Below are 144,179 nucleotides of genomic sequence, written 5' to 3' on the forward strand. Positions count from 1 at the left end.
TTGTATACTAAGTGTCTGTATGTGTCTGTATACTAAGTGTCTGTATGTGTTTGTATACTAAGTGTCTGTATGTGTCTGTATACTAAGTGTCTGTATGTGTCTGTATACTAAGTGTCTGTATGTGTTTGTATACTAAGTGTCTGTATGTGTCTGTTTGTGTCTGTATGTGTTTGTATACTGAGTGTCTGTATGTGTTTGTATACTAAGTGTCTGTATGTGTCTGTATACTAAGTGTCTGTATGTGTCTGTATACTAAGTGTCTGTATGTGTTTGTATACTAAGTGTCTGTGTGTGTCTGTATACTAAGTGTATAAATGTGTTTGTATACTAAGTTTTCTGTGTGTGTCTGTATACTAAGTGTCTGTGTGTGTCTGTATACTAAGTGTCTGTATGTGTCTGTATACTAAGTGTCTGTATGTGTCTGTATACTAAGTGTCTGTGTGTGTCTGTATACTAAGTGTATAAATGTGTTTGTATACTAAGTTTTCTGTGTGTGTCTGTATACTAAGTGTATATATGTGTTTGTATATTATGTTGGATGATGGTGTCTGCCCATCTGTCCACACTCTAAAAAGAAAAGGTTCATGGTGTATCCTTCAAGGGATCTTCAAATTGAAATTGTGGGGGAACCCCTATAAGTTCTTCAAAGAACCCCTTTTAATGGCTCCTCAAAGAACCTTTTGAATAACCTTTTGGGGTTCATTTTTGAACTACCCCCCTCCCCTATTATTATGAACAATAATAATAATATGCATCACAATAAGAACAATAACACAATATTTTAGTTGTCAGTTTATTAACAAAACACATGACAGAATTCATACATTGGTTTTTGTGGTAAATGAATAAAACTGTTTTGATAATGGTTTTCATACACATACCTTGTCCATAATGTAGAGGCCTATGGGACATACCTTTGTATGCCTCGTCTGTATACCTACAGACACAGACACAAAAGTGAGCAGTTCAGTCTTCTGCACTCAGTACAGTTAGCCTTCAACATGTTCTTATAGCCTACATATTCTTACCCCTTTGTTGATTGTTAACCATTGAATTGTGTCCATGTTCTATTTTAGCAAGATTTGCTGACTAAGAAGGGCACTGACTAAGAAGGTTCCTCAATGAACCCCACCTCCTACGGGGTTCTTGGAAGAACATTTGGGGGGCAATTTTCAGTGCCAAGAACCCTAAGGTTCTTCCGAGAATTTTGAGGATCTTAGAAGAACCCTTGTTGAACCCCTCATTTTTAGAGCGCAGGTACCCAGGATGTCGGGAGATGCCTTAAAAACCACCCAATATGGTGAGCGCAATTACCATCAACTAGGCGAGCTATGGCACCGAGGGTTGTATGTTCATTCCCAGTGATAGGCACACTCATTTTTAAGCGTAAATCAGGGTTCAGCTGCAGCAGGATGAGCTTTCTAGGGTGTCCAAAACACCTCAAACATTCAAGGTTTGGAGAAACGTGGACAAACGTCAGAGTCTGAAGTCAAATTGGTCAAACCGTGAGATCTTGTTGAAAGCTTAGTAAGGGACTAGATGACCTGACGATGTTACTGGATGTATGGAATAATAGGTATCCTATAGAATGTGTACACACACACACACACACGTATGTGTGTCTACGACTAGGTGAGTGTGTTAATTCACAGGCCTGTGTGTGAGCCCACGGAAGTGTGTGTGTGTGTGTGTGTGTGTGTGTGTGACCCGCGCGCCCACGTAAGTGTGTGTGTGTAACACTAAACCCCGTAATATTAGTCTGCAGACTCATGCTTTGAATGCCAGTTCATATTCTAAAAGGTTAATGGAACAAAGAACTCATTGTGTGTTTTGTTCACTGGATGTGGGCATCGTATTGTTCCTTAACCAAATGTCAGGGTTGCTCCAAATGTTAATGATTTCAACTGTTTCTCATGCTTGGGTTGTGTGCAGGGTATTTGTCCAGTCAGTAGACTCAATGCGGTTGTTGTGAATGATTCAGAGATCTGTGACTTAGGATGACTCTGATTAAATATATCCAGACCCAAATCCTCTCTGTTTGTGACTTAAACGATGATGGATTAACTGAGGGTAAATAATCAATCAGTAAAAGGCTAAAAGTAGCCTAATAGTCATCAACCTCTATATAGGTTTTATTTCTCATTAGTGTTTTAGCTATTCCCAAAGAAACAAATCGGGAATTCATTCATAATTACTATGCAATAAGCATTTTACTTGGCCATTTTAACCAGATACTGGACCAGAAAGTGAAATGAAGTGTAAGCAACGTTTTTCGGTGTTCCAGTGTTCTTGATCGGGTTGCTAAACAGGCGAGAGAGATTTCCCACCCGAGAATGTGATGAAGCCGAAGGGTTTAAGAGGCTTGGTTTGTCATATTGTATAGAGATTAACAGTCATTGAATGAAAAGGTGCTGACAAGACATGAATCGGACCGCTGCTTTGAGCTGGCATTCCACACCCACATCTCAACACACAGAGGACACACACACACGATATACCATGCACAGATACAGCAGACTGACATCTTATTACATCACATTTATGTATTTTATTGTTTTATGACCAACTATTTATTTTGTTTAGTCTTTTTTTTCTGTGGGGTTACAAGTACAAAAACAATGAAAGAAATGGGTACAAAGACAACCCCCAACCCATCCCCCCCCCCCCCCCCCCCCTTAGTCCCCATCCAGCCGCCAGCATTCCTCCTTCCCCACCCGGGAACCATGCTTCCCATCCTGATGGTTAAATGGGAGAGAGTGAGAGGTGGTTGTCATTTTAGAGCCAACATTTTTTTTCGCAGTAATCTTCTCTGATTGATTGAGAGATTCAAGGGGCTATCATCGTTAAGTAAGGTAATAGTTGAATAAGTCATGCACTTCTAAATTAATTTGGTAACTTTCCCCCAGAAGTATTTAACTGCAGGGCACTCCCACATCATATGAAGGAATGTGCCACTGCCTACCTGATTTAGGGGACACAGTGAACAGTTAGGGCCAATTTCATTGTAGTTACATTTAAAAAATTTAACTAGGCAAGTCAGTTAAGAACAAATTCTTATTTTCAATAACGGCCTAGGAACAGTCTTGTTCAGGGGTAGAACAACAGATTTTTACCTTGTCAGCTCGGGGATTCGGTCTTGCAACCTTTCGCCCCTGCCGCCCCAAGCTATGTAGTTCAAATGTATAAGTTGATGGTTCGAATTACGGGATGGCAATGTCAAATGTTTCCATATTGTGTTCCAGTTAAAGGGTTGTTAAGGTTCAATTAACTCAGTCAACCATACTTTTTTAATGGCTAGCCCAGAATATGAGCTTTCCAAAAGTTGTTTATATATTATAGAGATCAGTCCTTTCGGGAGCCCAGATAATTTATTTATGAATCCCATCACTAGATGTTTTGGTAGCATAGCTGACGTAAGCTGATGCAAAAGGCTACCCCCCCCCCCCCCCCCCCCCCCCCAGATGGCAAAGCATTATGGTCAAATATTGAAGAAAGGGCATGCCATTTTGATTTTCAATTTGGTCCTTTTTTATTTAGATCCAAACAGAAATTGTGTGAGCAACAATAGAACCAAAGCATTGTTTTAAGGGACATATCAGTGGAGGCCACCTCTTCCAGGGCAATAGGAGATACCATATTTCTCTCTATACTCAGCCAGGGGGCAGGATAATCATGTCTAAAGCAATTTGTTAATTCTATCCGGGATCGTTTATCTTGCAGTATACATTCTGAAACCGCACTATGCATTTTATCCAAATACTCAGAAGAGGGAGCCATGGGAAGAATTGAAGTAGAGAAATTCAGCTGTGGCAACATTTTCATTTTGACAATAGATATTTTGCCAGTTAAAGCACTGGGATATTATTCCATCTACTGATGTCGGATTGAATTGATTTGAGCATTCTGTTAAAGTTTCTGGTAATGGTTTAATCTAAAATCTAATATCTACTCCCAAATATTTAAAATGGAAAACGGTTGGGATTCTATACGTAGAGATGGAGTCCTCCATCGGGGTCTTGAGAGGCAGTAGTGCTGATTTGGTTAGATGCATTTATATATATATATATATATATATATATATATATATATATATATATATATATATATATATATTTATTCATTTTTTAATTTTACCCCTTTTTCTCCCCAATTTCGTGGTATTGTTTTTAGTAGCTACTATCTTGTCTCATCGCTACAACTCCCGTACGGGCTCGGGAGAAACGAAGGTTGAAAGTCATGCGTCCTCCAATACACAACCCAACCAAGCCGCACTGCTTCTTAACACAGCGTGCATCCAACCCGGAAGCCAGCCGCACCAATGTGTCGGAGGAAACACCGTGCACCTGGTAACCTTGGTTAGCGCGCACTGCGCCCGGCCCGCCACAGGAGTAGCTGGCGAGTGATAAGAAAATAACATCCCTACCGGCCAAGCCCTCCCTAACCCGAACGACGCTAGGCCAATTGTTCGTCGCCCCACGGACCTCCCGGTCGGTTATGACAGAGCCTGGGCACAATCCCAGAGTCTCTGATGGCACAGCTGGCGCTGCAGTACAAGGCCCTTAACCACTGCGCCACCCGGGAGGCTAGATGCATTTTTTAACCTCTTGGAACTACCCATCACGGATCCGGGAGAATTGTCATCAACTACATTAATTAGCATAGCGCAACGGTCAAAGAATATTACTAGAAAATATTCATATTCATGAAATCACGTGAAATATAGTGAAACACAGCTTAGCCTTTTGTTAATCACCCTGTCATCTCAGATTTTGAAATTATGCTTTACAGCCAAAGCAAGACAAGCGTTTGTGTAAGTTTATCGATAGCCTAGCATAGCATTATGTCCAGCTAGCAGCAGGAAGCTTGGTCACGAAAATCAGAAAAGCAATAAATTAACCGTTTACCTTTGATGATCTTCGGATGTTTTAACTGAGGAGACTCCCAGTTAGACAGCAAATGTTCCTTTTGTTCCATAAAGATAATTTTTATACCCAAAAGTCCTCCGTTTGTTTGTCACGTTATGTTCAGCAATCCACCGGAAATAGCGGTCACGACAACGCTGAAAAAAAGTTCAAATTATATCCATAATATTGACAGAAACATGGCAAACGTTTTTTATAATCAATCCTCAAGGTGTTTTTCAAATATCTATTCTATAATATATTAACCGGGACAATTGGCTTTTCAGTAGGAGCGAGAGGAAAAATGACTACCTCTGTCTATTACACAAGAATCACTCTGAGAGCCCTCAGCTGGCCACTTACGCAATGTAGTCGTTTACGCTCATTCTTCAACATAAAGGCGTGAAACTACGTCACAATGCTGTAGACACCTTAGGGAATACGTAGAAAAAGGAATCTGGTTGATATCCCTTTCAGTGGCCAATAGGGGTGCATAGGAACACAACGGTTTCAAAACATGAGTCACTTCCTGATTGGATTTTTCTTAGGCTTTCGCCTGCAATATCAGTTCTGTTATACTCACAGACAATATTTTGACAGTTTTGGAAACTTTAGTGTGTTTTCTATCCTAATCTGTCAATTATATGCATATTCTAGCATTTGGTCCTGAGAAATAGGCGGTTTACTTTGGGAACGTTATTTTTCCCAAAATACAAATAGTTCCCCCTAGTTTCAAGAGGATAACTTGAGATGAAACTGATTTTATCTATGACTTTCCATGTGTTTGGGAACGATTGAGATACAGTGTCTAAATATAGTAAAATACAATCTGCATATAATGAGATGAAGTGATCAGTAGATTTTAGGAAAAAGGGTGTTATTTCCTTCGATTGACGAATTGCCTGGGCCAGGTGTTACATGTATAATAACAATAACAGAGGCGAAATTGGATCTCTTGGTCTGCTGCTTCCAGTGATTCTGAGTCCTGGACTTACTGACGGTCGACCCCAAGTGGTGAAGATAGGCAACAACACCTCCCCCTTGCTGATCCTCAACACAGGGGCCCCACAGGGGTGCGCGCTCAACCCCCTCCTGTACTCCCTGTTCACCCATGATTGCATGACCACGCACATCTACAACTCAATCATCAAGTTAGCTGAAGACACAACAGTGGAGGGCCTGATTACCAACAATGATGAGACAGTCTACAGGGAGGAGGTGAGAGCCTTGGCAGAATGATGTCAGGAAAAAAACGTCTCCCTCAACGTCCAAAAAAATTAAGGAGCTGATCATGGACTACAGGACAAGGCAGAGAGAGCACGCCCCCATCCACATCCACAGATCTACAGTGGAGAGGGTCAAAAGCTTCATGTTCATCGGTGTGCACCTGAAATTGTCCCTTCACACAGACAGCGTGGTGAAGATGGCAGAACAGTGCCTCTTCAACCTCAGGAGGCTGAAGAAATTGGGTTTGGCCTCTAAGAACCTCACAAACTTCTACCAATGCACCATTAAGAGCCTCCTGCGTTTGACCAACGCATGTTAGCAATTGAAAATAACTCTAATTATTTTAGAAAGGGCTTAGTTCTTTATGGAAGTGGGATAATTTTTTATGGATTAATTTGGGTTCTGATAGTAATTCCCCGGTTTCAGATTCAATAGGTGCTATACCAGCTAATTGATCATTACTGCGTAGCTGGTTGGCCAGTTAACGACTGGGACGATTACCATGGAAGTAATGGTTGAGTTTAACTCGATGGATGGCAAATTCTGCTTTCTGTCTTATTGATAGATTTAGTTCTGTCTTGACTTTGAAAGAGTAATAGCTACCTGGTCCTTGTTGAGAACACTCTAATGCAGTTAAGAACATTTCCAAATCTAATATCTTATTTAATTGTGATTTATTCAACCCAGACGCAAATGCAGTTGCATTATTTTTAATAAAACCTTTGGTGGCGTCCCATAAAATCCTTGGGTCATCCAATGAATTTGTACTGATCATTATAAACGAATTGAGTTCAATTTCAAAATGATCACAGAATGTAGGATTTTGTAGTCCTGAAACGGTGAAACGCCATCCTGTGGCTCTTTTAGTAGATTCTAAGACGTTAAGTTGGCAATAGTAAGCATAATGGTTAGACAAGCTCATATGTCAAGTTTCTATTAGATATGGAGGTGAAGATAGTAGTATGAAATCAACTTGTGTGAATGTTTGAGTAGAAAGTGTACTCTTTTGCTTTATGTTATGTGCTTGCCAGGCATCAATGAGGTTGTAATCAGAGAGTACTGTATATGCCGGAGAGCCTTGGTTGCATGTGGATTGCAGTTGGTCCTATTACATTCATGACTGTCAACCGAAGAGACAAAGGCAGATTCCTCAATTCTTGCAGTTCAGCCTGGAGTTAGTGCTGGTGGTTTGAACACTGTGTCTGACAGTGCCTGCAAAAATTGTATAAAATGGCAAATGATCAAATACATAAAACAATGTTAAACATCAACACATCAGGAAAACGGGTTCTAATTCTGCACTAGAGAGGATTCAAAATATCATAATGGGGTTTAGAAGCTATGAACAGAGGAAAGGACACCAAAAGAAAGGCATTTCATTCTACACTCTTAGAAAAAAAGGTTTACAAAGAGGTTCTTCAGCTGTCCCCATAGGACCCTTTTTGGTTCCAGGTAGAACTCTTATGGGTTCCATGTAGAACCCTCTGTGTAAAGCATTCCACATGGAACTAAAATGGAACCAAAAAGAGTTCTTCAAAGGGTTCTCCTATTGGAAGACCCGAAGAACCCTTTTAAGATAGAATCGCTGAAGCGACAAGTATATATTTTTTAGTTCTTACGGTATTAAGAACAAAATAAAGTAAAACACAAAATAAAGAAACAATTTACCCCTTCAGACATATATATTGAAGTTAGGGTCTGTAATGAAAGGAAAAAGTAAGCAACCCTAAACAGTCCAATAGGTTGGCTGTAGGAGCATTAGCTCTTGAACCATTATCCTCATTATTATTAGCAACATGGTTTAAATGACCTGAAACATACCCTCAGTTATAGTAAACACTCAGTTGCTCTATACTATAGACAGAAAAAGGAAAAAATAAGAGGGTATGAAATGCAGTCTATGATCTAAATCTTCACAATTATTCCTCGTAGCCCATAGGCCTCAACAGGAAGGGAAAAAAACTAACAGAAAAGCAATTGTGTGGTAACCCATATGGGACTGTTCGTCTATCCTAAATAGTAGTACAATAAACATATTAGGGGAATAGATTACATTATATATATTGCCAAATTTGCCCTATTTAGCCCATATAGGGACGCATGTATCCCCACAAGGAATCAACCCCAGTCTGTATGACACTTCAATATATTGTGTATTGTTAATTAAATAGCGTGGTGTCATTAGAGTCTAAATGTCCTGGAACATACTGTCAAAAGTTTGGACACACCTACTAATTTCTACATTGTAGAATAATAGTGAAGACATCAAATATATAAAATAAGACATATTGAATCATGTAGTAACCAAAAAACAAATCAAAATATATTTTATATTTGAGATTCTTCAAAGTAGCCACCCTTTGCCTTGATGACAGCTTTGTACACTCGTGGCATTCTCTCAACCAGCTTCATGAGGAATGCTTTTCCAACTGTCTTGAAGGAGTTCCCACATATGCTGAGCACTTGTTGGCTGCTTTTCCTTCACTTTGCGGTCCAACTCATCCCAAACCATCTCAATTGGGTTGAGGTCGGGTGATTGTGGAGGCCTGGTCATCTGATGCAGCACTCCATCACTCTTCTTGGTCAAATACCTCTTATACAGTCTGGAGGTGTGTTTTGGGTCAGTGTCCTGTTGAAAAACAAATGATAGTCCCACTAAGCGCAAACCAGGAGTATCGCTGCAGAATTCTGTGGTAGCCATGCTGGTTAAGTGCAACTGAATTCTAAATAAATCACAGACAGTGTCACCAACAAAGCAAACCACACCATCTCACCTCCTCCTTCATGCTTAACGATGGGAACCACACATGCAGAGATCATCCGTTCACCTACTGCGCGTCTCACAAAAATACAGCAGTTGGAACCAAAAATTGCAAATTTGGACTCATCAGACCAAAGGAAAGATTTCCACCGGTCTAATGTCCGTTGCTCGTGTGTCTTGGCCCAAGCAAGTCTTTTCTTATTGGTGTCCTTTAGTAGTGGTTTCTTTGCAGCACTTCAACCATGAAGGTCTGATTCACTCAGTCTACTCTGAACCGTTGATGTTGAGATGTGTCTGTTACTTGATCTCTGTGAAGCATTTATTTTAGCTGCAATCTGAGATGCAGTTAACTCTAATATCCTCTGCAGCAGAGGTACCTCTGGGTCTTCCTTTCCTGTGGCGGTCCTCATGAGAGCCAGTTTCATAATTGCACTTGATGGTTTTTGCAACTGCACTTGAAGAAACTTTCAAAGTTCTTGAAATTTTCCTTATTGACTGACCATGTCTTAAAGTAATGATGGACTGTCGTTTCTCTTTGCTTGTTTGAGCTGTTCTTGGCATAATATAGACTTGGTCTTTTACCAAATAGGGCTATCTTCTGTATACCACCCCTACCTTTTCACAACAACTGATAGGCTCAAACGCATTAAGAAGGAAAGAAATTCCACAAATTAACTTTTAACAAGGCACACCTGTTAATTGAAATGCATTCCAGGTGACTACCTCATGAAGTTGTTTGGGAGAATGCCAAGAGTGTGCAAAGCTGTCATCATGGCAAAGGGTGGCTACTCTGAAGAATCTCAAATATAAAATATTTGCAAGATTTCTGGCTCTCACAGACCTGTAACTTCTTCTTTAAGAGGCTCCTCTGTCCTCCACTCGTTACCTGTATTACTGGCACCTGTTTGAACTTTTTATCAGTATAAAGGTCACCTGTCCACAACCTCAAACAGTCACACTCCAAACTCCACTATGGCCAAGACCAAAGAGCTGTCAAAGGACACCAGAAACAAAATTGTAGATGAAACCAAAATATAACTTTTTGGTAAAAACACTACTCGTCGTGTTTGGAGGACAAAGAATGCTGAGTTGCATCCAAAGAACACCATACCTACTGTGAAGCATGGGGGTGGAAACATCATGCTTTGGGGCTGTTTTTCTGCAAAGGTACCAGGACGACTGATCCGTGTAAAGGAAATAATGAATGGGGCCATGTATTGTGAGATTTTGAGTGAAAACCTCCTTCCATCAGCAAGGGCATTGAAGATGAAACGTGGCTGGGTCTTTCAGCATGACAATGATCCCAAACACACCGCCCGGGCAACGAAGGAGTGGCTTCGTAAGAAGCATTTCAAGGTCCTAGAGTGGTCTAGCCAGTCTCCAGATCTCAACCCCATAGAAGATCTTTGGAGGGAGTTGAAATTCCGTGTTGCCCAGCAACAGCCCCAAAACATCACTGCTCTAGAGGAGATCTGCATGGAGGAATGGGCCAAATTACCAGCAACAGTGTGTGAAAACCTTGTGAAGACTTACAGAAAACGTTTGACCTCTGTCAATGCCAACAAAGGGTATATAACAAAGTATTGAGATAAACTTTTGTTATTGACCAAATACTTATTTTCCAACATAATTTGCAAATAAATTCATTAAAAATCTTACAATGTGATTTTCTGGATTTTCTTTCTCATTTTGTCTGTCATAGTTGAAGTGTACCTATGATGAAAATTACAGGCCTCTCTCATCTTTTTAAGTGGGAGAACTTGCACAATTGGTGGCTGACTAAATACTTTTTTGCCCCACTGTATCTCTCTCTCTTTCACTTTCTCTCTCTCCAAGGCCTCTATACGTTTCTGGTTGTTTTATTCTGGTAGCTAGTTGACACTTTCCTGTTGAGTTGTCAGAGACAGAAAGAAATGGAGACCTAGAGAAAGCGAGAACCTCCTTCTAGACGGGATCTATGACAATGAACAGCAAAAGTGTTTCAGACTGTCGACCTGGCTCAATAATTATCATCCTGTTTTAGCCATATGTGTTTCTGGTTGAAAAAAATGAAAAGTCACAGAGGTCTTATCTTTGAAAAAAAATCCACAAAGGGAGAGCAAAAGGAGAGAGCGGTGGGGACATTTTGGATCCTACAGTAGAATGTCAACTGACAAGTGAATATGACAATGAACTAGCGTGGCCAGTTGTTGGCATCTTAGAAGACAGCACAGTGTAAAAATGGATGAACTAATACATACCAGAACCTTGGAGATTGTGGCCCATGGCCTTGTGACCTGCTAACATCATTGTTATAATTCAACCTGGACACACACATTTTTGTTCCTCCATTTAGTGTGATATGTTGAGATTGTTATCGTTATTTTATAGGAAGAAGCTTTCACTCCAGACAGCCACGTTATCCGTGTCAGTTAGTGGTCACATCACTCAGTATTCTATTTTGAAAAGAGGTCTCTTGAATCTGAGGCCACCCTCTCACAACCTGGCGTAGATCCCCCTCCTGCCACCATCAGTACAATCTCAATCCATACTTGGAACATTGAACACCTCAAAACACTCCATCCCCCTTACCATTATGTTGAAGTATTTTTTAAATAAACTGCTGCAACTACTGTGAATTTATACTCAGATGCAACTCAGATGCGGCTATATGTGGTTGATATGTAGCCAGAGTCATGCCCCTAGTGGTCACAAGGGCATTTGCCCCCTCAGATTTGTCCTGTTTTTGGGATTTTTCAGATGTTAAATTAATTACAAAACGTTATTTTCTAAGCCCACGTTCTATAATAATTATTTATAAATATAAAAATATCTGTCAGCTGTATTTTGCGGAGGGGGCACACTGACTGAACCCTAGCAACTGGTTCCTTCCAAGGTTGCACCACGGAGCAAAGATATGCTAGGCAGGACCCTAGATTCTCTAGTGCAGGGGTGTCAAACTCCTTCCATTGAGGGCCTAGTGTCTGCTGTTTTTTTGTTTTTTTCCCCTTTCAATTAAGACCTAGACATCCAGGTGAGGGGGGTTCCGTACTAATTAGAGACCTTAACTCATAAATCAAGTTCAAGGAAGGAGCAAAAACCTGCAGACACTCGGCCCTGCGACTCATGTGCTCTAGTGTGTGCAGACAGTATCGTCAGTGGAGGAGAGAGAGTGTAGAGTGACACACACAGCATTTATTTGATTTTAGCTGCCTGTGATGGGCAGGACTCGCAGGAGACATGTTTGTAAAGGTATTTGTTTAAGCTATGTAGCCTGTTCATTCCTTCTTGATGTTTTGTTGTTTCTCTGTAATACTAGCCACGTATAGCAATTTGATGAAGTTGGCGTAAGCTAGCCAGCTATATAGGATCCCAATCTCCCAACGTCATACCAAGCCATTTCAGGCTATTCATCAAGTTAGAGTAGCTTGTCGAACTATCTTAGCTGGCATGCCTGCTGGCAAGGTTACTAGACTTTAGAAAAGCAAGCAATCACTAAATGTACTGAATAAGACACATTCCTTTCAATATTTTACCCAGACTTGAGCAAATTGAACCACCAGTCAGGAGAATATAGACAGCTCAAGAGGTATGCTTAGATATGCAGACACATACCTGGTTTAAATGCAATCTGGCACCTTATGATATAATATCATGAGTATAAAGGATGATGCCATGATATGTGCCTGTATTGATTATATGATATGCATATGCATTATAATGTACTTTGGATGTAAGACCCTAGGCATGTTAGTTTGAGATACTTAAAATGTATGCACACATGACTAAGTTGGCATATATAAAGAATATATCTATCTTTAGTTTTTTACATACATTTAGGCATAATAATTATGGCTCTACCCACATGTAGATAATATGGTCTGAATACTGCAGTATTACTATATTTATATTCTATAGTATTCACTGTAGTGTTTTTGCTGACATGACTGTAGTATACTGTAGTATTTACTGTAGTGTTCTTGCGGACATGAATGTAGTACACTATTGTATTTGTATTTAATATGGAGCCCCATTAGCTGCTGCCAAGGCAGCAGCTACTCTTCCTGGGGTCCAGCAAAATGAAGGCAGTTAATACAACTTTAAAAACATCACAATACATTCAATATTACAATACCTTCACAGACTGTGTGCCCTCAGGCCCTCACCACTACCACATATATACAGTACAAAATTCACATGTACGTGTGTGTATAGTGCGTATGTTCATGTGTGTGTGAATGCAGGTGTCTGTGCCTATGTTTGTGTTGTTTCACAGTCCCCACTGTTCCATAAGGTGTTTTTTTTAATTGTTTAATGTTACTTCTTGCATCAGGTACTTGATGGGGAATAGAGTTCCATGTAGTCATGGCTCTATGTAGTACTGTGCGCCTCTCATAGTCTGTTCTGGACGTGGGGACTGTGAAGAGACCTCTGGTGGCATGTCTTGTGGGGTATGCATTGGTGTCCGAGCTGTGTGCCTTAGTTCAGACAGACAGCTCGGTGCATTCAACATGTCAATACCTCTCATAAATACAAGCAGTGATGAGGTCAATCTCTCCTCCACTTTGAGCCAGGCGAGATTGACGTGCATATCATTAATATTAGCTCTCTGTGTAACATCCAAGGGCCAGCCGTGCTGCCCTGTTCTGAGCCAATTGCAATTTTCCTAAGTCCTTTTTTGTGGCACCTGACCACACAACTGAACACCAGTTCAGGTGCGACAAAACTAGGGCCTGTAGGACCTGCATTGTTGACCGTGCTGTGAAGAAGGTAGAGCAGTGCTTTATCATGGATATACTTCTCCCCATCTTAGCTACTGTTGTATCAATATGTTTTGACCATGACAGTTTACAATCCATGGTAACGGCAAGCAGTTTAGTCACCTCAACTTGCTCAACTGCCACATTGTTTATTACAAGATTTAGTTGAGGTTTAGGGTTTAGTGAATGATTTGTCACAAATAAAATGCTTTTAGTTTTAGAAATATTTAGGACAAACTTATTCCTTGCCGCCCACTCTGAAACGAACTGCAACTTTTTGTTAAGTGTTGCAGTCATTTCAGTCTGACATTTCAGCTGACATGTATAGCGTTGAGTCATCCGCATACATAGGCACTCTGGCTTTCCTCAAAGCCAGTGGCAAATCATTATTAAAGATTGAAAAAGTAATGGGCCTTGACTATAGTATTCACTGTAGTGTTTTGGACTTTACTGTACTATTCACTGTAGTGTTTATGCCGACATGACTGAAGTAACAAATGCCGACTAGGGTTAGCTAAAATGGCACAACTACCAGACTACACCAGTTACTGTTTAATGAGCGAGAACTCCTCAACCAGAACATAAGACAGGTTCGTGACAGGCTGATTTGAGTCAACAGTTCTGAGCAGTCCAGCAGACTAACATAATTTTATTACAATTCTAACATCTAAACGTTAGACAGGTTCTAGGCCAACTAAAGGGAAACAGTATAGAGGCAGACATAAAGAACAAGCAACGTTTATCGAAGCTTAGAGAATTACAGTGCATTCAGAAAGTATTCAAATCAAATCAAATTGTATTGGTCACATACACATGGTTAGCAGATATTAATGCGAGTGTAGCGAAATGCTTGTGCTTCTAGTTCCGACAGTGCAGTAATATCTAAAAAGTAATCTAACAAATTCACAACGACTACCTTATACACACAAATGTAAAGGGATGAATAAGTATTCAGACTCCTTCACTTTTTCCACATTTAGTTTTTTCTTCTAATCAAACTACCCACAATACCCTACAATGACAAAGCAAAAACAGGTTTTTATGCATTTTTGCAAATTTATAAAAAATGTAAACTTAAATATCACAGTTAACTAAGTAATCAGACCCATTACTCAGTACTTTGTTGAAGCACCTGTAGCAGCAATTACAGCCTTGAGTCTTCTTGGGTATGAAGCTGCAAGCTGCAAGCTTTTGAAGAGTTTCTCCCATTCTCCCGTTCAAGCTTTGTCAGGATGGATGGGGAGCGTTACAGCCTCGAGTCTTCTTGGGTATGACGCTACAAGCTTGGCACACCTGTATTTGAAGAGTTTCTCCCATTCTCCCATTCAAGCTCTGTCAGGTTGGATGGGGAGCGTCACCGCACAGCTATTTTCACGTTTCTCCAGAGATGTTCGATCGGGTTCAAGTCCGGGCTCTGGCTGGGCCACTTAAGAACAATCAGAGACTTCTCCCGAAGCCACTGCTGCTTTGTCTTGGCTGTGTGCTTAGGGACGTTGTCCTGTTGGAAGGTGAACCTTCACCCCAGTCTGAGATCCTGAGTGCTCTGGAGCAGATTCTCATAAAGGATCTCTCCGTACTTTGCTCCATTCATCTTTCCCTCCATTCTGACTAGTATCCTAGTACCTGCAGCTGAAAAACTTTCCCACAACAGGATGCTGCCACCACTATGCTTCACCATAGAGATGGTGCCATGATTCCTCCAGACATGACGCTTGGCATTCAGGCCAAAGAGTTCAATCTTGGTTTCATCAAACCAGAGAATCTTGTTGCTCATGGTCTGAGAGTCCTTTAGGAGCCTTTTGGCAAACTCCAAGGGGGCTGTCATGTGCCTTTTACTGAGGAGTGGCTTCCTTCTGGCCACTCCACCATAAAGGCCTGATTGGTGGAGTGCTGCAGTGATGGTTGCTATTCTGGAAGGTTCTCCCATCGCCACAGATGATCTCTGGAGCTCTGTCAGAGTGACCATCGGTTTCTTGGTCACCTCCCTGACCAAGGCCCTTCTCCCCTGATTGCTCAGTTTGGCCGGGCAACCAGCTCTAGGAAGATTCTTGGTTGTTCCAAACTTCTTCCATTTAAGAATGTTGGAGGGTACTGTGTTGTTGGGGACCTTCAATGCTGCAGTAATTTTTTAGTACCCTTTAGTACACAATCCTGTCTCGGGGCGTTACAGGCAATTCATTTGACCTCATGGCTTGGTTTTTGCTCTGACATGCACTGTCAACTGTGAGACCTTACACTGCTGCTCCCGAGTGGCGCAGCGGTCTAAGGCACTGCATCTCAGTGCAAGAGGCATCACTACAGTCCCTGGTTCGAATACATGCTGTATCACATCCGGCCATGATTGGGAATCCCATGGGGCAGAGTACAATTGGCTCAGCGTCGTCCAGGGTTGGCCGGGGTAGGCCATCATTGTAAATAAGATTTTTTTCTTAACTGACTTGCCTAGTTAAATAAAGGTTAAATTTACTAAAAAATACACTGGTGTGTGCCTTTCCAAATCATGTCCAATCAATTACATGTACCACAGGTGGACTCCAATCAAGTTGAAGAAACATCACAAGGATGATCAATGGAAAAAGGATGTACCTGAGCTCAACTTTGAGTATTGTGTCTAGCTTGATGAGAAAAAATAAATATGACAAGATGACAAAAATAGTGACAAACAATACTATGTAGCCATTGATAAATTAGCCTGATATAGCTTCGGCCTACCATGCTGCACGCTATTGCACCACTTTTCTACTGTATACCAGTCATGTCTGCAAAGCACTGTAGCGAATACTATCGACATAGTATACTGCAGTCATGCCTGCAAAAACACTACAGTGAATACTATAGTAAAGTCCGCAAAAACACCACAATGAATAATATTGGACATAAATATAGTAATACTAGTACTTAGACCATAATATACTGTAGTATTTTTGTATGTGGGTTAGCTGTGAATGTGTAACATGTTTGACGGTTGTACTAGGACATCAATGGAAATACATTTGAAACGTTTTGTTATTCTTGACAAATTCCTAAATGCAAATTCCTAAATGTTAAATAAGAACAAATTCTTATTTATAATGACGGCCTACCAAAAGGCAAAAGGCCTCCTGCTGGGACGGGGGCCTGGGATTAAAAATAAATACAATATAAATATAGAACAAAACACACATCACGACAAGAGAGACACCACAACACTACATAAAGAGAGACCTAAGGCAACAACATAGCACGGCAGCAACACATGACCCACACAGCATGGTAGCAACACAACATAACAACAACTTGGTAGCAGCACAAAACATAGTACAAACATTATTGGGCACAGACAACAGCACAAAGGGCAAGAAGGTAGAGACATCAAAACATCGCACAAAGCATCCACAACTATCAGTAAGAGTGTCCATGATTGAGTCTTTGAATGAAGAGATTGAGATAAAACTGTCCAGTTTGAGTGTTTGAGTGTTTGTTCCAGCTCGTTCCAGTTGCTAACTGCAGCGAACTGAAAAGAGGAGCGACCCAGGGATGTGTGTGCTTTGGGGACTTTAACAGAATGTGACTGGCAGAACGGGTGTTGTAGGCTGCAGTAGATATCTCAGATAGGGGGGAGTGAGGCCTAAGAGGGTTTTATAAATAAGCATCAACCAGTGGGTCTTGCGACGGCTATACAGAGATTACCAGTTTACAGTGGAGTATAGAGTGCAGTGATGTGTCCTACAAGGAGCATTGGTGGCAAATCTGATGGCCGAATGGTAAAGAACATCTAGTCGCTCGAGAACACCCTTACCTGATGATCTATAAATTGTGTCTCCGTAATCTAGCATGGGTAAGATGGTCATCTGAAACCGGGTTAGTTTTGCAGCTGGGGTGAAATAGGAGCAACTGCGATAGAGGGAACCAAGTCTAGATTTAACTTTATCCTGCAGCTTTGATATGTGCTGAGAGAAGGACAGTGCACCGTCTAGTCATACTCCCAAGTATGTGTATGGGGTGACTACCTCAAGCTCTAAACCCTCAGAGGTAGTAATAACACCTGTGGGAGGAGGGGCATTCTTCTTACCAAACCACATGACCTTTGTTTTGGAGGTGTTCAGAACATGGTTAAGGGTAGAGAAAGCTTGTTGGACACTAAAAAGCTTTGTTGTAGTCTTTAACATAAATGGATGAGGGAACTTCCTCCTGCCTGAGCTATGTTGTTGATGTAAATTGAGAAGAGCGTGGAGCCTAGGATCACGCCTTGGGGTACTCCCTTGGTGACAGGCAGTGGCTGAGACAGCAGATTTTCTGACTTTTAACACAGCACTTGTTGAGAGAGGCTAGCGGGAAGGTTCCTGTCTTTTTCCATGGCTAACATCTGAGAGAATTCCGGCATGAACTCCCCAAGGACAGCACATTCAAATCAAAACAGCATAGACAAAGCTAGCAGTAAAAGCTATCAGTCCAATCCATCCCAAAAAAATCTAAAGTGGGGGGCCTCCCGGGTGGCGCAGTGGTCTAGATAGGGTGGCGCAGTGGTCTAATACTACAGTTTACTAGTAGTAAACTGTAGTATTTTTTATGTGAGTATATTGCAGGAAAAAGCTGTTTCACCCCTCTAAAATAATGGGTGCATGATGGCCCTGTACGTAGCCTAGGCTAGTGTACCAAACTAACACAAAGAGCCCACAAAGCTGTAGTCCTAATTTTGGCATTCTAAAGGAATTCAACCATAATGTATAGGCAACGTAAAATGATTCATATAGCCTACAAAATATGTGAAATGCAAGCGAATGCAAGTGACGCAGGCGCTGCATTCACCAGTGCGCCTACTAGGTAGAGCATGTCGCCATACTGTAGCTGCGCTCTTGCCCCTGCCCTGTCTGTAAAGTCCTTTGTATGAATTGCGAGCAAACAGGCAATCCCACCGTGCCCCATTCGCTTGCAGACGACTGTAGCCGCTGGATAGAAACAACTACTGTCGCTGCAAATGCATCTGTCAGAAAGAGAAAGACGCGCAATAACTTCTTCAACAATCGAGTGATAGCCTACAGTTTTCAAAGTTACACCGTTTTACCTTCGTTTACCAAGTCCGTCGTTGATAGTGCGACGTACGTTGATAATGTAAGTTTTTTTCTTTCTTCAGTAAAACCGCGAACGCATGCGAGAGCATCACAGTTTTCCATTTTTAGCATCCAACCCTAGACTTTTGCCCAGTTCGACCATCGGTCTTCATAGTACCTTCAACTTTTGAGGACTCAAAAGTAGACGCCGGAGTGGAAAAGCTTGTGTGGAGATTGATGTTTTACTGAAATGGACGTGAGAGTATATCCACCTCCACCACAGTCTTTATCAGCAACAGATTCTTCCCGATTGGGACCATTGCAGTATCCTGATTCCCCGTACTGCAATAAGGTGAGTCGCATCTGGACGAGGCTATAGGAATATAGCCTATTTGTTTAATGTCGTACAATGTGTTATGGATATGCATAAAAACGCTCTTCAGAAAGTGGAGTTACGCACTGCCCTGAAAGAAAAGTACTTTATGTCCATCCATTTGAAAGCAATGACAACAGGAACAAACATTCATGCATAAAATGTCAGTTATTTCATGTCGTATAAATATTTATTGCTTATTTTACCCATAGCTTAATTGTGCATGGTTGGTAGTGTGTATCGCTAGCTGGTGATGAACGCAGCGCTATCAATGTCAGTGAAGTTTCTTCCAAAGCGCTCAACTGAGTTTTTATCTAATTTAATGACACAAAATAGTAAATGTTTCTGTCATTGCGTCACTCACAGAATTTAGGATAGAATGGAATAATCATCACACACATGACGTATGTTGAATGCAATCCTCTAGCTCTGGTTATGTGGAGTAATTGTGCCTCTGTTACGCACTGTAACTCAACTCTTGTCTTGTCTTGTACTTTCACTATAATAAAATCATTGTAATTTACTGTCTGCTTTCAAACCCACAGTTTAAAACGACTTTCACATTCAGGTTGTCTGAACAGGTCCTTTTCCGCATAATGATACTGTGCTGTGCTGTGTGTGCGTGTGTGTGTGTTGGAGTGTGTGTGCGTGTGTGTTTGACTGTGAGTCCGCTTGTGGGTGCGTTTGTGTGTGTGCTGCTGTGTATGTGTGTGTGAGGGAGAGAGGAAGAGAGAGCGAGCATAAGCGAATGGGGGTAGGGATTTTGAAGGGAGGGAGGGGTAGAGTGGGGTTTGGGGGTTGTACTATTTCTATGCCTTTTGATTCACTGCTCTGTCTTTTTTATATAAGATCTCTGAAGTCTCTGCAGGGAAAATAGAGAGCGAAAGAGGGTGAAAGAGAGAGAGAGAGAGATGGAGTAGGGGCATGTGTCCTATAGATATCATCTAAAAGATTACATTGTACTGTTTGAGCATGTCCATGCAGTATAAACACTATCCTAGATTTTCCATTTTAGCGTTCAGTGTAATGAGATGGCGGGTGGGGGGTTCATATATAATGAGAGAGAGGAGAGAGAGAGAGGAGAGAGCGAGAGAACGACTAAGAGAAAGAGAGAAAAGGAGAGAAAAAGAGAGGAGTGTGCTATAACCAGGGAGAGAGAGAGAGAGAGAGAGAGAAAAGCGAGAGAGAATCAGAGAGAGAATGAGAAAGGAAAAGAGAGTGTGCTGGAGAGAGGGAGAGAGACAGAGAGGGGCAATGAAAGAGATAGAAATGTGTGTGGTAGAGGTAGAGAGAGAAGCCCTAGCGCAAACACATGTGATTGTGAGAAGGGAGCGAGGTATTTCCAGTGCAAACAGACAGAGATGGCCTGTGTGCTGCTGTACGAGGTCTCTGTATGCGCAATTACCCAGTGATAGAGCCACTTCTATACCGACTTCACTGTTATCTACAACATTTGTTCCCAAACTTTTTATAGTCCGGTACCCCTTCAAACATTCAACCTCCAGCTGCGTACCCCCTCTAGCACCAGGTTCTTTCTATATTTCTTGCAGGGCATCACTGTTGTGACTGCTGCTCTGTCTAGGCAGAGGTTCTGTTCACCCCTTGTTTCAATCAAAAGCATGGGTTGATTCTGGCCCATTTCTCCCGAGCTGACAAGGTAAAAATATGTCGTTCTGCCTCTGAGCAAGGCAGTTAACCCACTGTTCCCCGGGCGCTGTCGATTAAGACAGCCCCCTGCACCTCTCTGATTCAGAGGGATTGGGTTAAATGCAGAAGACACATTTCAGTTGAAGGCATTCAGTTGTACAACTTACTAGGTATCATCCTTTCTTTAGAGTAGATTGGCTGTTTGGCCAGACATTCTGTCCGACTCCATCATCTCCAATGTTATTCATGAACAGCTCATGATCACTTGCCATTTAGCCAAGTTGATGCAAAGTCATTTAGAAACCTGTTTAGAGTGGTCCAGAATATAATTTCATGTTATGATTTTGATCTTTTAATGTAATAACATCAAATGTTGGTTGCTATGGCAGATGGGGTTGATTGGTCTTGTTTTGTGGAATTGCAGAAAGAGGGAATTACATTTCCAAGCTTTTATTGATGGCTGGGTACCTTTTGATTTTGTGACAGTTTTCATTGATTTAGAGATGGTTGAAGAAATGACAAGGCTTCATGTAAACAGTCTTCAACGTGCCTTGGATGCATACATTTTGCTTATTGGTTCTAATCGAAGATGATACATCTGACATGTCAGTTCTGTATTCTTGTCATGGACTTTACTTTGTTGTATAGGCACTGTGGTGTCTTTGTCTCTGTGTGTGTGTGTGTGTGTGTGTGTGTGTGTGTGTGTGTGTGTGTGTGTGTGTGTGTGTGTGTGTGTCACCGTTCTGTATGTGAGTGACTGTGTGTGTGTGTTTGTCATCTGTCTGTATGTGTTTGTGTACGTTTGTCTTAGCCTCAGGCATTTTCAATTTAGTGCAAATTGCTGAGCTCTTTGGTGGTCCTGGATCTCTGAGGGGCTCTGGGAAGTCGACCCCGACATTAATACTCTGTCCTTTGTGTTTACTAACCAAGCACACGCAGCAGCTCAGACCTGGGTTCAAATACTATTTGAAATCTTTGAGCGTTTGCTCTAGCCTGCTTGGAGTGCCAGATGGGCGCGGTTTACAGTTTTGGGAGTATTTTATTGGTCCATTAAGCCAGGCAAGCTCAATCAAGCACAGGTATAAGGTATTTCAAATGATTTAAATAATATGTGAACCCAGGTTTGCACAGCACAGGGCCCAGAGCAGGCAGGCAACACAGCAGCATAGCAGTTAGGCTCCCGGTCAGACTCATCCACAGAGAGCTGGCTCGAGTTTTGAATATTATCAACATTACTCATCTATATTTCCATTTTTGGTATTGACATTTGATACTACTGCACATGTACATTCACGATCCTAGCAACAGAGACAACTTTGAGCTTCTAGTCTCTGTCAAGCTTAGTCATCTTAGTAATGCAACTTACTGATTGATGTAGGACAATAGTTCCAGATCTACTTGCTTAACTTGCTATATTACTCACTATACATCACTGTGTCAGCAGTGGTCTCTGATTTAATGAAGAAATACTACATTAACATTCCAGGGTTTTTCCTGGCTCACAAAAGGTCTTCGGTGGTGCCTCAGTTTCCTATGCAGGAAAAATCCTGCATTTTATTTATACTTACAGCACTGTTCTGGATGTGTTGAGAGGAGCAGGAATGTAAACCTGACTACATACCTAGATATCAATCTGTTTTTAAAATGTTCACTACTTCAAAAGCAACACTGTAAATCTGAATCCGGATCCCAACTAACATACATTTACTGTACTACATGGATACAAGCACAATATGTCCCTGTCGTCTTCTGTGAACAGTAAGTTGCTTTATGCATGCGTTGAAATTCATAAGCATGTTATAAAGCTTTAGAAGCCTGCTATGAACCTGTACTAAGGCTTCATAATCTGTGGAATTACACTGAGGGATATCTACGGGGTTGTGGCTAGAGTCAACAGCTTATGTCAACAAGATACTCCGGTGGGTTGGATCAACATACTGTAGATAGATTGTCCACACAGTGTGGAAATGTGCCTTTGGCTTCATTCAATGACATTAGCTACATATATGTTTCCATTAACTTGTCCAGTGATTTTTTTTGTCAGCATTTTAAAAAGTTTGCATAGAAAATAGATGCGACAAAGTTTCCATGTAACTATTTTGCGTCGATAAAAACAGCTGGACGTAATGTCATACCTATAAAAAAATATATGTTTTTTTTCTCAAAAACCTACAGTGTGGAATAAAAAAGTAGTGGCTGAAGTATTTCCATTACCCATTTAGACAAGTTGTGCATTAATAAATTGCCGAAAGCCTCTATGCCCTCCCACCTATCTGTTTCACGTCTCAGGTATACCCCGCGACAGCCTCTATGCCCTCCCACCTATCTGTTTCACGTCTCAGGTATACCCCGCGAAAGCCTCTATGCCCTCCCACCTATCTGTTTCACGTCTCAGGTATACCCCGCGAAAGCCAGCATGTAGGCTAGAATGCAACGCCATGGTGAAACTACCTGTGGATCTGAAATAATTGGATGGTGAAACTTGCCAGCCAACCAGAAAAGCAAGCCGAAGCAATTCTTGAAAGTCAGGACAATCCTCGTCCTGCAAAGAAACATGATTTGTATTGTTGAACATTTTTATTTTGCAAGCAGTAAGGCATTTAAAATGAAACGTGGAGTGGAGCTTTATAAGTTATGTGACGACATCACATTACCGTCACCATTTATCGCAATAAAGAAGGTTAGACAACATTTTAAAAATCCACACCGGTCCTACAAAAAAATAAATAAATGGATCTTTAGAAAGCTTCTCCTATATCTTCCGTTTGCATTACACATGTTGCACATTTTTGTTGTTGTTGCAATATTGCTTTTGTCTAATAAACCTGGATCAATGGATCCTGCCTATGACAGGCATAAAATACATTAACATCATTTGAAACATCAGGATGCTTGATGGTCACACTACGAACTCCACTCATAGATGTGCAGCCCAGTCAGTCATCTTTATGTTCTTCACCGTAGTCATTTGTTTATAGACTCCTGCGGTTGGGTCAATCCCCAACAGACGTTTGGTTGTAAGACTAAGCTCTTCACCCACCCGTAAGATAAAAACCCTGCCCAGTGACCATCAAGCTTTAGTGGTATTAACGGAGGTAGTACTAGGCACACGTTTAAAGTAAAACAGCTTTAGTATTTGAGGGAATCCTCCTCAGTCCTATTCATAAAGCGACTCAGTGTAAAATTGATCATCTAGGATCAGTTTCGTCTTTTCGATCATAACAAATAAGATTATATGGCCACGGGGGACCTGATTCTAGATCATCACTCATGAACATAGGTCCTGGTCCTGGAGTAACCCTTTGGACTACGGTCTTGATCAGATTCCCCATAAACACAGGGTTTATGCAAGTTCTGTAGTAACGTGTTGTATGTGAACGTCTTCAGTCGCACCATCTCAACCAAACCTAGATTTTTATAGCCCCACATATGTTGTCAACATGTCTGTTGTGTTGGCTGCTAAGCACTGTGAGTCTATGTAAGCGTATGTAAATGCCATGCTCCCACTTAACCTATGCTAAGTGCATGCACACTATTCAGCCTTAAAGGGATAATTCAGGATTTTGGTAATGAGGCCCTTTATCTTCTTCCCCAGAGTCAGATTAACTCGTGGACACCATGTTTATGTCTCTGCGTGCGGTTTGAAGGAAGTTGCTAACTAGCGCTCGCACAATGACTTCAGTTTCTGTATTGTCTACTTGTTCAATGTTTGTGAAGTCTGAATTTGTAATTGTTTGTAATGTCTTATTAATTGGTGTTGGACCCCAGGAAGATTAGCTAACGTTACGGAGTTAGCTAATGGTTACAAAATTCACAAATTCACTGGAAGTCTATGGGTATCTGCTAGTTTTTGGGTATCTGCTAGCAAGCTAGCAGATACCCATAGACCCCCAGTCATTGCACTAACACTAGTTAGCATTGGCTCAATAAACTGCCTCTGAATTATTTCATACTGGACACAGTGACATAAAAATGGTATCCACGAGTTGCCCTTTAAGTATCCCTTTAAGTAATGTACAGAATACACACATGACAAATGGACCTCATTGGCTGTTCTTTTTGCTCAGATGCTTTTCCCATTACTAACATCATGAGTAATGATATCAGGTCAACTCTGACACATAATTACTTCACATTACCTTCCTGCATGTACTATGCTTCTTATATGTTTATTTCTTTGTTATCTTCGCTAATAGGATATAATAGAATAGAATAGAATAGAATAGAATGAGCCTGGTTTCATAAGTCATGTGCCTGGTGATATTGAAAGTCTTACAGATGTAGGATCTTAATCTGATCACTATTTTGTTGCTGAGAATTTTCCTGCACAGAAGGAAATGCAAATATGAAGCTTCTTTAGTGTTTGCAATTTGCACTTTGACATTTCAGACTTGATTTGCCCTAACGAACAATTTATAAGCGTCTACAAAAAAAGTATTCACATTTCCTGTTGCTGCAGGATAATTCTCTTGCTGTAGTAAACTGGGTCAAATTAAGATCCTGCATCTGTATATATTATTTTTCTCCTCCTTACAGTTTTCCCAACATTGCCCAGCTATACGTAACACTAATCTGTTGTTACACTGTAAACATTCACACAGTAGGATAGAGCCAAGTGAAAACCTCTGAGTCAGCTCTCTATCTCTCTCTCTCTCTCTCTCTCTCTCTCTCTCTCTCTCTCTCTCTCTCTCTCTCTCTCTCTCTCTCTCTCTCTCTCCCTCTCTCTCTCTCTCTGTTAGCTACCTCAGAGCACTAGGCTGAGGGCTTCCTAAAAAGCCAGGCCTAATTGCCAGCTGAATTCCTGCTTGCTGGTAACAATAGCAGGGACTCTTGTGAGTTCCTGTGCTGCGGCCAGCGGTCCACGGTTCACTGGGCGCTGTCGAAAGACATCGGGCCTCTGATTGACAGCTTTAGCCCAATGCCAGCAGAGGATTTAATTGCGCATCATGTGTGCCTATTGGCAGATAGAGAAACTCAGAGGAATGGCTATGTGGAACTGTGGTGCTACTGTAAACACATACACAGACATATGTATTCTTGCACATTTGCAAGCGAGCACACAGAGGACAGGTTGCTATCCGACAACTAGAATGACGTTGATCTGATTCTGATTAGTACATCGTCTGAGGTAATTGGGTTGTTTGTCCGTATCCATTTGTGGCCTGACATGTTTGTCTTTTTCCGCTAAGCATTAGAATAGGAGGACAGCTTGTTTCTGAGTGCTGTTTGATGAGTGACTCATGGAACAACATGACATAGAATGGAACTGAACTGCATCATCACCTGGTGATGTCATGCCAGGTTCAATATGGATTTGGGATGTAATGATTTTCTCATAGTTTTTTAATGGTCAAAGGAAAGTGTACTGTACATTTCCTTTCGGCTGAGGTACCTGGCTAATTGTTTCTACTGTGTCTGTGATCGTTAGCAGAGATCGAGTTAGATCGTTCTGGTCAATGAGTGTCAGAACTTTTGGAAAATAACAGTGAATGGATGATTTGGCATAGTGTGAAATTCATAAATTCATCATCCCTACATAATAATAATAATAAGAAGAAGAATTTGCTGGGTGCTTACATTTGTGCCATTTCACACATGTAAAAGTGTGTATTAATACGCATGTGTGAATAGGAAATGTTTTTTTTTTTTTTTGCATATCCCAACTCTCTCTGAGACACCCTCAGAGAGTGGGGCTACGGCCATTTTAATTACGTTGAAAAGTCAGTGGTCAAAATCACCAGTGTGTGTTTACAATCTCAGTGACTGTGTTGAATATATCACCAATGACTGTAATGGTTTTCTCAACCATATGACGCTTAAAGAAGGACAGCTTCCAACTTCTGTCAAATCTGATCCAAAACCCACTGCCTCAATCCTTCATAATGAGCTGGGGGTGATGGAGTGTTACAGAGACGAAGGATCAGCTAATTAAGTCTCTGAACATAATGATCATAAAATCTGGACTAGTGTCGGTTCCAGTTTGGCGCGGTTAGCCATGTTTTTACCGTCTGTATCGTACCCTGAGAATCCCTGGCACCGAATGGTGATAGGGATCCGTCTGCCGAAAAGCGCAGACACACACACATGCGGGAACGCACACACACACACGCACACGCACACACACACACACACACACACACACACACGCGCACACACACACACACACACACACCTCCCTGGCTTGAGTGTGCCCAAAGATAGGCCACATATGAATGAGTGATTAGGCTCCTGGTTTGATACAGTCCAAACAGATGGGCCGTGAATAACAGATCTAGTATTGCCTAATTGTTTGGTTTATTCTCCAAGCAAAACATATTGCAATCATTTTCAAATTAAGAGAAACCCCCCCCCTCGTTTTTTCGTAGTTGATGGATCGAGTGAGTTGTTGTGGTGTTTGGAGCTTTTGGAGAAACGGTAAGGTTTTCTTTATTATGGTATGACCATTATTGACGACTACAGTGACCATTATTGGCTACTTTCATGTGTTTAGACTGCCTGTCATAACCATGATTTATGCATCTTCTTTCTTCTTAGATAATGACTGTCTTAGCTAGTGTTTTTTCTGTCAAATTGCTCTTTGTTTTGTGTGCCTGGATAATCCTTTGTGTAATGTTCTTTGTGGGCGTATGTGTGCGTGTGTGTTTGGTGTGTGCGTGTGTGTTTGGTGTGTGCGTGCGAGCAAACCCTTAACAATAGTGTGTCTCCCATTGTCCTGTGAAGGGTGGTGTGTCTCAGTGTGTGTGTGAGTGTGTGACCTTCCTCCGCTGACTCCTCCACCTGCTCCAAGGCCTTTTGGCTCTGCTGCCCACTCACAGCCCTTTATACCCAAGTGTTTAAGTGGCACCTGTCCACCTTTTGATGCCTGTACAGGCTTCACTGATCTTAGGACCTTTGTGCGTGCGTACCTGTTTGTGTGCATGCATGTGGAGGTCAGATCTTGTTTCATGACTCAGGCAGGTGGACCTTATTGCTTACTGTATCTTGGGTGGGGTTCTGGGCGGCATCATTATCATCATCATCATTTGGAACATAGCCCATTGCTGTCATTCTATAGTACCATCGACAACTCTGATGCTATAAGCATATTCGGGGGGCAGGTAGTCTAGTGGTTAAAGCGTTGGACTAGTAACCGAAAGGTTGCAAGATTGAATCCCCGAGCTGACAAGGTAAAAATCTGTCATTCTGCCCCTGAATAAAGCAGGTAACCCACTGTTCCTAGGCCGTCATTGAAAATAAGAAATTGTTCCTAACTGACTTGCCTAGTTAAATGAAAATATCCCCGCACACTGTTATCAAATAGCCCAATACCAACAACAGCAGATAGCTTTGGATGCAGTAAACCTATAAGGTCTTGATAGGCTACTATTACAGATTAAACTGCAGAGCAGAGCAGTTCTCGTATCCACTACAAGCCACAGAGACAGATAGAGCGGTCCGCTATTTATAATGAATGATAATTTATAAATGGCCTCCCACGTACACATTAAATAGGTCAAGAGGTGGGTTTGACCTCTAGCCCTATATCTGTACCCTTATCCTCCTCGATTCTACGGCGTTGTAATTCCCCCCAGTCTTTTCTCTGCGTGTTTTCAGTCTACTATATACAGTATGTGGCCTGAGAACAGCTGTATTTGAACTTACCATCGAGCCAGAATAGCAGTGGTTGAGAGAGTAATTGCATGTTTGACTTTGAGGGAAACTGCAGTAATTCAGAGCTCATGGTCGACTTTGCTGCTCCGAAGCGACGCACGCCCTTGCACTTCAGTTTTAAACGCTAGGAGACCTATGTTTTTTGATATATTGGTAGACATTTTTGTGGCACCTACTGTGGCACCACTGTATAACTGGTTGTTATCGTACTATTACGCAGTAGTTAGTTACCCGGGAAAAAGTCAGGTAATTCGTTTACTGGGTTGCCATATTCTCTACATTTACATTTGAGTAATATATCTGAAGCTCAGATTTTGTATTATTTAGTTGTGGTTACCTGGTAAAAACGTATGGTAGCCTAATCAGTTTACTGGGCTGCCATATTCTCTGTGCGTTATGTTACCGGCATCATCATCAATATCAATTTACAGCCATAATCAAATAAGCAAGCATTTATATGCAGTGCCTAGGCAATATAACACAGGATACGATTTGAGAATAATATGTACAGTAACATAATGCATATTATCATGAGAAGAGAAGGAAATCGGAGGAAACTGAGCGAGAGGACTAACATCAAGGGCATTCCACTAGCAAACCAGCTGAGTCATATCCAATTTAGTTTTGCATCAGTCAGAGACTCTCAGTGGTTTAGTATGGAGTGCTAGACCAGACCATGAAAATTCTTCCTAACCAGGTTTACCCTACACAAAATAATCTCTCATAAGAAAAGATGCATAGCCATGCTTAAGTAAAGGACTCTCCCTCGCTGTCTATTAAATATTTTTTTTAAACTTTTCATATGGGACTGCTTATAGGTTTTTGCTATTGGTTGTGGGGCATTCTAAATGTTACAAAATGTGTAGGGGAAATCATATTTTGGGGTTTAAACGATAATCATATTTACCGGTGAAATATTCCTTTCCTGACTCAAAATGACATGTACCGACCCAGGTCTGTGCCCTGCCCATATCTACTATATAAGTTATTCACCAAGGCCTGGAGTTTTCCCTTGTCTGTTCCAGACTGGAGAATATAGTGCATTCGGAAAGTATTCAGACCCCTTGACTTTTTCCACATTTTGTTACGTTACAGCTTTATTCTAAAACGGATTAAATTGTTTTTTTCCCCTCATAAATCTACACACATTAACCCCATAATCAAAAAGCAAAAACAGGTTTGTGTGTGAAAATGTTTTACAAATAAAAAAAACGATATATCACATTTACATAAGTATTCAGACCCTTTACTCAGTACTTTGTTGAAGCACCTTTGACAGCGATTACATCCTCGACTCTTCTTGGGTATGAAGCTACAAGCTTGGCACACCTGTATTTGGGGAGTTTCTCCCATTGTTCTCTGCAGATCCTCACAAGCTCTGTCAGGTTGGATGGGGAGTGTCGCCGCACAGCTATTTTCAGGTCTCCAGATATGTTCCATTAGGTTCAAGTCCGGACTCCGGCTGGGCCACTCAAGGACATTCAGAGACTTCTCCCGAAGCCACTCATGCGTTGTCTTGTCTGTGTGCTTAGGGTTGTTTTCATCAAGGATCTCTCTGTACTTTGCTCCGTTCATCTTTCCCTCGATCCGGACTAGTCTCCCAGTCCCTGCTGCTGAAAAACATCCCAACAACATGATGCTGTCACCACCATGCTTCACCGTAGGGATGGTGCCAGGCTTCCTCCAGACGTGACGCTTGGGATTCAGGCCAAGGAGTACAATCTTGGTTTCATCAGACCAGAGAATCTTGTTTCTCATGGTTTGAGTCCTTTAGGTGCCTTTTGGCAAACTCCAAGTGCTCTGTCATGTGCTTTTTACTGAGGAGTGGCTTCTGTCTGGTGGAGTCCAATCAAGTTGTAGAAACATGTCAAGGATGATCAATGGAAACAGGATGCACCTGAGCTCAATTTCGAGTCTCATAGCAAAGGGTCTGAATACTTATGTAAAAGTGTAAGTTTACTAAATGTATTAAAAAATTATAAAAACCTGTTTTAGCTTTGTCATTATGGGGTATTGTCTGTAGATTGAACAAAGGGAAAAAACATTTAATACATTTTAGAATAAGGCTGTAACGTTTTAAAAAAAGTGGAAAAGTCAAGACGTCTGAATATTTTCCGAATCACTGTATATTATGTGCTCAGGAAACTCCTGGTGCTATCTGATGATAACACCTGCCTTGCATCCTTATAACACTGTCCGTCCTGTTCCCATAGTAACAACAATGCCTGTTCCCTGCTCATGTCTGTCCTGTCCCACACAGACACACATCGGTCTAAAGTTGTCTTTCGGCACTGATCTAGGACCAGCGCACTTTCCACCATATCCTAACCCCAACCCTTAGTCTCCAAAACACAAAAATGACCTCAGAGGTGCTATTTCGCCCTATTCCCACAGGCACAGTCAGTCTGTACAGTCTGTACTGTACTGGACAGTCGCCATGGTAACAGGTACTATGGCTGTAGCGTGAGTAAAGGGTTCTGTCCTGCACTCTGTCCTGCGCAAACAGCAGGCGCCGTGGAGGCAGGGTGACATGGCAGATATATTACCCACTGTGTAAACCAGCAACAGCTGCACTGTTGTAATTAAACCCAGGTTAAAAAGGGAGAACCCTGCGCAAACAAAGGAGTCTGGTTACTATACTGAAGTGGCGGGTCCTGAGGTGTAGGGAGCGATTAGGTGTAATACTCAAATTCTTGGTCTATTTGAGACTAGGAGTCAAATGTTATGGATGAAATTGCCCCTAGACATATAAGGTCAGTTTGGATAAATGCGCCTGCTAAATGACGTGTATTATTTATTGATATATAATTACACTAGTTTAGCATCGTTGTCCCTAATGCCATGGAATTCCATGGTGCTCCGTGTGTATGCCACCTTCCTTTTGGCAGTTCTCTATGTTAAAAATGATTGGGATACAGTTTAAATTGAGTAGTTCGACGGCTATACATCAAAGTATATTTAGCGTTGTTTATTCGAGTCTAGCTATCTAGCCTATCGTAGCACAGTTCTGTGGTTGTAGCCTACGCTATCCCAGACGCATAGGACTCTCTCTGGGTTTGTCTTCCTCGTGGTCTGACAGCGCCAATGAGTCTCATCACATCTGTGTCTGTTCCTGTTTATATTGTACCTATCTATATGTTAATCTCATCTTACACTCACTCATCCTACACTCACCGGACAGTTTATTAGGTACACCCATCTAGTACTGGGTCGGACCCCCCCCCCCCCCCAGAAACGTTCCACAGGGATGTTGGTCCATGCTGACGCGATGGCTTCACGCAGTAGCTGCAGAATAGACAGTGGTACATTCATGCTGTGAACAGCCCGTTCCATCTCATCCCAAAGATGCTCTGGTGGGTTGAAGTCTGAACTCGCTGTCATGCTACAGGCAATGTTTTTCCACTCCTCAACTGTCCAGGTGTTGGTGATCGCGTGCGTACTGGCTCCGCTTCTTCTCGTTTTTAGCTGATAGGAGTGGAACCTGATGTGGTCGTCTGCTACAATAGCCCATCCTTGACAAGGACCGACGAGTTGTGTGTTCCGAGATGCTATTCTGCACACCACTGTTGTACTGCGCCATTATTTGCCTGTTTGTGGCCCGACTGCTAGCTTGCGTGATTCTTGCCATTCTCCGCCGACCTCTCATCACGAGCTGTTTTCGCCCACAGAACTGCCGCTGACTGGATGTTTTTTGTTTGTCGCACCATTCTCTGGAAACCCTCAACACTGTCGTGCGTGAAAAGCCCAGGAGGCCGGGCGTTTCTGAGGTACTGGAACCGGCGGGCCCGGCACCGATGATCATACCACGCTCAAAGTCACTTAGGTCAATCGTTTTGCCCATTCTAACGTTCAATTAAACAGTAACTGAATGCCTCGATGCCTGTCTGCCTGCTTTATAAAGCAAGCCATGGCCACGTGACTCACTGTCTGTAGGTGTGAACAATTTTCGTGAACGGGGTGTTGTACCTAATAAACTGTCCACCGAGTGTGTATGTAAATGAGACACTAGTGGAGGTGTGATTCATGTTCATGCTTAGCGATAGGGACTAGTCATACTCTAGCTAATATGACGGTACTAGCTAGCCAAGGCTTCATTGCAGCTGGTATTAGATTTAACTTTTTGCCCTTTAGCTATACTGACTGACTTATAATAAGTCAGTTCACTAAAGTAGATTAGGCTGAACCACATATGAAGATCATCACAAGTTAAATTGTCTTCAAGAATCGCTGCTAGCAGCAACATCAATGATGAAGTCTCATATCCTTCTGTATCCTTTTGGAATTATGTCACTTCCTGTAGCAGAGAGCCCCATATTCGCTCTAGTATTATGTCTTTGTCGAAGTGACACATACACCATATATACAAAGATTCGGTTATTTCAGCCACACCTATTGCTGACAGGTGTATAAAATCGAGCACACAGCCATGCAATTTCCATAGACAAACATTGGCAGTAGAATAGCCTTACTGAAACTCTCGGTGACTTTCAACGTGGCACTATCATGGGTGCCACCTTTCCAATAAGTCAGTTCGCCAAATGTTTGCCCTGCTAGAGTTTCCCCTGTCAACTGTAAATGCTGATATTGTGAAATGGAAACGTCTAGGAGCAACAACGGCTCAGCCGCGAATTGGTAGGCCACGCAAGCTCACAGAGCGGGACCGCCGAGTGCTGAAGCATGAAGCGCGTATTAATCGCCTGTCCTCTGTTGCAACACACACTACCGAGTTCCAAACTGCCACTGGAAGCAACGTTAGCACAAGAACTGTTCAACGAGAGCTTCATGAAATGGGTTTCCATGGCCGAGCAGTCGCACAAAATTCCAAGCGTCGACTGCAGGGGTGTAAAGCTTGCCGCCATTGGACTCTGGAGCAGTGGAAACGCGTTCTCTGGAGTGATGAATTAGGCTTCACCATCAGTCCGACGGACTGCCAGGACAATGCTACCTGCCCCGATGCATAATGCCAACTGTAATGTTTGGCGGAGGAAGAATAATGGATCGGTGGCTGTTTTTCATGGTTCGGGCTCGACCCCTTAGTGAAGGGAAATCTGAGAACTACAGCATACAATGTCATTCTAGACGTATGAGTTAATAGAACATGTTACAGAACACTCTCCATGTAACACAGGTTCTCTATTAGAGTATCCCAATCCTTCTTAATTTATGATTACTCCAACAGACATACAGTAGATTATACATAACAGCCTCTGTCTGTCAATATGGTCTCAGGTTTAATGATGCATTAGTCACTTGATTCTGGTGGAGATGCTTCCCTAATTGTCCCATGGTGATTTCCTGATTAAAAGCTTAATGACTGAACAAGACTCGCAGAGTGAGTTTTGATATTCATAACAGATGGTGGAAATATTTACTTTTTTAGAATTGAGTAGATGAAATGTAGAGTCCGTCCAGGCCTAGTTTGTTCTATTTGGGGACTTATAAACTGCTCATTATTGATCTAATAAGCATTTTACCTGTTTGGCATTAATCACGTGTGACAACAGGTGAAGCGAGAGAAAGAGAGAAAGAGAGAGAGCGTCTAAATTGGAAAGGATGCCGATTCATGTTTTAATGAGGCATTGCGCAAGGCGTTCTGCCAAGAGAAAGATTCGCCCAACATCTGAATTAATTGGTCTGGAGGTTAGATTTTAGATTCACATAATGGGACTTTGACGCAAGGTTATGTTGGGGGGGGAACACAATGGCTGAAATGACAGCTCAGTTACTAGTCTGTTATCAGGTCCCATGGGTTTGCATTTGTTCTTTGTCATTGTACAAAGTAGTGATTGTGTGTTTGCGATGTGTAGTTGAATGCAGTGCGTATACCATATAAATAGGTTTGTGTGGTTACATATAACATGCCTTGTGTGTCATCATACTGTGAGTGATTAAATATAACTGTTGAGTTGTTTTTGGTTGTGTGTGCGCGCGCGATCATGTTATTTTCTGTTGTCATACTGCTGCACGTTGTACCACGGCATAAAGTAGCACAAAACCCATCCCCACCACTTCAAAGTAGAACACGCAACAAACACTTGTTGAGCTAGAAATAACCTGACCTACCTTTCAGCTGTAGCATCCTGAGTTAGACTGATCAACTTTACCTTGTTCTAAACACGCTGCACAGTGTGGTTCTTCACACTACAGCGTTTAGAACAGTAAAATAGGAAATAAATGTGTTGTAGTTACAAGAGCAAACAAGCAAATCAAATATTTATCTTAGATTATGCACGGTCTGAAAGACATTCATGAAATGAAGGCGCTATAAAAACCACATTTTCTTCTTCCCAGATGAAAAGGAAGGCATCATATCCTGACTTGAAGTGCGAGGGCATAGCTCAAACCTCTGGCGTTAAATCATCAGAATGTTTTGATTACACTACACATCGTTATCGTTTTCGCCATTAAAAGCCCCTTATCCTCTGTCATTTTAACGAACTCCACAGAGACTCGTATTTTTTACCACTATGAAACACAGCGCCTTACACCGCTCACTCTTGTCTTTACGAGGCGGTGCCAGAGAGAGGGAAACGCTACCAATTCAATCAGAAGCAGGCTATGATTTATATAGGCCCGAGTCCCTACCCCCCCCCCCCCCCCCCCCCCCCCCCTCTCTCTCCCTCTACCCAGTGATATGAGCCACAGCAGGGCTCGGCCTGACCGTTACAGTCATACATTACAGTGCTGGGACATAGAAGAAGACACACTCAGCCCTGCTCCAGGCACTCACCAAATTGCCATTTGGAAAAAAAGAAGGGAGAGAGAGAGGGAGAGGGAGAAGTGGAAAAAGAAATCACTTGGAGATGTAATGCTCCACAGACAAAGGTTGTTCATCAGGGCTGTGATTTGGAGTCCAAGATGACTGCCACTCTTGATATTGAATACTGGGGAGCAGAAACAGAGATACAACACTCCTTCCCCATTTTACTCTCTCTCTCTACGTCCTCCACCCCTCTCTCTATTTTCATCCCCCCTCTTTCTCTTTCTCTTTCTTTTTCATTCTACCGGGGTCCTCTCTCTATTCCTCTCTGCCTATTTTTTTCTCCCTCTCTCTTCCCGTTCCTCTTTAATTTCCCACTCTACTCCTTATTCCTCTCTCTCTATGCCTTCCCTCTCCTTCTCAATTCCTCCCCTCTTTCTCCCTCTGTCTCCCTCTGACCCCTCTCCTCCCCTACCCCCTTCCCCCCTCCCCTCTCTCTCTCTCTCTCTCTCTCTCTCTCTCTCTCTCTCTCTCTCTCTGGCGACCCTGACCCACTTAGCTAGCTGCTTGTTATTCAGACTAGGGTTTATCCACAGAGAAAGTGTGTGTAATTTGGTTTGACAACAAAACCAGCCATGCTCCTCATAGGGTAGGCCTACCTGATATCAACAGCACTCCCCACACAGCCACAATGTGATAGTAGAAATGAAACACTATCAGATCGAGCCCACTGTGATGTTAGAGTGACAGAGAGAAAAACCACACACATTTGCAGTGTTGAATGGAAAGAATTGGTGATCTGAATAGGATCTTTATTTTGGGGGAAAAATGCTTGCATGCTGCAATAGTATGTCAAGACACTAAGATAATATATTTGATATATGAAAAGATATGTGTGCATAAAGCAAAATTAAGGGTTTTCGAGATAATGTTGACCTCCAGGTCTAATTTTCACAAGCTTTGGGTGTCATCACTAGGGCTTGCACAATTACTGTATAACCGTGCAACTGACGGTTTTGGATGAAGACCGTCATTAAAGTGAAATAACCATTTGTTTTAAAACCGCTGACCGAAGAAGGGACGGCCAGGCATTCGTGCGGTTGAGTCAGTTTCTGCGATAACAGATTTTTTTGTCATGTCAGTTGAGTTGAATCAACAAATCACAGCACAGATTGATGTCACACTTCCTGCTTTTACTTCTTGCTTTTACTTCCTGCTTTGCTCATATAGGTACACTCGCAATGACCGGCAGTCCACCCACTATGCTATCGTTGACTTGAATGGGGACGCCCCTTCTATCCATTAGTTTTGTTGCTATTCGAACGGTTATGAGGGAGACCGCGGTCATTTGGCCTGCCAATTACCGTCATCAACAGTTGAATGACCGACACAGCCCTAGCAGGAAAACTGCATTGCTATCCACTGCATATAGGGGACATGTTTTATTATAAGATAAGCATTTAGTTGCCACACAAAAGCTCTCAGAATACAGGATCTTCTCACGATTTGGTTTTATTTTCCTCTTCTCCGGGCTTCTCAGAGCAAAACTGATGAAGAGTGAAATAGGTTCCGCTGTTTGATTCACATCTTAACACGTAAGATGGAAAGAAAATGACAATCACCACAATATCCACTTTTTTTCTTCTCTTTTCTCTCTCAATCTTTTTCTCCCTGACTTTGTCAATGATATTCTAGACAGGGGACAGTATGTCGTCTGTATCAGTCTGTTTGCCGAAACTGAAAACGAGGGTTAGCGAACTAGCGAGTTAGCGTAGCTTCCATGATACGAAACTCTCTTCTGTGGTTGTCACTACATTTAATCAGACACTTTTCTCCTCCACACCTCCATGACCAAAACGACTTTAACGATAAAAGAGATTACCCCGTGCCCATCTGCGTCACAGGAGCCTATCGAGTACAACCAGGCAATAAAGGAAAGAGCACAGGTGCAGAGGCAGAAAATAGAACTCGCTCTATTTCATTACAGTATGTATCAGCGAGCAGGAGATCTGTCAGTTCGGCACATATCATCGTGCGCCAGAAAAAGCAAATGGATAAAGCCAATTTGACAAAGGGGTCAATATACGGCATCCAATAAAAAATAGAATCTACAAGAGCTGTCAGGGGCTATAAACATCACAGTAATGACCCAAATGCTCAAAAGAAATGCATTCAGATCAGATGGTTTCTCTCGCCTCGCTCAATGGCGTAGTCTAGTCTACTCTGCTTGGGTTAGTCTCTAGTTTGCCTTTTACGATGTTTACTGTATATTTGAGATAACTGTAGATTGATGACGAAGATGCCACACCCACGGTGCAACATCGTTTAACACGGTATCTTGCAAAGAGGCTGTGAGAGACACTGAAGCGACTATGGCCACTTTGATTGACTGACTATTAGTGTTGGGAGGAACAAGGCTCCTGAGCTAAACAATGGGTTACTGTATCATGCACCGAGACTATCCATCATATCCTACTGCAACCCAATGGGAGCTCTTTAGAGTTGACAGCAAAGAGCATCTATTGGTTTATCTGAGTCAATGGGCAGGATGAGATATTGCCAATTGTCGTAGAGGTCAGGGGTTATATAGTTGAAGTCGGAAGTTTACATACACTTAGGTTGGAGACATTAAAACTCGTTTTTAAACCACTCCACAAATTTCTTGTTAACAAACTATAGTTTTGGCAACTCGGTTAGGACATCTACTTTGTGCATGACACAAGTAATTTTTTGAACATTTGTTTACAGGCAGATTATTTCACTTATAATTCACTGTATCACAATTCCAGTTGGTCAGACGTTCACATCCATTAAGTTGACTTTAAACAGCTTGGAAAATTCCAGAAAATGACATCATGGCTTTAGAAGCTTTTGATAGGCTAATTGACATCATTTGAGTCAATTGGAGGTGTACCTGTGAATGTATTTCAAGGCCTACCTTCAAACTCAGTGCCTCTTTGCTTGACATCATGGGAAAATCAAAAGAAATCAGACAAGACCTCTGAAAGAAATTGTGAACTTCCACAAGTCTGGTTCATCCTTGGGATAAATTTCCAAACGCCTGAAGGTACCACATTCATCTGTACAAACGGTAGTAAGCAAGTATAAACACCATGGGACCAGCAGCCATCATACCACTCAGGAAGGAGATGTGTTCTGTCTCCTAGAGATTAATGTATTTTGGTGTGAAAAGTGCAAATCAATCCCAGAACAACAGCAAAGGACCTTGTGAAGATGCTGGAGGAAACAGGTACAAAAGTATCTATATCCACAGTAAAACAAGTCCTATATTGACATAACCTGAATGGCCTCTCAGCAGGGAAGAAGCCACTGCTCCAAAACCGCCATAAAAAAGCAAGACTATGGTTTTCAACTGCACATGGGGACAAAGATTGTACTTTTTGGTCTGACGAAACAAAAATATAACTGTTTGGCCATAATGACCATAGTTATGTTTGGAGAAAAAAGGGGGAGGCTTGCAAGCCGAAGAACACCATCCCAACCGTGAAGCTCGGGGGTGGCAGCATCATGTTGTGGGGGTGTTTTGCTGCAGGAGGGACAGGTGCACTTCACAAAATAGATGGCATCATGAGGGAGGAAAATTAGGTGGATATATTGAAGCAACATCAGTCAGGAAGTTAAAGCTTGGTCGCAAATGTGTCTTCCAAATGGACAATGACCCCAAGCATACTTCCAAAGTTGTGGCAAAATGGCTTAAGGACCACAAAGTCAAGGTATTGGAGTGGCCATCACAAAGCCCTGACCTCCAATCCATAGAAAATGTCAGTTACACCAGCTCTGTCAGGAGGAATGGGCCAAAATTCACCCAACTCATTGTGGGAAGGTTGTGGAAGGCTACCCAAAACGTTTGACCCAAGTTAAACAATTTAAAGGCAATGCTACCAAATAGTAATTGAGTGCATGTTTATTTCTGACCCACTGGGAATGTGATGAAAGAAATAAAAGCTCTCTACTATTATTCTGACATTTCCCATGCACAAAATAAAGTGGTGATCCTAACTGACCTAAAACAGGGAATTTTTACTAGAATTAAATGTCAGGAATTGTGAAAAACTGAGTTTAAATGTATTTGGCTAAGGTGTATGATAACTTTTGACTTCAACTGTATATGCCCTACTTATTAGCGTTACATTGCTGTTGGCCTATTTGTGAACAGCAGAACACATCTGGGGTTTATCTAACAGTGGTGTAAGTCACTAAGGCTAACAAAAGTAGCGCTCCCCGTGTGTTTGTGTGGTCTCACAGCATGTCAATGTATTGGTTTATTAGCTTGGGTGTTTATGTTGGCAATGCTCTACAGTTTACACTTCACTTCCATCCTTATGTAACTTTATGGAAGAAGAGGAGGGAGTGAGAGGGAGAGAGAGGGAGAGAATGTCAGAGAAAGAGAGAGAGAGATAGAAAAAAAACACTTTTGTTGAGAACACTCTGAGCACATGTTATACTCTGCGAGAGAGTCAAGTCTCACAAAACTTATATACACTGAACAAGAATATAAACGCAACATGCAACAATTTCAAAGATTTTACCGAGTTGTAGTTCATCGAAGGAAATCAGTCCATTTAAATAAATTCATTAGGTCCTAATCTATGAATTTCACATGACTGGGCTTGGGCTCAGCCATGGGTGGGTCTGGGGGGGTCATAGGCCCACCCACTGGGGAGCCAGGCCCAGCCAATCAGAGTTTGAGTTTTTCCTCACAAAAGAGCTTTATTACAGACAGAAATACTCCTCAGTTTCATCAGCTGTGCGGTTGGCTGGTCTCAGACGATCCTGCAGATGAAGAAGCCAGATCCTGGGCTGGCGTGTTTACACGTGGTCTTCGGTTGTGAGGCCGGTTGGATGTACTGCCAAATTCTAGGTGGCTTATGGTAGAGAAATTAACATTAAATGATCTGGCAACAGCTCTGTTGGACATTCCTGCAGTCAGCATGTCAATTGCACGCTCCCTCAAAACTTGAGACATCTGTGGCATTGTGCTGTGTGACAAAACTGCACATTTTAGAGTGGCCTTTTATTGTCCCCAGCACAAGGTGCACTTGTGTAAAGATCATTCTGTTTAATCAGCTTCTTGATATTTCACCCCTGTCAGGTGGATGGATCATCTTGGCAAAGGAGAAATGCTCACTAACAGGGATGTAAACAAATTTGTGCACAACATTTGAGAGAAATACTTTCTTTTTGCGGATGAAACGTTTCTGGGATCTTTTATTTCAGTTCATGAAAAATAGGACCTACACTTTTTATGCTCAGTATAGATTGTTTTTCCAGTGCTGCTGTTGCGAGTCTGTTTCATGTTCCATGGACACATGCAGCTGTTCCATGTAATCATTCATAATGCAAAGGAGTGGGTTCATTCTGAGAAATGAGTGTCTGTGTTCCTAACCCTATGACTCCCCTTTCCTTGGACTGCCAGACAGACGCTCCAGTCTAAACTGTGTGGAGAGATAGAGGGGAATCGGGTTACAAGAGGTCAGCCATGACACCCTGTTTTGGCTTTTTGTTAATTTTGTCATCCGATCGCTCATTTGCATCGGTGTGACAGCTGGCAAATGGAAAACAGTCGTTTGTCCAGTGTCTACCTGCGTGGATGGGTTTCACTTTTTTCTTGTTCTTTTTCTAAAGGTAGCTTCTTGTACGAACAGTGTGGTCCCTTGTAGAACAGGTGAACGGGATGGTTAGAACAGGATGCTACTGCTGAGGTTGAGACAGACAGAGTTCTTTGTCCAATCAGCTCATGTTAAAACCTGTCCTAGAACCAATCACAACTCTGTATCTTGTATCCAATTCTGATATGAACTAATCCCTTTCAGGTGATATTCCCTGTGTTTTATTTCTTTAAATAGCAGTCTGTTGGAAGCCATTTGTGGTCAGGCACAGTTAAGATCTACTTTAACACTGAGTGGAGTTGTAGCAAAACACGTTCATTTCCCAGGTTTCCCATACAGCTGGTCCTTCTCGACTCCTTCATCATTGACTCTGCTAAAACACACTTAGGATAACGGGAGAGATAACTAGTTAAACACTCTGGGCTGGGGATTCAAAACAGTTCCCTACTACAGACCCATTTCACGAATTCATACTGACATCAAAAGAGAAAGAGCTTATTTGTTTGGCGAGACATCTAATAATGTGTCAGAAGTCAGCCTTAACTAAGAGATCCCAGATGTTAAGAGAGAAGGGGATAGAGGGAAATGAAGGACAATGCAGTATGTAAATACAAACTGGAGCACTGCCAACACCTTGGTTAGACTGAACGAATTCATACTGGACAATATGCACTGAATCACAGAAACACAGTGCTCTTGTATTTTGCGCTCTCCAGTTGTGTGTGTGTGTGTGTGTGTTTGGTGATTCACTAACTCAAAGCAGTGTAGTGTAAGTGGAGATGCAGCGTGGACAGACAGACAGACACAGGGCCTTTTCTGTTTTATAACAGATTGCACATGAAAGGATTTCATAAAAGCCTTCCCTTTGTGGCTTGTAATTACTAGTGTGCTAATTGCTTCAAATCGCTGACATCTCAAGTCGATAAGGAGGAGGACTTCAAAGGGAAGACAACAGCAGGAAAACATCAGTTTTCATAGCTAATATAATGTTCTCTTTTCCTCCCACTTCCTCCACCCCTCTATTTCTCTCTCTTCGTCTCTATCTCTCGTTCTCCCTCTCTCCCTCTCTCTCTCTTCCTCTTCGTCTCTTTCTCTCTTTCTCTGTCTCTTTCTCTCCCTTTGTCTCTTTCGCTCTCTCTCTTCATCTCTATCTCTCTTTCATTCTCTCTTTCCCTCGCTCTGCCTCTATATCTCCCTCTCTAACTCTCCTACTCACATACCCAAAATGAAGTGAACAACATTGTAACTGTGTTGTTGTGTTGTCTGTGTGTTTGCAGTACAACAGTGAGACCATGTTCCTGGGCATGCCAGAGGCTGGCCTGGACTTTGTGCCAACCAACCAGGTGGGTTAATTACTCTTCCCCGTGCTTTTGTTTCAAGTCTTAATTAAACACTTTTACGCCGGCGCATCGCTAAATTAGCGCCTGCTATCAGTTGCCACCGTAATCAGGGACTATTATAACATGTAAACAGAGCGTTTAAACCTTGTTGCAGCCTAATCAATGAAGCCGCTAAATGGGTGGGTTGTTAGAGAGCTTTTATTTTCTTCCCAGTTAGATTTACAGTTCTACCTAGCTACACAACCTGATGTCATGGTTTCACTTTGCCATAATTGGATGAACATTGATTTTTGACCCATTAATTCTGCGTGGATACAGGGTTAATTCCACATGGTTACAGGGTTAATTCCACATGGTTACAGGGTTAGTTCCACATGGTTACAGGGTTAATTCCACATGGATACAGGGTTAATTCCACATGTTTACAGGGTTAATTCCACATGGATACAGGGTTAATTCCACATGGTTACAGGATTAATTCTACATGGTTACAGGGTTAATTCCACATGGTTACAGGGTTAGTTCCACATGGTTACAGGGTAAATTCCACATGGTTACAGGGTTAATTCCACATGGTTACAGGGTTAATTCCACATGGTTACAGGGTTAATTCCACATGGATACAGGGTTAATTCCACATGGTTACAGGGTAGATTCCACATGGTTACAGGATTAATTCCACATGGTTACAGGGTTAATTCCACATGGATACAGGGTTAATTCCACATGGTTACAGGGTTAATTCCACATGGTTACAGGGTTAATTCCACATGGTTACAGGGTTAGTTCCACATGGTTACAGGGTTAATTCCACATGGATACAGGGTTAATTCCACATGTTTACAGGGTTAATTCCACATGGATACAGGGTTAATTCCACATGGTTACAGGATTAATTCTACATGGTTACAGGGTTAATTCCACATGGTTACAGGGTTAGTTCCACATGGTTACAGGGTAAATTCCACATGGTTACAGGGTTAATTCCACATGGTTACAGGGTTAATTCCACATGGTTACAGGGTTAATTCCACATGGATACAGGGTTAATTCCACATGGTTACAGGGTAGATTCCACATGGTTACAGGATTAATTCCACATGGTTACAGGGTTAATTCCACATGGATACATGGTTAATTCCACATGGTTACAGGGTTAATTCCACATGGTTACAGGGTTAATTCCACATGGTTACAGGATTAATTCCACTTGGTTACAGGGATAATTCCACATGGTTACAGGGTTAATTCCACATGGATACAGGGTTAATTCCACATGTTTACAGGGTTAATTACACATGGATACAGGGTTAATTCCACATGGTTACAGGATTAATTCTACATGGTTACAGGGTTAATTCCACATGGTTACAGGGTTAATTCCACTTGGTTACAGGGTTAATTCCACATGGATACAGGGTTAATTCAACATGGTTACAGGGTAAATTCCACATGGTTACAGGGTTAATTCCACATGGTTACAGGGTTAATTCCACATGGATACAGGGTTAATTCCACATGGATACAGGGTTAATTCCACATGGTTACAGGGTAAATTCCACATGGTTACAGGGTTAATTCCACATGGGTTACAGGGTAAATTCCACATGGTTACAGGGTTAATTCCACATGGTTACAGGGTTAATTCCACAGGGTTACAGGGTTAATTCCACATGGTTACAGGATTAAAACAGTTAAAACAGGGGTACGTTTATGTATTAATTCAGAGTGGTTAACGTTAGGGCCATTTGGGGAAGGCTTAAAACAAAATAATAAAAAATACTGTAATGTTTCCATTAATTGTCAACAAGTACTCTTCCTGCATGCTAGAAAATAGTGAGGGGGGGCGCCTACAAAGGCCAATATCTATGTCCTTGGGACCTTTTCAAACGTCCAAAATCGACGGCTCTTCCTTGTGACCAGCCTGAGCTACAGCTAGGCTGGGTAGAGTAGACAAGACCTGGGTTCAAATACTATTTGTGCCTATTTGAGTTTGCATGACTTAATGAACCAATAGAATAGTCCCAAAATTGGAAATCCCGCCAATCTGGCACACCCAGCAGGCTAGAGCAAACTATGAAATAGTATTTGAACCCAGGTCTGGTAGAGTAGACTGCTGCTTAAATGGCCTGTAGATTGGCATCTATCACTGAAGAGAGGGGCTTTCATGTGCACATGTGTTGCAGGTCTGTTTCTCCCTATATTGTAGTAGGAGAGCTAGAGTAGCTATCTGCCCTGGGTGGATGGTGGATTATTTCAGGATACTGGTGGTGTGTTCCTGGTGTTGTTGGGGTTGACCTCGGGTGAAACTCATTTTGAGCGTGGAGCGTCTAACAGTGGGCTGTGTGATAAGTGTAAATACCACTCAGATAAGGCCCAGTGGACAGGCTAATGGTTAGGAGAGGGTATCTGTGTGTGTGTGTGTGTGTGTGTGTGTGTGTGTGTGTGCGTGTGCGTGTGCGTGTGTGTGTGCGTGAGTGAGGCCTTAAGGGACGCAACACAATCAAATATTTATAAAGAATCGTATGTTCCTGAGGTAGCCATCATGGCCAGATGAGAGAGTCTTTCATGTAGCTATAATTTCCTATTTATTGTGTTTTAGTTCAAACACAGTGTTCCTGTCTGTAGGAAATGGGTAATTAACTGACTTTGTTAATTAACTAAAGGCTTTTTGTTAATTAGCCTTTTGTCTGGGGACTGTAGCGAAATGGAGGTCGCTAGCATTACAGGAAGCATTGGTATCACAAATTGCTCCTAAAATAGGATATTTTCAAGTATTGTGGTGGCAGCATCATGTTCTGGGTATGCTTGTCACCGGCCAGGACTGGAGAGTTTGTCAGGATCATAAAAAGATATGAAAGGAGCAAAGCCAAGCTAAAAAGTTAGATTAAACCCTGCCTCAGTCTTCTGAATACATAACCATGGGATACAGTTTTATTTTTCAGCGGGACAGTTACACACATTGTAATGCCAAAGACCCACCAGAATAGCAGTGTTCCTGAATGGTCAAGTCTCAGTCCGGATTTAAATCTACTCTAAAGTCACAGACAAGGTTTGAATATTGCTATCCATCAATGACTCCCAACCAAATTTACTGAGCTTGAGCAATCTTGACAATAATAATGGATACATGTTGCCCTAAGAGTTGTTCTTGGTAGAAGCTTATTCAAAAATATTCACAGCTGTAATGGCTGTCAAAGGTGCTTCCACCAATTATTAAGTCTGGGGTGTGAAGTCATACGTAATCGAGACAACTTCGGTTTTGAGGTTTGATTCATTTGGAAAATGTTGTATAATTATTTATTTTTTGATAAAAACAATTTGTGGTATCCAATTGATTAGTAGCTACTATCTTGTCTCCCGTACGTGCTCGGGAGAGACGAAGGTTGAAAGTCATGCATCCTCCGATTCACAACCCAACCAAGCCGCACTGCTTCTTAACACAGCGCCATCCAACCCGGAAGCCAGCTGCACCAATGTGTCGGAGGAAACACTGTGCACCTGGCAACCTTGGTTAGCGCGCACTGCGCCTGGCCCGCCACAGGAGTCGCTGGTGCGCGATGAGATAAGGATTTCCCTACCGGCCAAACCCGGACGATGCTGGGCCAATTGTGCGTCGCCCCACGAACAACATTTTCTTAGCCTACATATCAATACATACAGAAAAACTATCTAGGTCAAGTTAACACTTTTTTTATTCAGTTGAATTTCTTCTTCTTGTGAAATAGAAGTGTTATGAATTAGTTATACCTGGGGAAAATCACATCGATCGAAAATAAGGTTTACAGTCAGGTTAGTGGAATATTGTGTTGGGGAATTATTATTTGGGGTTTCGTGGTATGCCACATAACTTAAAATGTGTAAAGGTATTGTTTCAGAAGAATTCACACCTTCCAGCACGCATATATGAAACACCCTTCACTATAGTCAGAAACACATTTACTGAGGTGTGCATGCCTGGTGCATTTGTTTCAGCAGAGATGTTAAAACGTGTATAATTCATAGCCATGCAATCTGAGTAATATGCTGAACCCAATCCCCCCACATCTCACTTTTAACCATCTTAGGCAATGTGTATTTGACAGGATGTGAATAATGAATAAAAATCAATTATGAAAGTATGCATCTGTCGAGGTCAACATTGTTATGTCATTCTGCATCAGACAGTGTTTTGCATCATGTGTATGGACATAATTGAATCTACTGTATACCACTCACACAGTCGGTCGTATCCATGACAACCTTTATTTTATTTACGGAAAATATTTTGATCATTTACTTAGTCATAGAGATTGCCAGATGCCCCCATAATGAACTCCTAAGGGATTTGTTTATATGGTGTATTCCCATTCCAGAAGGAGAGACAACATTAATAAATAATATTGGAGGTATTATTAATATGGATATAGGGTATTGTAGAGGGAGTACTCAGGAATGTATGGGGGAAATATATTTCATTATGGCACAGCTGCCTACATTGGAGCACTCTCGTGCCCTTATATAGTCCATGTAGTGCTAAAGTTGATATGTATTACACATGTACATGAACAGATATCGATATCCATACAATTTATGGATATATACATAAATGGAAATATTTCTGTAATAGTAAATATCTTACCATAGTGGGCTACATTCAGGTCTCTTGGAAAATAGACTTTATCTCAATGAGGCTAACCTGGATATATGACGGTTAGATAAAGCATCCTGGTTGTCCAGAGACCAGCATGTTGCTCTGCTGTTTGTCATTGTTCTCTAGACACTGATCTAAGGCCAGTTTTACATTCCCACTCCAATGATTATTTGGCCTAATTTGAGGAGGTGGATCTGACCCTAGATCTGTGCCTAAGGGTCCTTCCTTCCTCCCCTCTATGACCCTGTGGTGACCATTGACCTTTCTGTGTCCCCCTCTGGTAGTTCCGTGTGCCTCCCAACCCCCACCAGACGCAGACCAGCGCCAAGCAGACTGGACCCCTGTGGAAACGAGAAGGCTCTGCTCACTCCGATGGCCCCCGGCTACCCTGGGTAAATATACAAGAACAAGTACAACACCAGTGGGTTTTAGGGCTCAGACGCAAGGCAGGCAGACACTGGACACACCACGTCATTTCAACGTGAATAATTGGGTAATATTTGGTTGATACCTTGACCAATGAGATACCAACCTATTTTCACCCATTCAGAAATGCAGCCAAAAGTTTGTTAAATTCCAAATGTGTTAGCTATCACTTTCAACCATCTAAAAGGTGCAACCAAATTCCACTGGAAAATCTATGTCTGACTTTTGGTTCAGAAGTCACCGAAATGTGTTACCACTGCGCTTTCAACCATCTAAAAGCACAACATAGTTCAAATGGGAATACAATGTCAGATATTTTGTTCATATATACAGCGAGGGGAAAAAGTATTTGATCCCCTGCTGATTTTGTACATTTTCCCACTAACAAAGAAATGATTAGTCTATCATTTTAATGGTAGGTTTAATTGAACAGTGAGAGACAGAATAACAACAAAAAAATCCAGAAAAACGCATGTCAGAAATGTTATAAATTGATTTGCATTTTAATGAGGGAAATAAGCATTTGACCCTTCTGCAAAACATGACTTAGTACTTGGTGGCAAAACCCTTGTTGGAAATCACCAAGGTCAGACATTTCTTGTAGTTGGCCACCAGGTTTGCACACATCTCAGGAGGGATTTTGTCCCACTCCTCTTTGCAGATCTTCTCCAAGTCATTAAGGTTTCGAGGCTGACTTTTGGCAACTCGGACCTTCAGCTCCCTCCACAGATTTTCTATGGGATTAAGGTCTGGAGACTGGCTAGGCCACTCCAGGACATTAATGTGCTTCTTCTTGAGCCACTCCTTTGTGTCCTTGGCCATGTGTTTTGGGTCATTATGCTGGAATACCCATCCACGACCCATTTTCAATGCCCTGGCTGAGGGAAGGAGACCCAAGATTTGACTGTACATGGCCCCGTCCATCGTCCCTTTGATGCGGTGAAGTTGTCCTGTCCACTTAGCAGAAAAACACCCCCAAAGCATAATGTTTCCACCTCTATGTTTGACGGTGGGGATGGTGTTCTTGGGGTCATAGGCAGCATTCCTCCTCCTCCAAACATGGCGAGTTGAGTTGATGCCAAAGAGCTCCATTTTGGTCTCATCTGACCACAACACTTTCACCCAGTTGTCCTCTGAATCATTCAGATGTTCATTGGCAAACTTCAGACGGGCATGTATATGTGTTTTCTTGAGCAGGGGGACCTTGCGGGCGCTGCAGGATTTCAGTCCTTCACAGCGTAGTGTGACCAATTGTTTTCTTGGTGACTATGGTCCCAGCTGCCTTGACATCATTGACAAGATCCTCCCGTGTAGTTCTGGGCTGATTCCTCACCGTTCTCATGATCATTGCAACTCCACGAGGTGAGATTTTGCATGGAGCCCCAGGCCGAGGGGGATTGACAGTTCTTTTGTGTTTCTTCCATTTGCGAATAATCACACCAACTGTTGTCACCTTCTCACCAAGCTGCTTGGCGATGGTCTTGTAGCCCATTCCAGCCTTGTGTAGGTCTACAATCTTGTCCCTGACAAATACTTGTTCCCCCTCACTGTATAGAACAACTTAATGTGTTGTCACTGTGCTATATCTAATAGTACAACCAAATGGCCTGGATTGTAACTGAGATTATTAAAGTACATGGTGCAAGTGATCAATGCCCTTTCGAGATTCTGCGCAGATTATTAGAGCAGTTGTGGAGCTCTCCACAGACCTGTGACCTTTCCGTGTTACCTGCGTGTTACCTCCGTGTTACCTGCGTGTTACCTGCGTGTTACCTCCGTGTTACCTTGAACATGCACGCGTTCTATGATTACATTAAAATACATGTATCGTTACAGTAACCTCAAAATGTGGATATTTTACTCATTTTATAGTTGAATAAATACTGTCCCAAGTTTGAAAGATATTCTTAACTTTAGCCCATGTACTGTATTACAAAAAGTCATATTAAATTGTGTTTGGTTGACAACACAACCAAATATCAACATTTTAAAGGAGATGTATCTACTGCTTGGATTAGTTCCATCTGAGCCACTGGCTTAATCTTCTTCTTTAACTTTCATTTTTGGTTCAAATGGAGACATAAATCCAGCATGTCATTTGTTAACTTTTTGACAAGTTAATAGGCTATTTACTGTATTGCAAAAGCGATATTGAATTGTGTTTCTTTGTCGGCGCAACCAAATATCAATATTTAAAGGAGATGTATCTCCTGCTTGGATAGTTCCATCTGTGCCACTGAGTCTGGCTTTAATTCCAGTTTGTCTACAAATGAATCATTTATATGGATTCACTTCTCCATTTCAACCAAATATCTAAGTTAAAGAATAGGACTAAATCAAATAAAACTTTAAATGCACTTTAAATACAGTTTGATTTGATGTAGTCATATTCTTTAACTTAGATTTTTGGTTTAGATGGAGACGAGAATCCCCAATTTGTTTTTATTTACTTGTAGATTCCATTTGAAATCAACTAAAGCTTGAAACCCTAAGCCTAGTTTTGTTGTCTATGTTGTCTATGTTTTGTTGAATCCTGGGTTGAATTTTAAAAAATTTAAACAATTTCAATTTAATTTAAACAATTCTCTCCAAAGTGCGTTATGACAATGTTTCAAACCAAAGGTCACCATTATACTATGAGTCAAAAAGCCCTCATTACTTTGGCATATTGAGGATGAAGAATGATTCATTATGAAAGATGACTCCCACACACACATTTTGTTTCTCTATCCCCTCACTCTCTTTCTCCCTCCATACTCCCCCTTGTCCCAGTCTGTCCATTCATATGTCTGTCTGCTTTTCCCTTCCCTCCTCATCCCTCTTTCATTTACACCCAGACACACATCACACACATACAGTACTGTATATATATATATATATATGATACAGCCCAGGATCGAACCAGGGTCAGTTGTGATGCCTCTAGCACTGAGATGCAGTGCCTTAGACTGCTGTGCCACTCGGGAGCTAAATGCTTAGTTTGTAAATTATGTCTGAGTGTTGGAGTGTTCCCCTGGCTATCCTGAATAAAAACAAGACAATTGTGTGTTCTAGTTTGCTTAATATAGGAACTTACTTTTAATACTTAGGTACATTTTAGCAATTACATTTACTTTTGATACTTAAGTATATTTAATACCAAATACTTTTAGACTTTTACTTAAGTAGTATTTTACTGGGTGACTTTCACTTTTACTTGAGTCATTTTCTATTAAGGTATCTTTACTTTTACTCAAGTATGACAATTTAGTACTTTTTCCACCACTGATCTTCTGTGTACCACCCCTACCTTGTCACAACACAACTGACTGGCTCAAACACATTAAGAAGGAAAGAAATTCCACAAATTAACTTTTAACAAGGCACACCTGTTAACTGAAATGCATTCCAGGTGACTACCTCATGAAACTGGTTGTGAGAATGCCAAGAGTGTGAGAAGTTGTCATCAAGGCAAAGGATGAATCTCAAATATAAAATGTATTTTGATTTGTTTAGCACTTTTTTGGTTACTACATTATTCTATATGTGTTATTTCATACTTTTGATGTCTTCCCTATTATTCTACAATGTAGAAAATAGTTAAAATTAAGAAAAACCTTTGAATGAATAGTTGTGTCCAAACTTTTGACTGGTACTGTATTGTATATATACACACACATGTTTGTTTTACTATCCTTGTGGGGACAAAACAATTGATTCCCATTCAAAATCAAACCCTAACCCTAACCCTAATTCTAATCTTAATTGTAACCCTAAACCTAACTCCTAAACCTCTAATCCTAATTCTAATCTTAATGGTAACCCTAAACCTAACCCTAACTCCTAAACCTCTAATCCTAATTCTAATCTTAATGGTAACCCTAAACCTAACCCTAACTCCTAAACCTCTAATCCTAATTCTAATCTTAATTGTAACCCTAAACCTAACCATAACTCCTAAACCTCTAATCCTAATTCTAATCTTAATGGTAACCCTAAACCTAACCCTAACTCCTAAACCTCTAATCCTAATTATAATCTTAATTGTAACCCTAAACCTAACCCTAACTCCTAAACCTCTAACCCTAATTCTAATCTTAATTGTAACCCTAAACCTAACTCCTAAACCTCTAACCCTAATTCTAATCTTAATTGTAACCCTAAATCCTAAACCTCTAACCCTAATTCGAATCTTAATTGTAACCCTAAACCTAACTCCTAAACGTCTAAACCTAATTCTAATCTTAATTGTAGCCCTAAACCTAACTCCTAAATCTCTAACCCTAATTCTAATCTTAATTGTAACCCTAAATCCTAAACCTCTAAATCTAATTCTAATCTTAATTGTAACCCTAAACCTAACTCCTAAACCTCTAACCCTAATTCTAATCTTAATTGTAACCTTAAATCCTAAACGTCTAATCCTAATTCTAATCTTAATTGTAACCCTAAACCTAACTCCTAAACCTCTAAACCTAATTCTAATCTAATTGTAACCCTAAACCTAACCCATAAGCCTAAAATTGCCTTTTTTTTATTTGTGGGGACCAGCGAAATGTCCAATTATTCCTTGTTTTACTATCCTTGTGAGGACTTCTGGTCCCCACAAGGACAGTAAAACCAAAAACACAAGCATACCTCACATGCTCTGTTTCCTTTGGGATCAGGACATTTGTTTTATTGGCAGCAACAGTTCTGTTCACCTTGAACCTAAGCTCTCAGCAGCAGACAGGGTTGAGCAACATCACAGCAGTGCATTGCTCTCAAACAAGCCAGGCAGAAAACACACCACAGAATAGAATTACGAACCCCTAAAACCGATCAGAGTCTGAGATCAAAGCTGTCACAGAGTTATGAGTCAAAAACGTTTGAATTTAGAATCCAAAATGTTTGAATAACTATCCCAGAACAAAATATGTTTGATTCTTCATGTTCCCTCTTGGTTCAGTAGGCGATTGAAGATAAATGTCGGGTAAATGAGGTTTGGGCTGTCCTTAGGTTGATTTCTTCTTATATTGTGGAACCTGAACTAGTCTCACATCTTTTAGATTTGTGCTCGGTTGTATGTGTTGAGAGAAATATACAGTGCATTCGGGTAAGTATTCAGACTCCTTGACTTTTTCAATAACAAAAAATACATTACAGCCTTATTCTAAAATGGATTAAATCGTTTTTTTTTTGTTCATGTATCAGACTACATACACCCCATGATGACAGAGCAAAAACAGGTTTTCAGACATTTTTTTTAAACATTTATTAAAAATAAAAAAACAGAAATATAACATTTACATAAGGATTCAGAGCCTTCACTCAGTACTTTGTTGAAGCACCTTTGTCACCGATTACAGCTTCATACCCAAGAGTCAAGAGAGTTCAAAGAGACCAAAGAGTTCACCTTTAGGTGCTTTTTGGCAAACTCCAAGTAGGCTGTCATGTATCTTTTACTGAGGAGTGGCTTCCTTCTGGCCACTCTACCATAAAGGCCTGATTGGTGGAGTGCTGCAGAGATGGTTGTCCTTCTGGAAGGTTCTCCCATCTCCACAGAGAACCCATCGGTCACATCCCTGACCAAGGCCCTTCTCCCCCGATGGCTCAGTTTGGTCGGGCAGCCAGCTCTAGCAATAGTCTTGGTGGTTCCAAACTTCTTCTATTTAAGAATGATGGAGGCCACTGTGTTCTTGGGGACATTCAATGCTGCAGAAATGTTTTGGTGCCCTTCCCCAGATCTGTGCCACGACACAATCCTGTCTCGCAGCTCTACGGACAGTTGCTCCGACCTCATGGCTTGGTTTTTGCTCTGACATGCACTGTCAACTGTGGGGAAAAAACAATTGAATCCATTTTAGAATAAGGCTGGACTGTAGATGGAAAAAGAGAGAGGCAGAAAGAAGTTGTTTCATTATTAATTGCATTGCCAACATTGCAGCTCGCAGATTCTTGTGCCAATAAATCATATTTGAATGTGAATTGAAGGGGAGGGGAGGGGGGGCTTTTCATATGATAGCTTTATATGCCGTTGAGGTAAAATTATCTCATTTTGTTGCGACACACAAGACATATAGAGTCTCTATTTCTTTTTTTGCTTTTTAATCCACATCAATTATTTTACTCAGGCTTATCTTGGGCAAATCTAAAATAGCTATTGTGTTTGTCTTAACTTTTATATCAAACTAATAAACAGTTGATCACTGATTTTTTTTTAAACGAATAAGAAAGTGACTTGCCAGATTAGCCAAATGGTTTATGGGTAGGTTAAGTGCTGAGTGGAATTTTTTTGGGCAAAATAAAACAATAATTATTCATCATAAAAACTGTGTGTAGGCGGTATGGGGCCTTAAATTGGTTGGAGGGAATTCCCCATCTCCCACCCTTCTACCACATACTTAATCTTACAGCATTATTTATGGCATGTTGACTTGAAATAAGTGAATTGAAATGAGAGAAATATCTCGATATGATCAAATTCAGCAGTGGTCTTTTGAAGATTCCTGGTCTGCACTGCACTCATCAGTTGTCACTCATCTTCAAACAGAAATACCATTTTGTGATTTGATGTTGGTTGACGTTGACTTATAAGTCATAGGTCTGTTTTATTTTTTAACTAAGGTTGAAGACTGATAGTCTGCAACTGTTGCTAATCGTAGTCATTCTAGAGGCTAAGCAAAAAACAAAAATTGTCCTGCCGTGTCTTGCAATGTACTAAATATCCTTCTCGTGTTAGGATTTTTTATTTTTCATTTTAAAGGGGCATTTGTAATATGAATACAATATATTTGAATGGATTTAATCAAAATAGGCCCACCAGCAGGCATTTGCATCGTCCTGAGCAGAATGGGACTCAAATGCGATCAATGGAATGCAGACCTCGGGGGAAAGTGGATATTCGTCTAATCCATTATGATTTTTGTGTTCTAACAGACCCACAAGGTGGTTTACTAAAAATGGATTTGGAAATATTTGGCTGTTTTTGCTGCATAATATTTAGAAATGGTCCTTTTCGGGGTTCGAAAAAATGCTAACTCCCTTTCGTGTAAGCTGGTAGCATATAGTGGCCACATAGAAAGCGGTGGTGGTACTTGAAGATGTAATGCAGTTGATTGGTGACGATGACACAAGCATGTATTGGGTTTGACCTCTTATACTCCGATTTTTACCCGAAAATAATGTGAAATACAATCCACACATACGCAATAGCCAAACAATAGGCAAAATTGTATAGGGGGAAATGAGGAGATTCTGAATCTTTCCCCTACGGGGGTGGGGGTGGGGGGGGGGGCACGTGAGTGGCGTTGCCATGGTATTTCCATTGTTTTGCTCGAGTTTGATTGATCTCTTTACCGCATCTATTGTTCTCGACTGAAAAGGACAATGGGCGATTGAAGAGAATGACACACACACACACATATATATATATATATATATATATATTCAGGACAAGGCTTGATATTAGAAAAGGTGCTTACACGGGGCAATATGAAGGTTTTGGTTTTGACAAATGAATGGCAGCATGCAAGACCTTTCAGATAAAGAACAACTACTTGGTAATACGGCCTTCCGATACTGTCCATGTTAGTTTGGAACATTTTTTTCTTTAGGGTGCTAATTAGCACAAGGCTACAGCTGTGTGGGCGTACTGTATCTGTACTGGAGGTGCAATATGTTACCTATCTTTCTATTTTTATTCACTACAGATGGTGTCGGTGTGTTAGAATGGGAGGACAACATGAAACAACACGTCGTGTTTGTCTTCATCATATTATCCGAGACCAAATAGACTGAACAGTAACAAATATCACTGTATTGACCTCTGATACCATGACCTGGACATCCAATTCCTCACCTTTAGAACAAATTATGATAACGTCAGTAAAAGACAGGATGATCTCTCTCTCTGTCTCTCTCTCTCTCTATCTCTATCTCTCTCTCTCTCTCTCTCTCTCTCTCTCTCTGCCTTTTTCTCTTTCTCTCTCTGCTCTCTCTCTCTGCCTTTCTCTCTCTCACTCTGCCTCTCTCTCTCCGCTTCTCTCTCTGCCTCTCTCTCTGCTTCTCTCTCTCTTTCTGCCTCTCTCACTCTGCCTTTCTCTCTCTGTCTGCCTCTCTGCTTCTCTCTCTCTTTCTGCCGCTCTCTCTCTCTCTCTCTCTCTCTCTCTGCCTCTCTCTCTCTCAATTGGAGATTTGTCTCTCTTCTCTCGTGTTGATCACGTGGTATGTAGCAGCACACCATCACTCTCAAGTTAGACATAATGTTGCTGTGTGTCTGGCTTCTGAGCAAACAACCCAAGTTCTCCCAAGACTCTTCAGTGTGAGTTATCAGAAAACCAGAGTAAAGATGGGTGTGTTTTTCTAGGAGGGCCGCAGAATGTAATAACAACGACTACACCAGAACTCTGCACAGGAAGTGACAGTTAAATAACTGTCATGTTTGTTGTTGTTATGTAATTATCAATGTTTTATGCCCATACTTTAAAACGTCTTTGACACAACATTGACTTGGCCTTTTCCGTTCCTATATAAGGTATTTCTGTAGGCCTATGTATCGTGAAAATGAAATAATTTGTCAAATTTGAAGTATCAATATCAAAGTAACCATAGACAACAACAATTGTGGCATCTGTTGTTGTTTTTACGACAGCTAAATAATGTATTGTTCCTGAAAACCTTACTGTATGAATTATGCCAACGTATTTCACACCAACCAACCAAAGTTGACATCTGTGAGAGGAAACACAATCAAATATGCAAATGTGTGCGAAACGTTGGCTTTCGGCAGGGAAGGAAAGAGAAGTTGAAGGAAGCTCATTAAAACCATTATTGCCATCTTTTGGAAGAACAGTTGGGCTGCTATTTATTTCAGTAGTGATAGGTTTCTGAACTGATTCTCTGCCTAATTGCCTGGAGTTGGCTTTCTGTCAGCTCCATTTTGTTTTCAGCAAAATAAAAGCTGTAAATTAGCCGTAATGAAAATCTTGGAGGGAATCAACAAGGAGTTAGTAGAGGCAGAACGTAACTCCTGAGCCCGCCGATGATGCTGGGAAAAAAAGTCGCTTCTGGGGGAGAGAGAAAAAGAAAACATTTCAAGTTGTATCAGAAGGTTGACTTGTTGTGCTGTCTTCTTTTGGAAAGCTTCACCGAGTTAACTGAAACCTTCCGAGTCGTACTGATCAAGAGCAATTGAACGTGTTAAACAGTTCTCTCCCTTGATGGAAATAATTCATCTTCCAGAGCTGTATAGATGTAGATCATAACTCATATTTCCCGTTGATTCAAAGTGATTGCATTTTGTTGCAGTGTTTACCAAATAATTCATGTATTTGCCTCAGATTTATACCGCCTTTCATCTGCCTTGGCTGTTTTACATTTTTCCCCGGCGAGCTATAAAGGGGTCGAAAGAGATTGGGAGGGAGGGAAGGACATAGGGCTTTTAAAAGACATAGAATACAGCACAGCCAAGTGGAACTGACTGTCAAGACGCATAAAAGAAGCCTTTCGTTTGAAGTTAATGAGGGAACATTTACATACATTTATCTACGCTCAAACCCCCTTTTATTTAGCCTGAATCATTGAAAAACATGCCCAAATACATTCACACACATTTGTTGACATGCAAAATGAGATTATATGTATCCTATGTGTAGTTGATCATTAATGCATGAATTAATTCAAGTAATCATGATTGCATCAACGATGATGATTAATCCTCATTGTTGGTATCGTTGATCATAAAAAAAAATTGTTTGAGGCTGTGTACATCATTAGTCCTAATTGCCTACTAATAATAGCATCAATTCACGAGGTATTTACAGACGTCCCATTGCACAGTCTTAATAAAGACTCATGGAACCATAGTAGTCTATTAATGAGGACTAGAATGATCTGATGTAATCTGCATGTTCTGTATTGCGGTGCTGTAGCTGAGCGTTAGTGTTATAATACTGTAATAATAATGAATTGGATTTATTTTCCAGTCACTCAAAGAGCTTTACATTGTCCACTACTACCAAAGTGTAGCATCCACCTCTATTATGTTCCTAGGCCTAATGTGTTTGACTGCCCAGTTTGGGTGGACTTGCATATCCACTTAAAAACATTTTCTAAATGATCATTTTGTCATATTATTTCTTCTTCTCCTCTTCTTTTGCAGTCCTACCCAGTGCCCAGTTTGGGGGATGAAGACTTCAACATTCCCCCCATCACGCCTCCCACCATCCCAGAACACATGCTGCACCCCCACCTACCAGAGTCGGAGTCTGGCTCCTACCACCCGCTGGCACCCTCTCACTCCCAGAGTGGCCTGCACCCCTTCCACTTGCAGGGAATGGACATGATGGGTCAGGATGGAGGGCTGTTGAGCCAAAATGGCGGCCTAATGTCCAGCACCCTGTCTGTGGTGAGTCTAGCCTGATGCCACTAGCAAGCAGTGTGCAGAGATCACTGTAAATACGTAAGTGGGTTTTTCTGTTCTGGATGGCAGCTGTGGGTGCAGGCACGTGTTCCATCCCAGCAACAACACACCTCATCCAACGAATCAAGGTCTTGACGATTAGCCGGTTAGTTCAGTCATATGTGTTAGCACTGGGAAAGAACAAAAACCTGGAAACACATTGGGTCTCCGGGACCAGGATCGAGGAACGGTATTCTTTTGGATGACCCATGAGTTGTCAGTTGGTTGATTAAGATTTTCCCCCTTCATTTCATTCGAAATCGAAAACAAACTGGTGGGGTGACATTCAGCAGAAATACGCTCAATTCAAGTCTTGACTTTTCAAGAAGTGGAGAAATGAAACCTAAACTTTTGGATTTGTCTTTCCTTGCAGAAACCTCACGATGTGATAGGTGACATGACTAATCGTGGTTTACCACTCTGCATAGGTATTGGACCTAATCTCCCATTCGAGTCAAAGTGAAACTTCTCACGTCCCGCTCTCAGCCAGAGGTTCTTTCTGCCTTTGGCCATGTTCACCACGTTCACCGATAAACAACAATATTATGTCTCAACAGCACCTTCACCACTGAGGAACGACATGATTGCACTGTGTGCTGTCTACATGCTCTTCATGGTTTTCCCTGCTGCATATTTATTTCCATTAATCAGACAGGTGTAGCTGTGTAGCTCCACACAACCCTGTTCTTGAACCATATAACCCAATTTCGGGTTTTCAATGTGGAGCTTAAAGGTCCCGCACAGTCAAAATCATGTTTTTAATAAAAATGTCCTGATTTGAATGGAACCAGATCAAAGTAGGATGACCAAAGTATGAAAAATGACTGTAGTTGGTACATTGCTAGGTTTTGGTCCGCTCCCTTGTGTCAAAAATTAGAGTTCAGGAGGCGGGATTATTAAGGGCTTAGTTTGACATTTCAGTAATTTAGCTGAAACTCTTATGCAGAGATTTTAACCAGTGACCTTATGGTTAATGGCCCACTGCTCTTAACCGCTAGGCTATCTGCCACCCTATCACACGAAGCCCCTCATTTTAATACACCAATGGTAACATCTTATTCTCTTACCTAATTTAAATAATACCACCTTGTAACTATCATCACAGAGGGTGTGTTCGCAGAGGGCTGTGGTTTGCATAGCTAGCTCGGTAGTCTACTGGTGCCAAAATTTTACTTGTGTCAGCAAAGATACTTAAAGGATTCCCTTTCATCTGTGTCTGCTGTTAGCTGGTTAGTGGCATACAGAGGAGGCTGATGGGAGGAGATATAGGAGGATAGGCTCATTGTAATGGAATGGAATGAATGGAATTAAGCCTCACTGAATTTACTCAAATTCTGAGCATTTTTTTCATCCCCCAAAAATATTATTGGTGATGTTTTGGTCACTTAAAAGGCTATTTTACATTTGAATCAGAATGACTGTGCGGGACCTTTAATGATTTCCAAGTTTGGCCATCACAGCCTATTTTCCACTTTAAGCCAAGCATTTGAGCTACCACTATATTATGTTTCACATTCACTCGGTAGCTAAAACACTTCGAAACATGAGTGTTTTCTATTGCTCAGCATTCGTAAACTACTTTTACTAAAAGGAAATAGGAGCTCAGATAGGATGACGTGCCGGCTGAAAGATTCCCCAGATTGACAAAGGGCATTTTGTTCCCGTTCACCTTAATGTTCTCACAGAACATCCATTTAGAGTGGCTATGAATTATGGTTGCCAGGCAACGGGGCCGAGAGCTTGTTGCCACGGCGAGGAATGAAAGAGGCTGGTCGATTCTATTGGTCTGGGGCATTAGCCTCATGTCTTTTTCTATACGTTTAGCCTTCATTCTCTCAGTCTCTGGCCATTCATTGTTATTAAGCACCGATAGTTGATTATAATGAACGCCATTTGAGTAAGTGTTAGATTAATAGGTAAATCGTCTAAGAGAAATTCACTTCTGCAGATGTGATTTTTTTCACAGAACTGGGGATAAAAGCAGTGTATCGTCTAACCTTTTAAATTGTGGAAGATATTGAGAGGAAAATGTCTGGTTCAGGGAAAACGATGTAGGCCTACAGATAAGTAGTTTCCTCTCCCTGTAGTTTTAAATGGAATAAATTACAATCTCATTTACATTTTTATATTTTTTTACCAGCATTCCACTGCCACCAATTTCCTGTTTGTAATGCACTAATTTGCCATTTTTTTCTCATAGAAATCCATCCACATGTTATTGTATCAACAATTTATCTGTAGGCCCATATCGTATTCCCAGAACCAGACATTTTTCTGAATACCATCCCAATTTACAAGGTTAAAAGACACACTGCAGAAGTGAATTTCTCTTAGACGATTTACCTATTAATATAACACTTAGTCAAATGGCGTTCATTATAATCAACCATCAGTGCTTTGATAAATGAATGGCCAGAGACTATACCATAAGATATGGATTGTTGGAGACAGACGGAGATAAAAGAATCCTTGGCATCCATTCATATTAGTGTCATAATGATGACCTGGCTTGTGACTCACCTCTCTGATAATTCTGAAAGTTCCCCCACGTCGCCATGGGGATTAGGTTGTGTTCCGCTGTTACTGGCGGTTACCAAACAGCCCGACACCAAATCCTCCCCCCCTCCGTTTTAGTTACACCCACATCACTAATTTTTCCCCTTACCACATCACCCAGGCCCTATCCAACAGTCACACATCTGTATAGGGAGAGGAGGTGTTCAGTGGGTGAGCTGCTCTAAGGGGAAAGATTGGTTAGCCTGTGTACCAGTCTGCTCTTGCCGCTTTGTCATGACAACAACAACACAACACTGACCTTAGATCAGTATTTTGAATTGGATTTTATTTAGGAATATAATCCTTACAAGGATCATGTTAAATATTGGACGATTGCTTCGTGTTCTGGACAGGTTCCGAAATTAAACTCAATGAATTTCTTAGCTACATTAACACTAGAGGACAATCGATTTCCTTCACTATGGAAAAAAGCATTAACTCTATGCATTTCTTAGATGTACTTGTTACAAAGAAGGGATGATCTCTAAGTATTACAGTTTACAGAAAACCTACAGATAAAAACACTGTATTGACAGCTGATAGTTACCACCCTCTCCCCCTAAAAAGAGGTTTACTAGTAAGCCAACTTCATCGACTGAGTAGCATCTGTGACACAGAGGGAGAATATGATAGACAATCAAATTCTCTCCTCAAGCGTTTTTTTTTTCTTCGCTTGAGACGATACCCCGATACCTGGCTTGTCAAAAGCTTGAACAGAAGCTAGTTACTATCCCGACAAAACAGAAGAAACCGTTTTCTGTGAACTATATACCTACTTTCAATGACAGCTGTAATGGCATCAATAAACATTGGCAGATATTATCCTCAGACTCCTCTTTAAATTCCGCCTTCCAGAATCCACCTTCATTCACCTATAAACGATCAAGAAATCCATCAAGCAGACCTTCATAGAAGGATGCTTCCCATGCACCTCCTGTAGCACCATAAGAAACTGTTCTAACGTTGTGTGCCCTCAGACTTCTAGGACCTATCAAATAAAGTCATGTGTAACTTGCCCTACGAAAGGAGTTATTGATATGTTACAGTGTTCTTGTAATAAGATTTGTATTGAAGAAAAAAAACCATCCCGCGTCTTGAAAGTACGACTTGGAGAACATAAAAGTACTGCTCGACGTCAAGACATCGCCTCGCCGTTTGCGAGACACTTTATAGGGCAAAATCATTCTGTTATGAATTGCGTCGGGTCGGGATGGGAAAAAGTTCATCCAGCGCGTAGAGGGCGGGACTATTGACAACAAATGACTCCACAGAGAAGCCATGTGGACATATAAATACAATTCTGTATCTCCACACGGTTTAAATTAATAGTTCGATTTCACCTCCTTCCTATAAGCCAAATTTAGACTGTTACCCAAGAACACTGTCCTTATCAGATCTTGCATGTCATTTACGAGTTGGCCCCACATATTTATGAACGGCTGTGCCTGAAGTCCTTTGTGGTCGGGCTATCTCATGAATTGATGTGATGTATTTAGGTGAGCGGACACCTGGGGGGCGATTGATTTGTGATTTGCCCTCCGTGCCCTCTCCCATACCCTATAATTCTGTATTTCTTTGTGACTCATTTGTAAGAAGGTAGACCAGAAAAGCCACATCTCTGATAGGCAGATGAGTGGCGACCCTGATTAGAACCACCTGCTGCCCATCTGTTGTTCTTTACAAATGCTGTTTTGAATTCAAATAAAATTGTATCTATCCCTGAAAATAATTAAAAACAATGAATAATCAAGTAAGCTTTATGCAACATCTTTTTGAGTGTGAACCCATTACACCTTTTTGTTTGACTGAATTCACGGGTTTCATGCGCCAGCCAGGCTTGTGGGAGAGCGCCATGGTTCTCTTTTGTTCAGTATGTATGACCATCTCCAAGAGGTCGTGGTGACATAAGCTGTTCTACTTAGTTCATTGACTTTCATTGAACCAGAAAAAAGGCAGAAAAGGGGCCTCCCGACTGGGGTTGCGGTCTAAGGCACTGCATCACAGTGCTAGAGGCGTCACTACAGATCCGGGTTCGATCCCGGGCTGTGTCACAGCCAAACGGGAGACCTATGAGGCGGCGCACAATTGGCCTAGCGATGTCCGGGTTAGGGGAGGGTTTGGCCGACTGGGATGTCCAGGCTGGGCGTAATGCATGCTGACTTCAATCGCCAGCTGTACGGTGTTTCCTCTGACACATTGGTGTGGCTGGTTTCCGGTTTTAAGCGAGCAGTGCGGCTTGGCAGGGTCGTGTTTCGGAGGACGTAATGCTCTTGACCTTCGCCTCTCCTGAGTCCGTACGGGAGTTGTAGCGATGTTACAAGACTGTAACTACCAATTGGATATCACGAAAACAGGGTAAAAAAGTAAGAAAAAAGCAGAAAAAAACAGTGAGGGGGTGTCTCGCTTCCTCTTCCATCTCTGATATAAGGGGTTAAGGTGTTAGTTAGCTGGAGGGGATGGATGGGGTTAATTCTCTGTAGAAAATTTGTGAGTATTTGTGTGAACAAGCAGATGTTTCAAGAGCGTTTCTAAGAGTAGGTTAACCATTGTCAAGAGTAATATTATTGTATGCCATTTTTATGCCAACAAATCTACATTGTTTTTTTTCAGATGCAACAAATGGTCAATTCCGATTCCCGGTACAGCAGCCATCAGCCAATGGAAGCGCTCAGACCCAGGAGCCAATCAGGCATGGGACATCAGAGTCAGCTGACCACCATCAACCAATCACAACTCAATGCCCAGTTGGGACTGAGCGGGAACAACGTTACCCATAATTCCCCATCTCCCCCTGGGAGCAAGTCGGCCACACCCTCTCCTTCTAGTTCCGTACATGAGGATGACAATGAAGAATCAATAAAGGTGAGCATAGGGATGGATACATACATGCACGTGTGTGGCAGGCAGGCACACACTCACACACACACAGAGTGCACAGAGAGAGAGAGAGAACATATAAACACGCACAAAACAACTAACTTCCTTATTATACAGCCCCCCCCCCCACACACACACACACACACACACGCATGCACATAGACACACATACACCTATTTGTATAAGTGTGAGTCATCTGTAACCTTTGTGCCATTACATTTGTTTACCCTTTCCCTTGGAGAAGGGAGTCACAGTGGAGAGCTGCTATCTTAATGCTTATGTGATTGCTCATACAATGGTGCCATTTTCCATGCATATACAACACTATATGGAAATCAAACCAACGGGTACTTTTCCCAAACACATTTGCCATATTCCACACCCTTATTTCCACCCGTATGTTTTAACTGCAAATAGCAATCTTTTGGAAAATGAAACTATTTCAATATTTTATGTGCCCCTCTGGAAAAATCCTTATGTTTAATTTAGTGGAGTATAAAATCTAATGCGGTCAACATTTCAGAAATGTGCACTGTGCTATTCAGAGTTATGGCTATTTCTGTGTTTCCTGTATAAAGCCATTTCTAAACATATTCATAAATGGATGGATAAATGAAAGTCTTGCATAGTTGTAACTACCGGTACTAACATCGGTCAAGGTCTTTTTATACAGAAATGATTTCTATCTGTTTGCAAACTCTCACATTCATGGTCATGTTCATTATCTCACATAGAAAACAAATTGTTTTAAACGATACATTCCTACTGGACAAGAGCAGGTAAATAAACCAAAATATTGATCAATGTTCTGGAAAATGTTAGGAAGGATATACAGTCAACATTTTAAATAGTGTCCTGAGTTTTTCCTGATCATGGTAAGGAAAAACTGTGCGTCCTACAGTATACTGTACATAGCGTATCTACTATTAAAGTCCATTCTGATCTATTTAAACAATCAACACTCACTCTTCACACACTTTGCTCACTCCAGAAGCACATATAGTCTGACCATTCCTTCCTCCTTTCTTCATCAGGCAGAGAAGCGACCGGCAGCGGTCGAGACTCCCAAAAAGCCCAAGACCCCCAAGAAGAAGAAGAAGAAGGACCCCAACGAACCCTCGAAACCAGTTTCTGCCTACGCCCTGTTCTTCAGAGACACCCAGGCAGCCATCAAGGGCTCCAACCCCAATGCTACCTTTGGAGAGGTGTCCAAGATAGTGGCCTCCATGTGGGACGGCCTCGGAGAGGAACAGAAACAGGTACGGCCCCGATAGTACAATGCATCCTCCTACCTCCTCAGACCTCTTCACATACACTTCCTTCTTGGACTTCATTAGACAGGATCCGCCCCACTCTGACGCTATAGAATAGATGATAATATACACGGAGTACACCAAGCTTTAGGAACACCTTCCTAATATGGAGTTACACACCCTTTTGCCCTCAGAACAGCCTCTATTCGTCGGGGCGGGGACTTTACAAGGTGTTCAAAAGTGTTCCAGATGGATGATGGCCCATGTCGACTCCGATGCTTCCCACAGTTGTGTCAAGTTGGCTGGATGTCCTTTCGGTGGTGGACCACTCTTGAAACACACTGGAAACTGTTGAGTGTGAAAACCCCAGCAGCGTTGCAGTTCTTGACACAAAGCGGTGCGCCTGGCACCTACTACCATACCCCGTTCAAAGACACTTCAATCTTTTCTCTTGCCCAGTCACCCTCTGAATGGCACACAGACACAATCCATGTCTCAATGGTCTCAAGGCTTAACATGTTTCATTTAACCTGTCTCCTCCCCTTCAGCTACACTGAAGTTTATTTAACAAGTGACATCAATAAGGGATCACAGCTTTCACCTAGATTCACCTATTCAGTTTATGTCATGGAAAGAGCAGGTGTTCTTAACGTTTTGTACACTCAGTGTATTAGATTATAAGAAGAGGGAGAAAAAGTTGATGAAAAAAAACAACATAAAATCCTCTTCACAGTTTCACAGTAGAAGTAGCTAGTGGCTCTCCCTGGTCCTGTGGCTCTGCTACTGTGAATGCTACTGTGAATGCTACTGTGTGTTTTGACTTACAAATGGCCTCTTGACAGAAGCAAATGGAAGAGAAAGCTTTTACATATTTATTCTAGTAAGCGCCGTGCTATTGTCCTATTACATACGCGCACATGCACACACACACACACACACACACACATTTTCAAACAAACGCACACGCACGCACGCACGCGCGCACACACACACACACACACACACACACACACCTCCAGTGTGGCGTAGAGCTGCACACGGAGAGGAGCATAGCAGTAAAGGTGGAGGAGGATGTCTGTCTGAGGACAGGACAGTGTACTTCCTGGAGAGAGAACAGCAACAGCTCGGAAGACAGACAGACAGACAGACAGACAGACAGACAGACAGACAGACAAAAACAGACGGATGGATGGATTGTGAAGAGGAACAATCTAGTTCTATATAAATTGGAAACCTTTTGAGTATTATTTAGCATCATAATAGCTTCATAGGACATAAACACTAACCCCGGTAGATGGGTTTCTTTCTAGGAATGAAGTAGTTTGGCAACTGAAGTGCAATGTTTACTGTTCTGTCTTTTATAGGTGTACAAAAAGAAGACAGAGACTGCCAAGAAGGAATACCTGAAGCAGCTGGCGGCATACAGAGCAAGCCTGGTCTCACAGGTAGGGATCAGAACCAGACATAACCTGGGAGCTGTAGTTCTTCTATCGTGATAAGTCTTCATAAGAGCAGTGGTCAGCTGACTCTGTAGGACTCTGGTATCACTGTTGTGCTCTCTCTCTCTCCCGCTTCCATCTCTCGCTTTCCCATCTCTGTCTTTCCAACTCCTTCTCCCGTCTTCCTTTCTCTGTCCTCTATCTCTCTCTCTTTATCTCTCCCTCCCTCCCTTCAGAGTTACAATGAGCCAGGTGAGGTCAAAGTGTCCCAGGCCTCCTCCATGCTGGGCCCCAAGCCCCCCGTGTTCCCCGGATCAGGCCACCAGCACCCCCAGCAGCACCCCCACCCCCATCACTCCCACCCCAGCCTCTACATGAGCCACCCTTACCATCACCAGAGCCACCACCCCCACCCCCACCACCAGCAACAGCAGTCCCAGCAGCACCAGGCCGGCCTCAGCCCCCACCTGTCCCCCCTCCAAGGTCTCTCCCGGGGGGTGACCCCCCGGCCCAGTGGACCCCATTCAGGTGGGGTGTCTCTGGGCAGCATGGCGGCGGTGTCCCCCCCTCCTTTCCAGATCAGCCCGCCGCTCCACTCCCACTCCCACCTAGGAATGCACCACCAGCAACAGCTCGGAGGACACCCGCTGTCTCTGCACTCACCCTCAATGGGACAGGTTAGTTGAACAGGCACACACACACACATGCCCAAATGCATAAAAACACACTCAAAATCAAATCACATTTTATGTATTACATGCGCCGAATACAACAGGTGTAGACTTTACCGTGAAATGCTTACTTACAAGGCATTAACCAACAATGCAGTTTTGAGAAAAACAAGAGTTAAGAAAACATTTACTAAATAAACTAAAGTAAAAAAAAAAAGAACAAGTAACACAATAAAATAACATTTACGAGGCTATATATACAAGGGGTACCGGTACCGAGTCAATGTGTACAGGGTAATTGAGGTAATAAAGTGATTATGCGTAGATACTAGCGGCGTAAAAAAAACTGGGTGTCAATGAAAATAGTTCAGGAAGTCATTTGACTAGCTGTTCAGCACTGTTATGGCTTGGGGGTAGAAGCTGTTAAGGAGTCTTTTGGACTTAGACTTGGCACTCCGGTACAGCTTGCCGTACTGTAGCAGAGAGAACAGTCTATGACTAGGGTGGCTGGAGTCTTTGGCAATTTTTGGGGCCTTCCTCTGACACTGCCTGGTATAGAGGTCCTGGGTGGCAGGAAGCTTGGCCCCAGTGATGGGCTGTACGCACTACCCTCTGTAGCGCCTTGCGGTCGGATGCCGAGCAGTTGCCATACCAGGTGGTGATGCAATCAGTCAGGATGCTTTCGATGGTGCAGCTGTAGAACTTTTTGAGGATCTGAGGACCCATGTCAAATCTCCTGAGGTGTTGTCATGCCCTCTTCACAACTGTCTTGGTGTGTTTGGACCATGTTAGTTTGTTGGTGATATGGACACCACGGAACTTGAAGTTCTAGACCTGCTCCACTGCAGCCCCGTCGATGAGAATGGGGCATGTTCAGCCCTCCTTTTCCTGTATGCCACGATCATCTCCCTTGTCACATTGAGGGAGAGGTTGTTGTCCTGGCACCACACTGCCAGGTCTCTGATCTCCTCCCTATAGGCTGTCTCATTGTTGTCGGTGATCAGGCCTACCACCGTTGTATCGTCGGCAAACTTAATGATGGTGTTGGAGTCGTGCCTGGCCACGCAGTCGTGAGTGAACAAGGAGTATAGGAGGGGACTAAGCACGCACCCCTGAGGGGCTCCTGTGTTGAGGATCAGCGTGGCAGATGTGTTGTTGCCTACACTTACCACCTGGGGACAGCCCGTCAGGAAGTCCAGGATCCAGTTGCAGAGGAGGGTGTTTAGTCCCAGGTAGCTTAGCTTAGTGATGAGCTTTGAGGGCACTAACTCTGAGCTGTAGTCAATGAACAGCATTGTGGCCCAGGTGAGTTCAACACACATGCAAAAACACAAACTCAAGTGCGCACACAAACACACACTGTACATATTATGCATATTGTGGTCATACACTCAGACATGGTCACCTACAATGTACAGCTTCAAACACTTTACACACGATTTTTTGGTGTTGCCAAAATGCAATCTGTAAAACTATGTTTAGTGCTATATTGACGGTAAATACACCAAGTATATGACTAGGGAACAACAGCCCCACCTTTTTCATTGTCATTCATTCTATTTTGCCCATATTCTTGATGAAGAATGTTAAGCTCACTGCTATGAGACCACAACATCAACCAAATACGCTAAATAGCGCTGCTAATAACTCTATATTGAAAAGACTGTGATTGAAGAAAAATAGTTCACAGGTTAAATTATTTAAAAAATATATCATCTCTACACACTTTCTACCTGACGTTAGTTGTTTAAGTTGAGACTGCAGTATTTTTCATAAGAAGTCAGTAAATAAATGTTTTATGTATTTTTTACTGAGTCACTATGGACCCGTTCAAAACCTCGACCCACCGGTTGAGAATCACAGTTCTAGATGATTCATTTCGATGTTATTTACAATCATATCCGGTCCCTTCATGTGCCAGAGATTGAAGGCAAGATAGGATGTATTCATACTACTGCCAGTCTAATACTGTACATTCACATTACACACACTCTTTCTCTCTATCCCTGTTTTTCCTTTTCTCTCAAAAACACAACTCCCCTACACACACGCACACACACGCACACACACAATCCCCCATTTTCCATTTTCTCCCAGTAATAAACAAATGCATTAGGCTGAGGATGTTATATAAGGGCACCAACAGCAGCACATTGAGATTGATGAATGCATCAGTGGTGGAGACAAAACGCACAGGCAGGCAGGGCTATCTGATGAAGCCAGTCTAGCAGACAGGACAGGACACATACACAGGAAATGAGATGAGTTCTCTGTAGGGGCTAGTCAACAACGCAGATTGGAAAAAGGGAAGTGGACCTCTCTCTTTCGCTCTCTCTCTCTCTCTCTCTCTCTCACTCTCTGGACCTTAGATACAGAATACATACAAGAATGCAAACTGTACATCAGAATTGTATTTTAAAAGTAACTGACCCCTTCGGAGGTTAAATCACCCATCCGTTTCTATGCACAAAAACACCCAGATTCGCTGCCTCACTAATGCAACAGACATATTGTCCTGAGGAAAATCAACAACAACAAATAAACCACAGAAGATATATCCGAGAGGGGGCTCTTTATAATATTAGAGGAGATGTTACCACAGGATCAGCTTTACTCCCTGTACGATCTAACATGACCCACTGTCTTTTCCCTTTAGGGAACTACTTTTGAGCTCCATAGGGTGGTGTCATTTGAGAGGGACATTAGTTTAATAAGAGGACTAGGTTATCAGGTATCAACGGGACCAGGTCGTTATGGAAACGGGTATCCAGGGGAACAGGTGACATACCTCTTGAGTGAGAGAGAACACTCACCTCCTGATCTCCTGAGCGTGGTACTTAGAATGAATAACAACACAAGGGTTGGTGGGAGATTCTAGGTAAAGGCGTTGGGGTGAATGGTAGTTTTCTATGCCACTCACTTCCTAGACGAGTTATATCAATATGGAGGTTAAACAACATATACTAGCAGTTAGACTGTGTTCTACCACTCTTACCTGTCCAATGTGTTCAGATTATTTAACCTCCTTAGAATATAGAATATAAAGGAAAGGGAGCATGTTGATACTGTACACTCTTAGATAAAAAGGTGCTATCTAAAACCTAAAAGGGTTCTTCAGCTGTCCCCATAGGAGAACCCTTTGAAGAACCCTTTTTGGTTCCAGGTAAAAACAATTTTGGGTTCAACGTAGAACCCTTTTTTCTAAGAGTGAAGCTTTGAGATGGTAGACTTGAGGTACAGTATTCACTAAGCATGTGGGTATCGTTGTTGTTTTTTGAAGAGCAGGAACTGCCATTTATCTACTCTCAGCAGGCAAATTAACTGTTGCTGATCGAAGAAAAAGAATAGGGGGGGGGGGGGGGGGGGGGGGTAGAAGAGTGCCTCAGTCTTCATGCAGATTAGAATATGAATTTGTCTGAAGTCCAATTTTAGATGAGCTGCTTGTATGGGGCTGCCTGTATGGCTGTGTCAGTCCATGGAGAAAAGGGGGGGAAGAATGGTTAAACAGAGGTTTGGGTTTGGTTGCCACTAAGCCCCCAGCACTCAGATCCCTCTTTTATTGGGGACTTTTAAATCCCACGGGGAGTAATAATCCTCCCTTGCTCAATTTTGCATATTTTGGTGGGGAGAGAGTGCAAAAAAAACCGCGAGTGCTGAAACTTTTTTCCTTAGTTAATAGAGTAGGGAAAGGGGGGAGAGGGGAGGGGGGATGGGCGAGAGAGAGAGAGAGAGAGAGAGAGAGAGAGAGAGAAAAAGGGGCAGATGGGGCCTTTGTGATGGAGTGAAGGACAAGAATTTGTGGAACAATGCCTGAATAGGTAAGAGTCTGAGGAGGAGAAGAGAACTCAGCCACCTGCTGTCCCCTCTCTTTCAGAGCAGAGCTTGCAGCGTAGCGCCCAGATTCACTTCCCTTTCATACGTAGTCTCTCTCTCTTTCTCTGTCTGTCTTTCTATCTCTCTGTCTCTCCCTCTGTCTTTCTCTGTCTCTATTTCTTTCTCCCCCATCTCCTCTATCTGTCCCACTCCTCCCTCCCTCCCCCAATCAAAAAAAGACAAACACTTCAAGAAACCCCAACATTCAAATTTCTGCTCCCCTAATTAAAATAACTACTCCTTTTTTACACCCCATCTTCCGTCTCTCCCGCTTCCCCAGCTGGTCAGGCTCCACCTCCTCAGAGTACACTCTCACGTCTACCATTGACTCGCTATAGGGAAGCTCAGTCAATAACCAACTCCCAACAATGACGATGCCCTCATGAGTCATCGTCTCTTGACCAATGTCTATCACAGCTCATTTGAATAGTGTCATACCATAACATAACATGGGAGGTCATTATTTGGTGAATTGATTCGTATATATCTGAGTGCCGTACTGCTATAGAGAAGTCTGCAAATACTTTCCCATCCACAGTATCCACAGATCCGTTATCCACAAGCTAGCTGATCCGTTGCTCTTACACATCACAGCACGTGACTTGTATTGGCTGTCATTGGCTTTTTTGTTGTTGTCAGAGACATCAGTGTCGTGGGAATTGCGAGCTGTGGACTCAGACTCCATAACCACTTGTGAGATTCTAACCATCTGTATGTAAATGCAAGGCGCTCATCCTCTTTTGAAGGATAATTCTCCAAGTCTGGCTTATGATTATGTGCACATATGTACATGCTACCCTGATGCACTTTGCTACGGAAATATATACGAGTTTGATATACTCAGACAACGTTTCGACTCTTAGGTCTTCGTTATGACTGACATTAGAATCATAGAATTCAATAGAATGCTGTGCCTCTTTTACCATTTATTCTAAATAGACTGATTTGTAATTCATCCATGACCAAGATGGCTGCCATTATTGACACATTCTAAAGTCTATTGCTTATTTCACTGGTCATTGTTTGTACACCACATGGCCACTTGCTCATCGAACATCTCATTCCAAAATCATGGGCATTAGTATGGAGTTGGTCCCCTCTTTGTTGCTATAACAGCCTCCACTCTTCTGGGAAGGCTTTCCGCTAGATGTTGGAATATTGCTGTGAGGACTTGCTTCCATTCAACCACAAAAGCATTAGGGCATTGATGTTGGGCAATTAGGCCTGGCTCGCAGTCGGCGTTCCAATTCATCCCAAAGGTGTTCGATGGAGTTGAGGTCAGGATTCTGCGCAGGCCAGTCAAGTTCTTCCACACTGATTTCGACAAACCATTTCTGTATGGACCTCGCTTTGTGCAGAGGGGCATTGTCATGCTGAAACAGGAAAAGGCCTTCCCCAAACTGTTGCCACAAAGTTGGAAGCACAGAATCGTCTAGAATGTCATTGTACTGTATGCTGTATCATTAAGATTACCCTTCAATGGAACTAAGGGGCCAAGCTCAAACCATAAAAACAGCCTCAGGCCATTATTCCTCCTCCACAAAACTTTATAGTTGGAACTAGCAAAACTGTTCACAAGGCATCCGCCAAACCCAGATTTGTCTGCTGGACTGCCAGATGGTGAAGCGTGATTCATCACTCCAGAGAACGTGTTTCCACTGCTCCAGAGTCAAATGGCGGCGAGCTTTACACCACTCTAACCGACGCTTGGCATTGTGCATGGTGATCTTAGGCTTGTGTGCAGCTGCTCGGCCATGGAAACCCATTTCATGAAGTTCCAGAAGAACAGTTATTGTGCTATCGTTGCTTCCAGAGGCAGTTTGGAACTCGGTAGTGAGTGTTACAAACCGAGAACAGACCATTTTTACACACTACGCTTTTACACACTACACACTGTGAGCCGTTGTTGCTCCTAGACGTTTCCACTTCCCAATAAGAGCACTTACAGTTGACCGGGGCAGCTCTAGCTGGGCAGAAATTTGACAGTGTTTGTCTATGGAGATTGCATGGCTGTGTGCTTGATTGTATACACCGGGTGTGGCTGAAATAGCCGAATCCACTAATTTGAAGGGGTGTCCACATACTAGTGTATCTCTATGAGTAGAATAACACAGATAACACTGGAAAATGGTATCTAATGGTAGACTTTGAATTTTGTATTTTTTTTCCAGGGATTCCCTCTCCAATCAGATTTCCAGAACATGCTCAACTCGTCCGGTGGGCAGGGACTGTCCCCATCCATGGACTACAGACAGGTGTGTCGAAATGGGCCCAGCCAGCACCTCGACTGGACCAGCGAATACTGTGGCAATGGGTAGAAATACTCATCCTTATTATATATATATTTTTTATTTTGATTGAACCTATATTTACAGTTGAAGTCAGAAGTTTACATACACTTAGGTTGGAGTCATTAAAACTCATTTTTCAACCACTCCACAAATGTATTGTTAACAAACTATAGTTTTGGCAAATCGTTTAGAACATCTACTTTGTGCATGATGCAAGTAATTTTTCCAACAATTGTTTACAGACAGATTATTTCACTTATAATTCACTGCATCACAATTCCAGTGGGTCAGAAGTTTACGTACACTAAGTTGACTGTGCCTTTAAACAGCGTGGAAAATTCCAGAAAATTATGTCATGGCTTTAGAAGCTTCTAATAGGCAAATTGACATAATTTGAGTAAATTGGAGGTGTACCTGTGAATGTATTTTAAGGCTTACCTTCAAACTCAGTGCCTCTTTGCTTGACATCATGGGAAAATCTAAAGAAATCAGCCAAGACTTCAGAAAAAAAATTGTAGACCTCCACAAGTCTGGTTCATCCTTGGGAGCAATTTCCAAATGCCTGAAGGTACCACGTTCATCTGTACAAACAATAGTACGCAAGTATAAACATCATGGGACCACGCAGCCATCATACCGCTCAGGAAGGAGACGCGTTCTGTCTCCTAGAGATGAACATGCTTTGGTGCGAAATGTGCAAATCAATCCCAGAACAACAGCAAAGGACCTTGTGAAGATGCTGGAGGAAACAGGTAAAAAAGTATCTATATCCACAGTAAAACGAGTCCTATATCGACATAACCTGATATGCTGAAGCAACATCTCAAGACATCAGTCAGGAAGTTAAAGCTTGGTCGCAAATGGGTGTTCCAAATGGACAATGACCCCAAGCATATTTCCAAAGTTGTGGCAAAATGGCTTAAGGACAACAAAGTCAAGGTATTGGAATGGCCATCACAAAGCCCTGACCTCAATCCTCGAGAAAACTTGTGGGCAGAAATTGAAAAAGCATGTGCGAGCAAGGAGGCCTACAAACCTGACTCAGTTATACCAGCTCTGTCAGGAGGAACGGGCCAAAATTCAAGCTTGTGGAAGGCTACCCGAAACATTTGACAAAAGTTTTTAAAAAATAAAGGCAATGCTACCAAATACAAATTGAGTGCATGTAAACTTCTGACCCACTGGGAATGTGATGAAAGACATAAAAGCTGAAATAAATCATTCTCTCTACTATTATTCTGACATTTCACATTCTTAAAATAAAGGGGTGATCCTAACTGACCTGAGAGAGTTAATCTTTACTAGGAATAAAAGTCAGGAATTGTGAAAAACTGAGTTTAAATGTATTTATCTGAGGTATATGTAAACCTCCGACTTCAACTGTAGTATGACAAAGCAGAATGGAGAAACATAGCAGATATGAGAGTATGAATGGAGTTCATATTCAGATTGACCTTTAGGGCCCAGTTATGGACTAAGAAGTACTTTGAATTTAGATTCTAGAAGTACTTTGAATTTAGATTCTATTTTGAGCAAGCTTTGTATTACAGGAGGAGGCTTAATTGTTGACCAGGAAACTAGTCCTTTATGTATTGCTTAAACATCTGTTAATTAGAACAGTTGCTAACCCAAGTGTCTATCAATCGTTCAAATTGAAAAGTCTGTTTAAAAAACATTGATTGATTATTATTGATTGATTACTATTCATTTTCCTTTGTCGTGGTTCCTCTCTATTCCTTCAGAGCTCTTCAGAGAGACAAGCCTCTGTTCCTGACCTGATCTGACCTCTAACCTCTACACACCTCCACTCAACCACCCATGGACCGGATCGCAACCAGACCCGGTCAACATTCAGTCCCACTCTTTATTCACTGAACCAAGGCATGATTATCCTCTCCCCCAGTAGAAAGTCCTTGACCACCACCCCCCACTCTGGCTGAACCATCTGACCAACTGACCGTCACTCAAAAACAAGAAAGACATAAGCACATATTGCAAAACATCCATATTTTGATATTTGTGGTTCTTTATGATCTACCTTGAAAAAAATCATACTGATGTCATGAGTGGGTTTCAGATAGTTTTGTAACAAACACCCTCCCCTGATATTAGATTTTAAAAAATGTAAAGTTCTGGACTTTTTAATTGTTGGATGGCCATAGAGGCAGAAAGAAAAGGTGCTCAAAGAGTTGAACGAATAGGCAGCAATGTCACATCTACTGATGTGTCGTTGGATCGTTACTGATATATCGTTAGATTGTGTTTTGAGGAAGACAAAGCTGATGACCATATTTTTGATCATGACCGTTGTTGAAATCCCAGAAGTTAATTTAGCACTTAGGGGCTTTTTTTTCTCCACACATAGCAAGATGTAAACCAAAACCCCAAACTAACAAGACTTTTTAAAAGGAAAGACAAGATGTTTTAGCCTTCAAAAGAAATTAACAAAGAACACATGTATTATACTTCTCTCTCTCTCTCTCTCTCTCTCTCTCTCTCTCTCTCTCTCTCTCTCTCTCTCTCTCTCTCTCTCTCTCTCTCTCTCTCTCTCTCTCTCTCTCTCTCTCTCTCTCTCTCTCTCTCTCTCTCTCTCTCTCTCTCTCTCTCTCTCTCTCTCTCTCTCTCTCTCTCTCTCTCTCTCTCTCTCTCTCTCTCTCTCTCTCTCTCTCTCTCTCTCTCTCTCTCTCTCTCTCTCTCTCTCTCCTTCCTACTGAACTGCCTTAGAGACTGCCGTGTGTCTTTGAGCAGAGTTGTGTTGCTCTATCTAAACTGATGATGATGATGTTCATAGGATCCTCTGTGGACTATGCCTCGGCTGGTTAGTGTAGCCATCACCTCAAGCTGTACATAGATTTTTGTTTTACTCTTTTACTCCTCGAGTTTTTTTGTTCCAAGTGCAGTGTGATTGTGAATTGGATCACACCAGTTGTAATTTAACTATCAAAGAATAAGGGAAATTGATTAAACAGCTTTTATAGCTGTTTGGACTCTATTGGGCGTAGGAATTGTCAATATAATGATATTTGTAAGATAAAACTTGGTAAATCAGTTGTTTTCATCCTCTGAAATAACGTCATAAACGTTGGCTGCCCTTTACCTGGAAAACATCACAAAATATGAGTTTTGTGAAAGTATACAAACAAAAACATGTTTTGTTTTGTACAAATCCTTTTTTGGTACAACTTCTGGGCATATTGATTATATGAATTGTCATAAAGCTCCTTTATCTGAAGTTGCTTTTCTTTATCAGCCGAAAGTGTCTGATAATGAGGGAAGGAGATTGGTAGAGACAGATTGGTAGAGTGGAGATATATAACCCTGACATCTGGCTTGTCATCGCTCTTCTGATCACTCCATCACTCTCTCTCTCTTTCTCTCCATCAAGTCTGTTCATCACGCTGCGCCTATTTATGAAACAATAACTGTAGGTGTTTTTTTTAAAAGCCCTTATGTTTAATAGCGTTGATGATGGCTGTCTTCTCTTGTTTCATTTGGGTTCCTTTCTCTTTGGCAGAAAAACGTCTCCAGGCAACAACAATGTGAAGAATTGTATTCTTATTTTTAGTTTCTAATGTGTTTGAAAGAAATAAAGTCAAACCTGCATTTTTGTGTGCAGTAATCACTCACTTTTGGATCCCCTGTGTTTTTATTTCAACCTAAAGTGCCTGAGGGATTGGGAGAACATAGACAACCAGAGTCCTAATTGTGTATATCCTTGTCTCAGAGTTGGAGAGTAGGTGTCGACTAAAAGTAACAATTTCAGCTTAATCGTGAAGATTAAAATACTTCCAAGAAGATGTTGTGTTTTGTTACTGTAAACCAGTAGTTATGATGATTTAGTTTGAGTTGGATTTATTTGCACCAAAGAAAACAAGTGAAACAGTGTGAAGGTGTGGTTGGAAGCCCAAAGGCTTACATGAAAACCACACCACCAAAAAAACACAATACACAATACATAAGTATCACAATCGCTGTATTTCAGGGAAGAAAAATACTTGTTTAAATTCAGTCTTCTACTGTGTTATGTTTTGTTCAATTTCAAGACTATGTACTGTAGACTATGTAGATGTAGACTGTCACAGCCAGCACAGTAATCATTGATCAATATGGATCAAGAGATTGATGAACACCAAGTAAGCAGCTGTTAATATCATCCTCACCAGACCATTTTGTACATGGTGTCCTGGTTGGTGACTTTGACCAATTCATGAACATAATATCAGCTAATATTACGAATACCGGTAGTACGTTTTTGGATCATTATCAAAATGAGCCTAGAGATTGTGATTTGCTATTTAGAAAAAAAAGGGGAAAGTATTTACCATGGTGTTAAAGTTTCAAAGTACAATATGTGTGCTCTTATCTATCAGTATCGTGTTTGTTTAAGCTGAGAACAATAGAGTGTGTTGTGGGTGAGGATTGGCGTGTGTTCATCTTGATTCCATTTCATCTATCCATCTTTAACAAGTTACTCTGAACAACAATTTTCTCTTTCCATCTGTCCAGTGCCTATGAATTAATATATTATGCACAAGTCATGTACCCCATAGACTAGGAGTTGCCAACCCTCCTCTTGGAGAGCTACTGGGCATGCAGGCTTTTGTTCAAACCCTACTTTAACATACCTGATTAAGCTGATGAAACAGCTGATGAGCAGCTGAATAGTAGAATCCTGTGTGTATTCAGCAGGGCAGGAGCGAAGTTCTGCAAACCCAGTAGTTCTCCAGGAGGAGGGTTGGCCTCCCCTGCCATAGACTGGCCTGAACTCCACATGAGAAAGACACCAGTAGCTATGCACTGTTCTCTGGTGGCCAAAAGATAGAACAACATGTAAATCAATTGCATTAGCAGTGAATACATGACCAGAAGGGGGTGCTGGAGCTAATGATGTAGTATGGGTACACAACTCTTACCCTACAAGGTCCGGGGCCTGCTGTTCTGCCTGATAATTATTTGCACACACCTGTTGTCCCAGGTCTAAATCTGTCCCTGATTAGAAGGGAAGAATTAAAAAAGGCAGTGGAACTGACTTCGAGTTCCAGAGTTGAGTTGAAGGGACATAGTACATTACATATCCATTTCTGGGGGTCGTGGTATTGGTGGGGGTGAGACTGGCCTGATCCGTGAAACGGGAGACTTGGGCCCCACCATGGAGGCCCTGGGACTCTTTGACCTCACCTGGGGAGCATCGTTGTAACTCTGGAGGAAGAGAGAGGTGTGTGGTACAGTCACCTCCAAAAGGAGTGGCACCCTTGATAAAGAAAAATGAACAAAAAATAATGTATAGAATAAATAATACCAGTACTGAGCTATATTGTAATTTTCCAACATGGGAAATATATTTTACTTGATTAATTACTCAATGGAATCAACCAAAAATAATGAAATAAAAAATTCTGAACAAAAATGTGCAAAAAACAATGTCATTTTTGGCACCCCTGTTTTTAATACCCACCCCTTGCGAGGATAATGTTACTGAGCCTTTTCTATCATGTTTAAGGAGATAGGAGAACAATCTCATATTGGAGAACATTGGGAGGGATCTTAGATAATTTCTCCATACAGAATATTTCCAGATCCTTAACATCCCTTTGTCTGCTCCTATCGACTGCCCTCTTCAATTCAAACCACAGGTTTTCAATGGGGTTCAAGTCCGGAGACTGAGAAGGCCATTCCAAAATGTAGATTTGATGGTCAATTAACAATTTCTTGTTGATTTTGATGTGTGCTTGGGATCATTGTCTTGCTGGAAGATCCACTTATGGCCAAGTTTCAGTCTCCTGGCAGAGGCAACCAGGTCTTTGGCTAAAATGTCCTGGTACTCGGTAGAGTCCATGATGCCGTTGACTTTATCAAGGGCCCCAGGACCAGTGGAAGCAAAACAACCCTATAATACATAACGATCCACCACCTTTTCTTAGAGCAGGTATGAGGTTATTTTCTGCATATGCATCCTTCTTTCGGCGTCAAACCCACTGGTGGTGTGTGGCCAAAGAACTCTATTTTCATCTCATCTGACCACAGCACCTGGTGTCAATGCCATTTAGAAAACTCCAGGCGTTTCAGTTGTTGGTTGCTCTCAATAGTTTTTTTTTCTGGCAACCCTTGCAAAGAGTTTATTGGCATGAAAGTGGTGTCAAATTGTAGATTTGGAGACCTGGGGCCTGATTCTGAATTAGGAAATTACGCCTTTCTTGCTCATGCCTTTCCTACGCACTTCTCAGTAGTTGGTATTCAGACTTACCTTGTGAAGTTGCGTAACGGTCTTTGCAGGCATGGTTCCTTTGCGTGTGTTGAATAAATGTAATTAAACTGTTGAAAACCCTTCCACTTGCTGGCCAACCGATTTTCTCATGGAGTTTCATTCAATAAGTTTTTCAGTACATTTATCTTAAGCTATGCCTTTAAATAGAGTATACCTTTAATTCAAATTTTGTCAATGGATCTGGCAGTGTGGTGCCAGGACAACAACCTCTCCCTCAACGTGAGCAAGGCAAAGGAGATACCCGTGGACTACAGAAAAAGGAGGGGCGAACACACCCCCATTCACAACGGCGGGGCTGTAGTGGAGCAGGTCGAGAGTTTCAAGTTCCTAGGTGACAACATCACCAACAAACTAGTATGGTCCAAGCACACCAAGAAAGTCATGAAGTCTCCCCTCAGGAGACTGAAAAGATTTGGCATGGGTCCCCAGATCCTCAAAAATGTATACAGCTGCACCATCGAGAGCATCCTGACCAGTTGTTTCACCGTCTTGTATGGCAACTGCTCGGTATCCGACCGTAAAGGCGCTACGGAGGGTAGTGCATACAGCCTAGTACATCACTGGGGCCAAGCTTCAAACCATCCAGGACCTATATACTATACACTACAGAAGGTAACAAAACATTGTCAAAGATTCCAGTCACCCAAGTCATAGGCTGTTCTCTTTTTTTGTTGTTGTTTTTACTTTTACCGCTTTTTCTCCCCAATTTCGTGGTGTCCAATTGGTAGTTACAGTCTTGTCTCATAGCTGCAGCTCCTGTACAGACTCGGGAGAGGTGAAGGTCGAGAGCCGCGCATCCTCAGAAACACAACCCAACCAATCCGCACTGCTTCTTGACACAATGCCCACTTAACCCGGAAGCCAGCCGCACCAATGTGTCAGAGGAAACACCGTGCACCTGGTGACCGTGCCAGCGTGCACTGCGCTAGGGCGCGATGGGACAAGAACATCGCTGCCAGCCAAACCCTCCACCAACCCGGACAACACTGGGCCAATTGTGCGCCACCCCATGGGTCTCTAGGTCTGCGACAGAGCCTGGACTCAAACCCAGAATCTCTAATGGCACAGCTAGCACTGCGATGTAGAGTCTCAGACCACTGCTCCACTCTGGAGGCCCCAGACTGTTCTCTCTGTTACCGCACGGCAAGCAGTACCGGAACGCCAAGTCCAGGTCCAAAAGGCTCCTTAACAGCTTCTACCCCCAAGCCATAAGACTGTTGAACAATTACTAAAATGTCCAACCAGACAATTTGCATTGTTACTTCCGGCACCGACATAGATGGCCGCCTCGCTTCGCGTTCCTATTTTGTTTTTTTACGTGTTATTTCTTACATTGGTACAGCAGGTAATCTTAGGTTTTATTACATACAGTCGGGAGGAACTACTGGATATAAGAGCAGGGGGGTATGCCTTATGATTAACGAGACGTGGTGTGCTCATAACAACATACAGGAACTCAAGTCCTTCTGTTCACCTGACTTAGAATTCCTCACAATCAAATGTCGACCGCATTATCTACCAAGAGATTATCTTTGATTATAATCACAGCCGCATATATTCCCCCCCCCCCGACTCTATGTAAACTGGAAACCACTTATCCTGAGGCTGTATTTATTGTAGCTGGGGATTTTAACAAGGCTAGTCTGAAAACAAGACTCCCTAAATTCTATCAGCATATCGATTGTGCTACCAGGGCTGGTAAAACCCTGGATCATTGTTATTCTAACTTCCATGACGCATATAAGGCCATGCCCCGCCCTTCTTTCGGAAAAGCTGACCTCGACTCCATTTTGTTGCTCCCTGCCTATCGAAAGAGACTAAAACAGGAAGCTCCCGGGCTCAGGTCTGTTCAACGCTGGTCCGACCAATCTGATTCCACACTTCAAGATTGCTTCGATCACGAGGATTGGGATATGTTCCGCATTGCATCAAACAACAACATTGACAAATACGCTGATTCGGTGAGCGAGTTTATTAGCAAGTGCATCGGCGATGCATTCCCAAACCAAACCAAACATTCCCAAACCAGAAACCGTGGATTGATGGCAGCATTCGCGCAAAACTGAATGCGCGAACCACTGCATTTAACCAGGGCAAGGTGACTGGAAACATGACCGAATACAAACAGTGTAGCTATTCCCTCCGCATGGCAATCAAACAAGCTAAGCGTCAGTATAGAGACAAAGTAGAGTCGCAATTCAACGACTTAGACACAAGAGGTATGTGGAAGGGTCTACAGTCAATCACGGATTACAAAAAGAAAACCAGCCCCATAGCTGACCAGGATGTCTTGCTCCCAGACAGACTAAACAACTTCTTTGCTCGCTTTGAGGACAATACAGTGCCACTGACACGGCCCGCTACCAAAACCTGCGGACTCTCCTTCACTGCAGCCGACGTGAGTAAAACATTTAAACCCTCACAAGGCTGCAGGCCCAGACGACATCCCCAGCCACGTCCTCAGAGCATGCACAGACTAGCTGGCTGGTGTGTTTACGGACATATTCAATCAATCCTTATCCCAGTCTGCTGTTGCCACATGCTTCAAGAGGGCCACCATTGTTCCTGTTCCCAAGAAAGCTAAAATAACAAAGCTGAACAACTACCGCACCGTAGCACTCACGTCATCATGAAATGCTTTGAGAGACTAGTCAAGGACCATATCACCTCCACCCTAAATAACCTCACACTCAACGTCAACAAAACAAAGGAGATGATCGTGGACTTCGGGAAACAGCAGAGGGAGCACCCCCCTATCCACATCGACAGGACAGTAGTGGAGAGGGTAGTAAGTTAAGTTCCTCTGCCTGTTTTTCTGCAAAGGGACCAGCACGACTGATCTGTGTAAAGGAAAGAATGAATGGGGCCATGTATCGTGAGATTTTGAGTGAAAACCTCCTTCCATCAGTAAGGGCATTGAAGATGAAACGCGGCTGGGTCTTTCAGCATGACAATGATCCCAAACACACCGCCCGGGCAACGAAGGAGTGGCTTCGTAAGAAGCATTTCAAGGTCCTGGAGTGGCCTAGCCAGTCTCCAGATCTCAACCCCATAGAAAATCTTTGGAGGGAGTTGAAAGTCTGTGTTGCCCAGCAACAGCCCCAAAACATTACTGCTCTAGAGGAGATCTGCATGGAGGAATGGGCCAAAATACCAGCAACAGTGTGTGAAAACCTTGTGAAGACTTACAGAAAATATCTGACCTCTGTCATTGCCAACAAAGGGTATATAACAAAGTATTGAGATAAACTTTTGTTATTGACCAAATACTTATTTTCCACCATAATTTGCAAATAAATTCATTAAAAACCCTACAATGTGATTTTCTGGATTTTTCTTTTCATTTTGTCTGTCATAGTTGAAGTGTACCTATGATGAAAATTACAGGCCTCTCATCTTTTTAAGTGGGAGAACTTGCACAATTGGTGGCTGACTAAATACTTGTTTGCCCCACTGTATATATTCTTAATTCCATTCCTTTTCTTAGATGTGTGTATTGGGTATGTTGTGAAATTGTTAGATATTACTGCAGTCGGAGCTCAAAACAAGCATTTCGCTAAACCCGCAATAACATCTGCTAAAACACGTGTATGTGACCAATACAATTTGTAGCCATTTTGTCATGTTCACGTTATACTCAGACATCATGCCTAATGGAAAGCATTATGAGTTATACATCTCTACCACTCACACAAATTCCAAATCCCATGACAAAATAATCAAATAAGCTGACAAATATATAAATGTATCGATGTCATGGTAACAAAAGATGTCTTTATTCATTGGATACGTACAGCACCTTTCCTGCATCAAAAGAGCAAGCTACATTTCCTTAGTTTTGTGGTTTTTGAAAGTTTTTTTGGGGGGGACGGGGGGCGTAGAGGTTTTTCTTGTTAAAACTCTCAAATTAATTTAGAAAAAAAACAATAGGACATTCAACAGGTGTGCTTTGGTTCAGACGTTTAAAATACCCACAGAGCAAGAACCCAGTAGCTCAAACCACGTGTTGAAAGAGGCAAAAGGTACAAATGCAAAAACAAAGCGAGACCCAAAAATATGCTTGTAAAACTCGAGACTGTACATGTGGGTTAATGAATAATGCATAAAATCCATAGATTGAAATATGGTGGACAAAAATTTATTTAGAAAAAAACAGAAACCTCCCTCTATTAAGGCTTGGATCAACCAGCTAACAGAGGTCCTGGTGATGTCCCAAAGGAGATGATTTGAATTCAATTTCAAAATGATTTTCTACTGGAAGAAATGTGTTGTTATACTGCGGAGTAGAAATTCCAGAATTTTGTCATAGTGATGTGTTTGTATGCTGTCCGTCAGTATACTGTATTTGAGACCTAATTGCTGGTTAACGCGTGTGAAGTTGATTTCACATGACTATTTTGTAGGTTGATTTAGTATTAGCAATTACAAACGATTGACATTAAAACACAGAATTGTGACAAAATACTTTGATCAGAATAAAATACATTTGGTAAAATAGAGACTTGAAACAAACAAAGGGAAAGATTAAAAGGGATTAAGCCCTTGATTACTGGCTCCAATCATAAACCGACCAACTAGAAGGACACCATGTACCACAAGGTCTGGCGAGATTAGTGAGAATAGAAATCCATCTCAAACATGATGCAAACGCAACATAAAAACGACGGCATTCTGATTTATCAGACCTTATTGCCTCCCATTATCTAGAACAAGGTCTGCATCTCAAATGACACACTTATGACACCCTATTCCTATGTAGGACAACTACATAGGGCTCTGGTTAAAAGTAGTGCACCACAGGGAATAGGGTGCTATTGAGACCCAACCGATTAGAACACCATCCCAAAAACCAACACCTAAAAGGAAGGGGAGGGGATTATTCTTGGACTTTGGCTGCCTCGAAGTTCACCGCCAGTTTCCTGTGTTTCCTCTTGGAGGCGGAGCCGGGGGTGTGGCCTTGGCCCGAGGGGTTCTGGCGTGGCGTTTGAGGCGTGGATGGGGTCCCCGCTGCCTGGGTGGTCTTTGGGGGTGTGGAGGGGGTCGGGGATAGGGAGGGTTGGGAGTGAGATGGGAATTCGCTGCCCGGGGCTTGGTTCCTCGCCTTGTGAGCCGCGTTGCAGAACTCCTGGGGCTTCTTGACCGAGGACACGCGCTTCTTAGTGACCTGACAATAAACGTAGGTTAGGCAGAGTTAATCATGGTCATTTCTCTGTGGTGAAATCCCAAAATACTATTAATATGCACATTTTGGCCATATAAATGCACGCATAACTCTTTTGTTGTGGTGATTTAATGTGAACTATAGAAACAGGTCCTGGAGCTCCTACCTGCAGGGGGACAAACTGGTTGTGTGAGCCGATGGGGACGGAGGGTGCCTGGGGCCGGGCGCCAGGGAAGGTGCCCCCATAGAAGGGCTGGCCCTGGTGAGGCGGGAGGGGCATGCCCCAGTGTAGGGGACCATACCCCTGAGGAGGCATCAACAGTCCACCTGGAGGGAGGGAGCGAGAGAGAGAGAAAGAGTGAAACAGTGAAAGCGTTTGGTTCACATCCAGAATTAGTGTCTAAAACCTATCAAGGTGAATGGGCATTACTGCACCCAGAGGTCACACAGTATCAATATAGACGCCCCCCACATGACGCCAGGGCTCACCCGATTGACCGAATATGTTAGGGATGGGTCCCATGGGCGGTCCCCTTATCTGTCCGACCCCAGAGAACAGAGGCGGTGGCAGGGGGAACCCAGAACCCACTGAATTCTGAAGGAGACAGCGAGAGAGGGGTTAGAAAATCTACAAATATGGAGACACTGGTGAAATATAGACATAACCAAATAAAAAGAAAAGGAGGAAACACACAGAGATACAGGAAGGACACACACCACACTCACAAGGCGCTGCAGGGCGAAAAGAGCTGCTTTCTCTTTGGCTTCGTTTTCAGACTGACACTGGGGACCTTGAACCACCAGACCACTGGAGAGCTTCACCTGATACACCAGCAGACCCTGGGAGAGAGTGGGATTGTGCTTGAATACCTGTGTGTGTGTCTTGTATGCAAGATTGTGTGTGTGTGTGTGTGTGTGTGTGTGTGTGTGTGTGTGTGTGTGTGTGTGTGTGTGTGTGTGTGTGTCTCTCACCTGTCTGCTGCGCATGAAGGTGAAGTCAGGCGGGGCCATACCCAGGCCCATACAGATTCTGGTCAGCTCTGAGGCCACACTGGGAACCATGGAGGAGGGCTGGGGGGGCGGCAGGGGAGGGACTGCTGCTGCAGGGGACGCGGGTAACACAGAGTCGCCCATCGTCGCCGCTGATGGGGAAGAAGGGAGAAAAGGGGAGGTTTAAGGGTGTAAGGAGGAGAAAGGGAATGAAGAACGACTGGTTTAATATCTGTTGTACAGTATCTCCACTAAGTGCCACAATAGCTCCACCTGCAGATAAAACAGAGCCTGAGCGATACATCGGTTCACTGACATTATCAGCCGATATTGGATAACCAATACTTAATGAATAGGTGAAAAAAGGAAATGTCATGCTGATCTGAACACTTGCAGACATTCTCCTGATTTCATTAATGTCACGTATGAAATCCTGCTTCAGAGCGCTCAGGACCACAGACTGGGGCGAAGGTTCACCTTCCAACAGGACAACAACCCTAAGCACACAGCCCAGACAACCATGGAATGGCTTCAGGACAGATCTCTGAATGTCCTTGAGTGGCCCAGCCAGAGCCTGGACTTGAACCCGATCGAACATCTCTGGAGACCTGAAAATAGCTGTGCAGCGACGCTCCCCATCCAACCTAACAGAGCTTGAGACAATCTGCAGAGAAGAATGGGAGAAAATCCCAAATACAGGTGTGTCAAGCTTGTAGCGCCATACCCAAGACGGCTCGAGGCTGTAATCGCTGCCAAAGGTGCTTCAACAAAGTACTAAGTAAAGGGTTTGAATACTTAAGTAAATGTGATTAAATGTTTTTTAATTTGAATACATTTGCAAAAAATTCTAAAAGCGTAATTTGCTTTGTAATTATGGGGTCTTGTGTGTAGATTGATGAGGGGAAAAAACAATTTAATCCATTTTAGAATAAGGCTGTAACGTAACAAAATGTGGAAAAAGTCAAGGGGTTGAATACTTTCCGAAAGCACTGTATATACAAAAGAATGTGGACACCCCTTCAAATGAGTGGATTGGGCTATTTCAGCCACACCCGTTCACGACAGGTGTATAAAATAAAGCACACTGCCATGCAATCTCCATAGACAAACATTGACAATAGAATGGCCTTACTGATGAGCTCAGTGACTTTCAACATGGTCTCATCATAGGATGCCACCTTTCCAACAAGCCCTGCTTGAGCTGCCCTGGTCAGCTGTAAGTGCTGTTATTGTGAAGAAGAAACGTCTAGGAGTAACAACAGTGGTGGTAGGCCACACAAGCTCACAGAACGGGACCGCCAAGTGCTGAAGTGTGTAGCATGTAAAAATAAAAAATAAATAAATAAATAAATAATAAAAAAATCTGTCCTCAGTTGCCACATCACCACCGAGTTCCAAACTGCCTCCGGAAGCAACGTCAGAACAAGAACCGTTCGTCGGGGGCTTCATGAAATGGGTTTCCATGGCCGAGCAGCCACACACAAGCCTAAGATCACAACGCCAAGCGTCGGCTGGAGCGTCATTCTATAGCTAGAGGACTCCCGTGTGTGAACAGAATATTTTTTTGACTATCTGCTGTGGTCTAGTAGTCTTTTTGCTATCTAAGGCCATCTACTCTAAGTGCTGCGTGAACTGCTGACTGCTCATAATTTACAAATAGTTGTTGACACATCAACCAGGAATAGTCTGCCTTCGACTCTCTCTTTCCCCTCATTGCCTCTTGTCCTCACCCAATTCCCTCCAACTCACAAGGCAGGCAATACACTTGACCTAATCTTCACTAGAGGCTGCTTGCCTTCTAATCTCACTGAAACCCTCTCCAGGTCTTTGATCACAACTTTGTTTCCTTTTCCTTCAACACTAACCACACAGACCCTACGCAGATGGTCAAGCGCTGTCACAATCTTCGCTCGCTCTTCCACTACCCTCTCCTCTTCTATCCTATCATCTCTCTCCCTTCTGCTAAATCCTTCTCCGCACTGCTTCCTAATTGACTCCCCTTAACGCTACAGAATACGACATTCTAGACGATTCTGTGCTTCCAACTTTGTAGAAGGCCCTTTCCTGTTTCAGCATGACAATGCCTCAGTGCACAAAGCAAGATCCATATAGAAATGGTTTGTCGAGATTGGTGTGGAAGAACTTGACTGGCCTGCACAGAGCCCCGACCTCAACCCCATCAAACACCTTTGAGATGAATTGGAACACCGAATGCGAGCCAGACTTAATCGTCCAACATCAGTGCCCGACCTCACTAATGCTCTTGTGGCTGAATGGAAGCCAGTTCCCACAGCAATGTTCCAACATCTGGTTGGAAGCCTTCCCAGAAGAGTGGAGGCTGTTATCGAAGCAAAGCGGGACCAACTCCATATTAATGTCCCTGATTTTGGAAGGAGACGTTTGACGAGCAGGACATGCATTTGGTCATGTAGTGTACATCGGTATCCATAGGTGTCCCCCCCCCCCCCCTAAAAAAAACATCAGTCAGGCTCTACTAAACACGTAGCGTTGCACATAGTTGAACTCACCCAGTTTCTTGGTGGGTCGTCTCTTGTTCTGCTGCTGTGTGTTGAAGGAGGCGGGACTAGTGGAGTCCGGGGCAGCGCCAATGTTCAGCATCTCCTTCAGGGCCAGAGTTCCCTTCTACGCACAGGAGAACCAACCAATCACAATTAGCCAACTGACCATATCTAACCAAATCACAACAGGACTACTACAACCAATCACAAGGGAAGGAGTAGATCATTCTAATTGAAAAGAGTTTGAAGTGGGCTACTATAGCGTAACACCAACCAGTGAGTACTAGTACCCACCATAGCAAACGACTGCGGAGAAAGTGGCTTCTCTGTTTGGCTCGTGGGCTCTTTGGCTGGAGGGGGTGGAGCTGACTCGTTGCCCTTGGAGATGTTCAGGTTGGCGATCAACTCCTCGAACTCTGTCTGCTGGAGACAAGTGGGTAAGAATATATATATATTTGTGTGTGTGTGTGTGTGTGTGGTGTGCGCGTGTGTGGTGTGCGCGTCTGTGTGTGTGTGTGTGTGTCTGTGGGTGTACCTTCTTTGTAGCGTTCTGAGCGGGAAACGGAGAATTTACATCTTCGTTTCTCTTGAGAAGTCTGATACTTCCTGCAGGACCCTATAAAACATGAAGTTTAACACACCTCATTCTCCCACACAGAAGTCATACTTGCACATTGAGATCTTACAACGAAAAGAAGAATACATTATACATCTTCACTGAGTTGAATTACACTCACAGCCTTCCACTGGTGATAACCAACCCTACACTGAAAGCTGCTTTTGCAGAATGCATTTTATTGACTCGTTTCAGTTCATTTGTAGTCCTGATTCCTGGCTATGCTGTCGGCTGAGGATGAGGCCTCTTGCCTGCTATTGGTCTACAGCTGTGGGTGATGATTGGAGTTGTAGTTCTCCACTTCCTGAGCTGCTGGGATCTGTAGTCTCCTGATTGTGGCCTGACAGGGTAACAGCCTCAGAGGTGTCACATGCTTGAAAGAACAGGCGTGTAAGGTAGTTTATGTAATGACTGTTGCGCTAAATAACTTTTACTGAAGACTTTTGACTTGGACCACTAGGTTTACACAAGCCACTATCCTGCAAGTACTTTGGTAATACAGTCTGCAAAACTGCATTCTTCTCAAGAAAGACTGGATGCAGATACTGAGTGGCCTAGTTAAAAGAGATAAGGGTACCTTTGCATGGCAGGTTAGAGATAAAATATTGTAGTCTTTCTAACCTGCTGTCCAGACAAATACTGATCTGAGGTCAGACCCTAAAGTCAGCATCAAAAGAGCTGTGACTCAATGTTTAGGGGTGTAAAGTCCAATGGTTAGGGATGAAGGGACAGAGGGGTTTTTCAAGTTCAAAGGTTAGGGTTCGATAAAGTGGGGACTCACAGGTTTGGGAGGTTGCGGTTGTTGACTCTGGGGTTGGTTCCTGCCTTGTTGCCCTTGGACCTGCCCTTCTTGTCCGGGAGACCCTGTACCCCAGGCAGACTTACCCGGCTGGGGACGGACACACACAGAGATGGTCAGGTGACACAGCCAGGAACGAGGTTGATCACAATGCGAGTATGGTGACACTGGTACAACATTATGAATGGACTCACATTGTCTTGTTGCCAGTGAGCTGGTGGTTTCTGGGGCATTCCAGAGCTCTGCAGAGACTGCCACACGTTACTGAACTCCTCATCTTTACCCTGCAGTCGTCACATAGACCGAAAGAGACAAAATGTCAAAAATATAAAACAATTAGTGTCCTTTCCCCAAATTGGAAACCCTTAAATGTTTCAAAGACTTCTGATGAGAACAGACTACCCGTCCTGTTGGGGGAGGATGCAGAGAGCTGTGGGTTGGCAGCGCACTACATTGGAGAGGCAGGTAGCCTAGTGGTTAGAGCGTTGGACTAGTAACCGAAAGGTTGCAAGATCGAATCCCCGAGCTGACAAAATAAAAATCTGTCTTTCTGCCCCTGAACAAGGCAGTTAACCCACTGTTCCTAGGCCGTCATTGTAAATAACAATTAGTTCTTAACTGACAGCTCGGGGATTCGCCTAGTTAAATAAAGGTTAAATAAAAAATTGCAGCCTACCATAAGATGAGTATCTGACAGACCAACCAGTGTCCTCTGTTATTTTTCAATGTTATTTTACCCTTGATTACTTTTGTTGCTGTGTCAATATTGATTATTAATAGTACTGTAGTATTGTAAATCTCCAAAGAAACCGTTGGCATTACGTACATTGTTACGTCAAGCCAATAAAGCAAATTGAATTCAGAGTGCGAGAGAGAGGTTACACACCACCACACAAATAAGATATTGTATACAGTAAATCCCACACAAACAGACAGAAAGAGAGAGAGCCACACACAGAGAGAGAGAGAGAGAGAGACAGAAAGCGAGAGAGACACAGAAAGAGAGAGACACAGAAAGAGAGAGAGACACAGAAAGAGCTTACCTTTGGTTTCAGTTTCTGGCTGGCTTTGTGTGCAGAGTTTTTGTTGCCCTGAGTGTCTGCCCTGAGAATGTTCTGTCTGCCGTTCTGCTGCTGAGAGACACAGAGGGAAAGAGAGAGAGGGAAAGGTTGACATCAAGACATACAGAGGAAGGGACAGAGAGAAAAGGTAGGCAAATGTGAGGAACAGAGGTAAAAAGTTAGAGGCTATTCATCTTGATCTATGCTGGTTACTCAGAGAGTGGTTAGGCCAGTTGTTTTATGAGGACATGCTCTACTCCAGTCCCAACCTGTGTGGATATGAAGGGTGATCGCGGTGAGTGGTTCAGCCCGACCAGCTGTCCTTTGTTGTGCTGGTATGAGGAGGCGGGCTGGGGCTTGACGACGGCGGTCAGTTTATGGAAGCCCTGCTCTACACGGCCCCCGTGGCTCAGGTTGATTAAGGCACAGGGAGGCAGCCTGTAGCCACGGCCCGCCGCACACCTAGAGTAGGAAACACACCAGAGTTAGGTGGGCGACAGTCACCCAGATACAGGGTCACAACCACACAATAGCCCTTTCACAAAAACGCCGGTGCTTAACGTAAAAAAATAAATAAACAATGTAAATCGGAAACATGCGATTGATTGAGGCTTGAAACATTTGACATTGGCCTATATGAAAACACAGACACGAGGCTGTACCTGATCGTAAGTCCACCAGCAAACTCTTCATCGAAAACAACCTCATACAACACCTCGGCCTCACGATCAGCTGCCACGGGAGAGAGGTTAAACATCCGTTTAGAGACTGTTCAAAGACGAGAGGCTGACCGCATGTGTGTTACAGTGCATTCGGAAAGTATTCAGACCCCTTGACTTTTCCACATTTTGTTACAGCCTTACCCATGATGACAAAGCAAAAACAGGTTCAGATTTTTTTGCAAATGTAATAAAACTGAAATAACATTTACATAAGTATTCAGACCCTTTACTCAGTACTTTGTTGCAGCGCCTTTGGCAGCGATTACATCCTTAAGTATGATGCTACAAGCTTGGCACACCTGTATTTGGAGAGTTTCTCCCATTCTTCTCTGCAGATCCTCTCAAGCTCTGTTAGATTGGATGGGGAGTCACACTGCACAGCTATTTTCAGGTCTCTCCAAAAATGTTCAAATCGGGTTCAAGTCCGGGCTCTGGGTGGGCCACTCAAGAACATTTAGAGACTTGTCCCAAAGCCACTCCTGTGCGGTCTTGGCTGTTAGGGTCGTTGTCCTGTTGGAAGGTGAAACTTCAACCCAGTCTGAGGTCCTGAGTGATCTGGAGCAGGTTTTCATCATGTATCTCTGTACTTTGCTCCGTTCATCTTTCCCTCGATCCTGACTAGTCTCCCAGCCCCTGAAAAACATCCTCACAGCATGCTACTGCCGTCACCATGCTTCACCATAGGGATGGTGCCAGGTTTCCTCCAGAAGTGACGCTTGGCTTTCAGGCCAAAGAGATCAATCTTGGTTTCATCAGACCAGTGAATCTTGTTTCTCATGGTCTGAGAGTCCATTAGGTGCCTTTTGGCAAACTCCAAGCAGGCTGAAGAGGCTTAAACCAAGGCCTTATACCTTTTAAAGGGTTAATAAATTGTTACGATAAACTGTAAGGTCTCCTCTTCAGGAGACCTCCGTGTGTGTTAAAACCTGTTTTAACATGGATGGCCCCAACAGTCTCCTGTAACAAACCAGGCGTGGTTCCCACTGCAGAATAATCAACAATAGGGAGGACCTGACCCCCCTTTTCCAGTGTCACCAGTACATATGTTTGGATGGTACCAAAGAACCAATCATTACTCGGAAGGTCAACGATCAAGAGGTACCATTTCTAATAGACACTGGAGCTCACACCTCCAGCATTGGATCTACAAGCCAACACCTCAGGATCTTAAAGCTCAGGATCTTAAAGCTGTTAAAGCCCAGGCGTAGCCTGGCATTAGACTACATCCTAAATAAAGAGGGGGTTATTGAAGGGCCCTAAATTCTATTATCCCCACAGAATGTGTTAGGCATCTCCCTGACTCTGATATGACAGAGATTTTGAAATAATTAACACAGTTGGCTGACACCTACACCCCCACAGGAGAAGAATCCTGGTTCCCATTTGGGTGGTTGAAAGATAAACTAGGCCAGTTTGGATTTAAGTTGTTTTCCATTTTAGTCCCATTATTGGCCCCTGTGCTTGTTCTGCTGATTTGCATTTGTGCATTCTGTGCAGCTGGCAAATGGGTACTTCACAAGGCTATGCCAGGCATGTTTATACTTCATGTTCCTCATCCCTCAGACCCGTATTTCTATCCTCAATCTCCTGAGGATTTGCTTGCAATCTAATGCACCGTTTATGGGTGATTATTATAATTACTATGCTTGAGTTGCTTTGCTTTTGTTGAGGCCAGATGGCCTCAAAGGGGTGGAATGAAGAGGGTTAAACCACGGCCTTAAACCCTTTAAAGGGTTAATAAGTGATGCTATGATAAGCTGTAAGGTCTCCTCAGTGTGTGTGTTAACTTTTTATGGCTGGGGGGCAGTATTGAGTAGCTTGGATGAATAAGGTGCCTAAAGTAAACAGCCTGCTCCTCAGTCTCAGTTTCTAATATATGCATTTTATTATTAGTATTTTTTTCATTTATTTTTTATTTCACCTTTATTTAACCAGGTAGGCTAGTTGAGAACAAGTTCTAATTTGCAACTGCGACATGGCCAAGATAAAGCATAGCAGTGTGAACAGACAACACAGAGTTACACATGGAGTAAACAATTAACAAGTCAATAACACAGTAGGGGAAAAAAAAGAGTCTATATACATTGTGTGCAAAAGGCATGAAGAGGTAGGCGAATAATTACATTTTTGCAGATTAACACTGGAGTGATAAGTGATCAGATGGTCATGTACAGGTAGAGAGATTGGTGTGCCAAAGAGCAGAAAAGTAAATAAATAAAAACAGTATGGGGATGAGGTAGGTAAAATTGGGTGGGCTTTTTACCAATAGACTATGTACAGCTGCAGCGATCGGTTAGCTGCTCAGATAGCAGATGTTTGAAGTTGGTGAGGGAGATAAAGTCTCCAACTTCAGCGATTTTTGCAATTCGTTCCAGTCACAGGCAGCAGAGAACTGGAACGAAAGGCGGCCAAATGAGGTGTTGGCTTTAGGGATGATCAGTGAGATACACTGGAGCTGGAGCGCTTGCTACGGGTGGGTGTTGCCATCGTGACCAGTGAACTGAGATAAGGCGGAGCTTTACCTAGCATGGAATTGTAGATGACCTGGAGCCAGTGGGTCTGGCGACGAATATGTAGCGAGGGCCAGCAGACTAGAGCATACAGGTCGCAGTGGTGGTTGGTATAAGGTGCTTTAGTAACAAAACGGATGGCACTGTGATAAACTGCATCCAGTTTGCTGAGTAGAGTGATTTTGATTTTAGATTGGAGATGTTTGATATGAGTCTGGAAGGAGAGTTTACAGTCTAGCCAGACACCTAGGTACTTATAGATGTCCACATATTCTAGGTCGGAACCATCCAGGGTGGTGATGCTAGTCGGGCGTGCGGGTGCATGCAGCGAACGGTTGAAAAGCATGCATTTGGTTTTACTAGCGTTCAAGAGCAGTTGGAGGTCACGGAAGGAGTGTTGTATGGCATTGAAGCTCGTTTGGAGGTTAGATAGCACAGTGTCCAAGGACGGGCCGGAAGTATACAGAATGGTGTCGTCTGAGTAGAGGTGGATCAGGGAATCGCCCGCAGCAAGAGCAACATCATTGATATATACAGAGAAAAGAGTCAGCCCGAGAATTGAACCCTGGTGGCACCCCCATAGAGACTGCCAGAGGACCGGACAGCATGCCCTCCGATTTGACACACTGAACTCTGTCTGCAAAGTAGTTGGTGAACCAGGCAAGGCAGTCATCAGAAAAATCGAGGCTACTGAGTCTGCCGATAAGAATATAGTGATTGACAGAGTCGAAAGCCTTGGCAAGGTCGATGAAGACTGCTGCACAGTACTGTCTTTTAATCATGGCGGTTATGATATCGTTTAGTACCTTGAGCGTGGCTGAGGTGCACCCGTGACCGGCTCGGAAACCAGATTGCACAGCGGAGAAGGTACGGTGGGATTCGAGATGGTCAGTGACCTGTTTGTTGACTTGGCTTTTGAAGACCTTAGATAGGCAGGGCAGGATGGATATAGGTCTGTAACAGTTTGGGTCCAGGGTGTCTCCCCCTTTGAAGAGGGGGATGACTGCGGCAGCTTTCCAATCCTTGGGGATCTCAGACGATATGAAAGAGGTTGAACAGGCTGGTAATAGGGGTTGCGACACTGGCGGCAGATAGTTTCAGAAATAGAGGGTCCAGATTGTCAAGCCCAGCTGATTTGTACAGGTCCAGGTTTTGCAGCTCTTTCAGAACATCTGCTATCTGGATTTGGGTAAAGGAGAACCTGGAGAGGCTTGGGCGAGTAGCTGCGGGGGGGGCGGAGCTGTTGGCCGAGGTTGGAGTAGCCAGGGGGAAGGCATGGCCAGCCGTTGAGAAATGCTTGTTGAAGTTTTCGATAATCATGGATTTATCTGTGGTGACCGTGTGCCTCAGTGCAGTGGGCAGCTGGGAGGAGGTGCTCTTGTTCTCCATGGACTTTTCAGTGTCCCAGAACTTTTTGGAGTTAGAGCTACAGGATGCACATTTCTGCCTGAAGAAGCTGGCCTTTGCTTTCCTGACTGACTGCGTGTATTGGTTCCTGACTTCCCTGAACAGTTGCATATCGTGGGGACTATTCGATGCTATTGAAGTCCGCCACAGGATGTTTTTTTTCTGGTCGAGGGCAGTCACGTCTGGAGTGAACCAAGGGCTATATCTCTTCTTAGTTCTGCATTTTTTTGAACGGAGCATGCTTATCTAAAATGGTGAGGAAGTTACTTTTAAAGAATGTTGTTTGTTTACAGATTTAGGGTTGTACCTGGTGGGTTCCTTGATGATTTGTGTGAGATTGAGGGCATCTAGCTTAGATTGTAGGACTGCCGGGGTGTTAAGCATATCCCAGTTTAGGTCACCTAACAGAACAAACTCTGAAGCTAGATGGGGGGTGATCAATTCACAAATGGTGTCCAGGGCACAGCTGGGAGCTGAGGGGGGTCGGTAGCAGGCGGCAACAGTGAGAGACTTATTTCTGGAGAGAGTCATTTTTAAAATTAGTAGTTCGAACTGTTTGGGTATGGACCTGGAAAGTATGACATTACTTTGCAGGCTCTCTCTGCAGTAGACTGCAACTCCTCCCCCTTTGGCAGTTCTATCTTGACGGAAAATGTTATAGTTGGGTATGGAAGTCTCAGAATCTTTGGTGGCCTTCCTGAGCCAGGATTCAGACCCGGCAAGGACATCAGGGTTAGCAGAATGTGCTAAAGCAGTGAGTAAAACAAACTTAGGGAGGAGGCTTCTGATGTTGACATGCATGAAACCAAGGCTTTTTCGATCACAGAAGTCAACAAATGAGGGTGCCTGGGGACATGCAGGGCCTGGGTTTTACCTCCACATCCCACGCGGAACAAAGGAGGAGTAGTATGAGAGTGCGGCTAAAGGCTATCAAAACTGGTCGCCTAGAGCGTTGGGGACAAAGAATAAAAGGAGCAGATTTCTGGGCATGGTAGAATATATTAAGGGCATAATGCGCAGACAGGGGTATGGTGGGGTGCGGGTACAGCGGAGGTAAGCCCAGGCACTGGGTGATGATAAGAGAGGTTGTATCTCTGAACATGCTGGTTGTAATGGGTGAGGTCACCGCATGTGTGGGAGGTGGGACAAAGGAGGTATCAGGGGTATGAAGAGTGGAACTAGGGGCTCCATTGTAAACTAAAACAATGATAACTAACCTGAACAACAGTATACAAGGCATATTGACATTTGAGAGAGACATACAGCGAGGCATACAGTAATCACAGGTGTTGATTGGAAGAGCTAGCTAAAACAGTAGGTGAGACAACAACAGCTAATCAGCTAGCACAACAACAGCAGGTAAAATGGCGTTGACTAGGCAGAGAGGGTCGGATTAACTACACACAGAGCCTGAGTGCGGCTGGGGCCGACAGATAAAACATAAACAAACAGAATGGAGTACCGTGATTAATGGAAAGTCCAGCAGGCATCAGCTATGTAGCCAAGTGATCACAGTGTATTGGATAGAAAACACTAAAGTTTCTAAAACTGTTTGAATGATGTCTGAGTATAACAGAACTCATATTGGCAGGCAAAATCCTGAGAAGAAATCAAAACAGGAAGTCAGAAATCTGAGCTTTGTCTGTGTTCACCAGAGTCCCCAATGAAATCCTGTTGAGATATGTTGTTGCAGTGCCTAGGGGTTCCACTAGATGTCAACCATCAATATAAATTATAATGAGACTTCTATGATGTTGTGGGAGTGAATGATAGCAGAATCAGTCAGGTGTCTGGCAGTCAGCCATTTTCTGATCACGCGCATTCCTCATGGTATCCACTTGCGTTCTGTTACTCATCAAGACACAAAGGAATACTCCGGTTGGAACTTTATTGAAGCGATATGTTAAAAACATCCTAATGATGGATTCTGTACTTAGTTTGAAATGTTTCTTCGACCTGTAATATAACTTTTTGAAGTTTTTGTCCGAAGTCATGCTGGACCTGCACAAGCGTTTGGATATGTGTACCTAACGCCCTAACTTAGTAGCTACTTGGACATAAATAATGGACATTATCGAACAAATCAAGCATTTATTGTGGAACTAGGATTCCTGGGAGTGCATTCTGATGAAGATCAAAGCGTAAGGGAATATTTATAATGTGATTTCTGGTTTCTGTTGACTCCAACATGGCGGATAATTTCATTTATTTTCTGAGCACCGTCTCAGATTATTGCATGGTTTGCTTTGTCCGTAAATTTTTTTTTAAATCTGACACAGCAGTTGCATTAAGGAGAGTGTCTAGTTTGAGAAACAGACGCCTCAAGTCCTCAACTGGCAGCTTCATTAAATAGTACCCGCAAAACACCAGTCTCAACGTCAACAGTGAAGAGGTGACTCCGGGATGCTGGCCTTCTAGGCAGAGTTCCTCTGTCCAGTGTCTGTTATTTTGCCCATCTTAATATTTTCTTTTTATTGGCCAGTCTGAGATATGGCTTTTTCTTTGCAACTCTTCCTAGAAGGCCAGCATCCCGGGGTCGCTTCTTCACTGTTGCCGTTGAGACTGGTGCTTTGCGGGTACTATTTAATGAAGCTGCCAGTTAAGGACTTGTGAGGCGTCTGTTTCTCAAACTAGACACTAATATACTTGTCCTCTTGCTCAATGCTTTTCATTCAAAAACAAGGACATTTCTAAGTGACCTCATACTTTTAATAAGGTAGCTTTTTAAAATTTGTAATAAATTAGCAAACATTTTTAAAAAAAAAATGTTTTCGCTATGTCATCATGGGGTATTGTGTGTAGAATAATCAGGGGGGGGCGGATAATTTAATCAATTTTAGAATAAGGCTGTAATGTAACAAAATGTGGAAAAAGTCCAGGGGTCTGAATACTTTCACGCACTGTATACGAGAGAAAGAGTGAGTGAGTGTGCGTTTGGGTGCGCGTGCGACCACTCACCTGCCTTGATACCGATGACGGTTCCCCTGAGGCCGAGGGGGACAGAGAAGCTCTCTCTGACGTTGACCACTCGGTCAAACAGGTGGTACTCTGCATCCGGGTCAGGGACCACACCGTGCTGCTGCTCTAAGGGCTGGAGGGAGGGACACACACAGGTTAGAGAGGTGTGGAGTTGGAATTGTTGGAACTCTGAACCCTTGCGCTGTTTGGAGCCAATGTCATTTTCACTCAATCTAGAAAAATACACGCAACAACAAAAACCGGAAAGTGACGAACTCACCCTGAAGAGCAAACGTGGCTTCACAGTAACACGTACTTTCTCGCTGCTCTTCTTCACCTGAGAAACAGACGGAGGTAAGAGTCACTACATGAACACTAAAAAAAGAAAGTAGATTAGTCACTGACAGTAAAGGGCTTGTTGAGTAGTAGTCTGCATATGCATACATCTATATTATTGATTGACATAAAAATGAGGTTAGAGGGGATTTCCTGATAGAAAGCGAGTAGGAGTAAATAAATGACAAATGATCGACAGAGAGATGATTGACGGACAGAACAGCTAAATGATTGACGCCCCCCCCACTGAGTTACCTTAGCCTTCACCACCTCCTCCTCGATCCGCTCCACGATGGCCTTGTCCAGGATCTGCAGGTCACATGATGCGCGGGCGATGTCGGCGACTGGGTGGGTCTTCAACCAGGAAGTGATCTCCTTCACCTTCTCCGAGCTGCACCGTAAAACCATCCCCATCACAACTACCATCACCACCATCTTCAGTATTCCTACAACTGTTATGATCTACCTCTGCCTTGTTACATATATTAAAACGTCCTCCAAGTGTTTTACATGAGCGTTTAAAGGCCCAATGCAGCCGTTTTCATCTCAATATCAAACCATTTCTAGGTAACATTACAGTACCTTATGGTAATAGATTTCCATTTTTTTTTTAAATGGTCAAAAAGAAAAACATTTCTCAAGCAAGTATTTTGGTAGGACAGTCGGAGTGGTCAGACAGGAAAAAAATAAGTCATTGTGACTGCACTGGGCCTTCGAGATAACTGAACTTGAGTAAGTGTTACAAGCATACAGATTTAACTGTTATGAGTGTATGACAGTGTAAATTATGATTGTTGAGTGCAAATCTTAAATGTGAGTGCATGAATGTTACCCGTTCTCGTACTCCGCAGGCCAGATGTCGTCCTCGTAGAAGACATCGTCGTGACTGTTCCTGGAGACCAGGTCAAACACTTCGGAGAACCTACAGGAGGAGACACAATGCAGGTTACACACGCACACAAATAAGAACACATGCACACGTTCGCAGTTTCACACATACAGACAACACAGTTTCATAAATGCAGAGAAAAACACACAAGGACACACACACACACACCTATCCAGGTACTCAGACATCAGCTCCTCCACAGCGTCAGAGTAGAGCCACTCCTTCTCAGTTCTCTTGGTGTAACCTGGCACCTCCTCATTCTTCTTATTGAACTTCAGGTTCAGACCCACGTTAGCCTTCTGCTCCCCATGGGGACTGAGGGAGGGAGAGCGCGTCACATGGTTTATTCAACCTACACGGCTCTGGTCAAAAGTAGTACACTAAATGGGAAATAGACGTCCATTTCAGAGGTGTTCACTCACTTCTTCTTGGATCCTCTGCCGACGAAGATGCTGCCGGAGAATCTGGAGACGAGGTAGCTGGTGATGCCGAGGCGAGAGGCCAGAACGTAGCCGGGACTGTACTTCACACAGTATTTCTACCAGGGAAGGGAGGGAGTAAGCTTAGCAACGGCACACACGTTTGGTCATGTGGTGGGGCAGGGCGAGGAGGAGTGTGAGAGATGTGTCGTTTTGAGATTGACTTACATGCTGGTTCTGTATTAAGGCTTCCATTGGTGGTTCACAGGGCACCGTGAACACTACCCACACTCGTCCCTCTTTGATGACGTCACTAGACTCTTGCACCTGTGTGTCCAAGAGCAAATCATGTTATTGAAAAGTCAAAGATATGCAATGCAACAGATTAAGCCCCCCAAAAATGTCCAATACATCACATTAAATATTATTTCTCTATATCACATCTAAAAGTGCATACATTTTACATTTTGTTTTGACAAATATTTATTTGCAAGACTAGATATTCAAATTCAAGGTCACAAAAAGCAGCAAGCCTAAACCCCTAACGTGTACCAGTACTCTTCAAGAGTCCCCAATACTGATGATTCCAAGTCAATAAGGAAGTGTGTAAGGCTCAGACAGGAAGTAGAGACTGGAAGCGGTACAGACCTCTCCCATGGCTCCGTAGTAGGGGTTCCCCACCATGAACACTGTGGTCGTCGGGGGAAACAGCTCCTCCAGGGTCTGGAAGCGAGTCGACGACGAGTCAAAGGCCTTGATATCCTGAGAGAGACAGACCAAGAGAGACAGACAGAGAGACAGAGAGAGAGAGCAAAGGAGGAGAGCGCAGGAGAGAAGAGAGCGAGCGAAGGAGGAGAGAAGAGAGCGAGGAATGTGAGGTATGCGTGTGTAGTATGTGTGTCTTCCTATGTACATCTCTGTATGCGTGTGCCTACCTTGACAATGGTCTGGTAGGCGAAGGGCATTATCTGCTTGGACCACTGTTTCTCCAGGTGCACCTGTCCGCTCTGCCCAGGTACATACTTCCTGCCTGTCAGCAGCTGGGCATACAACACCACCGCCGTCTCATTCACCACGATGCCCTTACGCTTACTGAAACTGAGAGGAGAAGAGATTGAGATGTATTTAGGTAAGGAGGAGAGAGGTCTGCCAAAGTCCCCCTTGGCCAAGTGGTCTTATCAGCTCTGACCACAATGGGACATCTTGGTTAAATAAATCTTACCCTTTGATAACAAAACTTAGGTTTTTAACAAACGGATCCTTACTGCTCAGTGATGCCCTGGACATCCTTCACCCAGTCCTTCTGCTCCTTGTCACTGAGGTAGGTGACCTTGGTGGGGGGGGGTGAGTCCCGGTCATACAGCTTCTGCACTCCCGCCGGCTCCTCCAGGAAGAACCTGAGAGGGGGGGGTGTGATGTAGAAGTAGTAAGGGAAAGGAGTGTTTGAGGTAGACCGATGAATGTCAACGACTCGGTGTTCTTCAAAGTAACGGTCGAAAGAGAAGTGAATGAACGGCAGAGCCAGAGGCATAAAGGGTTTTGAGTGACGGTCCGGGTGTAATACTGCCATCTATTTTAGGCACGAGTAGAACTCAGTGACTCTTACTTGCTTTCCCCGTCAGACACCGCTGTCACCCTGGCCTCCTCTAGGTGGGGCCAGTTGACAAACAGCGAGCAACCCAGGACCAGGGCCGCCACATCGCCACACACCTGAGAGAGAGAAACAACATCTACCGTTTCTGCTCCAGACACAGACCCAACACAGTCGTCGGCTCTTCATAGAAACAAGACCGTGTGCACGCATCTACACTCACGGGTTCCTCTTTGCTACGTATGATCTCCAGCATCATGTTCTCTCCTCGGCTGCTCTGCTGGAACACCACCACTCCGTGCTTCTTCTTATAGAACTATAAAGACGGGGGGGAGCACATCTACATATGAAACATACACAGAAGTATTCCGATGCCAAGACGGCCAATACACAGTCAATACTGGGGTTGTAAATGCAGCCACGTTTAAAAAAAATGTCATCTCCTGGTTCAATGAGACCTCAGTTCTTTCATTGTGATTTTCGGGCAAAATGAAAATGTGACACCGACTCGCCAACGGATTGACGTTCTAGCCTCGTCTCAATAAAAAGTTCATCGTTCGACTAGCCGCGTGCGACATAATGGAACGTGAAGCTAACTGAAGCTGGCTAGCTTTAGAAAATCCTCAAAACAGATCTAGCTTGTATATATCTCTCCGGCCACACTTCGAGGGCTTGGATTAATGAGTGACCGTTTACGTAACTAGATCTTGAGCATGCAGCATCTTTATTGACAAATAATCTTGGGACTGTTGGCCCCGTGCCTTGTGTGAAGACTGACTGTGGAGTGTGATTAGTGGCAGAACGCTGTCAGCGTGTTTCCTGAACAGAGACACAGCACATGATATTATAGTGTTCCATTTGATTAGACGTTTTGTGTTGCTCTCAGATCACGTGTTCCCGATTCACACTCCGTCTCATTGTCTGTCGGCCCGTCTATTGTACCTTGTGTCTGATGTGCTGCAGGGTGGGGAAGCCAAGGAAGTAGAGCTGGCTGCTGTTGTCGCTGCGCCCCACGTGGCTCAACGACACGTGCCACGCGTCCATGGGAACCGATGTCACCCTGGAAACCACCAATCACGTTACAGTATCTTAGCCTCGTGGAAGTAGTGTGTTCAGTGTGTGTGTGTGTGTGTGTGCGCGCGTGTACGTTCAGCGTGTGTCTCACCTGACATGGCAATGCATGATGTTGGGGAACAGTTCAGGCAGGGTGGAGGTGTAAGGGTAGTCTAGCTCAGCGTGGTAGCTGTACACAGCACACTCGGTGTGGCGGTTACGGGCCTTCTCAGCCTTGGTCATGTGATCGTTATAAGGCTCCATCGCAGCGAGCAAACATCCCTGGAAAGCAAAACACGCAAATAAATAAGTAAAGTCAGAATAAAAAAAGTCACGCGGGGATGAAGTAGGTCACCGAATGACGTCCGTGTGCACCTCGTCGATGAAGGGGATGAGCACCACAGCCTCCCACTCCTGCTGTTTCCCATTGAGGTCCGTCTTGAAGTCCAGAGGGTAATACTCAATGATGCTAGAATTCTCTGATGTCATCAGGTGCTGTGGACAGAACAAAACGGAGGTATCGGAATGCGGGTGTGTTATGAGAAAGTGTACATGTCATAGGTCGCCACAATGCTGCTAAGCAGGTCTGCATGCGTGCGTTACCCTGTAGCTCTGGGGAAGCCGGTCTGTATGTGTGCATTACCCTGTAGCTCTGGGGAAGCCGGTCTGTATGTGTGTGTTACCCTGTAGCTTTGGGGAAGCCGGTCTGTATGTGTGCGTTACCCTGTAGCTCTGGGGAAGCCGGTCTTTATGTGTGCGTTACCCTGTAGCTCTGGGGAAGCCGGTCTGTATGTGTGCGTTACCCTGTAGCTCTGGGGAAGCCGGTCTGTATGTGTGCGTTACCCTGTAGCTCTGGGGAAGCCGGTCTTTATGTGTGCGTTACCCTGTAGCTCTGGGGAAGCCGGTCTTTATGTGTGCGTTACCCTGTAGCTCTGGGGAAGCAGGTCTGTATGTGTGCGTTACCCTGTAGCTCTGGGGAAGCAGGTCTGTATGTGTGCGTTACCCTGTAGCTCTGGGGAAGCCGGTCTTTATGTGTGCGTTACCCTGTAGCTCTGGGGAAGCAGGTCTGTATGTGTGCGTTACCCTGTAGCGCTGGGGAAGCAGGTCTGTATGTGTGCGTTACCCTGTAGCGCTGGGGAAGCAGGTCTGTATGTGTGCGTTACCCTGTAGCTCTGGGGAAGCAGGTCTGTATGTGTGCGTTACCCTGTAGCGCTGGGGAAGCCGGTCTGTATGTGTGCGTTACCCTGTAGCGCTGGGGAAGCCGGTCTGTATGTGTGCGTTACCCTGTAGCGCTGGGGAAGCCGGTCTGTATGTGTGCGTTACCCTGTAGCGCTGGGGAAGCCGGTCTGTATGTGTGCGTTACCCTGTAGCGCTGGGGAAGCCGGTCTGTATGTGTGCGTTACCCTGTAGCGCTGGGGAAGCCGGTCTGTATGTGTGCGTTACCCTGTAGCGCTGGGGAAGCCGGTCTGTATGTGTGCGTTACCCTGTAGCGCTGGGGAAGCCGGTCTGTATGTGTGCGTTACCCTGTAGCGCTGGGGAAGCCGGTCTGTATGTGTGCGTTACCCTGTAGCGCTGGGGAAGCCGGTCTGTATGTGTGCGTTACCCTGTAGCTCTGGGGAAGCCGGTCTGTATGTGTGCGTTACCCTGTAGCTCTGGGGAAGCCGGTCTTTATGTGTGCGTTACCCTGTAGCTCTGGGGAAGCAGGTCTGTATGTGTGCGTTACCCTGTAGCGCTGGGGAAGCCGGTCTGCATGTGTGCATTACCCTGTAGCTCTGGGGAAGCAGGTCTGCATGTGTGCGTTACCCTGTAGCTCTGGGGAAGCAGGTCTGCATGTGTGCGTTACCCTGTAGCTCTGGGGAAGCAGGTCTGCATGTGTGCGTTACCCTGTAGCTCTGGGGAAGCAGGTCTTTGCTGGCAGCGGGCAGGACTCCCAGTAGTTGCTGGAAGGGCATGAAAGGCTTGCCCATGTCAAAGGTCAACTTCAGATGGGCTATGTTCCTCACATCTGACAGAAACGGGGCGTAGTGGTGAGGGTAATACCTAGGACAGAGTGAGGTTTTAGTACACGCATGCACAGAAAGACAGAGGGACATACATAGGGACAGACAGAGAGAGACAGACAGAGACTCACCAGCTCCAGGACTGGACTCCATGGTAATAGTAATGCAGGATCCACTGGATTCCCTCCACATAGCACAACGCCTGATTTGCTAGAAACTCACTGAAAACAATACAAACAACAAAAGTTTAAACGAGCGTCGTGCTCTACAATGCCATTGTCTTAAGTTATAAACTAGAAAAATCATACAAGTTCAGCTCCGTTTGGGGAAACAAACTTTTCTAAGAGCATTTCAGGATCGTTCGAGGTTGTGGGAAAATATTTTGAGTATTTTGGGGGAGACACTGATGAGGTATACTAACTCTGAGACCACCTCCACTCCCATCTTGGTCATGTAGTAGGTGCGTTTGTACTGTCTGAACTCTGCCTCAAACATGTCCTCTTCTTCACCATCCTCCTCAAAACCTCGACCAGGGGCTCGGTCCTTCCCGCCATCCAGAGTAGTTAGACGCAGAGAGTCCTGCACACACACACAGACATTGAATATGGATTTCAAGACACGCATCTGTATTGGAAGGATCTCTGCGTGTGCATTGCAGGCGCATGTCTCACCGGGTCTTTCCTCCTGGCGTCCTTGCTGTGAGCCTCCTCTGCTGCCAGTCCCGCGGCCTCGTTCAGGTACTTGTTGCCAACCTTACTCTCAAACCACTTGAGATCCACAAACACCTCGTTGAAGTGCTCCCTGTCAAACTGGGGCAGAGGAAGAGAGCGGGAAAAGGGGATAAAGATGAAGGGACGAAGAGAGAGAGAGAGAGAGAGATTGCAAAACAGGTATCGAGAGAGAGAAAGAAAGAGAGCAAGACATGCGTCACAATCATAAATGCATGGTAATGAAATAATTCCACTGATTTGTGGATGTTTACTGGTCTCTCCCACCTCGGACAGTTTCTCCAGGTACTTCTCAAAGTTGCCCAGGTTCAGGTGGCCATTCTCATTCAAGTACCCTGCATGGGTCAAATATAAAGAAGCAAATTAATTTCTCCAGCCAGTACGCAAATAAAAGGTTGTATGTGTGGATTGTGTGTTGTCCGAGTACGGTGTGTGAGTGTTCTCACCTCCCAGCGTTGGCAGCACACTGATGTAGGTGCGGTAGAGGAGAGGCAGGGCGTCTTGGTTGATGTGAAGATGAGGAAGGTGAGGGATGAAGTCATTCCCCACCAGGAAGCCCATTAGGATCCAGTCGTCGATGATTCGCTCCAGGTCGTACTCAAACGAGATCTTGTTCTGTTAAACAACCAATCATCAGACATCTTACTGTGAGGACCAACCAATCATATGACATTGTTATTCAAACCATTCATAGAGAATTTATACTGTGTTAGTCACTTATCAGTAAGCAAGTAGATATGCATCTACTGTATTTGTCACACTGAAGCAGAATTGTATTCTGTGGGAGTAAGTGTTTGTCTTACCTTAACTTCAGAGAACTCGTAGTCTATGTACTCCCTAAATAGTGACAGGTGCAGTAGATGGAAGGTTGTCTCCTCTGGAGCTGTTATTCTGCAGGAGGGGAATACATACATATAACTCTGTCTCACTCACACACACAGACAGCGCGCTCTCTTGCACACCAGACACACCTCTTCTGGTTTTTCTTCCCTCCAAAGCGGACCTCTTCTCTGAGTAGGGAGAAGTGTGGCTCGTGGCTGGTCAGACCTAACATCATCTGTAGTAGAGAAAGAGACTGTAGTTAATACAACACACCTTAATTAATACGAATGAAACAACAGTAGAATTCTGTCACGGTAATTGACTGATTACAGCAAAGGGCGTCAAACTCATTTTGCCCCAGTGGCCGCATTCTGACTTCAATTTGGTCTTCATTTCTATACAATTTCGATCTGATTTTAGTCACTTAAAGTATATTAATTCATCCCCCTCCCCAAAATATAATAAAAATATTCATTTTTTTTTTTTAAACTCAACCCATCTGCAGGCCGGATTGGACCACGCTTGCGGGCCAGATCTGATTTGCTAGCCAGATCGGATTTGCTAGCCATATGTTGGACACCCCTGGATTACAGACATACATAGACATTCACGTCTGCCACCATATACACTCACGTCTGCCACCATATACACTCACGTCTGCCACCATATACACTCACGTCTGCCACCATATACACTCACGTCTGCCACCATATACACTCACGGCTGCCACCATATACACTCACGGCTGCCACCATATACACTCACGGCTGCCACCATATACACTCACGTCTGCCACCATATACACTCACGTCTGCCACCATATACACTCACGTCTGCCACCATATACACTCACGTCTGCCACCATATACACTCACGTCTGCCACCATATACACCCACGTCTGCCACCATATACACCCACGTCTGCCACCATATACACCCACGTCTGCCACCATATACACTCACGTCTGCCACCATATACACTCACGTCTGCCACCATATACACATCTGCCACCATATACACTCACGTCTGCCACCATATACATTCACATCTGCCACCATATACACTCACGTCTGCCACCATATACACTCACATCTGCCACCATATACACTCACATCTGCCACCATATACACTCACATCTGCCACCATATACACTCACATCTGCCACCATATACACTCACATCTGCCACCATATACACTCACATCTGCCACCATATACACATCTGCCACCATATACACATCTCTCTGATGTCACACACACACACACTTCCCGACACACATTGATGCCGTATCTCCCAAACCCGCGGGCCACCCACCAGGTCAGCATCCAGGCCATAGAGACAGTGGCGTGTGTTTGGGTCGTGGCCTGGCTCTGAGTTTTCCCTGCGGATAAACTCCATGATCTTGTGTTCTCCTTCTCCTGGAGTCTGGGAGGGAAACAGAGGGTCACAGTCACAGACAGTTACAACGCATGTAGAGTCAATGTCACTCATTCACATATGACATCTAATCAAACAAAATGTGCACACTGACACACACGCCGTGTGCCCGTCCTCACCTCATGTCCGGAAAGGTAGACGTTAACTCCTTTCCAGGCATTATCTGTGGATAGTTTGCTGTTGACAAAATACTTGAGCTGCTCCTGTAGCCTGGCCATGAAGTCCGTCCCTACAGGAGAGACATGATGGATCGTATTCAGTAGGCACAAAACTGAAGAACAGACTAAAACAGGAAGGACAACCTGAAGCCCTAGGAATTGGATGAGAGGTATGAGTGGACAGATTGGTGGAGAAGTGATGGATCGTGTAGGAGGCTACATACCAGGTGTGATGCAGTTGGAGTCAAAGCGGGCCTCAGAGGGTAGGACCTCTCCTTTCTCAAGGGCTTTCTTTATCTTGTCCTCTGCTTCTTTGGCCGACCTTCACAAGAAACATATAAGTGACTGATTGGTTGATTGAGTTATGACATTGCGTGATCCATCGCTATGCCACTCGGTCACAGACACAGCACATAAAGTACAAAGGCAGTTGTTATCATCATGATCTTTACCTGAATCTCCTGCCTCTCTGCTGGTTCATCTTGGCCCGGGGAGCCACTCCGTCCACGGCCATGAAGAACACCTTCCTGGGCTTGATGATCCTGAACAGCACCTCCAGGTAGTGGAAGATGTCCGCAAAGATCTTCTCCTCCGAGATACGGAAGTGGACGTCCTCATCGTTGGGGTGGGAGCACTGGTGGATGATGCCATTCATATCCAGGTAGAGGTTGTCAAACTCTGGGATCTTTAAGAGAGAGGTAAAGGGGTGTGTCAGACAGATGGGCCAACTGCTCTGTCTACTATCCATATAAGAAGGCAATAGCATCAATACTTGAATAATGGAGGGAGTGTATTTATGAGTTGAGGATAAAAAAAAATAAAAAAGATCTAGTGGGATTGATTGGAAACAGATATGGACTCTTGGTCAATATTCCACTAATGCATCTTGCAAACCTGCCAACAAATGTGGGCTAATCTGGCACTGGTGATCTCGGTAGTAAAACTGTTACATCTGGTCGACGACTACAATATTTGTTATTCAGAATAACGTTCTATTTACTTGACAAACCAAACAAAGCATAAAATCAACTCCGCCTCGATAAAGAGAACAGAATTGAGCGTTCCTCATCTAAACTAATATAGGCCTGCCGTATTCACTAGGCTATTTGTTATGACATCTAACTGGAGCTGATAGCAAGTAGTAGTAGCACGCAAACTAGCTAACTAATTAGCTACCTAGAAGGTAAATTGAGTCAAACACGTAGCTAAATGAGTTGGTAAATATTAATGTACCGTCAGTTAGCTAACTGCAGGTGTATTTGTAACTACAACGTTGGTTTATTAATAATAAATCATAGCTATGAGTAGCGCGTAAGGGCAGAGTGGAAACATCGATACGTGAAGGTGAAACTGTTATGGGCCTGCTATATGTAGCTTGATAGCTTGACTAGTTACCTGCAACAGTAATATTCGCTTACTAGGTAGCAAAAAAATAGGCTACGGATATCATACCTGATGTTCCTTGACAACTTCACTCAGGCAAGGGTATCTTTCAGAAATCCATCGGTAGAATTTCGGCACTCCCATCTTGACCACAAACTCTTAATTTGGGGTTAAATTAATACAAATGCAAGGGTATAAGAGATGCGTAAAGTAACATGAGAAGTTGCTTCTGCTACTGGGGATTCCGTTCGGTAGAATGGAACTGTACAGCCAGTAAAACAGTCCGGGTGGAATCAATAACGAAATAACCAAAATGCCAGCTCTCAAACAGAAAATAGTAACACAGGCCTACTCTGTGACTGATTAGCTAGTATTTTAACAACTATTAATAAAACACGCTTTATAAAAATTTAAAAAAACTTCTAACAAATATGGCCTTTGTTTTTCTTTTCGTTTGACGCTTTCATTCCTGTGCAATCATTTAAAAAATTCCGTCGAGACTGGCAGTTAGTATTTATTGGTTCCACGTCAGCACAAGGAAAGAGCCCATCTCCAATCATTTAAATATACACTAGATGTCTAACAGGGGGTGCTGTTTTGAAGTCTTCGCGCCTCCATCTTGGCACTCGCCCACCAATGTAATGTTGTGGGAGCTTTAGAAATGCATTTATGTTTGTCTACATTTGTTATTGTCTACGTTTCTTCTATTACATACACATTTGAAAGTACTCATGTTACTTTCCCCACTACATCAAAAACATACTTAAATGCATATAATTTTGTCCCATAAACATTTAAATGAAATACTGTAGAATTCCATGAATTCCTTCTGAACGGAGTGCGATTATGGCTGAGTGGTCGCTTCAAAGCCTGTCATTGACCAATACATAACATTAGCAATCCAGGGTTATATACAGAATTGGATAGTGCTCTCGCTGAATATTATTGAGGGGCTTGCGCAGCAAGAGCCCCAGCTTAGATATTCTTACCGTTCAATACTACACCGTTCAAAGGTCAAAACGTGCAGAATGGTCTCGCTCGAGTATACAACGTTTTGATATATGTTATACTTTTTACGTTATTAAACTTTTCGGCATTTTTTTTGCCCAAATATGCTAACATGCTATTTCTCACTATTCTAAGGCTCCCCATTGTGTCATCATCACTTCCAACTAACATTTTCTAAGGTATGAAATCTTCCTCTACTTCTCCGTTTCAGATTCGGAATCATGCGTGCCAATGTGTAACTAGAGCCGTTTTAGTAACCCAGCCTGTCTCTTTCTAGCTGCTGTTATTCATGTCAGAAGCTAGCAGATGTATTATTTTCCAGACAACTACCGTTTTTACCACTAACCCAACAATTAGACAAAAATAGTTTGGAATTAAATCTTCCTACACTTCTCTGCTTGTCAAATCCTAAAAACGGTTTAGAAATCGTGTGTACTAATCTCTTGGTAGAGCAATTTTAGTAACTCATCGCCTGCTCGTTTCTAACAAAAGCTCTGTGTTGTTATTGAGATTCCATAACGGAACCGTTGCTAGGACACGTGGGCCAAAATGATGAGAGAGAAGTGACCACAACCACACAACTTTTGACCTCAACCTCACAACTTCTGACCACATCTAGTATCCACAACCACACAATTACATACCACAACCACACAACTGCTTACCATATCTAGTGACCACAACCACACAATTACATTCCACAACCACACAACTTCTGATCACACATTTAACTATTGACCACAACTACAGAACCACATAACATCTGACATCAACCGCACAACTTCTGACCACATCTAGTGACCTCAATCACATAACTTCTAACCGCAACCACACAACTTCTTACCACATCTAGTGACCACAACCACACAACTATTGACCACAACCACACAACTTCTGAACATATCTAGGGACCACAACCACTGACAACAACCACACTTCTGACATCTAGGGGCCACAAACACAATTTCTGACCAAACATCAAACTTTTGACCATATCCACACAACTATGGAACCACATAACTACTGACCACAACTTCTGACCAAATCTGACTGTCGGTGGGAATTTAAAATAATTTCACAATTGGAATAATCAATAGTGCAACTTTTTAAAACTTCTTTCATTACAACAACAAAGAGCTTTAGCAAGCCCCGCAACTTTACTTGTAAAGTTACCATCTAGTTCACCCTTCCCCATCTCACCCATTGAAGTTGCACAATTTTCACAAAGCAAGCCAACCTACAAAGCTTGCTGACATGACTGAGGAGCAATGCAAACATTAAGGCCCTGGCGATCTCTTCCACTGTTAAAAAAAAAGGATGTTTTAAAATCCATTGTATTTCAGAAAAGGTATTAATGGGATGCTATGTAGAATGCCTCTAGCCAAGTAATAATGATACCTCAGCATTTCAAGTAGGCTTAGCCCAATACCTAGCCTCCTGAGCTTGTCGCAATTCTTGTTCTTTTGAGTTGATCGGGGTGTACTATCCATCTATTTGGCATCCAGGTAAATTTTCCATTTAAAGATACTCCAATACAAAAGTTGCATTTAAATAGCTTTAATAAAGTGACAAACATACAAAGTAAAGTGATAAACAAGTGATAAAAATCATTCATACATATCCGGTTCAATGTACAATTCTGTCCCCTCAAATCATAATACAGTATACAGTATACACAAAAGTGCACAAAGTGAACACATTTCCTCACTGTACACATTTGTTTTTACCGTATTGCACCCAGAATGTGTAACTGGATCAAAATAACATTTATTCAAAACAGATGGACCAAATTGAAAACTTTTCACATCGTTTTTTTTAACAAGGAAAAGTTATTGATAGCTGTTGACTAAATGCAACCGACAGCTCTACACAAATCTAGTTCTAGTTGAAGTCGTTTTTTAAAAATTTTACCCCTTTTTCTCCCCAAATGCGTGGTATACAATTGTTTAGTAGCTACTATCTTGTCTCATCGCTACAACTCCCGTACGGGCTCAACGAAGGTTGAAAGTCATGCGTCCTCCGATACACGACCCAACCAAGCCGCACTGCTTCTTAAGCGCCATCCAACCCGGAAGCCAGCCGCACCAATGTGTCGGAGGAAACACTGTGCACTGCGCCCAGCCCGCCACAGGAGACGCTGGTGAGCTATGGGACAAGGATTTCCCTACCAGCCAAACCCTCCCTAACCCGGACGACGCTAGGCCAATTGTGCGTCGCCCCAGTTACGACAGAGCCTGGGCGCGAACCCAAGGTCTCTGGTGGCACAGCTGGTGCTGCAGTACAGCGCCCTTAACCACTGCGCCACCCGGGAGGCCCAGTTACAGTAGTTTTTAGCTATCGAGCGTGAACACACAGAGTGTGTGTCTGTGTGTTTCAGCCTCTGTCTGTTTTGACATAGGCTGAAAAGCTAAGCCTGAAAGGCATAGGCACCGGTAGATAAGTGAGGAAATACAAAGGTGAGGAAATACACAATTATAAAGTGCATAAAACTGTCTTCATATTCTTTTCTTGTGGTTAACTAGGAACTACTTCAAGAGTTCAAGTCACACACACAACAGTAAGTTATACAAATTGGAATGTCACAGTTCCTGTCATATTATAAATATTTGGTAGGCTACAATCCTCCTGGGTCTATAGGAATGTGGCCTGTTGGAAGAAGGCCCAGGGAGAAAGGGGGACCAGAGAGTTGGACGGACAAGGGTACAAAAGTTTGGGGCCACTTAAGAAATATCCTTGTTTTTGATAAATTTGCTTTTTTTTTGTCCCTTAAAATAACATCAAATTGATCAGAAATGCAGTGTAGACATTCTTAATGTTGTAAATGACTATTGGAGCTGGAAATTGATAATTTTTTAATGGAATATCTACATAGGCGCACAGAGGACCATTATCAGCAACCATCACTCCTGTGTTCCAATGGCACGTTGTGTTAGCTAATCAAAGTTCATAATTTTAAAAGGCTAATTTATCATTAGAAAACCCTTTTGCAATTATGTTAGCACAGCTGAAAACTGTTGTGCTTATTAAAGACGCAATAGAACTGGCCTTCTTTAGACTAGTTGAGTATCTGGAGCGTCAGCATTTTTGGGTTCGATTACAGGCTCAAAAATGGCCAGAAACAAAGACCTTTCTTCTGAAACTCGTCACTTTATTCTTGTTCTGAGAAATGAAGGCTATTCCATGTGAGAAATTGCCAAGAAACTGAAGATCTCGTACAACTCCCTTCACAGAGCAGTCATCAGAGGTGGATGAGCGGAGGTGGGTTGAGTTTTAGAGGGCCTGGTAGTCTTTTCCTGATTGTGTTTCTGTGACATTCTGATAGTAGTGGACAATGGAGCCAAGTACACCTGCAGGGAGGAAAAAGAAAACACAATTTAGGAAGATGTAAAACACACCTGAAACATACACACACAGCTAACTCCTGATGTTTACCTCAGCAGACACTACGCCAAACACCGTAAACACTTGAGAGATGAGACAACAGTAAGACAAGAACAAACACCAGACATGTGGTAGGAGACATGCAGATGAGTTAACCACACAGCGCTACAGCAGTGTGGGGTTCAAGAGTCCTTCATTTTCTCCCTCTTGGTGGAGTGTCGATTATTCTGCATTATGGTTCTTCTAAAGCGGATGGTTCTTCTAAAGCGGACTATTTGGCCATTCCTATGATGTCACTACTTTAGGCATCAATTGCAAGTCTGTTGTAGCCTGGCTGACGCCACTCATGTGGTACACATCGAGGGAGCACTATGACCTACTGGTCTGGACAGGAGTCCCTTTGCTGGTGCAATTTTCACCCAGCAATTGATCGAGCTTTGATTGGCTCTCTCAAACATTTTTTCCCCCCCTGGGGGGGATTAAGACCTCTTGTTGTTTGGATCTGTGGCGGCCGGGGGCTGTACACCTGAGTATTTGAGTGAGAAAGACAGCGGCGAGCCAACCAGGTAAAAGCACAGCCCACTTCATTATCGGCGCATTGTCCCGAAAACATCAAACAGCCTCAAGTTTTTATTTTAATTGTATTATTTCACCTTTATTTAACCAGGTTGTAACGGTTGTCGTCGGTGAAAGAAGGAGAGGACCAAAGCGCAGCGTGGTAAGTGTTCATCTTTTTTAATGAAACTGAACACTTCAAAATACAAAACAATGAAGTGAAAACCGAAACAGTTCTATCTGGTGCAGACACACAAAGACTGAAAACAACCACCCACAAAACACAAAGGAAAACAGGCTACCTAAATATGGTTCTCAATCAGGGACAACGATTGACAGGTGCCTCTGATTGAGAACCATATCAGGCCAAACACAGAAATAGAAAAATATAGAAAAACTAACATAGACAACCCACCCAACTCACACCCTGACCATACTAAAACAAAAGACAAAACAAAGGAACTAAGGTCAGAACGTGACACAGGTAGGCTAGTTGAGAACACGTTCTCATTTGCAACTGCGACCTGGCCAAAATAAAGCATAGCAATTCGACACATACAACAACACAGAGTTACACATGGAATAAACAAAACATGGCCAATAATACAGTAGAACAAAAGAAAACTAAAAGTTTATATACAGTGAGTGCAAATGAGGTGAGTTAAGGCAATAAATAGGCCATGGTGGGAAAGTAATTACAATATAGCAATTAGAAACTGAAATGGTAGATGTGCAGAATAAGAATGTGCAAGTAGAGATACTGGGGTGCAAAGGAGCAAGATAAATAAATACAGTATGGGGATGAGGTAGGTCGATAGATGGGCTGTTTACAGATGGGCTATGTACAGGTGCAGTGATCTGTGAGCTGCTCTGACAGCTGGCGCTTAAAGTTAGTGAGGGAGATATGAGTCTCCAGCTTCAGAGATTTTTGCAGTTTGTTCCAGTTATTGGTAGCAGAGAACTGGAAGCAAAGACGACCAAAGGAGGAATTGGCTTTGGGGGTGACCAGTGAGATATACCTGCTGGAGCGCGTGCTACGAGTGGGTGCTGCTATGGTGACCAGTGAGCTGAGATAAGGCGGGGCTTTACTTAGCAAAGACTTATAAATGACCTGGAGCCAGTGGGTTTAGGTACGAATATGAAGCGAGGGCCAACCAACGAGAGCATACAGGTCGCAATGGTGGGTAGTGTATGGGGCTTTGGGGACAAAACGGATGGCACTGTGATAGCCTGCATCCAGTTTGTTGAGTAGAGTATTTGAAGCTATTTTGTTGATGACATCGCCGAAGTCGAGGATCGGTAGGATAGTCAGTTTTACTAGGGTAAGTTTGCGGCGTGAGTGAAGGAGGCTTTGTTGCAATATAGGAAGCCGATTCTAGATTGAATTTTGGATTGGAGATGCTTAATGTGAGTCTGGAAGGAGAGTTTACAGTCTAACTCTCCGATTTGACACACTGAACTCTGTCTGAGAAGTAGTCGGTAAACCAGGCGAGGCAATCACTTGAGAAACCAAGGCTTTCTGCCAATAAGAATGTGGTGATTGACAGAGTCGAAAGCCTTGGCCAGGTCGATGAATAAGGCTGCACAGTAATGTCTCTTATCGATGGCGGTTATGATGTCGTTTAGAACCTTGAGCGTGGCTGAGGTGCACCCATGACCAGCTCTGAAAACAGATTGCATAGCGGAGAAGGTACGGTGGGATTCGAAATGGTCGGTAATCTGTTTGTTAACTTGGCTTTCGAAGACCTTAGAAAGACAGGGTAGGATAGATATAGGTCTGTAGCAGTTTGGGTCTAGAGTGTCACCCCTTTTGAAGAGGGGGATGACCGCGGCAGCGTTCCAATCTTTGGGAATCTCAGACGATACAAAAGAGAGGTTGAACAGGCTAGTAACAGGGGTTGCAACAATTTCGGCAGATCATTTTAGAAAGAGAGGGTCCAGATTGTCTAGCCTGGCTGATTTGTAGGGGTCCAGATTTTGCAGCTCTTTCAGAACATCAGTTATATGGATTTGGGTGAAGGAGAAATGGTGGGGGCTTTAGAGGATTGCTGTGGAGGGTGCGGGGCAGTTGACCGGGGTAGGGGTAGCCAGGTGGAAAGCATGGCCAGCCATAGAGAAATGCTTATTGAAATTCTCAATTATAGTGGATTTATCGGTGGTAACAGTGTTTCCTAGCCTCAGAGCAGTAGGCAGCTGGGAGGAGGTGCTCTTATTCTCCATGGACTTTACAGTATCCCAGAACTTTTTTGAGTTAGTACTACAGGATGCACATTTCTGAATGAAAAAAACTAGCCTTAACTTTCCTAACTGCCTGTGTATATTTGTTCCTAACTTCCCTGAAAAGTTGCATATCACGGGGGCTATTCGATGCTAATGCAGAACTTCACAGGATGTTTTTGTGCTGGTCAAGGGCAGACAGGTTTGGAGTGAATCAAGGACTATATCTATTCCCAGTTATACATTTTTTGAATGGGGCATGCTTATTTAAGATGGTGAGGAAGGCACTTTTAAAGAATAGCCAGGCATCATCTATCAGCCAGGATGAGGTCAATGTCATTTCAGGATATCCAGGCCAGGTTCATTAGAAAGGCCTGCTTGCTGAAGTGTTTTAGGGAGCGTTTGACAGTGATGAGGGATGGACGTTTGACCGCAGACCCATTACGGATGCAGGCAATGAGGCAGTGATCGCTGAGATCTTGATTGAAAACAGCAGAGGTGTATTTGGAGTGCGAGTTAATTAGGATGACATCTATGAGGGTGCCCGTGTTTACGGATTTGGAGTTGTACCTGGTAGGATCATTGATAATTTGTGTCAAGCTTGGATTGTTGGATGGCCGAGGTGTTAAGCATGTCCCAGTTTAGGTCACCTAGTAGCACGAGCTCAGAAGATAGATGTGGGGCAATCAATTCACAAAGAGTATCGAGGGCACAGCTGGGGGCACAGGGGGGGTCTATAGCAAGCGGCAAGTGAGAGACTTGTTTTTTGGAAAGGAGAATTTTTAGAAGTAGAAGCTTGAATTGTTTGGGTACAGACTTGGATAGTAATACAGAACTCTGCAGGCTATCTTTGCTGTAGATTGCAACACAGCACCCTTTGGCAGTTCTATCGTGGCGGAAAATGTTATAGTTCGCAATGGAGATTTCAGGGTTTTTGGTGGTTTTCCTAAGCCAGGATTCAGACACAGCTAAGACATCCGGGTTGGCAGAGTGTGCTAAAGCAGTGAGTAAAACAAACGTAGGGAGTAGGCTTCTAATGTTAACATCCAAGGCTTTTACGGTTACAGAAGTCAACAAATGAGAGCACCTGGGGAGTGGGAGTGGAGCTAGGCACTGCAGGACCTGGATTAACCTCTACATCACCAGAGGAACAGAGGAGAAGAAGGATAAGGGTACGGCTAAATGCTATTCGAACTGGCTGTCTAGCACGTTCGGAACAGAGAGTAAAAGGAGCAGGTTTCTGGGCACAATAGCATAGATTCAAGGCATAGTGTACAGACAAAGGTGAGGTAGGATGTGAGTACATTGGAGGTAAACCTAGGCATTGAGTAATGATGAGAGAGATATGGTCTCTAAAGATGTTTAACCTCTTGGTGTTAGGGGGCAGTATTTACATTTTTGGAAAAAAAAACGTTCCCGTTGTCTGTGAGTATAACAGAACTGATGTTGCAGGCGACAGCCTGAGAAAAATCCAATCCAGAAGTGCCCCAGGTTTTGAAAGCGCTGCATTCCAATGACTCCCTATATGGCTGTGAATTTACCATCAACGAGCTTACGCTTTCTACGTATTCCCCAAGGTGTCTACAGCATTGTGACATAGTTTTACGCATTTCTGTTGAAGAATACCAGTATGGGGGCACATTGCGTAAGTGGTCACATGGTGGCTCCGAGAGAGATTCTCGCGTGAAGTGCAGAGGTAGCCATTACTCCAATCGGTCCTAGAGAAAAAGGAATTGTCCCGACGGATATATTATTGAATAGATATTAGAAAAACACCTTGAGGATGGATTCTAAACAACGTTTGCCATGTTTCTGTCGATATTATGGAGCTAATATGGAATATTTTTCGGCGTTGTGGTGACCGCAATTTCCGGGCAATTTCTCAGCCAAACGTGAAGAACAAACGGAGCTATTTCACCTACAAAAATAATATTTTTGGAAAAAATTTCTCGTGAGTGAAAACATCCGAAGTTCATCAAAGGTAAACTATTTAATTTGATTGCTTTTCTGATTTCCGTGACAAGTTTGCCTGCTGCTAGCAAGGCATAATGCTATGCTAGGCTATGATAAACTTACACAAATGCTTGTCTAGCGTTGGCTGTAAAGCATATTTTGAAAATCTGAGATGACAGGGTGATTAACAAAAGGCTATATTGAGCAGGGCTAGAGGCTCTACAGTGAAATAAGACAGTAATCACTAACTAGGACAGTAATGAACGAGGTATATTAATATTGGAGAGAGGCATGCGTAGCCAAGTGAACATATGGGTCCAATGAGTGGTTGGGTTGACTGGGGACACGGCGACTCAGACAGTTAGCAGGCCGATGCTAACACGCTAACAGTTAGTAGGCCGGGGCTAAACAAGCTATCAGCTAGCAGACCAGGTTAGCAAGCAAGCAGTTAACAGACCAGGGGTTCCAAGTAGCTCTAGGTAGCTAGCAGGCCTAGCAGAATGGTCCTTCAGCGGACATCGCGCCTGAGGAGCCAGTTGGAATCCTCGGGCAGATTATGTCGGTATTCCAATCGTTGAGGATCGGCGGGGTTCCGTGCCCTGTACCGGTAGTAGAAGGAGTCCGGATATTGTAGCCCAGGAGTGAGCCGGGAGATGGGTCTAGCATGGGCTAGCCCCAGGCTAGTTGGTGCTAGCTCCAGGACGGAAACATTAGCCAGGAGTAGTAAAACCGGGTTGCGGTTAGCTAGCTGTGATGATCCAGATGAAAAGGTTCAGAGTTTGTGGTAGGAATTCAGGGATATGGAGGGAAAAATAGGTCCGATATGCTCTGGTTTGAAACGCGTTGTACAAACTGGCGAGAGCTTTCCGAGCTAAAGGTTAGCTGATGACCGCTAGCAGTGGTTAGCTGACTGATAGCTGGTAGCTAGTTAGCTTCAGTTGAGGTATTCCAGTTTGGGAGTAAATAGAAATACTTTAGGAAAAAAAAAAACAGATCCACACCACATTGGGTGAGGCGGGTTGCAAGAGAGTATTTTGAAGTTGAGGTTTCGGAAAAATATTAAAAAGAACATGAAGAAAAAGATATATACACATGGGACGAGACAAGACAAAGACGTCTGACTGCTACGCCATCTTGGAAGTCAGGAGGACTTCGAGTTTCGTGTCAATCAGACTAAGTCTGTTGTGCAATGTACATAGAGTACATGCAAATATACATCACTCGTGTTAAAGGCACAAGTGACAGACCTACAACTGGGACACAATCAGTATTTACCAAAACAACTGTTCACAATGTTGTTCAACATGTTTGAACAGCAGCTTTCTAAATGTAGGAATGTCCAGGAAGCATGGAATCTATATAAATCACAGTCAACATAAGCATTGACACCAAACCCTGTGATCCTGAATACTACCCTCGGCCCTAGGAGTCACACATTTGACAAAAAGGGAACTACCTGTGAAAGACAAACATACACACCACTGAGAGAAGCACACAGAAAGCCAGTAGCATCAGAAGATAAGGACAATGTGCCCAGTCCTGTTTACAAGGTGTGGTTTAGGAGACAGCAGTTCCCAGTCAACATACTAAACCATCTGTTAATATTGAATGTTCTATACTCCTGTTAACCAAGAAACCGATGGGGGACAATGAGATGGAAGTAAAAATATTTTACCTCCAGGGTGTCTGGAAACTCTGGGATCTGAAGGAAGAGAAACAAAACATTCTGTTGGCTCTGTTGTAGACTAGCTACATATGGTCATTGGGAATATAACGTTCAGAATTACACAATAACGTTAGGAATTAAGACGCAAAAGGAAAATATAGAATTGTATATAGAGCTTCTAAAGATAGCATTGCATTCTACATAGCTGACACACTGATTTAAATGTGTCATTTAAATAGAGATCATGAAAGCCATTCAGTAAATATCCCAGACTGGGCAGCAAGAGAACAACCAGTATGACATAAACTCAGCAAAAAAAGAAACGTCCCCTCACTGTCAACTGCGTTTATTTTCAGCAAACTTAACAATTGGCCATACAAATATTTACTGAGACATAAACTGAACAAGTTCCACAGACATGTGACTAACATAAATGGAATAACATGCCCCTGAACAGAGGGGGAGGGTCCAAATCAAAAGTAAGTCAGTATCTGGTGTGGCCACCAGCTGCATTAAGTACTGCCGTGCATCTCCTCCTCATGGACTGCACCAGATTTGCCAGTTCTTGCTGTGAGATGTTACCCCACTCTTCCACCAAGGCACCTGCAAGTTCCCTAACATTTCTGGGGGGAATGGCCTTAGCCCTCACCCGTCAATCCAACAGGTCCCAGACGTGCTCAATGGGATTGAGATCCGGGCTCTTTGCTGGCCATGGCAGAACACTGACATTCCTGTCTTGCAGGAAATCATGCACAGAACGAGCAGTATGGCTGGTGGCATTGTCATGCTGAAGGGTCCTGTCAGGGTAAGCCTGCAGGAAGGGTACCACATGAGGGAGGAGGATGTCTTCCCTGTAACGCACAGCGTTGAGATTGCCTGCAATGACAACAAGCTCAGTCCGCTGACGCTGTGACACCAAGACGGACCCTCCACCAAATCGATCCCGCCCCAGAGTACAGGCCTCGGTGTAACGCTCATTCCTTCGACGAAAAACGCGAATCCGACCATCACCCCTGGTGAGACAAAACTGTGACTCGTCAGTGAAGAGCACTTTTTGCTAGTCCTGTCTGGTCCAGCTACGGTAGGTTTGTGCCCAAAGGCAACATTGTTGCCGGTGATGTCTGGTGAGGATCTGCCTTACAACAGGCCTACAAGCCCTCAGTCCAGCCTCTCTCAGCCTATTGCAGACAGTCTGAGCACTGATGGAGGGATTGTGCATTCCTGGTGTAACTCGGGCAGTTGTTGTTGCCATCCTGTACCTGTTCCGCAGGTGTGATGTTCGGTTGTACCGATCCTGTGCAAGTGTTGTTACACATGGTCTGCCACTGCGAGGACGATCAGCTGTCCGTTCTGTCTCCCTGTAGCGCTGTCTTAGGCGTCTCACAGTACGGACATTGCAATTTATTGACCTGGTCACATCTGCAGTCCTCATGCCTATTTGCAGCATGCCTAAAGCACGTTCACGCAGATGGGCAGGGGCCCTGGGCATCTTTCTTTTGGTGTTTTTCAGAGTAAGTAGAAAGGCCTCTATAGTGTCCTAAGTTTTCATAACTGTGACCTTACTTGCCTACCTGTAAGCTGTTAGTGTCTTAACGACAGTTCCACAGGTGCATGTTCATTAATTGTTTATAGTTCATTGAACAAGCAGGGGAAACAGTGTTTGAACTGTTTACAATGAAGATCTGTGAAGTTATTTGGATGTTTCCTAATTATCTTTAAAAAGACAGGGTCCTGAAAAAGAGATGTTTCTTTTTTTTGCTGAGTTTAGAATAGGATGAAGTTTAATATCCAAGAGGGGGAAAATGTATTTGACATACAGTACTGGTGCATACAAAATATAATGTCACTCACCTCGTTGTTTAGAGATGAGGAAGCTTGCAATAACCATGACAACAAAGGTCAGGCATGCAAACAGTGGAGCCAGGACAGTCAGCAGGGACGTTCCTGTTGAAACATACAACAGGAATTCACTGGATTCACCTGCATGACCTACTGTACTTCATAACTAGTTAAAACAAGTGACCAAAGAATGGGAACATTCTGTTGATCTTGTGGCGTGTAGTCTGCCAGTGTTGTTACACCTTTTATTAAACCCGACACAAGCTTGACATACACACACGCTGTACATAAAACAGATGCACGCATGCATACACACTTGCCTTCTAATCTATACAATGCTCTTTCAGTGTACACTAAAGCAGTGGCACCAAGTAGGCCTCCTCCCGTACACTTACCTCTATTGGTGGTGGGCTCGGAATGTCTGAGTTCCTTCATCAGTTCGGTACAGCTCTCATGGAGTTGCATCTTCTCCCTCCTCGTGAACTCAGTGTCCCAGTCCCAAAGCTGTTTGAGTGAGAGGGCCTGTGGTACCTCAGCTGTCCAGGTGTCTGTGGATTGGTCCAAAGTCAGGAAGTCATTCCCGTTGACAAGGAGCTGGTCGGTCGAATGCACCACTCGAAATCCATTCAGTTTGCATTCACGCACACGCAGGTACTGGTAAGTAGGATTTTCTGGTCATTGAAGGAAAAAGGGAAAGGAATGGTTAAGGATGAATGTATCCTTTATACAGAATATATATCTGATTGTATTCCTTGTCAGTCAAGGAGGTAGATTTGTCCTGCCCTATCTCAGGTAACTGCCATTGTGCCCTTGAGCAAGGCACCTGTACAGAGGTAAATTTTGTTTTATACTGGATATTCAGTGAATATTTAGTAACCTCGTCAATAGCTATTGAACCAAGCAAGCCATGACTATGAAGATGGTGGATGGAGAACAATCCACACTTAAAAATAGATTTAGGATTTCAAATCGCTCGTACATAACTATAACAATTATATATTCTGAGCCAGGGGAGGACGGACAAACATCCACTGTTGATGTATTTATTTTTAATTTAGATATTTATTCCTTTCAATCTTCAATAGCTCTTACACACCACCACCCCCTATTATTGCAGACCGAAACCCCTTCCCCCCCAAAAAACACAGCATTATGACAACAAAAAAGCTGTGTATTTGTCCATCCTCCCTCGATTCAGAATATATAATTGTCATAGTTAGTTGATTCAATATTGACGCGAGAACTTCAGAATATTTTGTAATTGATCAAACCATTGAATTATATTTGACGATTTCCAACGAACAAGTTAGCCATCGAAAAGTTTCAGCGTGTGTAGTTTAGTTAGCCTGCTAACGTCTTCATAGCTAGTAGCGTGGAATCAGGACATGACCAAACTGTTGGTGAGATAATGGATGTTGAAACTGCCAGGGAGAAAAGAGGCATTGTTGAAACTCACTCATATGCTTGCAGTGTAAAAATAGGGGGCGAATGAATACCCCAACCAAGGAGCAACTTCCAAAGAAGCTGAGAAGTGAACCATCAATGAGCAAGCTACAGGAGAACATCGTCCGCAGCCTCACAGCTAAAAATCAGAGAGAGCGCAGATGACATCATGGATTTGGTGAAAAAGAACACCATCAGTATCGTTAACCTGAAGAAAGCGATTGATTTCAATGCTGAGGAAGTAAAAACTCGGAAGCAGCAGAACGCAACATTGAAAATTCAGGTTGCAAAGCAGAAGAAACTCCCGAGAATGACCGGTATCGTCGGAGATGGAATCTTCGAATTTATGGAATAGCAGAAAAATCTGACGATAACATCAAAAGCAAGAGTGAAAGACATTTGCAGGGGCAATAGTCCCAGAGGATGAGCGAAATGTTGTTGCAGGTTCTCTGGATGTAGTGCACCGCCTAGGTAGGCTGAGAGATAGGGAAAACAACCAGCCACCACGACCAGTGTTCATGAGATTTATCTCCAGGACAATGAGGGATATGACATGGAAAAGTGCAAAGGAAAATTACTATTTAATGAAGAACAACCTGCGTATATTTTAAAAGGCAACTTTAAGGGTCATATATTGAGTCATAAGGCAGATAATACAGGGAGATGGATTATACTATTGGTAGATGTCAACCGCATTCAATTCATTGTTGTAAATACTTATGCTTCCAATAACAAGTCAAGTAACTGTATTTTATTTTGTATTTATTTATTTACTTACTACATTTCCATCGGGGTGGAGATTTTAATACAGTATTACATGATAATCTAGATAGATGGCCTCCTAAGGATAGCAATTCTGTTTGTGAGATAAGGAATATATATGTCTAAGGTTAGGTGTTCCAGATATTTGGAGACATAAGAAACCCAGATAAGATTATGTTTACATGGAGTACCAAAGATTTATCTATACAATCCTGTATTGATTTCTGGCTGATATCTGAAGATATGGCTGTAAAGGTTGATAGTCTCGATTGAACCATCGATTTTAACAGACCACAAAGGGATCTCAATAGGGATCTCAAGATAAATATGCATGGTTTGTCAACAACAAAACAGTCAAAGTTACTGGGAAATGAACAAGACTTTACTAGAGAATTAAGTATTTAAGAAGGAAGTAGCAGGAATTATTGATAAATACTAGAATTGTGCCTGTGTTATGAATACATTTGGAAGTTACTGGGAGCTAATGAAATTTGATTTAAGGCATTTGGCTATTTCAATGGGGAAAGAAATTGCTTGTGCCAAGAGAGAGAAAGAATGACATCATAAAGGGAATAATGGATTATACTAAAAAAAACTTAACTACCTAATCAGGAATTACTGGAGCTATCATCATTTCAAATGCAGTTAGACTGTATCTACGAGAAGGCCCGGGGAGCGTTTGTAAGATAAAGACAAAAATGGATGGAATAGGGAGAGAAAGTTACAAAATATTTCTTTAATTTAGAAAAAGGGCAGGCGAAAAGACTTCCATATGTAAATTAATGATTAATAATACTCCCAATGAAAATCCAAAAGAAATCACTCAGCATGTTGCCCAGTTTTATCAGAATCTGTATACATCAGCACCGGCAACTTCCAATATGGATCTTTTCTTAGACAATATACCAAACATTGCTAAGATGATAGATAATGATTTCAGGGATTTTTGTGATGAGTTATCTGAAATTGAGATAAGGCTTTTAATACAAATACAGTCTTAAGGACAATAGGTCCCCTGGAAATGATGGTTTAATCAGCTTTTTATTTAAAAAAAATAGTTTAAAGCATTCAATGATAAATTGATTCCTTTCATTCTTGCTATGTTCCAAGAATCAATAGAAAAGGGGGATTTACCGGCTTCGTTAAAGCAAGGTGTAATTACTTTGATTCCCAAAACTAATAAGGATAGTCTTTATATAGACAACGGGAGACCCAATTAGCCTGTTGAATAATGAGAAATTATTTGCCCTTGTATTTGCTAAGAGGTTGAAACAAGGCTTGCATCATATACTTGATGAAGAACAATGTGGTTTTATGCATGGTCGACACATTAGTAATAACATCAGGTTGATCTTAGATATGATTGACTATAATGACCTCATCATTGATGATAGTTTTCTTATGTTTGTTGATTTTTATCAAGCTTTTGACACTGTAGAACATGAGTTTATGTTCAAAGCAATACGTTTTGGGGGGTTTGGTGACTTTTTTTTAAAGCAGTCCAAACTTTATATAGTGGTTGTACTAGCTCTGTAAAATTGGGGGTTGTATCTCTTTTAAATTCCTCTGAGGTTGATGTAAGTAACATAGATTTACATGAAAATATATTAATTGGCAATATTAACATCAAAGATAAATGTAGTAATAAACAGATTAGGAAGAATTGTTTGTGATACTACAATTCCCTCAGCAAGATTATTTTGGTCAGATATCTATGGTGATATACAATGGGGGAAAGCATGGAAAATTGCTAACAAATATTGTAACAAGGTAAAGGATGTTTCATTTAAAATGTTACATAGTATTTATCCTGTGAAACATGTTTTGGAAAGATTCACTGACTATAAATTAAATTTCTGTGGAATGGAGAAGGAGACCATTTTGCATTTGTTTTGTGCCTGTATTTATAGTCTAATTTTTTGGAATTGACATACAGAATTTTGTTAAGAAGAAAAAGGGACCGGTTGTAGTATTTAATGGTTTTGATATAATGATTTATTTCAGAAATTCTGACATAGATAAAGATGTAGTATATTGAATTTAACTGCTAATAATACTAGGTAAATTGCATATTCACAAATGCAAATGGTCTAATTCAAAACCTAACTTTTTTCACTTTATAAATTAACTTGAACTAAAATGAAAAACAAAAAGGCAATTCAAACTTGTGGTATTATTAATGAATATGATTTGTGTCCTTTTCTATCACTCTATTTAGATATTTATTCCTTTCAATCTTCAATAGCTCTTACACACCACCACCCCCTATTATTGCAGACCGAAACCCCTTCCCCCCCAAAAAACACAGCATTATGACAACAAAAAAGCTGTGTATTTGTCCATCCTCCCTCGATTCAGAATATATAATTGTCATAGTTAGTTGATTCAATATTGACGCGAGAACTTCAGAATATTTTGTAATTGATCAAACCATTGAATTATATTTGACGATTTCCAACGAACAAGTTAGCCATCGAAAAGTTTCAGCGTGTGTAGTTTAGTTAGCCTGCTAACGTCTTCATAGCTAGTAGCGTGGAATCAGGACATGACCAAACTGTTGGTGAGATAATGGATGTTGAAACTGCCAGGGAGAAAAGAGGCATTGTTGAAACTCACTCATATGCTTGCAGTGTAAAAATAGGGGGCGAATGAATACCCCAACCAAGGAGCAACTTCCAAAGAAGCTGAGAAGTGAACCATCAATGAGCAAGCTACAGGAGAACATCGTCCGCAGCCTCACAGCTAAAAATCAGAGAGAGCGCAGATGACATCATGGATTTGGTGAAAAAGAACACCATCAGTATCGTTAACCTGAAGAAAGCGATTGATTTCAATGCTGAGGAAGTAAAAACTCGGAAGCAGCAGAACGCAACATTGAAAATTCAGGTTGCAAAGCAGAAGAAACTCCCGAGAATGACCGGTATCGTCGGGGATGGAATCTTCGAATTTATGGAATAGCAGAAAAATCTGACGATAACATCAAAAGCAAGAGTGAAAGACATTTGCAGGGGCAATAGTCCCAGAGGATGAGCGAAATGTTGTTGCAGGTTCTCTGGATGTAGTGCACCGCCTAGGTAGGCTGAGAGATAGGGAAAACAACCAGCCACCACGACCAGTGTTCATGAGATTTATCTCCAGGACAATGAGGGATATGACATGGAAAAGTGCAAAGGAAAATTACTATTTAATGAAGAACAACCTGCGTATATTTTAAAAGGCAACTTTAAGGGTCATATATTGAGTCATAAGGCAGATAATACAGGGAGATGGATTATACTATTGGTAGATGTCAACCGCATTCAATTCATTGTTGTAAATACTTATGCTTCCAATAACAAGTCAAGTAACTGTATTTTATTTTGTATTTATTTATTTACTTACTACATTTCCATCGGGGTGGAGATTTTAATACAGTATTACATGATAATCTAGATAGATGGCCTCCTAAGGATAGCAATTCTGTTTGTGAGATAAGGAATATATATGTCTAAGGTTAGGTGTTCCAGATATTTGGAGACATAAGAAACCCAGATAAGATTATGTTTACATGGAGTACCAAAGATTTATCTATACAATCCTGTATTGATTTCTGGCTGATATCTGAAGATATGGCTGTAAAGGTTGATAGTCTCGATTGAACCATCGATTTTAACAGACCACAAAGGGATCTCAATAGGGATCTCAAGATAAATATGCATGGTTTGTCAACAACAAAACAGTCAAAGTTACTGGGAAATGAACAAGACTTTACTAGAGAATTAAGTATTTAAGAAGGAAGTAGCAGGAATTATTGATAAATACTAGAATTGTGCCTGTGTTATGAATACATTTGGAAGTTACTGGGAGCTAATGAAATTTGATTTAAGGCATTTGGCTATTTCAATGGGGAAAGAAATTGCTTGTGCCAAGAGAGAGAAAGAATGACATCATAAAGGGAATAATGGATTATACTAAAAAAAACTTAACTACCTAATCAGGAATTACTGGAGCTATCATCATTTCAAATGCAGTTAGACTGTATCTACGAGAAGGCCCGGGGAGCGTTTGTAAGATAAAGACAAAAATGGATGGAATAGGGAGAGAAAGTTACAAAATATTTCTTTAATTTAGAAAAAGGGCAGGCGAAAAGACTTCCATATGTAAATTAATGATTAATAATACTCCCAATGAAAATCCAAAAGAAATCACTCAGCATGTTGCCCAGTTTTATCAGAATCTGTATACATCAGCACCGGCAACTTCCAATATGGATCTTTTCTTAGACAATATACCAAACATTGCTAAGATGATAGATAATGATTTCAGGGATTTTTGTGATGAGTTATCTGAAATTGAGATAAGGCTTTTAATACAAATACAGTCTTAAGGACAATAGGTCCCCTGGAAATGATGGTTTAATCAGCTTTTTATTTTAAAAAAATAGTTTAAAGCATTCAATGATAAATTGATTCCTTTCATTCTTGCTATGTTCCAAGAATCAATAGAAAAGGGGGATTTACCGGCTTCGTTAAAGCAAGGTGTAATTACTTTGATTCCCAAAACTAATAAGGATAGTCTTTATATAGACAACGGGAGACCCAATTAGCCTGTTGAATAATGAGAAATTATTTGCCCTTGTATTTGCTAAGAGGTTGAAACAAGGCTTGCATCATATACTTGATGAAGAACAATGTGGTTTTATGCATGGTCGACACATTAGTAATAACATCAGGTTGATCTTAGATATGATTGACTATAATGACCTCATCATTGATGATAGTTTTCTTATGTTTGTTGATTTTTATCAAGCTTTTGACACTGTAGAACATGAGTTTATGTTCAAAGCAATACGTTTTGGGGGGTTTGGTGACTTTTTTTTAAAGCAGTCCAAACTTTATATAGTGGTTGTACTAGCTCTGTAAAATTGGGGGTTGTATCTCTTTTAAATTCATCTGAGGTTGATGTAAGTAACATAGATTTACATGAAAATATATTAATTGGCAATATTAACATCAAAGATAAATGTAGTAATAAACAGATTAGGAAGAATTGTTTGTGATACTACAATTCCCTCAGCAAGATTATTTTGGTCAGATATCTATGGTGATATACAATGGGGGAAAGCATGGAAAATTGCTAACAAATATTGTAACAAGGTAAAGGATGTTTCATTTAAAATGTTACATAGTATTTATCCTGTGAAACATGTTTTGGAAAGATTCACTGACTATAAATTAAATTTCTGTGGAATGGAGAAGGAGACCATTTTGCATTTGTTTTGTGCCTGTATTTATAGTCTAATTTTTTGGAATTGACATACAGAATTTTGTTAAGAAGAAAAAGGGACCGGTTGTAGTATTTAATGGTTTTGATATAATGATTTATTTCAGAAATTCTGACATAGATAAAGATGTAGTATATTGAATTTAACTGCTAATAATACTAGGTAAATTGCATATTCACAAATGCAAATGGTCTAATTCAAAACCTAACTTTTTTCACTTTATAAATTAACTTGAACTAAAATGAAAAACAAAAAGGCAATTCAAACTTGTGGTATTATTAATGAATATGATTTGTTTGTTTAGGATTCCTGGCAATGTACATAGTTTGAATGTATGCTTGTTTGCATGTGACTATTCCTCTTTTGTTTGTTGATATTTGTTGATATTTTTTTTAAATCAAGAATATCCACCGAAAATCCAATATAGAACACATTTTACGGTGGCAACTGTGTGTTTGTGTACTTATTAGTGTGTTGCAGTAGGTTCAGGCATGCATTAGGCCTACTTGTCATGGTGTTGGTGACATTTTCTTCGATCTCGAACGCCTGCTGAAAAGACTCGTAGTTGCCCATCAATACAGCACGGAGAATGCCACTGACGTATTTCCCGCTGCCGGAGAGAGGTGCTCCGTTGACCAACACCTGCTCGACGGTCTCCATCTCGCCGACCACTCCCGACCGCTGGAACAGAATGACCGTGTCTGCAACAAAACACATCAACAAATCTAATTTTGTTTGTTATTAGTAGCCTAAGATTCATAACACAAAGGTGTAGAATGTTGTGCGTAAAATGAACAAATTGTACATGGCAATGGGAATGAAAAAAGTAAGCAATGGAAAAACATACCAATTGGAAGACCCCAACTTAAATTGAAAAACAGAATGAATGTAAGTGGAAGTTGCATCTTTGCACTATGCGAGGACTGGCTTTGGAAATGATGTACTGTAGTTTAAAATAACCTCCAAGACGTAAACCAATTATAATAGATTATATATCATTAGAAAGGACTCGCTCGTGTTCTCCTTTCCAACATCAAACAGGTAGAATGATGAAGGGCAGAGCGTTTATCAATCAAACGTCCATAGCTAAGTGCGTAGCCTCTGGATTTGTGGCTATGAGTAGTCCGTCCTTATGTTGACTTTTAAATGCGTAGCTAGCCTACTAAGATTTTCAGTAGTGTTGATGTGATTGGCTGGTGGTAGCTGGTTCCGTTAGGGGAGGAGCTTCAAGGCGTGCAACTGCAACAACCTGTACTGCCCTGCCAAGCAAAAAAGCAGGAACTGCATTCGGTCAAAAAAAAAATGTTATTTACTTTTTTTCATACATTAAATACATGCTTTATCATTTGGACAAATATCCCGCCTTCATTGTGTTGTGGTATGGAGAAAATGGGGGGGTCATGTTTGTAGTAACTGCAAGAAGGCAGTAACTGCATTTTACCTTGGTGTCACTGAGCTTTGTGCTGCACAGTTGACCTTGGTATTATTTATTGTTCTTTGCTGATACAAGTGTCAAACTATATGACACTGACACATTTTATTTTTACCTTTATTTAACTAGGCAAGTCAGTTAAGAACAAATTCTTATTTTCAATGACAGCCTAGTGGGTTAATGCCAGATTTGTACCTTGTCAGCGCGGGGATTTGAACTTGCAACCTTCCGGTTACTATTCCAACACTCTAACCACTAGGCTACCCTGCCGCCGCACATACAAATAAACATATTAACACAAGTTTGTGTCAAAAACAATCGTCATGGAAACGTATTCCAGTGGGTGTACCAAGCAAGAAGGCAGTAACTGCCGTCCAGGGACAAAGGTCATGTCAGAGGTGAGAGCCAATATGAATAAAAAATTACCTCATAGTAAGACAACAGATAACCATATCTCCCATGATCTGCCTACAATTCATTTGTCTGGACAATAAACAAAAACTTTGAAGTCATTTTTCTTAGTTTCACTTTATGAGCTCTTTTGCTTTGTAGGGCAGTGTAGGTGTTACATAACACAATCTCATCAGATTAAAAGGACTGCTACCTCATAGGAGTGAGGGCATAGGGACGATCAGATTACAGTTATAAATGACCCTGAATTGTTTTCCTCTTGTAACTTGTTTTCAGTTAGTTTTGAGATATTCTAGATACTGTAGCTTATAGAAAGTACATTTTGACATCCAGTTGGTGTCTAAAAGTGGAATAGTGGAAAATTTTCTACCAAATGTCTCTAATTTGAATGATGAGAAATTTGCATATTTATTAATTAAGTAACCATAGCTCCTCTTAGGCTACTAACAGTACAGAATAGTTTGTTTCCGGATGTTCTTGTCACTGTTACCAGATATTAGACATATACGACAGCAAAGGACTATGAATGCTATGTCCATATATGTATCTTTCTCTGTTACAGAGGTGGATGTTTTCAAACATCCGGACTCTATGAGTACAGCAACACTAGAGCAGAGGCTCTATGAGCGCAAACAACATTAGAGAAGAGACTCTATGAGTACTAACAACATTAGAGCAGAGACTCTATGAGTGCAAACAACATTAGAGAAGAGACTATGAGTGCAAACAACATTAGAGAAGAGAGATGTGTAGAGTTCAGTCTATCTGTGTCTGACTCAGATGAACACAACAAGGAAGATAGAGGAAGTCACAGACACTATGAAACCACTACAGTAGCTACAGTTTGTGTGTGTGTGTGGGGGTGTTCTTGTGGTTGTTCCAGATATTAGTCAGATATTGTTACCAGATAGGCATTTGGCAGGACAGGAGTATGAATGCTAAGTCCATATACTGTACATGATGTACCTTTGTCTGTTTCAGAGGTGGATGTTTCCAAACAGCATGACCCTATGAGTACAAACAGAACTAGAGCACATTGGGTCAAGAAGAATGAAAAAGGAGGACACACATTATTTTTTATTTTCTATATACACTGCTCAAAAAAATAAAGGGAACACTTAAACAACACAATGTAACTCCAAGTCAATCACACTTGGAACACTGAATGACAATAAATATAACATGTTGTTGTGCAAATGGAATAGACAACAGGTGGAAATTATAGGCAATTAGCAAGACACCTCCAATAAAGGAGTGGTTCTGCAGTGGTGACCACAGACCACTTCTCAGTTCCTATGCTTCCTGGCTGATGTTTTGGTCACTTTTGAATGCTGGCGGTGCTTTCACTCTAGTCTGAGACAGAGTCTACAACCCACACAAGTGGCTCAGGTAGTGCAGCTCATCCAGGATGGCACATCAATGCAAGCTGTGGCAAGAAGTTTTGCTGTGTCTGTCAGCGTAGTGTCCAGAGCATGGAGACGCTACCAGGAGACAGGCCAGTACATCAGGAGACGTGGAGGAGGCCATAGGAGGGCAACAACCCAGCAGTAGGACCGCTACCTCCGCCTTTGTGCAAGGAGGAGCAGGACGAGCACTGCCAGAGCCCTGCAAAATGACCTCCAGCAGGCCACAAATGTGCATGTGTCTGCTCAAACGGTCAGAAACAGACTCCATGAGGGTGGTATGAGGGCCCGACATCCACATGTGGGGGTTGTGCTTACAGCCCAACACCGTGCAGGACGTTTGGCATTTGCCAGAGAACACCAAGATTTGCAAATTCGCCACTGGCGCCCTGTGCTCTTCACAGATTAAAGCAGGTTCACACTGAGCACATGTGACAGATGTGACAGAGTCTGGAGATGCCGTGGAGAACGTTCTGCTGCCTGCAACGTCCTCCAGCATGACCGGTTTGGCGGTGGGTCAGTCATGGTGTGGGGTGACATTTTTTTTGGGGGGCCGCACAGCCCTCCATGTGCTCGCCAGAGGTAGCCTGACTGCCATTAGGTACCGAGATGAGATCCTCAGACCCCTTGTGAGAGCACAAGCAGGTGCGGTTGGCCCTGGGTTCCTCCTAATGCAAGACAATGCTAGACCTCAAGTGGCTGGAGTGTGTCAGCAGTTCCTGCAAGAGGAAGGCATTGATGCTATGGACTGCCCGTTCCCCAGACCTGAATCCCATTGAGCACATCTGGGACATCATGTCTCGCTCCATCCACCAACGCCACGTTGCACCACAGACTGTCCAGGAGTTGGCGGATGCTTTGGTCCAGGTCTGGGAGGAGACCCCTCAGGAGACCATCCGCCACCTCATCAGGAGCATGCCCAGGCGTTGTAGCGAGGTCATACAGGCACGTGGAGGCCACACACACTACTGAGCCTCATTTTGAATTGTTTTAAGGACATTACATCAAAGTTGGATCAGCCTGTAGTGTGGTTTTCCACTTTAATTTTGAGTGTGACTCCAAATCCAGACCTCCATGGGTTGATAGATTTTGATTTCCATTGATAATTTTTGTGTGATTTTGTTGTCAGCACATTCAACTATGTAAAGAAAAAAGTATTTAATAAGAATATTTCATTTATTCAGATCTAGGATGTGTTATTTTAGTGTTCCCTTTATTTTTTTGAGCAGTGTATATATGTTTTAAATTTAACCTTTATTTAACTAGGCAAATTAGTTTAGAACAAATTCTTATTTACAATAACGGCCTACCCCAGCCAAACATGGATGGCGCTAGGCCAATTGCGCGCCGCCCTATGGGACTCCCAGTCACAGCCGGATGTGACGCAGCCTGGATTCAAACCTGGTACTGCAGTGACAACTCTTGCAATGAGATCCAGTCTTAAACTACTGCGCAAGTCCGGAGCCAGATTAGACAGTTACTGAGTTTACTGACTTAAAATGCTAATTAAGTGTCCCAAACATAAAGGGGTGAAAAGACATATGGAAGAGAAGTCAGCAACACATCTGACTGTAAGGCCATGAAGCAGATGATGCAGCTGTAGGGCTTCCCTACATGACTGCATAGTGCCCTAGTCTTTACCCCTCTGATGCACAGAATGTATCTGTCTTTTCTCCAGTGAGGAAAAGCTACTTAAAGAAGTGTAAACGCACGTTGTAACCCTTGAGGGGATAGTGTCCTTTTCTATCACTCTATGTCTTTCAAATAAGAGGACATTTTGTAATTATTTTGTAATTATTTACAAAATGTCCTCTTATTTGAAAGACATCGAGTGACACAGAGTTTAAAACACGCCCCTTGTGATTGGTTGCCAGTGTGTGTAGGCCTATATCCTTTGTGAATGGTCGCCAGTGACTCATGTGTCTCAAGTTTTGTTGACTGTGAAGTACAGCCTCCGAGGCACTGTTTGGATGATTGACTATAGATTAGGCGGGGCTTTGACCAAAGTTCACAGTGGCGTAGTCAGCAAAAGAAGTGTCCTCTTTAACGATGGCGGCGGTGGCTTCGGTGGGGCAGACGGGGTTCTTCTGGAAGTTGACACTGGCGTAGTGAAGGGAGTCAGAGGCGTAGATGGTGGTCGCCGGACCTGAGTCTGGCTGGCTCCTTTATATCTTCAAAGTCAACAATACCATGACCACCCTGGAGAGGAGGAGGAGGAGAGGCTAGGATGAAGAGGAGGAGGGAGAGGAGAGGGAGGACGACGACGACAGAGGGAGTGGGAGAGAAAGAGGAGTAGGGAGAGGAAGAGGAAAAAAGAGGAGGACGTCGTGAAGGGGAGGAACAAATTGTTTGACACACACTTACGTAAACACACATACACTGACCTTTCCATTATTCCCTGCATCTGTGCTCATCCTGTGTGTTGAGGAGGCAGCTCCAGTGGTACACAAAGCACACATCACACATATGGAGAGTTACACTTGAAGGACTTGAAGCAGACCAGAAGAGCTGATTGGATGTGGTCTGCTCTGTGTGTGTGTTTGTGTGTAATGTCTGGAATGGAAGGGTATCAAACATATCAAAACCATGTGTTTGATCAATTCTATTGACTATTCTGACTATTCTGGCCATTATTAGCCGTCCTCCCCTCAGCAGCTTCCACTGGAGTCTGTGTGTGTGTGTTAAAAAAAACGAACCTTTCTGTTTGTTGCGTTTACAACTGTCGACAATAACCAGGATGACAGCAAACACCAACCCACCCAGACTCACAGATACAATGATGACCACAGAGATACTTTGAAGACACACACACCCACACATAAACACCCACACACAGAGAGAGTAGACCACAAGCAACAAGCTCTTCTTTGCTGCTTATATACAGTCCTTCCAGTGCGTCATTGCTTTGCAGAGGAAATTGCAGTGCGTTTTGTGTGGTGCATAAGTTGGATGTATCCTACATATTGGGAAAAGTTGGTGTAAAAAAGGCTGTCCTGCTCCTTTCCTCTCTATCTAACTTCCCCTCACAGTCCCTTCAGTTTCCCTTCAGTCCCGTATGTTCGGCTGCTCAGACTACCTAGGTTATTCCTCACCCATCAAAGCCCTGCCATGCCCAACCAATCAGAGTGCTTGGAAATGCGCATCTAGCTACTGCACCCGCCCACTCAGGTCAGAGTGTTACTGTCGTCAGAAGGGAGAAGGCGCATGTTTCTGAGGACTTTTTGTTGTCGACAGTAACACGAATGTCTGAGTGTTGTGCATGTATTGAAATAACCACAACATTAAGATTCCAAGTTATTCGGATCACCAAAATCACAGTGGTGGAAAAAGTACCCAATTGTCATACTTGAGTAAAAGTAAAGATACCTTAACAGGAAATTACTCAAGTAAAAGTCACCCAGTAAAATACTACTTGAGTAAAAGTCTAAAAGTATTTGGTTTTACATACATTTATTTTGATACTTAAGTATAATTGCTCAAATATAAAATGAAAAGTAAAAGTATAAATAATTTCAAAGTGCTTATATTAAGCAAACCAGACAGCACCATTTTCTTATATATATATTTTTTTTAAGATATCAAGGGGCACACTCCAACACAGACATCATTTACAAACAAAGCATTTGTGTTTAGTGAATCCGCCAGATCAGAGGCAATTGGGATGACCAGGGATGTTCTCTTGATAAGTGCATGAATTTGACAATTTTCCTGTCCTGCTAGCCATTCAAAATGTACCGAGTACTTGTGGTTGTCAGGGAAAATGTATGGAGTAAAAAGTACATTATTTTCTTTAGGAATGTAGTGAAGAAAATATAAATCGGAAAGTAAAGTACAGATACCCCAAAAAACTACTTAAGTAGTACTTTAAAGCATTTTTACTTAAGTACTTTACACCACTGCAAAATCATATAAACATCTTCAAAGGAAACAGCTGTGTCTGTGTGTGTGGTGGTGACTATCTAGAGTACAGGGATGGGACACAACATCATGTTATAACCGGACAGCACTATAGAGGACAGAACCAAACCAAACAGTTATACAGTGCATTCGGAAAGTATTCAGACCCCTTGACCTTTTCTACATTTTGCTATATTACAGCCTTATTCTAAAATTGATTAAATAGTTTTACCCCCTCAACAAACTACACAAAATACCCCATAACATTAAAAAAACTGAAATATCACATTGACATAAGTATTCATACCCTTATCTCAGAAAGGACATGCTTTCTGTCTCCTAGAGATTATCATACTTTGGTACGAAAAGTGCAAATCCACCCCAGAACAGACCCCAGACCTTGTGAAGATGCTGGAGGAAACAGGTACAAAAGTATCTATATCCACAGTAAAACAAGTCCTATATCGACATAACCTGAAAAGGTTAACCTGAAAAAGACAGACTACGGTTTGCAACTGCACATGGGGAAAAAGACTGAACTTTTTGGAGAAATGTCCTCTGGTCTGATGAAACGAAAATAGAACTGTTTGGCCATAATGACCATCGTTATGTTTGGAGGAAAAAGGGGGATGCTTGCAAGCCGAAGAACACCATCCCAACCGTGAAGCACGGGGCTGGCAGCATCATGTTGTGGGGGTGCTTTGCTGCAGGAGGGACTGGTGCACTTCACAAAATAGATGGCATCATGAGGGTGGAAAATTATATGGATATATTGAAGCAACATCTCAAGACATCCGTCAGGAAGTTAAAGCTTGGTCGCAAATGGGTCTTCCAAATGGACATTGACCCCAAGCATGCTTCCAAAGGTGTGGAAAAATGGCTTAAGGAAAACAAAGTCAAGGTATTGGAGTGGCCATCACAAAGCCCTGACCTCAATCCCATAGAACATTTGTGGGCAGAACTGAAAAAGTGTGTGCGAGCAAGGAGGTCAATAAACCTGACTCAGTTACCCCAGCTCTGTCAGGAGGAATGGGCCAACTTCACCCAACTTATTGTGGGAAGCCTGTGGAAGGCTACCCGAAATGTTTGACCCAAGTTAAACCATTTTAAAGGCAATGCTACCAAATACTAATTGGGTGCATGTAAAATTCTGACCCACTGGGAATGTGATGAAAGAAATAAAAGCTGAAATAACTCATTCTCTCTACTATTATTCTGATATTTCACATTCTTAAAATAAAGTGATGATCCTAACTGACCTAGACAGGGAATTTTTACTAGGATTAAATGTCAGGAATTGTGAAAAACTGAGTTTAAATGTATTTGGCTAAAGTGTATGTAAACTAAATTCAACTGTAAATACACAGGGGATAATGAGGGGAGATGGGAGACACCTGGTGAGTGGTGGAGACAAGCACAAAGACAGGTGAAACAGATGTGTGTGACACTCCAGACCAAAGGACATATTACCACCGGTCTAATGTCCATTGCTCGTGTGTCTTGGCCCAAGCAAGTCTGTTCTTATTTGTGTCTTTAGTAGTGGTTTCTTTGCAGCAATTCGACCATGAAGGCCTGATTCACACAGTCTCCTCTAAACAGTTGATGTTGAGATGTGTCTGTTACTTGAACTCATTGAAGCATTTATTTGAGCTGCAATTTCTGAGGCTGGTAATGAACTTATCCTCTGCAGCAGAGGTAACTCTGGGTCTTCCATTCCTGTGGCGGTCTTCATGAGAGCCAGTTTCATCATAGAGCTTTATGGTTTTTGTGACTGCACTTAAAACTTTTCCATATTGATTGATCTTCATGTCTTAAAGTAATGATGGACTGTTGTTTATCTTTGCTTATTTAAGCTGTTCTTGCCATAATATGGACTTGGTCTGTTTCCAAATAGGGCTATCTTCTGTATACCCCCCTACCATGTCACAACACAACTGATTGGCTCAAACGCATTAATTAACTTTTAAGAAGCCACACCTGTTAATTGAAATGCATTCCAGGTGATTAGATCATGAAGCTGGTTGAGAGAATCCCAAGAGTGTGCAAAGCTGTCATCAAGGCAAAGGGTGGCTATTTGAAGAATCTCAAATATAAAATATATTTAGATTTGTTTCACACTGTTTTGGTTACTGCATGATTCCATATGTGCTATTTCAGAGTTTTGATTTCTTCACTATTATTCTACAGTGTAGAAAATAGTCAAAATAAAGAAACTGAATGAGTAGGTGTTCTAAACCTTTTGAACGGTAGTGTATGTAAATGTGATATTTATTTTTAATACATTTGCCAAAAATATTAAAAACCTGTTTTTGCTTTGTCATCATGGGGTGAAGATTGATAAATGAAAAAACAATGTAATCAATTTTAGAGTAAGGCTGTAATGTAACAAAATCTGGGAAATCAAGGGGTCTGAATACTTTCCCGAATGCCCAAAATAAATATATATGGGGGATTGGAAATTATGCAGGCAATTACATTGATCGACACCACAATCCATCTGCAATATTACATCTGATCTACCCCCTAAAAAAAAAGACAAACAAAAATAACCCAATTTTCATATCAAGGTTTGATTTACCATTTAGTGGTGATGGTGGTGACCTGGATGAAGATGCAGGAGACATGGTTGTCACCGTGGTGGTCTTGGGTGGTGCTAATGGTTAGAGACACAAAAAGGGGAAATGTTTTCACTGCTTGCCACAATTACAGCCTCACAAATATTTAGTTTATAAGGATCTCCATTGCCCTGCTCTTCCTGGTGTTCACACAAAACATAGAAAAATAAATGACAGAGTACAGAACAGTTATAGACAAGAACAACCTAAGATAATAGTACAGTATAAATAGTTTATTTTAAAATAAGATAAGAGAGTCATATATTGTCAAGAGACTACACCAAAAAACACAAATCCTTTGTATACACTATTCATATAGACATATTCACATATACAGTCAAATTCCCAATTAAATTAGATGGTTTTTTGTCTGTTTTTTTTTTAGCTAAACTTGTGGCGAAATCCTGCACCGTGCGCTGCCACTTTAAGAGCGCATCAGCCGTCAGGAAGGAAGAACTAAAGACAGCTCTTTGGGGAGGAGCTCTTGGTTGGCGCGACAGTTTGATTGTGTGTGCTATGCTGCAGAAGTTTGGTTTATTTTCAGCGTGTGTAGTTTATAAAGTATTTAACTCAATCATCGGTGTGAAAGTTCTAGGTCGTGGTTGTTATCGTTTGGGACCGCGACGGTTATGAATCGCATGGATTAGTAGCAACATTGTTGCGACGCTTTGACATACAAACCAACAAACCATCGAACGGGCAGACAGTACACCGGCACGCCTGAAGACCTCAGCTAAGATCTCTCTTGTTCTCTTTCTCTTCCCGCTATTGTTCCAGTGCTTTACCCTGCAACCAGACTTTCTATTTTTCAAATGCACTTCCCATTGAAGTTCATTAGAGCTGGACTATTATTGCCCTTCCAGAAGTATTTGTGTGGACATTTTAGTTAAAAGTGAGGTTGCTTGTAATTTGTGTATTGTTATTTGAACTGTATTGAGGTGGGGTGTACTAATGACATGTTGACCGAGAAGATTGTGGACATTCATACACTGGCTATCTGGTAAACAGGCTACACTCTAGGCAGTCTCTTCTGCTGATGTGTGTGGGTCTGGTAGTGGTACTCTCTCTATTCTACTCTTTTCCTTTCAGCATGGTTAATATCTGCCTGGCGACCAAACATAATCTTTATCTTTACCCCTCTCTAATAAATACTGCTACAAACTTGCTGTTTGCCTGGGTAACCTAACAGTGGGCCCACATACAATAGAGGAATATTATAGGTGCAATACATAACATCCTCATATGCAAATAGTACTTGATTTCTATTTCATATTTGTAGTGCGCACAAACTTGACTGTTTATTTGAGTCTATTTTATTTTTTACAGGGACAGTGCACATTAATCAACGTTTCAGTAAAAGTGCCTGTTTTAGCCAGTCGGCTAATTTTCAACCGCAGTCCCTGGGCAGGTTATTAAAAACAATTACAATATAGACCATCAGTGAGCACATTCAGAGCAACATAGGACAAGCAAGACATAGCATACAGACAGAGCAACAGAACAAAAAGCAGCAAGACAAAATTCATAAAAGCAACAGTGTTTCCACACCTCACAAGCTACAGACAACAGACATCATGGAAAGCGGCAATACACAGCTAGGGATTACGTTCACAAATCTGATTGACCTTTAGCCATGTCTTCAAGCATTTTGTGTAAGTGTGATATGTGGAGCAGTTATGTGTGTCTGATGGCAGTGTATTCCAGACATGGGAAGCTCTCACAGTGAGTTTACTAAAGGTGCTTTTCCTTAAGGGAACTATACAGTCACCTCTCATGGCAGACCTTGTGATCTGCTGCCATATGTTTGGGTTTTCTGTTTAACAAAAATACTGAGTGGAGGGGGTGCCAGGCCATTTTAGGATTTTGAATACAAGACATGCGTCGGTGTATTGCACAAGATTTTCCCAACTCTGGAGCTCATGCTTTCTGAGGATGTAACAGTAATGATGACTATTGGGCTTCCTATCAAGCACTTTGAGAGCCTGTTTGTAGACAGACTGAATAGGTTTTAATGTTGTACAGCAAACATTATTTGTTCATGACGTCTCCTATGAGAACAAACTATAAACAGTGGAGTTCACAGTACCCTTCACTCTTAGAAAAAAAGGTGCTATCTAGAACCAATAAAGGTTCTTCGATTGTCCCCATAGGAGAACCATTGGAAGAACCATTTTTTTTCTAAGTGTACTATTGTAAGACAGTTCATTAATTGGAATTACCAATAGGCTGAGTAGCTGGAAGTGTGTGCTTTGATAGTAAGTCGTTGGCATCATAGAGCAAAGACTACAAGCTAATTGTAAAGTGGACTGTCAAAATCACCAAATCCTTCACAGACCACTATCTCATGACTAAGCATGCCCAAGCATGCCCAGATCTCACAGCTAGCTTACCACATAGAAACACAACACAGGAAGTGACAAAAGGAAGTGCTCTTTCCCAATTGGTCTTTCCTTGATTCCTTGCATTCTCTGTGAACAAGATACTAGTAGGCCTTGCTACATAAGCTGGATGGTATTACTATTTCTCTTTTGTCTAAAAATAAAATACATTTGGGGAAATACTGTTCTTGGAGTAAATGATATGAATAACAATGCTTACACTCACCATTAACTGTGAGTTCTACTTCAGTGATTAGGGTGGTGTAGACATTAGTTTTCCCACCACACCAGTATACACCTGTATCCTCCACAGTCAGGTTGGTGAAAGTCACAGTGAAGACTCTCTCCCTTCTGTTATCAGACACAAATAATCAACCATGTTTGTTTGATAGTTTTTCAGATTCTAAAGTGATAGTCTTTACAGATGAAGCGATCTTCTTGTTTGCAGAAATACTTGGTGCGGTTCTCATGGTCCTCTGGATACTGGCAGGTGATGGTAGCGTTTCCCCCCAGATAGGCTTTCTCTTTGACTGATTTCTTACAGCAGTCATCAAGGGAAACACAAACTCAGCCTTTATTTCCTGTCTCTCCTTAAACCCTCACTTGATGACTACCGTGACTAGCCAAATTTAACTGGATTAAAGGGCAATTCCACTACTTTTCAACCTCACTTTCATCATCTCCAGCATAATACCAGTGTCTACATATGTGAAAAGGGCACATTTTAAAAAGTTGACATCATTCCGATGACATCATCAAAAGTGGTAGCATTTTATAAACAGATTTTCTGTGAGATTAACATTGACGTGGGGAGAAAGAAAATACCCTCCCTCTGGCTAGAAACTCGTTGCGGGTTTCTAGAAGTCTGGGGCTGCATATCCAACTTCTCTGTGACCTTTTTTCCTGGGCTAAAGGTCTCGAAGCTTCTGCGAATGTGAGGCTCAAGTTCTGTGCGTTAGCCTTTTTACCTCTACTTTGCACACGTTTAGATCTTCTTGAGTTATGCAGTGTTTGAAGTACTCTACAGTGTTGTTTTGAAGGATGTACAGTGCACAAATTGTAGAGCAGATGGTGTTAACAAACTAGCATAGCCTACCTGTGTGTTCTGCGTAGTTGCGCGCGCGGTTGAGTTTTGGCCAAATGTAGGAGAAAAATGCTGTGGTGTTTTTGTCTTACAGTAACTATATGCAATTATATTATGTAGAATGCTATCATTATGTAATCTTGCAGACATGGATTCAGCTTTGATCTGACTTTATTCTAACACCATTTGCCAGAGTAACCTGTTCTTTACAGGTAGAGAATATAATATAGATAAGTAGAGCATAAACATGCGCAGAATGTGATCTGCACATGCAGAAGCGTCAACCTTTAATTCAGGAAAAAAAGGTCTGGGAAAGTTGGATCCACAGCCACTCCTTTTTTCAAAAAGTTTAAATCCTACCCTGTGATGTTACAGAGAAGCATTTAAGACCTTTCTTGTTATCTTTCTAACCACAGCTCATAGAAATGTGCCGTTTTCCCTTATCTCAACACTGGTATGGTGCTGAAGATAATGACTGAGGTTGAAAAGTAGCGGATATGCCCTTTAAGTTCTATTTATTTTTTGCTAAAGGAAAATTAGTATTTTACCTTCCTTTACTTTCAGCTCCACGTTAGTAACATGGCCACTTGATGGATCTGATGTGACCATTTCACATTTGTAGTTCCCTTCATCGCTTTTTTCCAGTTTCCTGATGATAATTGTAAAGAGTTCCCCGTCAGTGTTACAAAGAGAATCTATCCTTGTTCTCCCAGGTGTTCTTCATCCCACTTTTTATTTATCTCCTCACAACTTTGGGTTGACTCCTTGCAGAAATATTTATTGTTGCTTTGATATTTGTCTGGGTATTTACAGGTGAAGATGACACTTCCTCCTGAGCATCCTTCCACTTCAAGGCAGCTCACACACAACCTGAGATGACATTAGAAAACAGTGGTGGCATCATCATATCATCCATCCACACTGGTATTCCAGACTCTAGTGTAGAAGTATTTTAAAGAATACTTACTGGGTGTTATTACATTGCTATAGAGTGTTATAACAAGTTTATTACCTGTCATAAAGGACAGGACGATTAATATCAGTAGATTCCTCATCTTGCGGGTTCTGGGGCTCTCAGCTCTCAGTCAGTGTTGGACACTACTGTCTGGTTCGTCCAGCTGTCTCAAGATGAAGTTCCTGATATAATGCTTTATGTCGATGTCTTGATCCTGTGCTTTCTCTACTACTCCAAACTTAAGTACAAACTTTATGTACTTTCCCCCTCTGCCCCCCCCCCCCTAATTCTCTCTCTCTTCACACTCGTACAGTCAAACAAACTATTTTTCTCCATCTCCCTCTCTCTCTATTTCGTTGCATGTTGCGTTTATTTTTGTTCAGTGTTGCAACTTTTCAACTACTTAGCATGTTAACTAACACTTCCCCTAACCTTAATGCCTAACCTTAACTCCTAACTTCAAACTTTTAACACTAACCTTAACCCCTAACTAACATTAGCCACCTTGCAAACGTTAGCCACAACAAATTGGAATTTGTAACATATACGATGCAATATTTGTAACATATTGTACGAATTGCAATTTGTAAAATATTATACAAATTGTAATTCATAACATATCACACGAAATGGAAAATGGATGTCTATAAATTAATACATACCATACGAAATGTAATATATCAAACTAAATGGAAGGAGATTATTTACATTTACTATGTTACGTCTACCCCTGAGTCCAGGTTGTAGCTACCATCTTCCTCCTTACAAGACATGAAGCAGCTTTGGCTGTTGAACTTGGAGATTGGATATGGTGAGATCACTGGAGACTTTTCAATTTCTCATCAAGGTATCCTTGGTTAACTGTGTGTGGTTTGAAGAGCAATTTCATTTGTTTTTTTTGTCCATGTATCATTTCTTTGCCTCAAGTGCAAGAACAGAGGCCTGTTTACTGTCCAATGCCACTTTCATTTGTTTTAATAATCGCACTATAGTAGCCTACACACTACTGCCAAAGTTATATCGTATTCCATAATTTTCTACCAGTTACAGAGCATAGGCCTACTTTTATATATGAAAGCAGTTACAGTGCCCTTAGGTACCATCTGGAGGAAGTCCAGAATGGTCACGCTCTACCAATCCAAGCAACCGGAGCCCTGTACTCACAGGAGTAAAGACAATAGGTTTCAGACCTTGCCTCCCTCATGTGTCCCTCAGTCTTCTCCTCTTGGCCATTCGGCACTGAGTAATATTGCGCCTCTTGGCCAACAACCACAAGGCTTGGCTTCTCCTCTTGGCCTTTTGGCCCCAATCTCTCCAAAAGGATGAAGCCAACCCTTTCCGCGGAATACCTTGACAAACTCATCAAGAATTTCCCCACCTTTGACCCCGTTCCACGTCAGCCAAACGATACTGAGACGTTCCTAGCCGACAGAGGGCGCATTGGATGGCAATCCGAAGGCTACGGGTTCTGACAGGGTTTACCTGTTGAAGCGAACATCAAATAGACACGTGACAAGGTTCATTCGTCTACAACAGCAACACGTGCTAAATGACTACGCTGAACTTGCCACAGCTTTGAAATTAGAATTCAGTGGTTCTGCGACTCGCAAACACGATAGCTCACTGGCTAACACTGTCAAACAAGCTCGGAACGA

General features: G+C 42.5%; 3 protein-coding genes across 8 annotated transcripts; 1 reads left to right on the forward strand and 2 right to left on the reverse strand.

The window, feature by feature from the left end:
* The first annotated feature begins 18,452 nt into the window (after positions 1-18,452).
* On the forward strand, positions 18,453-76,064 carry LOC110530213 (thymocyte selection-associated high mobility group box protein TOX). 3 transcript variants are annotated; one of them, XM_036985770.1, is made up of 10 exons: positions 18,455-19,010; positions 41,936-42,001; positions 46,916-47,023; positions 57,178-57,423; positions 62,644-62,895; positions 63,946-64,170; positions 65,529-65,609; positions 65,840-66,280; positions 72,319-72,402; positions 74,181-76,064. In XM_036985770.1, the coding sequence occupies exons 1-10, from the start codon at positions 18,909-18,911 to the stop codon at positions 74,220-74,222; spliced, it is 1,647 nt and encodes a 548-aa protein (XP_036841665.1). In that variant the 5' UTR covers positions 18,455-18,908; the 3' UTR covers positions 74,223-76,064. The 3 variants fall into 3 exon arrangements, with proteins under 3 accessions (XP_036841666.1, XP_036841665.1, XP_036841664.1); XM_036985769.1 differs by having other exon boundaries at positions 18,458-19,010; positions 72,319-72,461; XM_036985771.1 differs by lacking the exon at positions 41,936-42,001 and having other exon boundaries at positions 18,453-19,010; positions 72,319-72,461.
* A 6,385-nt stretch (positions 76,065-82,449) lies between these two features.
* On the reverse strand, positions 82,450-108,801 carry LOC110530214 (5'-3' exoribonuclease 1). Of its 4 annotated transcripts, none has more exons than XM_021613101.2 (41): positions 108,332-108,801; positions 107,332-107,564; positions 107,104-107,201; positions 106,841-106,950; positions 106,599-106,709; positions 105,434-105,519; positions 105,266-105,353; positions 104,909-105,077; positions 104,730-104,797; positions 104,406-104,543; positions 104,156-104,313; positions 103,866-103,955; positions 103,618-103,774; positions 102,110-102,229; positions 101,847-102,016; positions 101,624-101,741; positions 100,905-100,997; positions 100,697-100,800; positions 100,356-100,487; positions 100,026-100,188; positions 99,739-99,852; positions 99,319-99,417; positions 99,094-99,209; positions 98,840-98,986; positions 98,615-98,704; positions 98,038-98,173; positions 97,727-97,783; positions 97,447-97,579; positions 90,512-90,581; positions 90,119-90,311; positions 89,832-89,918; positions 88,983-89,072; positions 88,771-88,878; positions 87,909-87,989; positions 87,668-87,796; positions 87,383-87,497; positions 84,837-85,006; positions 84,582-84,704; positions 84,354-84,459; positions 84,031-84,191; positions 82,450-83,867 (listed from the first exon to the last, which is right to left on the reverse strand). In XM_021613101.2, exons 1-41 carry the CDS (start codon positions 108,404-108,406, stop codon positions 83,580-83,582), a joined length of 5,094 nt encoding a protein of 1,697 aa, XP_021468776.2. In that variant the 5' UTR covers positions 108,407-108,801; the 3' UTR covers positions 82,450-83,579. The 4 variants fall into 4 exon arrangements, with proteins under 4 accessions (XP_021468776.2, XP_021468775.2, XP_021468777.2 ...); XM_021613100.2 differs by having other exon boundaries at positions 87,668-87,793; positions 89,832-89,921; XM_021613102.2 differs by having other exon boundaries at positions 84,591-84,704; positions 89,832-89,921.
* A 3,596-nt stretch (positions 108,802-112,397) lies between these two features.
* si:dkeyp-13a3.10 lies at positions 112,398-129,503 on the reverse strand. The gene is made up of 6 exons (XM_021613103.2): positions 129,197-129,503; positions 128,856-129,050; positions 121,277-121,552; positions 120,894-120,986; positions 119,052-119,078; positions 112,398-112,617 (listed from the first exon to the last, which is right to left on the reverse strand). Exons 1-6 carry the CDS (start codon positions 129,252-129,254, stop codon positions 112,541-112,543), a joined length of 726 nt encoding a protein of 241 aa, XP_021468778.2. The 5' UTR covers positions 129,255-129,503; the 3' UTR covers positions 112,398-112,540.
* Positions 129,504-144,179: the final 14,676 nt, after the last annotated feature.

Source organism: Oncorhynchus mykiss, chromosome 8 (genome assembly GCF_013265735.2).
Source record: "Oncorhynchus mykiss isolate Arlee chromosome 8, USDA_OmykA_1.1, whole genome shotgun sequence".
Lineage (NCBI taxonomy): Eukaryota > Metazoa > Chordata > Actinopteri > Salmoniformes > Salmonidae > Oncorhynchus > Oncorhynchus mykiss.

Bases quoted from the DNA above. Each gene is read 5' to 3' on its own strand.
- LOC110530213 (XM_036985769.1), top strand. From the start codon at position 18,909: ATGGACGTGAGAGTATATCCACCTCCACCACAGTCTTTATCAGCAACA. The intron at 57,424-62,643 runs GTGAGTCTAGCC...GTTTTTTTTCAG, and splicing joins TGTCCAGCACCCTGTCTGTG to ATGCAACAAATGGTCAATTC. The intron at 65,610-65,839 runs GTAGGGATCAGA...CCCTCCCTTCAG, and splicing joins GAGCAAGCCTGGTCTCACAG to AGTTACAATGAGCCAGGTGA.
- LOC110530214 (XM_021613099.2), bottom strand. From the start codon at position 108,406: ATGGGAGTGCCGAAATTCTACCGATGGATTTCTGAAAGATACCCTTGC. The intron at 104,544-104,729 runs GTGGGAGAGACC...CCTCTGCCCCAG, and splicing joins ACCTGGAGAAACTGTCCGAG to TTTGACAGGGAGCACTTCAA. The intron at 88,879-88,982 runs GTGAGTCCATTC...GTCCGTCCCCAG, and splicing joins CTCACTGGCAACAAGACAAT to CCGGGTAAGTCTGCCTGGGG.
- si:dkeyp-13a3.10 (XM_021613103.2), bottom strand. From the start codon at position 129,254: ATGCAACTTCCACTTACATTCATTCTGTTTTTCAATTTAAGTTGGGGT. The intron at 129,051-129,196 runs GTATGTTTTTCC...GTTTTGTTGCAG, and splicing joins AAGTTGGGGTCTTCCAATTG to ACACGGTCATTCTGTTCCAG. The intron at 112,618-119,051 runs GTAAAATATTTT...TCCTCCCTGCAG, and splicing joins AGTTTCCAGACACCCTGGAG to GTGTACTTGGCTCCATTGTC.